This window comes from Microcaecilia unicolor, chromosome 12 (assembly GCF_901765095.1).
Source record: "Microcaecilia unicolor chromosome 12, aMicUni1.1, whole genome shotgun sequence".
NCBI lineage: Eukaryota > Metazoa > Chordata > Amphibia > Gymnophiona > Siphonopidae > Microcaecilia > Microcaecilia unicolor.
Genome location: NC_044042.1, coordinates 99133408 through 99277586, shown reverse-complemented (window position 1 = coordinate 99277586; position 144179 = coordinate 99133408). Strand labels below are relative to the sequence as shown.

Here is a 144179-nt window from a genome sequence, read left to right as displayed (position 1 = left end):
TGCCGAATCTAAACTGAACTGCAATGATTTTGCTGTATACTTTGCCAACAAAATTAAAGATCTCCGCCAGGATTCACAGGCAACCCCACCCAGTCAACCAGGGGTGCACAAACTCGCCTCCTCCTGACAGAGACAGATGGGATGCCCCCTCCCCCAATCAAACTTCTACTCTTCTGTAGATTCAACCTATCTCTCTGATGACTAGTAGGGATGAGAGACAGGGAAGGGGGTAGATGTTCTTGCCCTGGCAAATCCCATCTTTGAAATGGCCATCAAAGCACCCTTCACTGCTCTTGTCTCGAATCCACCACTCAGCTTTTTTCTGTCACGCGGCCCCTTCCCTTTGGAAAAGTCTTCCAACAGAGCTTAGATCTGAACAGTCTTACCCTAAATTTTATGTGGCTCTTAAAACCCATCTATTCTCCATTGCCTTTCCCTCAGCAAGCTAGGTTGCTGTGTTAGATGAGCTGTTCTTACAGTAGCATTCCCTGTGGCTTTTTTTGTTTGTTTCTTCTTTTCTTTCCTGTTCGCTTTGTAGTTCTTTTCATTTTCTGAATTAATCTTGTATTGTACACCGTTTTGGTTTATTCATGTAAGAAAGGTGGTATATCAAGCCTCGATTAAACATTAAGAAGACATGAAGTCTATCTTTTTGTTGCTGCAGCCACAACATACAACGTTCCTGGTTGCAGCAGTACAAAATTAAATTGACCATGCCAGTACCTAACCTCAGGTACCACAGATTAGTGACTGGTGTAATAACCTTTCCTGCAGTAAAATATCATTTTTTACTGCAGTTTAGTAACTACCCTTGTAAACTGGCAACACTGTTGGTAATTCGGTACACTGGAAAGACTGCAGAGGAATTAATTATCCTACTCAAAGTGGCTTCCCAGCTGCAGCTCTCTCAGCAGTGTGACTGGCTCTCTTTCTCCATCTGTGTTATTTTGGCAGGGCCTCATCTTAGGCGGAGGGTAAAAGGGCATGTGGGGTTTGGTCAGAATCCAACCCAGGCAAGAGAAAAGGACAGCATGAGGCAAAGCAGAAAGTTTCCTGTTCATAAACGTGGACATAATCTGTTTCCACCCAGCACAGAACGCTATTTTCAAACACAGCTGTGATAGGTTGGGAGAGATGCAACACTTGCTCCATGTGTAAGGATTAAATTGCTTCTTGCTACATGCTTGCCTTTTCCCTGTCATTTTACACATACACACACAACTGCAGTCCTAGAAGGACACATACAGGTCTTATCTGGGCAGGATTAATGCATAGACAAACTAGACATATGCCTAGGATCCAAAATCAACAGGGGCCTGCAACCCTGCCAAGTCTTCAGCATGAGAATGGAAGGCCAGTGGCTAGCAGAAACTTTAAACAGACAATATAACTGCAATTAAACTGATGACCATCTGTATCACTAGCAGTAGACTTGCTTTACTGTCCTGTTTCCCTCCCTATGGTTCCAATCGGTCCCCAAGCCCTCTGTCTTCACATTTTCCCTGCCTGCCTCTATTTCTCTCTCCCTTCCCTCTTATACAGACCTTCACGCTCTTGTCTTTCTCCCATTTTTGTCTGCAAAGCGGATAGTCTGGCAGCAGGTTGTGGGTGAGTGCAAGGACTAAATCAGTGTGCACTCACAGACTGCACAGTAGCCCCTCTCATGCCTGGCTTTGTATGGGAGACAGGACCTGTGATCATGGTTCCAATGCTCATTCACAACCTGCTGCTGCCACCAAACCCAACAACTTTCCCCCAAGCCACTTCAGGAGAGGTGATCTGGGGGCAGAGATCCCAGGATGGGGGGAGGTGTAAAAAAATGAATGGGGCCCACAAATGTCTCTCTGCCTGGGACCCAATAGCAAGAAATTTGGCCCCGAGTCCGATGTTCAGGAATCCTGCAGCGACTAATGAGATTTGTCATGATACTTTAGGTCTAAGAACAAAGTAGCTTTGCAAACTTCAGTTAACTTGAAAAGCAGATGTGAGAGAGGCAAAGGGAGAAGAAAGAAAAGTTCTGGGACGGGGTTAGGAACCACTGGGTTAGAAAACAATACTGCAAAGCTATTGCCTGACTAGAGCTCATGTGCTAAAGCATGAACCCTGCAGGTTACATCAGTGGGTGTTCCTCTAAAAGGAAAGGCCAGCTGCTGAGCTGAAGGCTTGGATCCAGCTGTCCAGTGTAACAAAGAGTCATAACACACCCCGAGACTGTCTGTTCACTGGCTCTCCCAGTACAGTATATACACAGTTTCTGGCCCCCATCCAATCTGCTGCAGGATCAGCAAAGTCTGCTTTCATATTCAACCAGATTCCCTAGCACTTTACATCTAACCTAATACCTTTTGAAAGACACAGTATTGACTACTGGAAACTGAAGCCCTCTATCCATAGCATTTACAGCATGGACAGCAGCAGTGTAAACTACACCCCTCCCCCCACCATGGTACAGGCACAGAACAAGGAGTACAAGCTTCCCACATACACAAAGGGTTGGCCCTAGCAATGAGCTACTGTATTTTTCACACTCAGCCCACTTTTCAGTGTTTACTGCCTTATGCCAAACAATGTGGTTAGCATATCTGGGTTTAAAAAAAGGTTTGTACAAGTTCCTGGAGGAAAATTTCATAGTCTACTATTGAGGTAGACATGGGGGAACCCACTGCTTGCCCTGGGATTGGCAGAATGGAATGTTGCTACTCTTTGGGATTCTACCGGGTACTTGTGACCTGGATTTGCCACTGTTGGAAACAGGATATTGGGCTAGATGGACCATTGGTCTGTCCCAGCATAGCTTATGTGAGTGCATGTGGCCATACATCCGTCTGAATCTCTCACAGGCCCTGCACACACATAAGCAGGGCACCAAGGCAGACCATCTTCTCTTGTCTCAGGACTCTAGAACCAGAAAACTTTGAAGGTCTCCATTCTAACACCAAGGAGATGAAGAAGGAAGGGGTGGAAGGAGATGACCTTTGCCCTAGTGGCACCCTGTGCAGAACAGGAACATAGGAGTCTGTGCCACCAGTAAAGTGCCTTTGTGGGTCATTCAATTCCTTATCGGTCTCAATTTTGCATGTAGGGTTATTCCCCTAGGCTGGGCCTTCATCCGGAGATTGTCAGCAACAAGGCAAAGGTTTCCAAGCTGCATCACTTTGTGCAACTGTCTGCTAGTATCAAGAAGGACTTGGATGTCTGGGTATGCTTCTTGTCTGATTTTAATGGCGTTCAGCCTTTGCAAGAAACGGAGGTTTCTAATGCAGAGCTGGAGCTTTTTTCAGATGCAGTAGGTGGTGTCAGTTTTGGCCTCTTTTGTCAGGGCTCGTGGTGTGCTGCTCCATGGCCACGTAAGTTGTTCAAGTCAGAATTAACAATAAATATTACCTTTCTGAAACTTTTTCCCTATTACAAATATAGTAACATAGTAGATGATGGCAGATAAAGAACTGTATGGTCTGCCCAACAAGATAAATTCATTACACTTAGTATGTGATACTTCATGTATATGCCTGACTTTTATTTGTCCTTGCCACTTTCAGGGCACAGGCTGTAGAAGTCTGCCCAGCACTGGCTTTGCTTCTCAATTACCAGTGTTTGCTAACCTTCTGTGGATCCATTCCTTCTAATCAGAATTCCTTTGTGTTTATCCCATGCATTTTTGAATTCTGTTACTGTTTTCATCTCCACTACCTCCCGTGGGAGGGCATTCCAAGTATCTACCACTCTCTCTGTGAAAAAATACTTCCTGACGTTATCCCTGAGTCTGCACTCCTTCAACCTCAATTCAGTGAGCCCTTGGGCCACAGTTGGGGCACACTGAGGCTCGGAGGCTTAGTGACCCCAAAAGATGACAGGCGAGACACCCCTGGAAGAATTGGGCAACATGAAACAGAGGGTAACCCTAGGATACAGGCTCGACAGGAGGAGAACCTGAGGGTGGCTCTGAAAAGAGCCCTTGGGGCAGGTCGGAGGGATCAGGACCTGGAGGTGTGACTGGACTGGTGATAGGAACACGCCGAGACTGGGCTGGAGACGGGAATACACCAAGACAGGGCTGGAGAAGGATCTGGATTAGACAGGAGTACCAGAGCAACAAATCTAGTCACACAAGGAGACCTGTTGCTAAGGAATCTGGATCCGCCTTAAATGCAGGGAGACTGGAAGTGGAGTTCCCCACTGGTTTCCTGGTGCTACCACTATGGGACCTTAAAATTAACCTTCAGCGTGTGCGTGTCTAGAACAGCCAGCACCAAGCAGCCACAATGTCTCAGTGTGGGCATGGCCCACTCCCCTGGCGGGGTGCCCAGCCATCGAAACAGCAGCGTGAGCATCTCGCCACTGCAGGATGGCAGTCGGACTCCAGAAGGACCCACGGAGACTGACCTTGACGCCCCCATGTGGGCAGGTGAGTCGTGGCCTGCCTGGCGGCCATGACATTCCCATACTTGTGACTTGTGAAATAACATAATCTAATGTAACATTGTAAATCTTATATAGCATATCAAACCAAATAGTTTACAGCATAATAAAAGCAATCATCAAGCTAAAAGAGTACAAATTGATAACAGTGATCATAATATGATCGGATTTGATATTAGCTTTGCAGTAAGTATACATAGGAAATCAAATACGATAGCGTTTAACTTAGCGGAGTTTAAAAAAGGTTTGGACGGCTTCCTAAAGGAAAAGTCCATAGACTGTTATTAAATGGACTTGAGGAAAATCCACTATTTCTGGGCTAAGCAGTATAAAATGTTTTGTACTTTTTTGGGATCTTGCCAGGTATTTGTGACCTGGATTGGCCACTGTTGGAAACAGGATGCTGGGCTTGATGGACCTTTGGTGTTTCCCAGTATGGCAATACTTATGTACTTACTAGTAAAAAAGGCCCGTTTCTGACACAAATGAAACGGGCGCTAGAAAGGTTTTCCTCGGAATGTGTATGTTTGAGAGTGTGTGTTAGGGTGACTCTGTGAGAGAGAGAGTGAATGTGAGTGTGTGACAGAGAGAGTAAGACAGGGTGCGAGTGTGTCTGTGAGAGTGTGTGTGAGAATGAGAGTGTGTACCAGGGCCCCCCTCCCTCCCTCCCAGTTCCAGGGTTGTCCCCCCTCCCTCCGAGTTCCAGGGTCATCCCCTCCCTCCCTCCGAGTTCCAGGGTCGTCCCCTCCCTCCCTCCGAGTTTCAGGGTCCCTCCCTCCTTCCCTCCGAGTTTCAGGGTCCCTCCCTCCGAGTTTCAGGGTCCCTCCCTCCCTTCCCCCCTCCCAGTTTCAGGGTCCCCCCCCCCCCTCCCTCCTTCCAGGGTCCCCCCTCCCTCCTAGTTTCAGGATCGTCGTCCCTCCCTTCCAGTTCCAGGCCCCCTCCCTACGAATTTTAAAAGTCATCTTCACTTACCTCATCGGGTCATGTCTCGTCACTCATTAACCAGGAGGGCGGCTAATTCGCGAGGCAGGCAGGCTTGAGCCACTGCGGTAAGTCAGGAGGGCAGCTGTTGAGTGCGTCAGTGGCATCAGGCAGGCGCAAGCAACTTTTTTTTTTCTTTTGCTGTCAAGCTGTATGGTGGTTCAAATATGTGCGAGCCAGTTTTGTGTGTGTGTGTGGGGGATCAGCTGTAAGTCATGCGTGTGTTATTTTTCTTTTTTCGCGGGTTCTGATGGTGACATCATAATGGCTATGGTGATGTCAGCCTATGCTACGGAGCCTAGCACACCAGCTCCGAAGAAGTCACAAACACAGGCAGCAAGACCCATAGAACGTTGGAGGTGAGAATTATTATATAGGATGAATGGAAGCTACAAACTGCATAAAACAATAAACAAGCAAATACAAAATAAATAAATAAATCTGGCCAGATAGGTTGCGCAACAAGCGGGTCCTGTTCTGGTGTGACAACCAAGGAGTGGCTGAGGTAGTTAACAGACAGGTGGCTCACAGTTTTAAAGTTAATGTATTTCTCAGAGAGCTGATACTCAAATGCCTAATGCTGAACATTTCTTTCAGGGCCCACCATGTGCATAACCTAACTGCAGATTCCTTGTCTTGTTTCTAGCTGTCCCATTTCTATTCTTTGGCTCCTTGGGCGGACGCCGAAGGAACTCCAATGCCTGTGCAACTATGGAGCATGGGAGGTGAAAAGTCTGGTCAATGCTGAAAAAAATCAGTGGCTAAGTCCACTTGGAATTCTTATCTGACAGACTTTATCAGGACTGATTCTTTTTTGCATCTTAATGCATCTGGGGCTAGTGAAACTTTGGATGGGCGGCTAACGCAATACATCCTCTACACCAAATTCCTGGGTTTTCCCAAAGCAGTGGCAGGTTTTGCCTTTCTACTTAAAGCTGCTGGCTTGAGAAGCCCTGTGGGTAGCTCTCTCATACAATAGATGTTTAAGGCCTGGGGTAGGATTGCACCTCTGCTTCCTGACTCCTGTGCACTGATTACACATGAAGTCCTCTTGGCCTTCTGGCATGCCTTATCTTCTGTCGCCTTTTATACATTCACGGTTGTTCTTTTTCAAGCGGTCTATCTTTCTTTGCTGCTCTATAGTTGGGTGAATTGGTTCCCAGGACCATGCGGTCAACTGGGGGCCTCCTGTTGGCCAAGTTCAGTTTTCAGGGTATCTGGTTCATATTATGGTGGCTAGGACCAAAACCAATCAGCATGGCAAAGGGCCAGGTTTTGGTTCTTCGCTGCGCAGCTGGTCTTGTGACCTGTCCTCACCATAATATTTCTGAGTGTCTTGCTAGCAGACTCCATTCAGCCCGGTTTTCCTTTTTTGTGCACGAGTATGGTTTACCGCTGACTAGGTACCAGTTTACTATGGTACTCAGGAGAACTGTTCAATTCCTGGGCCTCGATCCCTCTCGTTTTACCCCCCACTCTTTTCTCATTGGTGCGGTGACCTGTGCAGAGGTGGTGGGATTGGGTGAGGAGGTTATCAAATGCATTGGTAGATAGAGGTCTGCTGCATTTAAGGGGTATGTCAGGAGTATGAAGTAAATCTTGGGTTCCTTATTCCCTCATTCGGTTGTGGTCACGTCTTCTTCGCTTCTGCTTGCTCCCACTTTGATGTGGCACTTCAAAAGAGAAGGAAAATCCTTGGATTTTCTGATACTTCACCTTGGCAGGAATGATGTGTCAGCCTTTATCTCCAAGCAATTTATTAATTTGGTCAAGGATATCTTGAGGATTATATTGGATTGGTTCCCTCATATCACATTTTTGTGGTTGGATATTATCCCCCACCCACACTGTGTTGGAGATCGGTATTGGTCCGAGGGTGTGGAAAAGGTCAACTGGCAAATTGGGAGATGGCTTGCTGAACATGGTGGGCTGACGTCAACTGTTCGACGTGGGTTTAGATCTCTTGTTGAACGATTTCTTAGAGGCTGTAAAACTGGTGCTTTGGTCTGCAGCTTAGTTTTCTAGTGGGGGATGGGGGGTTATCTGACTTAACCGGAACTGGCCCATTGTCGGATAAGTGAAAAGTTGGATAATACAGAAAACAATGGGTACTTCTTCAAACAATGCATAAAGGTGTAGAGTTCCCGAGTTTTAAAAATTATTTATTAAAAGCACTAAAACATACTGTAAAGACCAATACAGAACAGTGAAAAACAGAATTAGAAAGAGTACTGCACTGTATACCTAGTAGCAAGGCAACTGGTAAACATCAATTATAAAACTGTGTTGTAAAATTTTGTAATTGTTTGTTTTTCCCATTTTACTTACTCGCTGCAAGGTCACACCAGCGTCTCAATAACATTACATCAGTAGCTGTCACTTCCTCATCTTGTTCCACATATGCCAGTGCAATCTCAGTTGCCTTGATACCTTCATTATGACTGACTTTTACAACTCTAGGTTCAACCTCACTCGAGGTGTCTTCATCACCTTCATCTCCATTCCCATTCCTAAGGCAATCCCAACATTGTCAGTTAGCTCTGTATTTGAAATGTTGCAGAAAAAGAGTTCAAACTCACTGTTTTGTGGTTCAAACAGGTCCCAGGGCTGAAACTGAATGTATCAGGTGCGAAACTTCCCTCAGTGCTTCACAGGAAAACGAGCTATGCACTTCTTAATGGCAATGTGATGACGTCACCGGGGGATCTGTCAGATATGCTAGATGGTTGGATAATCGAGACTGTACTATAAATTACATTTGCCTTCATTCACATCTTGGACTCTTCGTGACTGGATCCCTAAACAGGCAGTGTCCTGACCTTTGAAGGTCCATGCCTAAAAACAACCTGGTAACAGAAGTGCAAGTTTTTTTAAATTTTATTTTATTTATAAGAATTTGCATGTACAATTCCAAGAAAGACTCTTGATACAGAAAAAGTCAAAGCAATATCACCAAGCACAAGTTAAAACAATAATAATATAACGAAATAAACAATATCATTTAAATGTCTTACAGTCCACAAAGACTAGGATAGGCAAGGCACAATTCAAAGAAAAAATATCTATCACAGATATCCAAAGGAAATAGAGCAATCCAAAATCAAGGCTCAACATATCACATCAATGAAGGAATAGATGTTACAATACTAGGGGCTGGACATATATTTATTTATTTATTTATTACATTTGTACCCCGCGCTTTCCCACACATGGCAGGCTCAATGCGGCTTACATAGTAACAATATGAAGAATTACAAAGTCGTAAAAAAGAATATACAGGTGATCCAACACTTCTGGAACTCAGAAATTTCTCTAGATGACTGAATCAAAAAATATTTATTTCAAAGAATTCAATTTAATAACACACAGGGAAAATTAAACAAAAAAACCCTCCTAATTGCAATACACATGGTCTCAACTTAAGAAAATGTTGCCAACGCCTCTGTGTAGCCCTGGCTAAGTCTGGAAAAATTCTTATCTTTCAATCCAAGCACATCTCGATAGTGAAAAAATAAATGTAGAACCCAATCACGGTCAGGCTCCAACACAAAATTCACAATTAGGGTTGAAGGTTTAACCCCTTTATTATCATTCTCCGAACTCTGAGTCAGATTTAAAATGTAAAATGAAGCTTCTAGGTTTGATGCAACTGGTTGTCCAGACTCCTTCTTCATAAAAAGTGGCAAATAATATATCCGAGATATTGGCGGACAAGATTCTTCATGCACTTTCAAAATTTCAGTTACATAACATTTAAATGTAAAGAGAGGTGTTACAGAGGGGACTTTAAGGAAGTTCAGAATACGTAAGGACTTCCTTCTCAAAATATTTTCCATGTTTTCAATTTTCCTAGTGAGAACATCATCCCCCTTAACCAGTGCAGCTTGATTGTCAATCGCCTTTTTAACATCCTTTTCCATAATATCAAGTATATTTTCCATTGGTAAAATCTTCTGTTCCATTAAAGTAGTTCTACCAACAGATAAAGACTCGAGTTTTGAGAAAGAGAATTTTCCATTTGAGCCAAGGCAATCCAGAGAGAGTCAAGCGTAACAGTAGAGAGTTTTGAGGCAAAAATTAACTTGCTGGAATTCAATGGTAAGGGTTGTAAAGTCCTACGTTGGGTCAAATATGAAACTATGTGTGCTCCAATATAACTGCATTGTCAAAAGCTGCACCACACCCACATGCATGGCATCCCTCAAGTGCAAGTTCCTGAGTGATACTCCTTTTATCTGGACTGAGGGTAACTACCGCTTCTAGTGGTGAAGGCAATTCACCTCCCGTCGCCAACCATTGCAGCAAGGATTCCTTTCTGGCAAATCCAGAGCCACATGTGGCAAAATGATCCATCAAACCCATCCTTGCTGGAAGGGTACACTGTTTCCCTCTATGTTTAGGCATTTGTAAAGAAAGAGAAAGTTAGAAATTTTGTGAAAAAGAGGAGACGAGTTAGCAGCGTCTACCCCATGACTGCTTCAGGTGGCCATCTTGCCTAACACTGATGTGAGCTCGCAGCAGTGCAAGTTTAAGAGGTGCCAATATGGGAGAGACTATTGGTACAATCATTAATATTATCCCAATTCGATTGTTGTAATGTAAGGAGTACCTGTTGAAAAAACTCCAAACAGCTCAAAACACTGCAGTCAGATTCATATATAAAATCTCTCGTTTTGAAAGTGCCTCCTCTTTATTAATCAAATTACACTGGCTTCCCATCAAAGCGAGAATTCCCTTCAAATTATGTACCTTTATGTTTTGAATACAAAATGGCACAGCTGCAGACTATATGGTTCCATTAATAAACTTACCTCAAAGAAACACTAAATATGAGGCAAGAAATTATCTCAGACTACATCTCCCAAATTGCAAAAAAGTGATCTACAAAACTGTCCGCTCTGCAGACTTCACTTACCTAGAAACCAAATGGTGGAACTCCTTACCACCCAAAATAAGAAATATATACAGGAATATACTAGATTCCGCAAAATTCTCAAATCGTTCCTATTCATACAAACCCTCACAAAGAACAACCACATCTCAAACAATTAATTATTACCTGAATTGGTTATTACTCTATTTACCATTAACTTTCTCTTTGCTTCATGTACAATTTCTTAGTCATAATAGATTTTCTAAATGTTAAACAACCATAGCTATCCCAATATGTTTATGATATTGTATTGTAAAATTGGATTCTTACAACAAATTACTGTCTTATGCATTATTCTTTGTTATGTATCCTATACTGTTTATTGTAAGCCACATTTAACTCAAACTCGTTTGGGATAATGTGGGATATAAATGTCACAAATAAATAAATAAGTCCAGCACCCTATCTCCAACAGTGGCCAATCCAGGTCACTAGACAGTAGCAGGCAGATCCCAAAGAGTACATCCATTTCTTGCTGGCTTCCAAGTCTTGCTGGACTGTTCTTCAAGGAATTGTTCCTACACCCTTTAAAACCCAGACATGCTAGATGCCTTGTCCATATCTTCCAGCATAAATTCTACAGTTTAAGCTCCACACAACACTCATCCTTATCACAGAACAGGTACATCACAGGAAGCAACAGAGAATCAACTAACTGGTCCCCCTATGCTAACGTGGAAGCACTGGAGTTTAGACTGGCAATGACTGTGGCAGTACTAACACCCTACATGACACACAGCATTGGTATCCCCAAAGGATAACAGAAAAGGTACAGCACAGGTAGCTGCACAGTTTGCCACTACTCACACCACACTGCTCTACCACCAAACAGGTACAGCACAGGGACCAGCAGCAAGCTTCCCTCACACACACCCTTCTATAGAGCAGGTACAGCACGGTAAGCAGCAGCAGCACAAGCTTCTCTCTCACACACACCCCAATATAGAACAGGTACAGCACAAGCTTCCCTCACACACACCCTTCTACAGAACAGGGCCAACACAGGCAGCAACAGTATAACTTCCCCTCAAATCTCCAATGACACTAAGGTCCTCCCAAGAACTTTCACTAACTACACCCTCTCCAAAAGACATTACACGATGTGATTCCCGCAAGCGAGCCTTCTCTGGAGTAGCCCCCACACTCTGGAATGCGTTGCTGAAAGGCTCCACTTAACACAAGACTACCTCTACTTCAGGAAGCAGGTGAAAGCTTGGCTCTTCAACCAAGCCTTTAATGGAAGAAGTAACTAACTTGTTAGTCTCACTCACACACACAAAGATTGACTCGGGCTGCACATACTGCAGTGGGCCATGTTTATCCACTCCTACCCTTGCTGAGATAATATTTAACCATCTCTCTGACCTCATGTGCAACGTTCTTCAAATTAATCACCTTACTTTCTAACTCTTCCTACTTTCTTACCCATCTATATGTTACAACTTTGCCTTACCCTTCACCAGCAATTATAATGTTCTATTACGTACTGTTTGACATTGCTAGTATACCACCATAACAAAAAAAACAGCACCACGGGCCTTTAAAAATGGAACACAGTTCTTTAATGAATGAGCCTTGACAAAAAGACCCGACACGGGCCGTGTTTCGGTGACTAGCACCTGCGTCAGGGGTCACAGTGATGACGTGGAAAACTTGGGGAATAACTCGAATATATTCCTCTACAATATATTATTCCTTACCCCACGTCTCATGTAGTAAAAGCTACAAAGCACCAAGGCACTTTTACTACATGAGACGTGGGGTAAGGAATAATATATTGTAGAGGAATATATTCGAGTTATTCCCCAAGTTTTCCACGTCATCACTGTGACCCCTGACGCAGGTGCTAGTCACCGAAACACGGCCCGTGTCGGGTCTTTTTGTCAAGGCTCATTCATTAAAGAACTGTGTTCCATTTTTAAAGGCCCGTGGTGCTGTTTTTTTTGTTTGGACTTTAGTTTGTACTTTGTTCCCTCTCTTTTGTTACATCCTAGTATACCACCATGCCATACTTTGTATTGTTTTCGAATATTTTTACTGCTGTAATTACCTATTGCTCATGTTTGATCTATTCTTACTGTACACCGCCTTGAGTGAACTCCTTCAAAAAGGCGGTAAATAAATCCAAATAAAAATAAATAAAAAAATAAAATAAAATAAGCTTCCTTCACACACACCCCCTTCTACAGAACAGGGACAACACTGGCAGCAGCAAACTTCTCTCACACACACCCTTCTACTGAACAGGGATAGCACAGGCACTCACAAACCCCTTTCTACAGAACAGGGACAGCACAAGCTTCTCTCACCCCCCCCCCCCCCCCCCCCCCATATAACACAGGCAGCTTTACTAGAAACTGTCCTCACACAGCTGGCAAAACTACTTGCACAAGTAAGTGCTAGTGAAATGAAGGTATCTTTTTAGGAATCAGATCTGAGAAATTAAAAAAAAGTGTGGAGTTTTGCAGCAGAGCACACCTAAGCAGCCCCGTGACCAGGGACTGGCGGGTCTCTGCCGTCTCGGTGGGAGGTCTCGTTTCAAGGCAGCAGAGACTAGTAACCTTATTGTTCACACGTCTCCCGCAGTCATTGCCTCCCGAGCAGCAGAGGAAAAGAGCCGTTTCCTGTTATTCTCCATTCATCTCCCTCCCGAGCGCTGCTGCAGCTTCAGGGATGGCGCTCTGCAGACTTCGCCGAGCCCTGCAGCTCGCGGGCTTGCTTCTGTGGTGGGGTAAGTGCTCCGCGCGACAGGGCTGCGCGCGCCACGGGGATTGTTGTTGTTGCTGTTGCCACTTTTTTCCCGCGTGTTCTACAGTGAGGGAGAGTCTTTCCCCTCCCCCCCTTTCCCACAGCCAGACCATCAGTGTGTGGAGACACCGATCGCTGCCACAAAGAGTTTTCGGGGCTGGGGAAGTTTTGCTTTATTTGTTGAAATACTAGGTAGAGGAATTGATAGGCTGGGAGTTCACAGTTCTTTCCCAAATACATTTGCAAGGAAACTTGCGGGGAGGGGGGATAAGCACCAGCACCACTGCACCTCTGCCTTTGGGATACCCGACAGAGACTACTCCAGAGGGTCATCCTCTTGTTCATATTCGTCCTTCTTTGAAAGGAAGGATCTGGAAACACTTTTCCATATCCTACTCCAGTGGTTCCCAAATGTGGATCTGGAGGCACCCCTGCCAGTCAGATTTGCAGGATATCCACAATGAATATTCTTGGCATGCAGTGGAAGCAGTGCAAGGAAATCGCTCTCGAATCTTCTTTATGGATATCCTGAAAGCCTGACTGGCTGGGGTACCTCCAGGGCCACTGGAGCCACTGCCCCTAGTCTGGGCACCACCCGAACTCTCATCCACGCTCTCATTACCTCTCGCCTTGACTACTGTAACCTACTGCTCACTGGCCTCCCACTTAACCCCCCTTCAATCCGTTCAGAACTCTGCTGCACGTCTTATATTCTGCCAGAACCGATATACTCATATCACCCCTCTCCTTAGGTCACTTCACTGGCTTCCGATCAGATACCACATTCAGTTCAAGCTTCTCCTTCTTACCTACAAATGCACTCAGTATGCAGCCCCTCAGTACCTCTCTACCCTCATCTCCCCTTACGTTCCCGCCCGAAACCTCCGCTCACAGGACAAATCCCTCCTCTCAGTACCCTTCTCCACCACCACCAACTCCAGGCTCCGCCCATTCTGCCTCGCCTCACCCTATGCTTGGAATAAACTTCCAGAGCCCTTACGCCAAGCCCCCTCCCTACCCATCTTCAAATCCTTACTCAAAGCCCACCTCTTCAATGTTGCTTTCGGCACCTAACCTCTATACCTTTCAGGAAATCTTGACTGCCCCAATTTGATGACCCCCTACTTGACTAATTGTACATTTGTCCTTTAGATTGTAAGCTCTTTGAGCAGGGACTGTCCTTCTATGTTGAATTGTACAGCGCTGCGTAACCCTAGTAGCGCTTTAGAAATGTTAAATAGTAGTAGTAGTAGTCCCACACACAGGTTTGACAGTTTTAACATTTTCTTTGATGTCACTGAAACCCGCTCACTGGTTCAAAATGTAGTGCCAAACTGAAACTGCCTTGATGGACCCATACAGTTGGTGGAGACAAAAAAAAACAAAAACCACCCAACAATAAAACTGGTGGAACTGGAAAAAAAAAGAAGTGGGACATACACTTTTCTAAAGGGGCGAAAGGATTACTTTCTTTTTAAACAGTGGCTTCTGATCAAAATAGCACTGGAATTACTTTTTTCCATCTCTAAGAAGGTAAGGGAGGGGGTAGGTTACTCACACTAGGGTAGTTACAGCCTTACTGGGCACTGGAGAGCAGAAGCGGAGCCAGGTTGACGGCACGGGGGAAGCGAAAGCGGCATGAGAGCGGACTTCTGCCGGCACTGGCACACATTTTCAATGCAACACGTTGAGAAAAAAGTAGGCGTCGGTACCGGCAGAACTCCGTTTGGGGGAGCAGCCGCTCCCCTGGCACCCCCTCCCTAGCGTAGCCACTGCTGGAGAGACTGGGTGGGTCACATTTACCATGTCCTAAAGGAACTTCATTGGATACCTTTCAACTACTGGATCAGATATGGAATCATGATCCTGTCATTCATATCTCTGCTTACTGACCAATTGTGCTTGGTGTGATTGTTTCTTTCCTTTATATTTTTTGGGTGTTCTTTTCCTTTTTCTTGTGTTTTTAATTATTTTGTAAATGGCTTTGATTTATTTGCTAAAAAAGAGTGATTCATCAAGTCTGAATAAACGTTTATTTTATTTATTTATTGCATTTGTATCCGGCATTTTCCCACCTCTTGGTAGGTCCAATGTAGCTTACATGGAACAATGGGGCAGTTGGAAGGTATCAGTGGAGATAACAGTTCAATAGAGATAGCGAGAGTTCGTAGAGGTCTCTTGCAGAGGTACTTGAGCCAGAAGAATTACTGTGGTTTATATGCTTCACTGTTGGAGACTTACAATAAACATAAACCCAAGTACTTAGCTGTGCTTTTGGTCTGGGACTCCTCAGTTTAGCTTGAACTCTTCCTGACAATTCTTGCCTTTCTTCCTCAAAGATTCAACAAGTCCATTCATTGTGCATCATTTACTGTAGTTACATTGCACCTTACCCCTGCAACGCCATCCCTACAGATCCGAGAGTTAAAACTCCCCTATTCTGCTCTGAAATCTGGTGTAAAAACTTGGCTTTCTGTTTGACATCTAATCCATAGAAATAAAACAAAATAAAACATGAAAAAGAAAATAAGATGATATCTTTTTTATTGGACATAACTTAGTACATTTCTTGATTAGCTTTCGAAGGTTGCCCTTCTTCGTCAGATCGGAAATAAGCAAATCTTAGTAGATGACAGTATATATAAGTGAGACATCAAAACATTTCAGTGCCAGTCTAACAGGGTGGGGATGGAGGTGGATGGGTGAGACAGGGGGATATGCATGGAGACAGGAGAGTGACAAACAATGCAGTACAATTTACAATTTTATGGCTTATAATGGGCAAGAAAGCCCAGATCTCTGTTAAGTCCTGTCTGGTGGGTGTCAAAATATTTAATCATTCTGACTTCAAAGGTCTTACGTTCCTGTATTGTTTTAAAGTTACCTTTCAGGATTCTTACTATGAAATCACTAGTACAGTGTTCTGTTTGACATCTAGAATCACCAGCAATCAATACACCCGCAGGCTGACTGATACTTGCAGGCCTCTTCAACTGTTCTTGAGTTTTTCTGTCCTTCCGGTGTTTCTTTCTTGTAACTTTCTTCTCCTCATCCTTGATTGTTGCTTTTTTTCATGCAGCCTGCTGTGTTGTATGGTAGAGACCTGCACGGGAACGGGGTTTGCAGGAATCCTATGGAACCCGCGAGATTTCCATGGGGACGGATGCAGTTCTACGGGGATTCCGTGGGGACGGAAGCAGTTCCTGTGGGGTTCCCGTGGGGACGGAAGAGTTCCTGGGGGGTTCCTGTGGGGACGGAAGAGTTCCTGGGGGGTTCCTGTGGAAGTGTATGCTGCACTTGAGTCAGCCTTTCACCTAGTACCAAGTTCTTTGAATGCTGTCTTCTCCTCCTCCTTGCTTTAACAGCTCAGATGCGGAAAGTCTCCATTAAGGAGGTGGTAGAGACACAAATGGTGATGAAATTCAAAAAGGCATGGGATGAACACAGAGGATCTCTAATTAGAAAATAGATGTGTCGAGTGACGCTTAGATGGCGACTCTGGCTGTGATGAACTAGGGCCGATACCAGGCAGACTTGTACGGTTTGTGTCTCATATATGGCAATCTGGTTTAGGATGGGCTGGAAAGGGCTTAGACAGCTACTTTAGTGGCTGGAACATGAGGACAGTGCTGGACAGACTTTTATGGTCTGTGTCCCGCAAATGAGAAGATGAATAGACTGGAGTGGGCTTCGAGGTCAACTCCAGCAGTTGGAACATAAGGATAGGGTCAGGCAGACTTCTATGGTCTATGTCTCGGAAACGCCACTGAAAGACCATAATCAAGTATATAATATCACATTCATTGTTGATTTAATCATGAATTGATAATGAGTGTGACTATTGAGCAGACTGGATGGACCGTTCTAGTTTTTATTTGACTTACTATGTTACTATTAATCCTCTTTGCTCCCAGGCTGATGCGCAGAACTCAGCTCTGACATAGGCACGAGCATCAGATGTCACCTGACCTGGCGTGTGCATGTGGTGACCTTTTAGCACACAGTGCCAGTGAATCAAAGTCTTATCAGTGTGCACTAGAGTGTTCCAGGTTCCAACTTCTGATCCTTCTTGCCTGCAGTGCTGTAGCTTGAACCCAGAGAGAGACTGAGAGAGTTGACCGGAATTTTTTTTATGTACTATTAAATTCTTGCGGGACTGCGAGTTACATTCTTGTGGGATGGGTGGGGACAGGTAATATTCCATTGGGGATGGGCGGGGACGGGTACGATTCCAGTGTGGCTCTGCTCAGCAAATGTCCTGGCTGCCACTAGTAAGCTGACCACATGTAAAGGGCAATTGCCTTTAGTTTAGCCAATGCTACAAATCACCACCAGCTTGTGTAATAAACTTATATCTTCTCATAGTTTCCTTGAGATGATAACTGTATATTAAACAATAGAAACCTCAAAGCTTCCCAGCAAGGAAATTCGGATCAAGAAAGTATTCGGAAGTATTTGTTTCTGAAGTAGCGAGCCCCAGTGAAACAAGGTTCTGTTGTGGAAAAATCTTTTACTCGTTTGATGTTAATGTCGGCAGCACATTGAAGACAGGATGGCTGAAAGCTTCTAGACAACGACATGTGAATTAGAAGTTTGTATTCTTCTCCTGTCAGGTAAGTACAAGTTGGTGACCTTTCTTTGTTATGTCTTTTTGATGCAGGCCCGCTGAATGTTTTTCTAAGTATCTTTTTGGGGGTATTTGATGCAGGCCTGCTGAATGTTTTTCTAAGTATCTTTAAAGCGCTTTCTCTCATATTTTTAGGAGATTTGGGGGGGATTTTTTGAAACCAATGTTTTTTTCTCCTTTTGAAGGAGTTTTTTTCGTATTGGTTCTTTTTTTCTCCCTTTGTGTATCATGAAACCAATGATATGATCTTGCTTCATGTGCAGTTGAGGGGTACCTATTAGGGGTATCATCATTTAACATTCAATTTTCTCACTTGGAAGCTTTGAGGTTTCTGTTGTTTAATATACAGGTGTAATCTGAAGGAAACTGAGAGAATATAAGCTTAAGGTTTATCGATTTTTATTCAGGATCAAAGAAATCCAACATCTAACAATTAAACAACAAATCTACACAAAAACATCAAGCGATTACATGATAGCAATCAAACATAGCAGGAGATTAGGCAAAAGCATCAAACAGCAAAAAGCTGGAGAACACGTGATCCCATTTTTGTTTTGTGACAAGACTCCCGCACTCTCCCCCCTCATTACCTTAGTTTCCTTGCAAAGTTAACGGTTGTATACAAGATCACCCTCCTCCCCCCAACCCTACTCTAACCCATATCTTAAACATACACTAAGATGACCTGGCGTCTGAACTGTTATGACCCCAGACCATCTTTGAAAGGATAACATCCAGTATTCCCAATCTGCCCTCCCCTATCCAAGCAAAGAACCCTAAAACAGTACCAACTTAGAAAAGACTCTGAAACCTGTTCAATACTGCACTTCTTGCTTTGTGGGAGATAGTTTGCAAATAATGTGAGCGAATATAAGCTTATTACACAAGCTGCTGGTGATTTGTAGCATTGACGATATAACAGTTCGGATAATGGGGCTGGAACTGGGGGCCGAAAAGAGGGGGCAGAGAGAGAGGAGACAGATCCTGGATGGAAGGGGGAGCAAGAGGGAGGGCACTCTGGATGGAAGGGGAAGCGAGAGGGAGGGCAGACCCTGGATGGATGGAAGAGGGAGGGCAAATGGTGGATTGAAGGGGCAGAGAGAAAGGTCAGACAGTGGATGAAAGGGGCATGGAGAGAGGGCAGACATTGGATGGAGGGGACAGCAGAGAGGGCAGACACTGGATGGCAGAGAGAGAGCAAAGACAGATGCTGGATGGAAGGAAGACAGTGAAAAGAAGATGAGGAAAGCAGAAACCAGAGACAACAAACTGTAAATAAAATATATATTTTTATTTTTTTGCTTTAGGATAAAGTAGTATTGTAGATGTGTTAATAAATGTTTATAAATAGAACATGTAAATAAGGTAATCTTTTTATTATTTAGATTGTAAGCTCTTTTGAGCAGGGACTGTCTCTTTGTATCAGGTGTTCAGCGCTGCGTGCGTCTGGTAGCGCTATACAAATGCTAATAATAATAATAATTGGACTAATTTTAATACATTTTGACTAACTTCCAGAGAACAAAACCCCCTTCCTCAAGTCAGAATAGGATACTGTAATAGCACTATACTGTATTGACCCGAGGAAGAAAGGAGGTTTTGGCCTCTGAAATGTATTAGTCCAATAAAATGGTATTATTTTATTTTCTATATGTTTTATTTCTATTTGTTAATTTGTAAAGTGGTGATTGGTATTTGTTAGTTTTTTCAAATTTACATCTGCTGTCTTTATATTTTGCACAGCACTAGGGGACATTTTCTGTTTCTGTGGTGTTGCATTGTATGCAGAGTCTGGCATCTTGGGAGTTCAGTTTAATTTTTGTCTAAATAGAAAGTTTATGATTACTTATTCTATAGTGGATTAGGGTGTATCTGTGTTTGTGAAAAAGACATGGCTTTCAGTTGGCATTGACTGTGCAAGATCGACGATCTGTACTATTCTGTCTGGTTTCGTTTTACAATAGGTGAATTGATGTTCTAGTGCTCACTGTAGTGTTTAAGATGCTTTCCTGTTCCTTGTGTGACTTGTAGAAATTGCTGCTTATGGTATGGTAGAATTGTTCTATAGGTCCTGAGTGTTTTGTACTCTCGGTATGCCTAGTACTGGATTTTGGAGGGGGATGTTAAAAAATGATCAGCCCCAGGTGTCAACTACCCTAGGTATGCCACTGCCAGGGTCTCAAGGAGCTGCAGTGGGAAGCAAACCCAGTTCACCAGGATCACAGCCCGCTGCACTAACCACTAGACTACAGCTATTAAAATCATCATCAATCTCTCTTCTAATGCACTAAAAGGCATTAACAAAACTCTACTGCAAAAGTATCAACAATCATAGTCCACTGTGAAATAGAAAACAAAAACCCAACCGAGGGATATATATTCAAAGTGAAATTGTCTGAAAGGCAACATCTTAAAGCCATACTTATCTAGAGGCTTCTTCAAAGTGACAAAATCTTCATCCTCTCTGTGTACAAAGGGCCCCTCGTTTCACTATTGCTACATCAGGGGAATCGAAATCCAAAATTTGTGGAGTTTTTAAATACCTTTTAGTGCTTTCTTTCTCCTCTGTTACATTAGAAGAAGGGTTGCCGATGATTTTAATAGCTGTAGCCCCACGATTGGAACTTTTGTTCTGTGTTGTGATGTTCAGCACTGAGGCCTCCCCCCCCCCCCCCCCCCCCACCGGTTAACTATCTGTGATGTTTGCACTCAATTGTATCTAAGTAATCATATTTAGATCTTGTGGTAGTGGCAGGTTTTGATTAATACTACTACTACTACTTAACATTTCTAAAGCGCTACTAGGGTTACGCAGTGCTGTACAATTTAACAAAGAGGGATGGTCCCTGCTCAAAGAGCTTACAATCTAAGAGACAAGTGAACGGTCAGTCCGATAGGGGTGGTCAAATTGGGGCAGTCTGGATTTACTGAAAGGTAGGAGTTAGGTGCCGAACGCAGCATTGAAGAGGTGGGTTTTAAGCAAAGACTTGAAGATGGGCAGGGAGGGGGCTTGGCGTAAGGGCTCAGGAAGGTTGTTTCAAGCATAGGGTGAGGCGAGGCAGAATGAGCGGAGCCTGGAGTTGGTGGTGGTGGAGAAGGGTACAGAGAGGAGGGATTTGTCCTGTGAACGGAGGTTACGGGCGGGAACGTGAGGGGAGATGAGGGTAGAAAGGTAGTGAGGGGCAGCAGACTGAGTGCATTTGTAGGTAAGAAGGAGAAGCTTGAATTGAATGCGGTATCTGATTGGAAGCCAGTGAAGTGACCTGAGGAGAGGGGTGATATGAGTATATCGGTTCTGGCGGAATATGAGACGTGATATATAAATATGGGCAGTCATTCTCCTTAATCCCATGGAGTGAAGAAGTAGCCTAATAGAGAACCAGGGGAAATGGGTTCAATTCCCATTGCAACTCCTTGTGACGCTGGGCAAGTCACTTAACCCTTCGTTGCCCCAGGTATAAAATAAGTACCTGTATGTAAATTGCTTTGATTGTAACCACAGAATGGTAGCATATGAAATCCCATCCCTTTCCCTTTTTGTCTACCTTTGGGGAAACCACATTAAAATTGCTGCTTCACTACCTAACTGCTGGCACTTAGGAAGCTACTCTTTATGGTAGAATTTCTATCCTTTATTAGACTCCCTGTTCCTCCATTAAAACTGTTATTATGCTTTTTTTTTCAACTCCTGAATTATCCTCTAAACTGTTGATACAATATTCAAGGGTTGCAAATGTAATATCTAAACTAGTCGAGCAATCAGAACTGCAAGAGCAGGAAATTCTGGCCAGGGTGGGAGTCATATAAGGTCAAACTAAGGGCACCCAACAGACACATGCCATCAGAACTCAAGGCAGGCCTGGCAGGAAGGATATAGGGCAGGGCTTCCCAGACCTGTCTTGGTGACCTTGTCGTCTGGTTTGCAAGATATCCACAATGAATATGCATGAGATAAATTGGTTTACATTTGGGGATTGCAGGATATGCAGGCTTCTCTCTTGCATATTTGTTGTGGATATTCTGGAAATTGCATTGGGTTTGAGGGACCATGGAATACTTTTAGAAATAAAAAGGAAACCTGTCTTCCCATCTCCCATGGTTATAGTTAACAAGAAGAGAGGTGTCCATGGAGTTCAGTTTTCTTCTATCTACCTTATATAGTTCTCCCTGTGGTAATCCGTTAGGGAAGTGGGGAGCTTCCACTGTGCATCTGTACATGATTCTAATGCAGTGAAAAAAAATCCTTCCTGACACTACCCCACCTCCGAATTATAGCTAAGCCCCTGAACCAGCACTCTTCTAGGGGCATGATGTGGCAACCTTTTTTTGCCTGGCGATCTTTGATCACAACAGGGATTAGGATTACTGGAATGCAATGGAAAGGAAATTCAAATATCATAAGAATAGCCATACTGGGTCAGAAAAATGGTCCATCTAGCCTGGTATCCTGCTTCCAACAGTGGCCAATCCAGGTCACAAGTAACTGGCAGAAAACCAATTAGTTTATATTTGTGAGACTCTTGAGATACTGCCTTTCTGTGGTACAACCAAAGCGGTTTACATATGACAATCAGGTGCTTTCTTTGTCCTGGTGAACTGACAATCTCAGTTTTCTGGAGTGATGGAGACAGGGGCTGAACCGAGTTCTCAGGCATTTGCTGTCTGCGTCGGAAGTGTGTCCTATTTCGATAAAGCACATGCATTGTTTATAGCACAGTGGCTTTCTCCCAAACTAAATGCTTCTTAGAGACATTAAAATGTCTGCCTCTCTCTGTCTCCCTCTTCTACTACTACTACTACTACTACTAATCATTTCTATAGCGCTACTAAACGTACACAGCGCTGTACACTTCAACATGAAGAGACAGTCCCTGCTTGACAGAGCTTACAATCTAATTAGGACAGACAAACAGGACAAACAAGAGATAAGGGAATATTAAAGTGAGGATGATAAAATAAGGGTTCTGAACCTACACAGTACATAAAACACATGTGTGCATGGCAAGCAGTGGCTTCCACATGTCTTGTCTCAATAGTGGACTATAGACTTTTTCTCCAGGAACTTGTCCAAACCTTTTTTAAACCCAGATACGCTAACCACTGATACCACATCCTCCGGCAACAAGTTCTAGAGCTTAACTATTGGCTGAGTGAAAAAATATTTTCTCCAATTTGTTTTAAAAGTATTTCCATGTAACTTAATTCAGTGTCTCCTAGTGTTTGTACTTTTTGAAAGAGTAAAAAATCGATTCACTTCTACTTGTTCTACTTCACTCAGAATTTTGTAACCCTCAATCTTATCCCCCCCCTCAGCCGTCTCTTTTCCAAGCTGAAGAGCCCTAACCTCTTTAGCCTGTCCTCATATAAGAGGAATTCCTATCCCTTTATCATTTTGGTCAGTCTTCTTTGATCCTTTTCTAATTCCGCTATATCTTTTTTTGAGATACTGCAACCAGAACTGAACACAATACTCAACGTGAGATCGCTCCACAGAGTGATAAAGAGGCATTATAGTATCTTGGTCTTATTTACCATCCTTTTCCTAATAATTCCTAGCATCTTGTTTGCTTTTTTGGCCTCCACCACACATAGGGCAGAAGATTTAAGCGTATTGATCTTTTTCTTGAGTGCCAGCTCCTTAGGTGGACTCCAGCATCAGGTAACTATGATTCAGATTATTCTTTCCAATGTGCATCACCTTGCATTTGTCCACATTAAATTTCATCTGCCATTTGGATGCCCAGTCTTCCAGCTTTCTAAGGTCTTCCTGCAATTTTTCATAGTCCGCACATGTTTTAACAACCTTGAATAGTTTTGTGTCCTCTACAAATTTAATCACCTCACTTGTTCCGTTTTCCAGATCATTTATAAATATGTTAAATAGCACCGGTCCCAGTACAGATCCTAAAGGCTGCCCTTCATATATTGGACTTTACCATAGACTAGGTTCACTTTTTCGCAACACATCATCACCTGCCCTCTTTCCCCCACCCCCTTAATGCATTCATCTTGCTTCCCCTGTATCCACCAGGCTGGATAAGCTGGTTTACTGGAATGTTAATGCATTCATGTATTTGTATTATATTAATTTTGTTATTGTTTTTCTTGCATCTGTAATTTTGCAGAGGGTTTTTAAAAATGTTTTGTTTAATCTTATTGTGTTTTTGTAACTATGGTATTGTTTTATTACTTCAGATGTTTACTGTAAACCACTTAGGGTCTGTCGTGATAGGTAGTCTATAAAGAAATAAATATTTCTCTCACTCTTTTTCACGCTACTTAACATCAGTCATCTATCCCCTCTTCTACATGATACCCTCTGGTAGGTGTTAGTGAGCAGCACTTAGCTGCTGCTGTCTCCTCTTGTAGTGGCTTCCCTCTGCAGTCAGAGCTGCACAGGATTGGAGGAGCTTCTGTCTCAAGTTGGATCCTGCCTCCCTTGGCCTCCAACCAATAGGAGGGTGTTGTGCCCAACCTGTGGTGTGAAAAAGCACCCAAAAAAAATCACAACCTGTAACCTTTTAAAAAAAAAAAAATCCAGCGGGCGGCCATTTTGGTGGCAATACCACAAACTGCCAACTTTGTTTAGCAGGGGTCCTGAGTCTGTGTGGCAGAGGAGGAAACCACAGCCACACAGCAAGTAAATAGTACTCGCTGATTCCTGTGATAAGTATGAGGCTGTCCTTTCCGGGGTAGGCCACTAGAGGGCGCTAGGAGAATAGGTGGAGGTCGCTAGGACCGGGGAGAGCTCTGGGAGGTCCACAGGTGTAAGAAGTTATGGGCTGGGTCCTGTGTAGCTAATTAACCACTTTATACTATACCCCACCTGAGATGTGAAAGAAAAGGAGGATAGCTGGTAGCTGAAGAAGGAGAATCCCCCTGGAAAGAACTGGCTAAATCCTATGGACTTGTGGTGGACTGTGTGCTCAAGGAAGAAAAACAGGCTGGGGTAAGAAGTCCCTAAAGCATTAGTGTTGGACTGTGTAGCCTCAGTACTTAGAGGAACTGTGTGTTCAAAGAAGAAGTAGGGCTGTGTGTCCCAGTACTGAGAAGCAGGCTGCAAAGTCTGGGGTTAGAAGTCCCCAAAGTATTGAAGTTAGTGCTGAGCCCAGGAATCTGTGTGGGGAGGCTCAGTGTGAAGATATGTGACTATATAAAGTATTTAAGCTAGAAGAAGTGTGCCCAGGGGCTGGAATAAAGAATTGCCTGAGGAATATGCTGTTGATGAGACCTGTTTAATTTTGCCTCTGGAGAACCAGGTCACCCTGAGCGAGAATGGGTAACATGCTAATCTGCATAAATTTACATACTGAGAACCAGCTCACCCTGAGTGAAAAAGGGGCCCAGGAGCTTGAGGTTGGATTACTCAGGATGCTGGGAAGAGACCGGTTAGAGTCCTGTTCAGAGGCTACAGACCAGTGGGAGCAGAAGCCTCATCTTCACACTCTTCCTCCCAGCTCAATGAGATTCTGCGGGGTAGGGGGAAGAAACCTTGCAGCTGCCTGTAACAGTGGTGGTAGCAGTGGCAGTGGGTCTTGCTTGCCTCAGTTCTAGTCGTACTGTTGGAAAACTTCCCCAGCACATCCGCTACAGCAGTGCTTCTCAACCCAGTCCTTGAAGCACACCTAGTCCCATCAGGTTTTTAGGATATCCACAATGAATATACATCAATAATATTAGGGTAAAATCTCTTATAATAGTTGCATTCCTTGTATTACCACAATAATAAAAACAACTGTTGCAAAACATTAATCTTTTATTAAATTCCTTCATACACATATTACCTTCTTAAAATATCACACACTTTGCTGTTCTAGTACATATAATCCTAACTCACATAATCATTGCCCATCAAATCACACCTTTACATGAGAAATCAAAATTGGAGTACTAGGACGGCAAGTGGAGAGCCAGAAACGCTGCCCCTGCTAGATGTGACCTTAAGCCCTGACCAACGAGCTCCTCCCCCGCAGCCCCAGAGTGTTTCCTCTCCAGTTATGGCGTCGTCCCCGAAGCTGCCAAAATCGGGTGTTGCTGGAGGGCCATCGGGAACTGGGGAAAGCTCACTGGAGAGAAGTAGACTTGAGGGTATTGTTAACCCTCAAGTTCCCCTGGAGGAAGCGAACCAAGCTGCAGGAGGGTCGATGACTGAGATAGTAAATTCAGCAGGGAAAGAAATATTAACCGCAGGTACACAGAAACAAGGTACTGTTTCTTTATCTTTCTTAGAAGCTAAACCAACAGAGATAACCCTGGAAAGCCTGTGGGCTTTGATTGCTAATTTGGGGAAGGTTTTATGTCCTCAAATTCAAGAATTAGAATCCCGAGTCAAGCATTTGGAACAAGCTGCTGAACTTGTGGAATCAGATAAGAAAGAATCTTTCGAAAAAGTGAAGTATTTGACAACCCAGGTAGGGCAAGTGCAAGATTTACAGATTACGACAATAAAGGATATTTCTATTTTGAAAAGAAAAATAGAAAATTTGGAGAATGTTCAAAAATCAAATAATTTGAGACTTTTAAATTTTCCAAGGGTGATCACTGTTTCACTCAGAGAAATGTTTAATAGATATTTGAAGGAAATCTTAGGATTTACAGACGATATCTTACCACCTTTGACTCAAATTTACTACTTGCCTAGAAAAGCAGTCAATGATTTGGATCAACAACAAACGGAACAACCATTGGATGTCTCAGCAATTTTAGAGACGCCGACTGCAGATTTGACAACATCAGCAACTCTATTAATAACCTTGGCAATGTCCATGGATAAAATGTTAATTATGAAAAAAATTTTCCAAAGAAGAGAGAGGGAATTCCTGGGATTCAAAGTCTGCATATTCCCAGATGTATCCAAAGACACCCAAAAAAAACGTAGGCAATTTCTTTTGTTAAAACCAGGGGTGCTCAAGTTGGGGGCAACCTTTTTCTTACGATATCCTTGTAAGTGTATAGTATACCATGTGGTTAAATATGTGTTTTTTGAATCAGTTCAACTTTCTGAATTTATTACAGCCAGAACTCCTTAGAGGTTAGCTCTGAATGGATTATAGACACAGATATTAGACCGGTTTAATTTTCCTTTGAATTTACCTAATTTAATTCTCCAAATTGTTAATCTTGGATCTACAACTGTGGACTTGAGGTACCCAGTCAAGTACATGTTTCTTTATTATTGTTATTGATGAAAGTACCTTTTCTTGTTTCAAATATGATTGTTATAAATATTTGAAATCAATAAATATATTACTTTAGAGAATGGTCCAAGGTCTTTTAGTTTCATTCAAACAATCTTCATGAAAGCTCAACCGATATCCAAATGTTCCTTGCGTTTACTACAACCCACATCAAACTTCTCAAAAATGAAACGTCAATTACTCATATTCTTTTTACTCCAGTAAAGTTGGAGCTATATCATCATTACTCACCGTTTCTTCTTTGGGAATCCTCAATTTCAGGAGAGCCACAATGGGTATGTATGAAAGGGACTGTATGCAAATTTTTCTCATGCATATTCATTCTGAATATCCTGAAAGCCGGACCCGTCAAGTGTGCCTCCAGGACAGAGCTGTAAATACTGCTCTCTTAGATTAGTGACTGTCTTCATTCAAGGTTGATAAAATAGCTCCAGCAGCAATAATAACAGACTGCAGCATGTCAGAAAACCTCGATCTACTTTTCATCAATGAAACATGGATCCATGACCAAAAGGACCCCATAATTCTAGACCTATGCCCCCAGCATACAAAATCACTCACTGGACCAGAAAAGAAAAGAGAGGCGGAAGCATAGCACTAATCCATCGATCCCACTTCACTACTGCAACCATCGCCGAGTCCATTACACCCCAACTTGAAATCACCTCCATCAGAATCCACCACACAACCTTGCTTGACCACCTAAGCTGTGTCTTGTTCTATAGACCACCAGGTAACTGGAACGAATGCCAATCACACTTCATGGACTTCATATCAAACACCTGCGTAACAAACTCCAATATACTAGTACTAGGTGACATCAACCTTCACCTAGAAGACCCAAACTCCACCAATGCACGAGAATGCAAGGAATTCCTCCAACTATGGGACCTTAAATGGCCACATATGCAAGCAACCCATGTCAAAGGGCACACACTTGACCTTATCACACACAAACTGTCAACAGACCAGAACCTAATAATGACAGACACTAACTGGACAGACACACCATGGTCAGATCATTACAAACTAAACCTATCCCTACAGTGGCGCAAAAAGGGCTCACACCGAATACAAGAACACACAGCCTACACCACTAGAGGCCAAATAGACCCGGAAACATTCTGGCAAAAGATCTACAATAACGAATGGATAGCACAAACTGACTTGATATACTATCTCCTAGATTGGGATAAAAGATGCAGAAGCATACTAGACAAAATAGCACCATTACAAAGAAGAACCTCACTCAGGCACAACTTGATTCCATTGTTCAACGAAGAACTGAAAAAACTAAAAACGCAAACCAGGAAACTCAAACGAGCATGGCAAAAAATAAAAGATGTACACACACTCAATGCATGGAAACGAACCCAAAGAAAATACAAATATGCAATAAGACAAACCAAAAGATCATACTACAAAACCAAAATAGGGCCAGACTACAAGGACACAAAGAAATTATATCAACTCGTGAACAAACTACTAGACACCACATTGGTCACCTCAACCAACACAGACATCCCGTCTGCAGACAAACTCACTAAATACTTTAATGAAAAAATAGTAAACCTGCGCAACGTGCTACCACAGAACACCACCGACATCGAAAAATTCATTGAATGCCTGGACCCAAGCCTCGGTGAATACCCAGCGGACCGAAACTGGACAAACTTCGCTCTCCTCACCCCTGAAACAGTCACCCAAGTGATTAACAGATTCGCTAAGACTCACCGTAAATTGGACACCTGTCCCAGCTACCTAATAAAATCCGCTCCTCAACGCTTCATATCAGATCTCACATCCCACGTAAACTACATGCTTCAACATGGACTCTTCCCTAAGGAAAATGGCAACATTCTACTCACTCCAATACCAAAAGATACAAATTAAAAAACAAATGAAATCACCAACTACCGCCCGGTAGCATGTATCCCACTGGTAGTCAAATTGATGGAAAGCATGGTAACCAAACAACTTACTGACTACATAAACAAATTCTCAATACTACACGAATCACAATCAGGATTTTGCTCCAACCACAGCACCGAAACAGTACTAATTACTCTCCTAACCAAATTCAAACAAGAAATTGCAACAGGCAAAAGCATACTATGCTATGTTCCCCCATGTCCATCTCAATAACAGACTATGGACTTTTCCTCCAGGATCTTGTCCAAACCTTTTTTAAACCCAGATATGCTAACCACCGTTATCACATCCTCCAAAAACGAGTTCCAGAGCTTAACCATTCATTGAGTGAAAATATATTTCCTCCTATTTGTTTTTAAAGTATTTCCATGTAACTTCCTCAAGGGTCCCCTAGTCTTTGTACTTTTGGAACCACTCAGGATTTTGTAGACCTCAATCGTATCTCCCCTCATCCGTCTCTTTTCCAAGTTGAAGAGCCTTAACCTCATATGGGAGGAGTTCCATCCCTTTTATCATTTTGGTCCCTCTTTGAACCCTTTCTAATTCTGCTATATCTTCTTTGAGATACGGTGACCAGAACTAAATGCAGTACTCAAGGTGATGTCGCACCATGGAGCAATACAGCTTATTTATAGTATTCTTGGTCTTATTTGCTATCACTTGCCTAATAATTCCTAGCATCCTGTTTGCTTTTCTGGCCACCACTGCACACTGGGCAGAAGATTTCAGCGTATTGTTTACAATGACACCTAGATCTTTTTCTTAGGTGCTGACAACCTAGGCGGTTTCCATAAAAACATACATAATAAAACAAAAGTACGAAATACACATTATTCAGTTTTTCATTCCCAAAGTCCACCACAAGGATGTAGCTGCCCAACAAATACAGTAAAAACAAAGCAACTTAAATTTTAGAAAAATGCCACAAAGAGCTGTGTTTTTAGAAGTTTTTATATTGTAAACTACTGCCACGCAAACACAGCTGCCCAGAGAGTGCATTCCGTAAAGATACCCCTGCCACAGAAAAAGTAGACATACGTGCTTTTACCAGCAAATCTAAAGCTAACAGCATAGCATTTTCAGATCCTGAATGGTAAAGAATCTACTACTACTACTAATAGCATTTATATAGTGCTACCAGACGCACGCAGCGCTGAACATCTGACATAGAGAGACAGTCCCTGCTCAAAGAGCTTACAATCAAGATTAAAACAGACAGACAAGACATTACGGGCAAGGGAATTACAGGGTAAAGAGGAACAGGGGAGGAGGAGGGCAAATGAGTAGCGGTTAGGAGCCAAAGGCAGTAGTGAAAAGGTGAGCTTTCAGCATAGATTTAAAAACAGGTAGAGATGGAGCTAGACGTATGGGTTTGGGAAGACGGTTCCAGGCATAAGGCGCCGCAAGATAAAAGGAACGAAGTCTGGAGTTAGCGGTGGAGGAGAAGGGGGATGACAAGAGAGATTTGTTCAGAGAGCGGAGTTCACGGGGAGGAATGTAGGGAGAGATGAGAGAGGAGAGGTAATGAGGGGTCATAGAGTGGATGCATTTAAAGGTCAGTAAGAGGAGTTTGAACTGTATACGGAAGCGGACAGGGAGCCAGTGAATTGACTTGAGGAGTGGGCTAGTGTGGGCATAACAATTCTGGTGGAAAATAAGTCAAGCTGCAGAATTCTGGACAGATTGGAGAGGAGAAAGATGATTGAGCGGATGACCAGTGAGAAGTAAATTGTAATAGTCCACGCGAGAAGTAACAAGGGTGTGAATAAGGTTTTTGGTGGCATGTTCAGAAAGGAAGGGTCAAATTTTGCTAATGTTGAAGATAAAAAAGCGACAGGTTTTGGCGATTTGTTGAATATGAGCAGAGAAGGAGAGAGAGGAGTCGAAGATGACTCCAAGGTTGCGAGCCGAGGAGACAGGGAGGATATGAGAGCCATTAACAGAGATAGAGAATGGGGGAAGAGGGGAGGAGGGTTTAGGGGGAAAAATGAGAAGTTCAGTTTTAGCCATGTTTAATTTGAGATGGCGTTGAGACATCCAGGCAGCAATGTCAGACAAGCAGGCAGAGATTTTGTCCTGGATTAAGGTTGAGATTTTAGGGGTGGAGATGTAGATCTGAGAGTCATCAGCGTAAAGATGGTAATGAAAACCATGGGATGAGATCAGGGCACCAAGGGAGGAGATATAGATGGAGAAAAGGAGTGGTCCAAGGACAGAACCCTGAGGCACACCTACTGAAAGCAGGAGGGAAGTTGAAGAGGATCCACCAGAGTGAACACTGAAAGTACGGAGTGAGAGGTAGGAAGAGAACCAGGAAAGAACAGGGCCCTGGAATCCAAGCGAGGACAGTGTATCGAGGAGTAAGGTGTGGTCAACAGTGTCGAAAGCAGCAGATAGGTCAAGAAGGATGAGGATGGAATAGAGATCTCTGGATTTAGCCAGAAGCAGATCATTAGAGACTTTGGTAAGTGCAGTTTCAGTAGAGTGAAGAGGGCGAAATCCAGATTGAAGTGGGTCAAGAATAGGTTGAGAAGAGAGAAAGTCAAGACAACGGTGGTGAACGACGCGTTCAAGTAATTTGAAGAGGAAAGGGAGAAGGGAGATGGGGCGATAGTTTGAGGGACAGGTAGGGTCAAGTGAGGGTTTTTTAAGGAATGGAGTGACAATAGCATGTTTGAAGGTCGTAGGAACAGTTGCAGTGGAGAGTGAAAGATTAGGGATGTGACAGATGACAGGGATGATAGTAGGAGCGATAGTATTAAGTAGGTAAGTGGGGATGGGATGAGAGGAACAGGTAGTACATTTAGAGGAGGAAAGAAGAAGGGCAGTTTCTTCAGTAGAAACTTCAGAGAAGGAGGAGAAAGAATGAGATTAGGGGGTGTGGACTAAAGGAGAGAGAGGTGGGGAGGGTTTGGATGAAAATTCAAGGTTAATCTTACTGCCGTCAATCACGCTGCACGCACCGATTATGCAGAAGCGAAGCAGGAATCGGGACGATGGGCAGGCCCTGCGGCACCAGGACCAGACCCGAGGGAGACCGATGATGGAGTCTCAGTCTCGGTCAGAGCGGACTCTGAGCCCCGATCCAGTCCCGATCTAGTGTCCAGACGATGGAAAGGGCCAGTAACTGGCGACAGGACTGCTCAGAAAGGGCCAGGTACGCAATGCTTTGGGGAGCTTGTTAGCGGGCTGGTGTTTGTTTGGCCATCTTGGCAAGGGAATGGCCAGGGAAATCTATTCACAAGTGTTAATACCTTGAACTGAATTCTTTGTATTACTGGCAACTAGTGTAGTTGTTTAAGAATTGGCAGCATGCGCAAAAATTCGATATACCCACAAATAACCTAGCGGCCGCATTCTGGACTACCTGCAACACCTAGACACTCAAAGAGACTATTCTGATATGGTGGAATTAGAAAAGGTACAGAGAGGGGCAATGAAATTGATAAAGGGGATGGGACGACTTTCCTATGAGGAAAGGCTAAAGTGGCTAGGGCTCTTCAGCTTGGAGAAAAGACAGCTGAGGGGAGATATGATAGAGGTTTATAAAATAATGAGTGGAGTAGAACGAGTAGACGTGAATCACTTGTTTACTCTTTCCAAAAATACTAGGATTAGGGGGCACGAAATGAAGCTACGAAGTAGTAAATTTAAAACGAATCAGAGATAATATTTCTTCACTCAACTTGTAATTAAATTCTGGAATTCGTTGCCAGAGAATGTAGTAAAAGCAGCGAGGTTTAAAAAAGGTTTGGCTGGCTTCCTAAAGGAAAAGTCCATAAGCCATTATATTAAAAGGAGGAAAATCCACTTCTTAATTCTAGAATAAGCAGCTTACAAACTTGACTTTTCATAGTAAGTCTATTATCCATTGTCACCCCTAACAACTTCATCTCATTTTTGTCTGGAAGAGCCACATCACCCATGCCAACAATATCAGGGTATTTATCAGTTTCCTCTGTTCCCATAATCATTACCTTAGAGATTCACCCAAGGCTGTGTACAGCAGGTACAGTTTAATTATGTTAACAGCATAACAATAGTAAAAATAGAGTGGAGGAGTGGCCTAGTGGTTAGAGCACCGGTCTTGCAATCCAGAGGTGGTCGGTTCAAATCCCACTGCTGCTCCTTGTGACCTTGGGCAAGTCACTTAACCCTCCATTGCCTCAGGTGCAAACTTAGATTGTGAGCCCTCCTGGGACAGAGAAATATCCAGTGTACCTGAATGTAACTCACCTTGAGCTACTACTGAAAAATGTGTGAGCAAAATCTAAATAAATAAATAAAATAACCAAGAATAAACATAAATACAGTAAATGAAGTAAACTTGAAAGCAGCAAATTGAAACCTAATAATAGGACTACCATGAAACAGGATCAAAAATATACACATTTAACAGCACTGCAGAACAATCATATAACAGAAATATGATACATCAGTACAATACAATCAACAGGATGAAGAACATTCATATAACATAGATATAATATGATGTCGTCATAATACCAATGAAACACCTAATAAGCATGACTTAGAGCATTCAGATAACATAGATATGATGCTGATGCTTTTCTACAATACAGCTTACCATGTAGCCGAGGGTCCGAGCAGATATATAGATGGGGACAAGATGGGGTAGTATAGAGTCAATTGGTATAAATAGATGGGTGGCTAAACTCAAGGCAAGTTAATTAACCAGATGAGGTTAGGCCAGTCTTTTGCTGTTTTGAGTTGATCTGAAGTGGTCTGAATGTTTTTATTTATGTAGATTTTGCTCACACCTTTTTCAGTAGTAGCTCAAGGTGAGTTACATTCAGGTACACTGGGTATTTCCCTGTCCCTGGAGGGCTCACAATCTAATTTTGTACCTGAAGCAATGGAGGGTTAAGGGCTCCTTTTACTATGCGGGCTTACAGCTCACTATACAGGAAGTACCACCGGGCTACCACAGCAGCCCAGCGGTGCTTCCCACCCCTAGTGCGCAGTCATCACTGCATGCTGCCCGGTTACTGCCAGGTTAACGCAGGAGCTCTTACCGCCACCTCAATGGGTGGCAGTAAGGGCTGCCCCCGAAATGGCCATGTGGCAAGTGCTTTACTTGCTGCACGGCCATTTCCTGCAGGAAGACAAGACTTCCCTTTTACTAGCTGTTTGGTAAAAGGGGCCTTAAGTGATTTGCCCAAGATCACAAGGAGCAACAGTGGTTCTCTAACCACTAGGCTGTCACTCCACAACTAAGTAATGAGAAAGTCCACCCAGGCCCTGCTCCTGGACCACCCTGGCACTATCCAAATAGTGCAGGGGCAGTTATAAAATCTGGGTATGGCCCTGGTGAGCAGCACTGCTACCTAGATAAGTGCAGCTTGATATCAACCTGCCAATTTATAATGTCATTTGACGTCCCTCCAATTAAACTCTTTGCAGATGTTGAGACTGTAAAGCATGGCTAATCCCCAGCATCAGCACAATTTGGCTTGGGCTGCTGAGCCCTGAGCTTTACCGAAGTGGAGACTCCGTTTGTTTTTCTACTTAAGTTTCAAAAGAGTTTGCATGGAGGACGGGGAGCTCCATGGCTGCTTAACGTCATGGGTTTCATGAAGGATTTATAAATTTCCTTCTCATACATACATCCCTCTCTTAATCCAACACAGATAGATAAGCCCCACCAGGGAGGGTTTAACAGGAACCCCACTTAACTTACGAAATACAGCTTCCAGTATGGAAGCAATTACAGTAGTCTGGCTTCTGATGTCATCAGAGGATATGTTATAATATGGAAGTTATTATACACAGATCAAACCAATAAAAAAAGACTTTGTGGAAATTAGATTCCAGCGTTACAGAACATGGGTTTGTGTGTACCTGAGAGCTTTGAGCTTCCCAAATAAAAATGGTACAGTCAGTGGCCAAGAATGCGTACTTAACCTTTGTTTTCCCTAGAAGAGTAGGTCTGGGACAGATCTCCTGAGGTCAGTTCAGTTTTCCCCCTGACCCTGAATCATCCCAAACAAAGGCTTGCCAATGTAATGTAATAACTTTTTGTATTCTGCCAACTCCCAAATTTGGTTCAAAGCAGATAACAAAAGCAGAGAAAAGAAATAAAAGTAATCATAATAGGAACTTTCTAAATAAATATGTTTTTTAAGTTCTTCCGAAATAAGTTAGGATTGCGGGGTTAACATATAGTATGTCATAAATTATAAGAACTTAAGCTTCTCACATCCTTGGGTAAAGTATGTCAAAATTTAGGAAGTTTTTCCTTGTGTCTACCCTGTCAGAATTCCGCCTATCTTATTCAACTATACTTATAGGGGCCCTTTTACAAAGGCGCGGTAGGCTGTACGCGCATGCAACATGCACCAAAACGAGACTACCACCAGGCTAGCGTGCCCCCCTGGCAGTAATTTTGGATTTGGCGCGCGCCTGTAACGCCTGGACAAATAATGTTTTTATTTCCTACCGCACGCGGCATTTCCGACATTAATTGGCAGTTGGCATGTGCCGACAGGTCACCGTGTCTGTAGCATGTGAGCGCTTACCGCTAGATCAGTGAGTGTCATTGAGGGCCGAGGCCGAAAATGGACACACGCTGGTTTCAATTTTAGTGCATCTCCATTTTCTGGCCCCTTAAAAAAGGCCCGTTTTCCTAGACGCGGTAAAAAACGGACCACTGCGCACCGAAAAACACAATCGCAGTACTGCAGGCCATTTTTTTTTTACCCCTCAATTTGCCCTCAGTCTGGCTGCCTATTTATCCCATAGCCTTTGTCTTACCCTTCTTCCCCAGATTCTATATATGGCCCAAAAATTGCATACACAAATTTGGGGGTGTACCCAATTTGCATGTGCATTGTAATTGAGTATCGAGCCGACAACTAACAATAATTGGGTGCTGACTAATTATTGCAGTTAATTGGCCCCAATTAGAATTTGCTTGTGCAAGTTGTTCTGCTCAGTATGTTTATTTATTAAAGACTTCAGCTTGTTATAGCGCACAAAGATTAAAAGTTGAGTCAAGATGAGTAGTCGACCCGTTTAGGGTTGGTGGTGGTCCTGGTAAGGGGTATGAGCACACTTCATATACCTTATCAAGGAATGTTTTAATTGTTTTTTTTTTTTTGTGGAGCATGAAGCTTTGAACTATTTGGAGTGTTTTTAGTCTGTGGGATTTTTGTGGATGATTTTCAGTGAGTTTTCCTCCAGAGGTTTTTCTGTAGTATTCCTCTTCCATTGTTGGTTATCCCCATATTTGGCCACCATGGCCCTATCCTATATCCCATCCCAGATCCTTACATCAGTGTTTCCCAAGTCCGGTCCTGGAGTACCCCTTGCCAGTCAGGTTTTCAGGATATCCACAATGAATATGCATGAAAGAGATTTGCATATAATGGAGGCAGTGTATGCAAATCAAGTTCCTGATGGGACTAGGTGAACCCTGAGGACTGGGTTGGGAATGACTACTCTAGAAAGAAAAGCTGGACTAGATTAGTTTGTTGGAAAAATATTGAGAGAGCTGGTAATCCCTCATGCATGATATCCAGGTCATCCCGAAGAGGCTGATTCGTTCCTGTTTTTTTCTGGCCTGCATGCTTGAAGATGCATTTCTGATTTCCTGAACAAAAAGCACAGGATCACAACTCCCTATATGTAAAGGGGCAAAAGTGGGACTAGCTGAGCTAGATGAACTGGTGATGCAACACAGGGTTAATGCGCAGAGCATTATGAAGTCATTAAAAAAAAAATGTTCATTCAGTTCCAAGAGATGCTCCCTAAGTCAGTCTGTAAAGTGCAGTATTCTTGGCAAAAGCTTTTTATTATTGAGAAATTAAAAAAAAAGTCTCTCTGAAAGCCAAGTCAGAGTTTTACTAAGTCAGCAAAATTTGTGCTTAGCCGGCTCTGGTTCCCAGCCCTGTTCTGGAGGCCTAGAAGGAAGGAGAATGAAACGGAATCAAGGCTTCTGAGTGATGAGGATACTTCTCACAGGAAAAGAATGAGAGGGCCTTACCCTTCTAACAATAAATACTGCTGTGCCTGGTCCTGCAATATGATGGGAACCAACAGTGGTACTTGCCAATGGCATCAGAATTAGGATTAAGTTGTTGCAGCAGGCCAGTGTTGCCTCTTCCACTCCTTCAATAAGACCAGGCCTCCCTGAGCCTGTCCTGAGGACCCCACCGCCATTCAGGTTTGGGAAGTCCTGATAAGAGACCATTCCACATTTTGTTATGGCAGAGTTGCAAAGTTACCAAGGTTGAGACAGATTTGGGCCACTCCTGGATTTCTAACATTTGGATTTAGCTCACACCCTTATTCAGCAGTTTAAGATGAGTTACATTCAGATACTGTAGAAGAACAGAGGTTCTCTCAACCCACTCCTTCAGGATACCAATGATTATGCATGAGACAGATTTACATACAATGGAGATAGTGCATGCAAATTTAACTCTTGCATATTCATTGTGGATATCCTCAAAAACGACTGGCTAGGTGTGTTGAAGACTGGATTGTGGACCCTTGCCCTGGCCTAGTCAGGATCGTAGGAGCCAACTTTTCAAAATGATTGGGGGTGCTCAAAATTATTATTATTTTTTTTTACAGGTGGTGCATTCCTCCCCTCTCCCCTCCTCCTCCCCCCCCCCTCCCGCCGAGTTCCAGGCCCCCTCCCTCCCTCTCCTCCGAGTTCCAGGCCCCCCCTATCCTCCGAGTGCCAGTCCGACCCCAGCCCGACCTCTTCTCCTACAACAGTCCTCCGCCTGCCCCTCGCCTTCCTGCGTGCCGCCCAGAATTTAAAAGTCATCTTACCTCATGGTCCCGGCGGCAGCAGTAAAAGGCGAGCAGGCTCGGCGCTTCAGCCTTCCCTTCTCTGGTCCCGCTCTTACGGAAACAGGAAATAAGGGTGGGACCAGAGGCAGAGCTGAGAGAGAAGGGAAGGCTGAAGCCTTTCACTGCTGCCGCTGGGCCCCCGAGGTAAGATGACTTCTAAATTCTGGGCGGCACGCAGGAAGGCGAGGGGCAGGTGGAGGACTGTTGAGGGAGAAGAGGGTGGGCAGGTCGGGCTGGCTGGGAACTTCCGTTCTGGCGGGTCAAATATTGGGGGTGCTCGAGCACCCACAGCACCCACGGAGTTGGCGCCTATGGTCAAGATATCAGGATATCCACAATGAATATGCATAAGATAAAGTTGCGTGCTCTACCTCCATTGTATCAGATCTGTCTCATGCATATTCATTGTGGGTATCCTGAAAACCGGACTGGCTAGGTGAGTCCCAAGGACTGGGTTGAGAGCTTCTGCTCTAGGGACAGGAAAATACCTATAGTATCTGAATGTAACTTTCCTTGAACTGCTGAATAAAGTATGAGCTAAATCCAAATGTTAGAAATCCAGGAGTTGGGATCCAAGATGGCAACACAATAAGACACTTTCGACCTGGTGACTTATGAGACCTTTTTTCCCCCATTCTCCTTCCATATATTGATTCATTTATTTGCATGGTGACCAACACTGGTTGATATCGTTTTTTTTGGAACAACACTTTCTGGTTTCAAAACTGCTATGGACTTGTTTGGCCTAGAAGTTTGCTTCACCCTTCCTCCTCCAATATCCACAACAATCCCTGGGACTACAACGATAGTCCGCAAGGACTGAGCAGTGCCTTAAGGCAGTTCTCAACCTTTTTCTGGAGGCCCAGCTAACCAGTCAGGTTTTCAAGATTACCGCAATAAGGGGTCATTTTACTATGCTGCGGTAGAAAGTGGCCTTAAAGTGTGCCCTTGTGCAGTTTTTCCCACAACCAGAAAATTGCTGATTTCCTATTTTACGAATTAACGACCATGCACGAATGTTAGTGCAAAAACACCAAAGTAGGGAAATCAAAGAGTCTTGCAAAACAAGTCCAAGAGGAGTCTCTTAAAGGTAAACACAATAGTCAGCCTTTATTCGTACATCAAGTTAAACCATGTTTCGGCTTGAAATGTCTGCCTCAGGAGTCAGAGCTTTTTGGTTGCTCCTCTATATGGGGTCCTTTTACTAAGGTGCGCAGAAAAGTGGGCAGCGCTGGTGTAGACTTGTGTATTGGACGCATGCAGGTCCATTTTTCAGCGCACCTGCAAAAAAGGCCTTTTTTTAATGCCGAAAATGGACATGTGGCAAAATAAAAATTGGCACGCGTCCATTTTGGGCCTGAGACCTTACCGCCACCCATTGACCGTGCAGTAATGGTCTACGCATGTACAGTGCCGATTACTGCCCGGTTAGCACCGCGCACCGGAAAATAAAATATATTTTCCGGCGCGTAAAAAATGAAATTACCGACTGGGCCATGTGGTAGTTCAGAATTGACGCATTTAGCCACCTATGCAGCTTAGTAAAAGGGCCCCTAAAATTGTTGCTGGTAATGCACTGAAAATGGTAGCAGGTATTACAGCAAGAAGGAGCAATGTATGTGTACATCTCTTGCATTTATTTCCTTTTGGGACTATACCAAAACCCAGGGGACTAAGGCCAGTACCAAAAATTAGTACCTGAGCCCTTACTTCCACCTGTTTTGTAGGTGGTAAGGGCTCATGTGCTAATTCCATGCTGATCAGTTAGTGCTTGGTAACGTGACTGCGCTAACTGGTTCACACTTCCATGCCCACTCTCCACCGCACACACGCCCCCTCCGAGAAAAATAAAGAAACATTTTTTAGCATGTGGCTGGCACACCCACATTGAGCTTTTACCATAGGATGCGCTGAGGCGTCCTACGGTAAGCCATTTTAAGCTGTGGTAAGCGTTTGCTAGAGCTTATTGCGGCTTAGTAAAAGGAGCCTTATATACGCAGGAAATAAATTTGCATATATTGGGGAGCCATTGTATGCAAATCGACCTCATTACATATTTTTTGTGATATTCCTGAAAACCCAACTGGCTAGATGTGCCTCTAGGAGAGAGCTGAGAAGGTGACGCATAAACAGAACTTCTGAGTTACCCAGTTCCAGCTGGGAGATTTTAGGCCAGTCTGATTCAGCTTTCATGTCTATTCATAAGAATATAAGCGTTGCCATACTGGGACAGACTGAAGGTCCATCAAGCCCAGTATCCTGTTTCCAACAGTGGCCAATCCAGGTCACAAGTACCTAGCAAGATTCCAAAAGAGGAAAACAGATTTACGCTGTTTATCCCAAGAATAAGCAGTGGATTTTCCCAAGTCCATCTTAATAATGGCTTATGGACTTTTCTTGTAGGAACGTGTCCAAACTTTTTTTTAAAACCTGCTAAGCCAACTGCTTTTACCACATTCTGTGGTATCGAATTCCAGAGCTTAATTACGCATTGAGTGAAGAAATATTTTCTACAGTTTGTTTTAAATTTACAACTTAGTAGCTTCTTTGTGTGCCCCCTAGTCCAAGTATTTTTGGAAAGAGTAAACAAGTGATTCATGTCTACCCATTCCACTTCACTCAGTATTTTACAGACCTCTATCATATCTCCCTTGTGCTAATCCAACTTATTTTTGTGTCTATTAGTGTATCCAGTAAGGGGGTTCCTTCATAAAGGTTTTCTGTGCGCATACCATGTAAAAAAGTGCCCCTGCTTTTCTACAGTCTACCTGGAGGTGTTTCAGGGGGGCGGGAGTTTGGGTGGAGCCGGAGTGGAGTTGCCACATACGTGTATATTTCATAAAATATGTAAATGCATGCACACATTTACATCATCTTCAGAGCAGGTGTAAGTTTGTGTACCACGGAGTCATTGTGGGCCTCTTTTATAAAGCCGTGCTGCCGATTCTTGGTGCTGCAAATGAGAGGAAGCCCATTCAATTCCTATGGGCTTCCTCTCATTTGCTGCACGGGAATCGCTAGTGCAGCTTTGTAAAGGAAATCCTGTATGAGCCTAGTTTACAAAGGCTTGTATGCTTATTTTATAAAATCAAGAAAAGAACCTAACAAAGAGCCCTTTTATAATTTTGGCATAGGCGTCCTCTTACAATTACCCCTTACATGTGCACAAATGTTTTATTTATATCTTTATTTCATGATAATTCAATCAGGGGCGTAGCCAGACTTTGGCGGGATGAGGTCCAGAGCCCGAGGTGAGGGGGCACATTTTAGCCCCCCTCCCGGCGCCGCCGACCCCCCTCCCAGCCATTATCGGCCACTGCCGCCAACTTTGACGACCCCTGCTGACGACCCTCTCAACCCCCCCCTCCCGCCGCCAACCCTCCCCCGCCGTCGCCTACTTTTGCTGATGGGGGACCCCAATCCCCGCCAGCCGAGGTTTTCTTATTCCCGCGAAGGCTTCATTCTGTTTCTGCCGTCCTTCACGTTGTACGTGCAGGATGTCAGACTCACAGAAACAGAATGAAGCCTGGCTGATCTGCAAGGCTTCGTTCTGTTTCTTTGAGTCTGACGTCCTGCACGTACAACGTGCAAGACATCAGAAACAGAACAAAGCCTTCATGGGAAGAAGAGGACCTCCTCGGCTGGCGGGGATTGGGGTCCCCTGCCAGCAAAGGTAGCCCACGGCGACTGAGGGGGAGGGTTGGCAGCGGGAGGGGGGGTCGAGAGGGTTGTCGGCAGGGGGGTCCAGGGCCAAATCTAAGGGGGCCCAGGCCCCCCTGGCCCCACATAGCTACGCCACTGATTCAATTACAAATAATCTTGAAAATTGCAAATACAAAGTAGTCACTTCAAATAATGGGAGTGGAGGTCTGACCTAGTGGTTAGAGCTCCAGTCTTAACATCCAGAGGTGGCCAGTTCACATCCCACTGCTGGTCCTTACGATCTTGGGCAAGTCACTTAACCCTCTATTGCCTCAGGTACAAACTTATATTATGAGCCCTCCAGGGGCAGAGAAATACCCCTTGAGCTATTACTGGAAAGGTGTGAGCATCCCAAAAAAATATTAGGAAAACAGCTTCATCTTATTAGTCCACAACTTTGACATAGGCGTCCTCTTACAATTACCCCCTATAAGTGCTCAAAATATTCTCTGCAAAAATATTGGAAATAGGTAAGTTTCCCAGTCCAGAGCTTCCTCTCTTCTGGTGACCCCCATTGCCAAGGCAGGTTAGACTTGCCCCCAGATTCTCTATAGGTCACCCAAATTTGGTCGCCCAGGGAAGATGTGTGCATAAATGAATTAGTTAATGAGGCATCAACAATCAATAATTGGTGTTAGTTGACATCAATTTGAATTTGCACTAGCGTCTGACCTAATTGCTATTCTGTAAAATCTGTGCCAAAATTTCATAGCGCACAACTCAAAAGGGACGTGGTTGTGGGAGGAATATAGGTGAATTGGGGGTGTTCCTAGAAGTTAGGTGCAATATTATAGAATAGTGCAAGGGTTCTTTATCCAGTTCTTTGGAATGTATTGCCAGAGAATGTGGTAAAAGCACTTAGCTTAGTAGAGTTTAAAAAAGGTTTGGATGGCTTCCTAAAGAAAAAGTCCATAGACCATTAATAAAATGGACTTGGAGAATATCCACTGCTTATTTCTAGGATAAGCTTCGTAAAATGTATTGTACTTGGGATCTTGCCAGGTACTTGTTAACTGGATTGGCCATTGTTGGAAACTGGATGCTGGGCTTGATGGACCTTCGGTCTGTTCCAGTATGGCAATACTTATGTACTTATGTAACAAACTCTTAAATGGACTCCTATCACTAGCTTGGATGTGCGGCAGGGTTAGGGAAGGGAAGAAGAGATGCTGGACACCTTGTGGGACAGGGTTAGGGAAGGGGAGAAGAGATGTTGGACACCTTATGGGACAGGGTTAGGGAAGGGGAGAATAGATGCTGGACACCTTGTGGAGCAGGGTTAGGGAAGGGAAGAAGAGATGCTGGACACCTTGTGGGGGGATAGGAAAGGGAGATGCTGGCCACCTGGGGGGGGGCAGGGAGGTAGGCAGAGGAAGAGGACATCTGCTCACTTTTTTTTTGGGGGGGGGGGGAAGTAATGAAGGGAAGGGGGCATGCTGGATTACAGGGAAAGGGGAGATAGCCATGAGCTGCTCCTGTGGGTGGACATGGCTGAAGGTTTGTGTAGGGAATGAGATACCCCTGGGCTGACCCTGGGAACTCCTGCTCCAACGGTCTCATTCAGTGTGAACTAAGCAGTGTGGAGGAATGAAAGTTTTTTGTGTGCACCCCCAAAACTAGATTTCTCTAGAAGTGAAAGGATTTATTGCACAATAAATTAAGTCTAGGACAAGGAGGAAGGTTCCATCTCTCTATAAAGTAAGGGGCAGATGTGTGGATGGGGTAAAATTCATCAGTCTCTCCGCCCCTAAATAAGTGCAAAGGGCCTGGAAGGCCCAGGGCCTTCTGCTTCAACATTATTTTAATTGCGCATTTTTTTGTTTTGGCAAGGTCTTTTCATTCCCAGCAGTTCCTGGAAGGGTTAAAAGAAGTACTGAGGCACTTTTTCATAAATGTATCCATATTGGACCCAACAGAGGTGGCTAAGCCCTTGATTTGAGGTGGTGTGTTTGTTTTCTCTATGCAGTTTTTCTTAAGGAGGATCCATATTGTGTGAACGCTGAGCTGGCAAATCCGGTTAATGACTCTGGAGAAGAATGGCAACCTCATGCTGTTACAGACCAAGCCACCCCTCTGCTCAACCTTACTATAGAGGAGATTGGTAAGTGGGCATAATGAAGAACTAGATGCTATTCAACAACTCACATGAGATATTGTTATGTTGGTCTGTGGCCTCTGTTTCCTCCTGCTCCGTTGCGATTCCAGCCCAGTTGAAATTAGGTGCTAAGATCTGGAGTTAGTAGTCTTCATTTGCAGTCATCTGGTGATTTATCCTAGTTCTATCCACTCCCAACCCACTTGACTTAGTCACTGCAGTGCAGGGCTGCCAAGAGGGGGGGGGGGGGCAAAATTCCATGGGCCCAGCCTTCAAGGCCCGGCAAGCTTCTTCTTGCTGCCTGCTTCCGGGTCTATCTTCCCCTGCTCCTACGTGCTGCCCAGGACCTGGATGATTGCATTAGTACGATATCGTGTTAATGGAATCAATCAGGTCCTGACTCCCAGCACAGACAGTAGCAGGAGTGGACAGACTATGGGAGCAGGCACGCAGGAAGCAGCTTGCCGCCGCGGGCCCCCCAAAAAGATGCGGGAGCGGCGGTGCAAGTGTGGGAGGGGGGTAGTGCGAGTGGCTTGCCAGTGCCGGGCCTGTGCTCCCTTGGAAGCAAAGACAAAAAGTGAGGTGAGGAAGTGGGGTGCAAGGGGGGGCAGTGCGAGTGGGGGGGCAGCTTGCGGCAGTCCAGTTCTGCCCCAGGCGCGGCCATTTCTCTTGGTGGCCCTGCTGCAGTGATGATCTTTGGCTATGGGCCATGCACCAGGACTCCTTCCAGAACTCTGCAATTGTGGGCCCTAAGACCAGCCACTAGAGTATGATGTTTTTACTTACCCCTCTCTAGACCCCCGCAGGACCCTTGCCCACGGAGGTGTACAGAGGGTTTGTTCTCCTAGGATCTTGTTGATCATCCCCTCCCTAAATTCCAGCGAAACCCCATTCCATGGTGTTACGAATCGGGGTTCTATGGAGCGCCTCCGGTCACGGAGGCGTAGGGGAGGTTACAGAAGGCGCAGTTCAAACCTAATTCCCATGACCACAGCTTTCTGTCTCTCTGGATCTAAGTGTATCTTTGGCCATTTATGTTCCCACATAAAATCTATGTAAGTGAGAGAAAATCTTACATGTGTGTGCAGTATTCTGTGAAACAGGTGGAGGAGAGAAAAGAGATTGAAACAGGGACTGAAGCAGTTTAGTGAAAGAAATAGTCTTTTATTCTCACCCAAATCAGGACATCAAGTTGGTACAAACATCAGACAGATTCTGGGTTCAACCGGCCAGAGCTTCGCCTTCAGAGATTTCGGTGGGGAAAGAATCCGATTTTAGCTCAGCTCTGCATTCCTTATATAGTATTTCGTCCCCATACAAGTCAATTGGAGAGAGACTTTTTTTCTAATCTTTCTTCATACTTAACCGCAGGTCAGGTGCCCACCTGCCCCTCCTCTCAAAGATTTCTTCATAGTGCCAATTTCAACACTTTGAAAACCTCTTTCCTAATACTGAGAGAGATCTATGTCTTTCTATCTTGTGATTCTGGGAGCCATGTTATAAAGACAGAGTCCATTTTAAGAACCAAGCTTTTTACCATTTTTGTCATTAATTTCTACATCTTAAGTGTTACACTCAATTTGAAAGTTGTACCAGGTTTCAATAAGACTCAGCAAGCAGTCCTGCTCTTGCAGGCTCTCTGCTATAAGGCCATCATCTGATTCTCAGGCCTATTCAGTGCTTTTCAGCTGTTTAAGCTATGTAACTTGGCCCACCACTATTCCAGTGGATAGGTCTCAAGCTGGGACATATATTAACAATGAGAACTAATGTTCTCTCCTCTCCAGGGTCTGGCATGACCTGCCTGGGCCGGCAAGTCAAAACTAGGTCTTCAGTATAATAGACCTTGACTATTATCCATGCACCAGGACTCCTTCTAGAACCCTGCAATTGTAAGCTCTTAAGTCCAGCCACTAGGTGTCACCAATGCATGAGGACTGAGGCTCCCTTCTCTCCAGGGGCTGCCATGATCTGCCTTACCCAGGAAGTCAAAGCCAGGTCTTTTGACATAACAGTACACAGCACAGCTACTGGGCCAGACCTGATGTTTTCATTCCATTTCCTTCCCAAGGTTCTCAATTAATTTCCCTTGTCAGTCAAGAGTCAAAGAAGAGCGACCAAAATGATAAAGGGGATGGAACGCCTCTTGTATAAGGAAAGGCTAAAGAGGTTAGGGCTCTTCAGCTTGGAAAAGAGACGGATGAGGGGTGATATGATTGAGGTCTACAAAATCCTAAGTGGTATAGAACGAGTAGAAGTAAATCGATTTTCATTCGTTCCAAACGTACAAAGACTAGGGGACACTCTAGGAAGTTACATGAAAATACTTTTAAAACAAATAGGAGGAAATGTTTTTTTCACTCAATGAATAGTTAAGCTCTGGAATTCTTTGCCAGAGGATGTGGTAACAGTGGTTAGTATATCTGGGTTTAAAAAAGGTTTGGACAAATTCCTGGAGGAAAAATCCATAGTCTGCTATTGAGACAGACATGGAGAAGCAACTGTTTGCCCAGGGATTGGTAGCATGGAGTGTTGCCACGATTTGGGTTTTTGCCAGGTACTTGTGACCTGGCTTGGCCACTGTTGGAAACAGGATACTGGACTAGATGGACCATTGGTCTGACCCAGTATGGCTATTCTTATGTTCTTATGAACCAGTCTCCCAGGTCATAAGTGCCAGCATTTCAAAATAATTGGAAGTGCCAAACACAACGCTAATTACCCCTCCCCCAATACAGTGAAGGATCTTGATCAATATTGGGGATGCTCAGCACTCACTGGCACCCAAAGAGCTGACTCTTATGTACCCAGTAATCTCTCTGGACTTGTACCTCCGGCTTTTACTTAGAGAAACTGGTCCTTTAATTATATAAACTTGCGACTAGAGCGCAAAATTGCAATCACAAATTATAGAATATGCCTAACTTAATTGTTAACGTGGGTACTAATTGGCTTTATGTTAAAATCTATTTTATTGACGATAAATAATACCGTCATCGTTAGACAGCAAATTACACGAACAGAGAATACTAGCCAGGAAAGCACTAATTGGCTTTAACTGACAATAATGACCCTTAAGTGGCATTAATTGGTACCAATTTGCTGTTAAACGAGTAACTGCACATGGATGCTGTTCTGTAGACGTGGTACCTAAGCTCTACAGTGCATAACTACAAAGGGTGCGTTAACATGGGAGGGACATAGGCAGCAGGTTAGGGGATGTGACAGGCACTTATCTGTTAAGTTTATAGAATACTGTAGATATGTGGAATGCTCTCCTGCGGGAGGTGATGGAGATGAAAATGATAATGGAATTCAAACGTTTGGGATAAACACAAAGGAATCCTGTTCAGAAAGAATGGCTCCACGGAATCTTAGCGGAGATTGGGTGGCAACGCCAGTAATTGAGAAGTAAAACCAGTGCTGGGCAGACTTCTACGGTCTGTGCCGTGATTGTAACTGAATAGATATGGATGGGCTGGAGTGTAAATTTTAAGGGTTTTGATGTTAGCTTCAGAACTTTTAGTACAAGAAGATTGCTGGGCAGACTTCTATGGTCTGTGCCTTGAGAAAGGCAAGGACAAATCAAACTCGGGTATACATATAAAGTATCACATACAATGTAAAATGAGTTTATCTTGTTGGGCAGACTGGATGGATCATTCAGGTCTTTATCTACTGTCATTTACTATGTTACTATGGGGATCATTTTCAAAAGAGAAAAACGTCCAAAAAGTGACATAAGTCTGCATTTGGATGTTTATCTCACAAAAATGTCCAAATCAGTATTTTCAAAACCTCTTTTTAGATGTTTTTCTCTGAAGTCCATCAGAAGGACGTCAAAATCTCAAGGGGGCATGCCAGGGGCGTGTTCAAGGCGAGACTTGGGGACATTCCCAAGACTTAGACGTTTTTGAGCCATAATGGAACAAAACAAAAACGTCCAGGACTAAAATTTAGGTGTTTTGACCTGGACCTGTTTTTATTACGAATAAGGCACAAAAAGGTGCCCCAAATGACCAGATGACCACTGGAGGGAATCAAGGATGACCTCCCCTTACTCCCCAGTGGTCACTAACCCCCTCCCACCCCCAAAAAATTGTGATCAAGAACATTACTTGCCAGCCTCTATGCCAGTGTCAGATGTCATACTCAGGTCCATTACAGCAGCATGCAGGTCCCTGGAGTAGTTTAGTAGTAGGTGCAGTGCACTTCAGACAGGTGGACCTAGACTCCTACCTCCCCCTACCTGTTACACTTGTGGAGGAAACTGTGAGCCCTTCAAAACTCACCAGAAACCCACTGTACCCACATATATGTGTCCCCTTCACCCTTAAGGGCTATGATAGTGGTGTACAGTTGGGGGTAGTGGGTTTGGGGTGGGTTTTGGGGAGCTTAGCACACAAGGTAAGGGAGCAATGGTCAGATGTGTACCTGGGAGCATTTTAGTGCCCCCTAGGGTGACCTATTGCTGTCCTGGGATGTCAGGGGGACCAGTCTACGAAAAATGCTGGCTCCTCCTATTGAAAATGCCCCTCCACGTATATTTAGGCCCAAGAATTTACATGAGCCTTTGACATGGCACAAATTCTTTTGCCTAATGTTTGGCGCTCAAATATCAACTTATGCTAGTATTCCATAACAGCTTCAGCGCCCAACTTCGCCACTATAGAATACTTGCTTATTTTTGCACCTATCTTTTGGCGCCCTTCCTTGACTCTACCCCGAATATAGCACTTCAGGATTGGCGACTCTGGGGCATCGTTGACTTTGCCCCTCTAATTGCCAAGGCTCTCAAAACAAACTTGGTGTTAATTCATGGGAGTGAAAGAATAATACAGACCCTAGGAGTGGTATGGCGTTTGTTCAGGGCCATTGTCCCGATGCAGCATTTGGCGAAACATAGTCATGTTTTAAAAATAAAAAAGTCCTTTAAAACATACCATATGTGAAAGGAGCTGATAAAGAATTGAGTGAGCCGCTGGGCTGTGTTCCCGGTGTGAAACAAGTCACTACAGAGGCTTCAATATGGTGTGAATGAACAGTCTAACACTACAAAGACAGTGGGAAATGGGCCAATGACTCAAGAGACCGGTACAACAGTCTGGTGTCTGAAATAATTTTGTTATTAAAGACTCGACACAGACTGTGTTTCGGCCACAGGCTTGCCTCAAGAGTCTTGTTAGCTGCATAAATTAGTAAATCTTCAAAGTACTGTAATACAGAGTTGGTCTTAAAAAAGACGTTAGGTGAGCATCAGCATAAATGCTGAATCAGTGTATTCTTAATGAGAGGCAAAGCACAAGAAGGCCGAAACACAGATTTGTGTCTAGTCTTTAATAAAAAAATTATTTTAAACATCAGACTGTTGTCCCGGTCTCTTGAGTCATCGGCCCACTTCCCACTGTCTTTGTACTGTTATTCTCTTCGTGGGATTTTGGCGTTCGTCCGCCCTTGACAGCATTTTTTATGAATGAACAGTCTCACATGTGACAGAAGTTACTAGGAGGTTGATAGCGCTGGGTTCTTTTGAAGATATTGGATATAGTTTATCCCTGCTTTTTTTAAATTTTGAGACTTGTTTGATAGTTGTAACTCATGTCTATTATGCACTGGTTGTATGTGTTTGAAGCACACACTTTATTTTGAGAAGCATTTGCCAAAACCTTTAAGCACATTTTGGGAGGTTGCTGAATAGTTTCGCAAGCCCCAAAACATGACCCATGTCTTAACACAAATTTGACAGATGAAGATGAATACTAGCATTAAGCTTAACTTTTCCATGGATTTTTTTTCTCTCTTCTCAGAAGATTGGTACAGGTCGCAAGTAGAGAACTGTTGGAAAGGTTTCATCCATCTAATGAGCCATGTAGCAAGCAGAGACTGGTGTAACTGGGAAATGATAAGCAGGTAGGACTGGTGAGATGGTGTTAAGGTAATTCTATGTTTAGTTACTGACTATAAGTTAGTCAACTATTTTCACCACAAAGACCGAGGTTTCACTCTGACAAGTGGGTTAGGCCATAGGCCCTTCTCGCCCACAGTCTTGCCTCTCTCAGCAGCAAACGGAGAAAGTTTAGAGGAGCTGTTTATAGAAACAGGGCAGGTGTGGACTGGCCCATCTGCTGTCACACTCTTCCAGTTTTCATTCTGAGGATATCCTGAACCTGGAGTGCACCATTGGCCTTTTGATAACTGTAAGCTAAGAAGGTGGGCTCAGTCAAGTTAGTGGGAGTCCACATCATTAAAAAGAAAAATCTATACCTCTAACTCTTAACTCCTAAAGCTGTGGCTTTCACTCACCCTATGATTTGGAAATGAGTGTCTGTTTTAAGAACTGTTCTTTGGTTTCATTTGTTTTTAAAATGTAGTCCTTCTCATAAATTAGTGACAGATGTGCAGCAGAGTTCACAGAGTTTTTTTATGAATCTGTCAGAGAGCTGTGACAGCCATTTCTGGGGGGGGGGGGGGTTGTGATGCAGTCGGGGGCTGCCTTGTTGCCTGGGGGTGCTGTTGGTCTGCCCCTTCTTCCTCCTCCAGTGGAGGCATGTCCCTCCAGGGATCCTCCTCCTTCCTCAATATCCCCCTGCTGGGTGTGGTCCTGTCATGAGGTGAGGGGCAGGGTCCATGACTACCTCCTCCCAGGCATTCTCGGGGGCTGGCTGGTCTGAGGCAGGCTGTGCGTCAGCTGGAGGATGATCTGTGTGTTTAAAAAGTTTGCAGTTGACATGAACACATCCTACATGGCTTGCATAGCTGTGCATCTGGCTCTCAGTAGGCAGGAACAGGGACAGAAGTCAGACTTTCCAGGCTGTAGTTCCCAGCCTCTTCCTTACTTCCATTTTTGTGGGGAGGGACCACATCTACTCTTCTCTAGTCCTCTAGGACTACTCCCGACTCTAGAGCTTTGAAAAGGTCAGCCAGCAGAGCCGCCAGAACTTCCCTACCCTCTGATGTATGCCATCCAGCCCCATCGCTTTGTCCACCTTTAGTTTAGCCAACTCCTCACGAACACAGTCCTCTGACAATCGTTCAGGGACTACCACCCCTCCATTCCTATTTGTGTTTGTCTTCTCTGGTCCTGCTCCCGGCCCTTCAGCTGTGAACAACGTGGTAAACCTAGGTTTGGGGGCCTTTACCAGTGCTGGCTTAGGGCCCTCACGGATGGCATGCTCCTGGGGTGAGTGGGGATACACATAGGTAGTGGTTCCCTAAGGAGGGGTTTGTATGCCACTATCATGTAGAGGTTTGAAGTGCCCCCAGCTTGGGCCTTGAGGGATTTTTCACTTTGGACCTCCCAATGCTATATACAATCAGTGAGGGGTCTGAGCCATGCGAGGCCATCCATTTGGGTGGCAACTTGTGCTCTCACAGCCCTCTGTGGTCAGTGTACTGTACTCCTTGCACACTCCTTTGCCAAGTTTGTGTGTGGGGTAGGGGTTAGGGCTGTGACCTCTCAATGCAGTGCATTTTGGTTTGATTCCCATGTGGGTCTTTCTGGCCACTGTCTTATTTATTCTGTCATAGCTGCTGCAATGTGCTGAGGTAGATGTGTGTGACATACTGGTCATTTTTGTTTGCATCACAAGATGGTGCTGTCCAAATCCCTCCCCCACCCCTTTCCATGTCATCTTATAGGTTTGGGCTTGGTTGGCTTCAACACATTGTAGTGGAAATGGGGGTCGTGGCCACACTGTCACGAGGGTAGCTGCATTCTCAGGCCTTGATCTAGGACAGTGCTGTTATAGGGGTGCAATGTCAGTGGTACTTACATTGGGCCCTGAGGTGCTCCCTCTGTGGTGCAGATGGGGTTCAGGTGATGGGCCTACTTGTCATCACATACATTATTTTTTGTGGTTGTGGTAAGGTCTGAGCCTGAAAATGGATGCGCGCTGGTTTTAATTTTGCTGCACATCCATTTCCTGGCACACAAAAAAAATGCCTTTTTCCCAGGCGTACTGAGCAAACGGACCTGCACGTGTCCAAAACATGCGCCTACACCAGCACAGGCCACTTTTAGGTGCGCCTGAGTGAAAGGGACCCTCAGTAACTTGATATTAGCATATTGTTTATTTAACTCTAGGTACTGATTGTATTGCATTTGTTTAGTTATAGCTCTAGTCTATATTAGACTGAGATCACTGGCTCATTTCACATAGAAAACCCCCTTCTGCTCTTCACTGATGGGGGCTGGATTTGAACTTGTGATTTATTTTTTTTATTTTTTGTTACATTTGTACCCCGCGCTTTCCCACTCATGGCAGGCTCCATGCGGCGGGCAATGGAGGGTTAAGTGACTTGCCCAGAGTCACAAGGAGCTGCCTGTGCCGGGAATCGAACTCAGTTCCTCAGTGCCCCAGGACCAAAGTCCACCACCCTAACCACTAGGCCCTCTGATGTGGGCTGTGACAACTGCCGTGGTCTAAGCCATCCTTTCCCTGCTGCAGAAATAGGAGCTGTTACCTGTTCTTGTCTGCAGGTAGAGGTACCAGTGGTGGTAATCTGAGCTATATAACATAACAATACAATTTATATTCCGCAGTCAACCTTGTGGTTCTACATGGATTACAAAATCAAGAAGCTGGATAGTCACCAGGAATTACAATATTTAAAATAAACTAACAGCGAAAACCTAAAACATTTCTCTGATCAGGGTACATGAGTCAGTCAACTCTCTCTAAAATATTATCCTCTAGAACTGAACACATATTTCCTAAATAAAAGTGTTTTAAGCAGCTTTCTAAAATGCACACAGGAGCATTTTTACAAAGCCGTGGTAAAAAGTGGCCTGGGGCAGTGTATTAGGCGTGCGCTGGGCCAGTTTTTACCATGTCTGCAAAAAAAGATTTTTTAAAAATGTGATGGGAAAAGGGCATTTGGTAAAACTGAAACGAGCGCGCATCTAAAACCGGCCTCAGCCCTTAACTCCACCCATCGATCTAGTGGTAAGGGCTCATGTGCTACACACGCGGTGACCGGTCAGCATGCGCCAACTTCCGATTGCCGCCAGAAACGGCGAGTGTGGGAGATAATAATTCATCCAGGCGTTATGGGCACGTGCCAAATCTGAAATTACCACCAGGGGGGCATGCTGGCCTGGCGGTAGTCTCATTTGGGCGCACGCTACACGTGCGTAGAGCCGACCATGGCTTAGTAAAAGGACCCCATAAGCTGCAGAAGACAGTAGTAAAGTAAGTACCTCTTTACCTAACCTTACTGCTTGAAATGAAAGTAAAGTGACCATTAGTTTTAGCCTTCTCTTATTTTTTTAAACATGGATAGGTAAATAGATTAACATTTCTAGTAAATTTAGTAGATACCGAAAATACAAAATGATCCAGTATATATTCTGGGGAGAGACTAAAGATCACATTATTCGTTATACTATGTTATATTATGCCAATTCTTGCATTCCACCTATATGTATATAGTTCAAGGACAGATTACAACAATCAGGAGCTGGACCAATCAATCCAGGAATTACGAACAACCGAAACAAACCAATAACAAACTAAACATTTAAACCAGCCTTGCTAAATGAAAAAGCTTCTAAATAAAAGATAGTGAGTACAGGGCCTCAAAGACAATGGAAGCTTATTCCACAAATTAAGATACCTAATTGATTTTAAATTCTTAAACATTGGAAATCTTAGTTGAAAGAGATTACTAGCATTATATCTGGAAGATGACCCTTGTAACAAGGGTACTAAATTCAGCATATAATCAGGAATTTCCCCAGTAAGAATTTAAACTGAATTCTCTCAGCAACTGGTAGCCAGTGAAGTTTAGAATAATAAGATTGAAATGACTCAAATCGAGATAATCCAACAACAAACATCAGAATTTGAAGAAAACCCTGGCTTGTACAGGGAACCAGTGAACTTTCACATAAAACGGGGATGTACTATCCAATTTCTTCAGGGAAAAAATTAAGGGCCCTGTTTACTAAGCCATGCTATAGGCATACTAACATTTTTAACGCACGCTAACGCTTTTAGCGCACACTAACACTAGAGACACCCATAGGAATATATGGGTATCTCTAGCGTTAGCGCGAGGTAAAAATGCTAGCGTGCCTTAGTAAACAGGTCCCTAAGCGTAAAGCACCATTTTGGATAGCTTGTATCGCTGCATGGTGCGTCCACACCTTGAGTATTGCGTTCAGTTCTGGTAGCCATATCTCAAAAAAGATATAGCGCAATTTGAAAAGGTTCAAAGAAGAGCAACCAAAATGACAAAGGGGATGGAACTCCTCTTGTATGAGGAAAGGCTAAAGAGGTTAGGGCTCTTCAGCTTGAAAAAGAGACGGATGAGGGGAGATATGATTGAGGTCTACAAAATCCTGAGTGGTGTAGGACGAAGAGAAGTAAATCAATTTTTTACTTGTTCCAAAAATACGAAGACTAGGGGACAGTCGAGGAAGTTACATGAAAATACTTCTAAAACAAATAGGAGGAAATATTTTTTCACTCATTGAATAGTTAAGCTCTGGAACTCTTTGCCAGAGGATGTGGTAACAGCGGTTAGCGTATCTGGGTTTAAAAAAGGTTTGAACAAATTCCTGGAGGAATAGCCTATAGTCTGCTATTGAGGCAAACATGGGAAGCAACTGCTTGCCCTGGGATTTGTAGTATGGAGTACATAAGAAACCCACATCGTGGCAACATTCCATACCACAAATCCCAGGGCAAACAGCAGGCTATGGATTTTCCTCCAGGAATTTGTCCAGACCTTTTTTAAACCCAGATATGCTAACCGCTGTTACCACATCCTCCAGCAAAGAGTTCCAAAGCTTAACTATTCATTGAGTGAAAAAATATTTCCTCCTATTTGTTTTAAAAGTATTTCCATGTAACTTCCTTGAGTGTCCCCTAGTCTTTGTACTTTTGGAACGAGTAAAAAAATCGATCTACACCATTCAGGATTTTGTAGACCTCAATCATATCATTTGGGTTTCTGCCAGGTACTTGTAACCTGGCTTGGCCACTGTTTGCAAAACAGGTTACTGGGCTAGATTGACCATTGGTCTGACCCAGTATGGCTACTCTTATGTTCTTATGAAGCTTTTTCCATGTTCGCTTTGATCAACCTAAATAAATAACATTACAATAGTCTAAAGACTGAGCACAAGACATTGAACTAGGATACAAAAATGATCCTGTTCAAAATACTTCCTTATATATCAGAGATTACGGATAACATAAAAAGATTTCTCTGTCATGTAGATGCCTGCTTTGATTCTTTTAAGTTAGTTATTTATTTATTTGTTACATTTGTATCCCACATTTTTCCACCTATTTGCAGGCTCAATGTGGCTTACAATTTTCCGTCATGACTTATGTCATTTCAGAATACATATACAATCGGTAATATATGCAGAACATGAATGCTAAATGAACAGTCGGGCAAAAAAAGGAAAAATATACAAATGGTTTCATATATTGAACACGGATTGCATATTCATGATCTAATTTTTTGTTTCTAGCCCGTATAGCATTTTTCAGCAGTGCCTTGAAGGGTTGGCCGAAAAAGGAGGATACTATTACCCCAACATGTGTGCCGAATCTTACATTATAAAGGGCCATAAAACCTACTTCTCCAACTGCACTTCTCAGTATCTGTTTGACCCCCCAGAAGATATTCTACTGCCCATCATCATTGCTCCCATCTGCATCATTCCTTTCCTGGTGATGCTGGTAGTGTGGAAAAGCAAAAACGGGAAACCTCAAATATAAATGACATGGCTCCACTGGGTTCTTTGGGGGCTGCGATACCTTTTTGTTGTTGGTTTACCACAGATGTTACCCCAAGATGACAATGAACATGGGCTTCAAGACCTCACGGACGTAATGAAAGGTGTCACAGCTTGCAAAGACTGCAGTTTTCTCAAAGACCAACACGGCTACTGGAACTCTTCACCTGTCATCAACAATGTTAAAGGGCACATCCACTGTGTTACTGTAATTTGTTCAGAGATTATTAATGATGGAGGTGTCGCTACCATGTGGGAGATCAGGCTTAAGTCCTGAAGCCGGTTTCTGCTCCTTAGGCCAACTGGAAGTGAGGCTGCTCAGAAAGTTGGGGGGTGGGGAGGAGTCCAACCCAGTGATTCCGAAATCTGTCCTGGGGGAATCCCAGCTGGTCAGGTTTTCAGGATATCCACAATGAATATTCATGAGATTGATTTGCATATACTTCCTCCTTCATACACAATGCATATCTTGGATATCCTGAAAACTGACTGGCTGGGGTTCCCCCAGAAAAGGTTTGGGAACCCCTGTAACATCATTGCTCAGCAGTAACACTTCCTACTCAGGGGTGGATAACCACGGTCCTCAAGGGCCACAACCCAGTCAAGTATTCCAAAATTTGAAATCTCAGCTGGGTTGTGGCCCTTGAGGATCACGATTGTCAATTCCTGAGCTAACAGGACTTGGGAATCACAGGTTTCAGAGAGAGTGCTGTGGTTTCTTGACCATAGCTGAGGCTTATTTCTGTATTGGGTGGGAAATGTGGTTGAAGGATGTTGTTCTTCAGAGTTCCTCTGTAGGGAGAATGACCAGCACCTGCAATTTCTTTCCATGCTATATACCAGAGATGGGCAACCTCAGTCCTCAAGGGCCGCAACCCAGTCGGGTTTTCAGGATTTCCCAAATGAATATGCATGAGATCTTTTTGCAAGCACTGTCTTCATTGTATGTAAATAGATCTCATGCATATTCATTGAAGTTAATGCCGTGACTGCATAATCAATTTCCAATAACCTTTATTAACCTTTTCAATCTGCAGTTCAACGTTCTGATAACTCTATTTGTACTTGTATCTCTGTACTCATATCACATTCATTCCTCACAACACACTCATCCCAGCTAATACTCTCCAATACAATTGTCCTGAAGTGCATATTCATTGGGGAAATCCTGAAAACCCATCTGGATTGCGGCCCTTGAGGACTGAGGTTGCCCACCCCTGCTATATGCTAATGTGTCTGTTACAGCTATAACAATAAAGCAGAAGCACTGGGGATTGGAGAGCTTGGGAGTTGTTTTTAAACCCATAGATGTGTTTAAAAATAATTTTTTTAAGTTCTGAAAACATTTAAGGAGATATGGGTTTAGTATTTTTCCTACAGATGCAAAGTGGCACGAAATCCTTTGCACATCTTGTGCCTTGGGTTTTGATAACTTTTTCGAAAACAAATATATTTTTTTTCTTCCTGGGATATTATATAGAAAAACAATGGAAATATTTGTATGTTAAAACAAATTCACCATTAAATAGTCTCCGCCATACCGTTGTCACCTATTTCCTCTAAACACTGAGTGTAACCAAACGGAAAACAAGTCGTTCTCTCTGTCTTGGCCTGGGCTTGTTAGTGGAGGCAAAGGGGGAGACAGGGGCCCTTTTACCAAACTGCGGCAATAAAATGGCCTGCGGCAGTGTGAGCGCATCTTTTGGGTGCACGCTGAGCCAATTTTCACCGCGTTCTGGAAAAAGGATGTGCGGCAAAATAAAAACCAGCCGTGTCCATTTTCAGCCTGAGACCTCACCACCACCCACTGACTTAGCAGTAAGGTCTCACACACTTCCCGGGCGGTAGGCATGCAGCAAGCGCACGCTGCTGTTTACCACCGGGTAAGTGCCACGCGGTAGATAATAGAAAATATTGTCTACCATGTTTTCGATGCATGCCAAATTCGGAATGCCACGCGGGAATGCTGATTTGGTGTGTGCTGGACGCATGTGTAGGGCCTTATTCACCTTTGTAAAGGGTCCCTTAGTCACGCAGATCATGAATGGGATTTGCTAAGACAGCTCTTCTGCTGGTTGAATCGTAGGTTTGGCTACATGATCAGTGGAGGAAACTGGAACACAGCAAAACTCAAATACCGAAATGTTTTTGTTGATGAGGTCAATACATAAACTCATGGGGTCTGATATTAAAAAAAAAAAAAAAAGCTGAGCTCCTAAATTAACATTTCTAAATTTGTGTCCAGTTTACGGCTGAAAATTCTTCTTAATTTAGCAGCTTAAAAGTTATGCTTATAATTTAGCCTGCCTTTCATTTGCCTAGATTTATGAGCCTCATTCATGAACCTACCCCCGGCGCCTGAAAATCTGTGTGGAAACCGAAGCGTATTCTTTAACAATGCGCATAACTTAATTGGTTAACTAGCCAATCAGCACTATTGGATGTTAACAAGCAATTAGCAGTAATTGGCATTGAGATTTATGCACACAACTCGCTAAGTCTATTCTATAACGTGGTGCGTCTAAATTCTAAGTCGCGTAGTTGAAAAGGGGCATGAGCATAGGTGGGGCATGGGCGTTTCTAAAAATCTATGTGTTTTATAGAATACACCTGCTGTGCACTTAATTTAGGCGTGGATACACCGAGTAAAACATGGCCTAAATGGATGCAAACAAATTTGGTCACGTGGCAAGCCACTCGGCGTATTCTATATATCGCGCAGAAATTTAAGTCTATTCTATAAAATTTAGGCGTACTTTAGAGAATACGCGTAGGCATAATTTTGTTCCATGCGGATTTTTCAGGCGCCATATATAGAATCTAACCCTGAAAATCAGTTCTAACATCCTAACTTTTTCCCTTGCCCTAAATCCACCCTGTTGCCACATATTTTTTATACAATACAGTCTCAAGTATCCTACATAAATTGGACTTAAAAGGTTTGTTGGATTATCAAAAAGTCAGATACTACAGAAAAAGTAGATGAGGAATAAAATAAGTATATTGAATGCATGGGATCAGTATTAGATCAGATTCTATGAAATGTGATTATGATGTTATGTTACTAGTATGGTTTTTTTTATATATTTTAGTTATGTTTTCAATTGTGTGTTGTTATTGTGAGCCGCCAAATAATGCTCTGAATTGTGCAGCATAGTAAGGGTACCTTTTACAAAGCAGCGCTCGCTAAAAAGGAACTACTGCAGGGCTACCACAGCAGCCCGCCAGTAATAATAATAATAATAATAATAAAACTTTATTTATAGCCTGCTATATGTATAAAAGTCTAAGCAGGGAACAAGCCACATATAAAAGGACAGAACAATAAAAATTATTTCTTTACTCAACAAACTATACAAAAATTGCTGTGTTACTCTAAAAAATAAAACATACAGCAGATTAAATTTATATGGTATTAAAATAATATACATCAGGGGAACCAAAGCTTGAAAAAATAAATGAGTTTTCAAAGCTTTTTTTCTATATTAAACGAAGTTCAATGGACAATGCATTCCATTATTTTGGACCTTTGATGTAAAAAAATAGATGATCCCAGAGCACCATCATATCCAGTGCTACAAAAATATATTTATTTTTGTAGCGCCGATGTGTACCCAGTGCCGTGCGCTGCCTGGTTAATGCGGGAACCCTTACCGCACCTCACTGGGTGGCGGTAAGGGTTTCCCCTGAAATGGCCACGCGGCAAATGCCGCACGGCCATTTCCTGCAGAAAAGAAAGACCTACCTTTTACCTGGCTGCGGTAAAAAGGGGCCTCGGTGTGTGTCAAAAACATGCACTGATGCCAATGCAGGCCCCCTTTTGCTGCTGCTTGGTAAAAGGGGCCCTAAATGATATAAAAAACATTTTAAAAATAAATCTTTTAAAAGGGGATGCAGTAAAAATTAGTTTAAAACTTAATATACCCAAGAATATGACCTAGCACTGCTGCCTTCTACCTAAATGTGATGCCAGGAAAGAGAGAGAGAAACCAGCACGCATCATAATGACAATGCTGGGATGTCACTGACATATATCTGATAATCCGGAATGTTGGATAAGTGAGACTCAACTTTATTCCTAACTTAGGAATTTAATGACATTTTGAATATAAAGTTATGCTTTAGCCTTAGTAAATTTTCAAATAGGCCAGTTTACTATATGAGGTAATTCCCAAAGCAGCCCTTTTACCACACTAATATGAGTTTACAGCAGCTTAAAATGGCTACTGTAGGGCACTCCTGACACCCTATGGTACTTTTGACATGATAAAAAATAAAATTTTATTTTTTGCTGAGGAGAGCGTATCGGGGGGGAGGCTGAAGAGAGTGGGTGTGTCTGCACTAATTGATTAGCGCAACTAGATTACCGTGTGCCAGCTGATTAGCGTGAAAACCATTAATGACTACAAAACAGATGGCGATAAGGGCTCATGCGCTAATGGCAAAATTAGCATGTGGCATTAATAGAAAAAAATAGGAAAATCAAGCATCTTACTCCATTTAGCGCATGGGAAAAATCCGCTTATGGGTGCACTAGGTTTTACCGCTGCTTTGTAAAAGGGCCTCAAAGTTAGGAGCATAGATCCTTTGCATATCGGGTCATAATTTTCAAGTGGGATTTGTTGCCAGAGAATGTGGTAAAAGCGGTTGGCTTAGCAGGGTTTTAAAAAGGTCTGGACGGCTTCCTAAAGAAAAAAGGTCCATAGACCATTATTAAATCAACTTGGGGAAAATCCACTGCTTATTTCTGGGATAAGCAGCATAAAATGTATTGTACTTTTTTGGGATCTTGCCTGGTATTTGTGACCTGGATTGGCCACTGTTGGAAACAAGATGCTGGACTTGATGGACCCTTGGTCTGTCCCAGTGTGGCAGTACTTATGTACTTATATTTTAAGTATCATAAAATCAGTTCTTCCAGCCTTTCCTAGATTTCTACTGACAGCCAAGCCAAAGGGGCACCCTGAGGAATGGGTTCTAGTGAAAATCACTTCACCAGGGCAATCTGTTTGGTTTTGTGTGTAACAAGCCAAGAGATGTTGGAAACAAATTATACTTAAGAGATTGAGAATGTCTGTCTGTGGGAAAAAATATTTAACTCAGTGCTTCTCAGCCTTCTTCTGGAGGCACACCTGGCCAGTTGAATTTTCTGCATTACCACATTGAATATGCATGAGATAGCTCTGCGGATACTAGACACCCATTGCATGCATATTCATGTGGTAATCCTGAAAACCTAATTGGCTAGATGTGCCTTCAGCAAAGGATTAAGAAGCACTGATGGAATGGAAGGGGACCAAATTTGCTGTGATAGTAAAAACAGTGAATGAACACACAACCCTCCCCAGATAATTCCATGAGGATTGTCCCTATCATTCTTCCCATCTCACCCCTCCTCCATTGCTGACACATCCCTGTCCCTGATGAGCTGCCTCTTAGATTCAGATGTGTGTTTCATTTTCTTTGTTGTAAATTCTACTGTGAAACCTACTGACTGAACCATATAGCTTTCTTAATGGTTGCTATTTGTACTGCTATAGGACAATGACACCCTGTGGTTAAAGTGTAAGATCCATCCTTTGAAAGCTGTTCACAGGAACATCTCCTTTGGTTTATTTTCCAAGCCACTCCCTCCTTACTCCCCTCCAGGTCAAAGACACGCTTATGAAATAGAGGTGGATTGACAGCACTGGGATTCAAAGTTCTCCACTTCTACATGCAAGAAGTAAATTGAGGGCAACAGCTGAATCTTGTCATGGTGCTTCAACCCTGCTCTAGGAGGACTATGTCATCCTATAAAAGGATGACTTGGTCTCCCCTACCTTTGTAGTCATTGTCCAATATCCTGTGTACCAAGATAGCTACGAGTGGGGTCAATTATTGCCAAATTGCACTCATGTGCTGAGTGATTGCATCTTGTCACTGTGAACTTTCACTGTAACCAAAACTGAAGTGGTGAGTTAGAAGCAATAAGATGTTTGGTCAGTTTTGCTTACTCATTTAACTGAGGAGTTCCTGTTAATCCACCAGTGATTTCTGAACAGGATGGAGTAATTTCTAGTGAAGCCAGAACAGGTGTTGTTAGCTTAATCCTTGTTAGATTATGATTATTATTACTCATTTCTGTAGTGCTACAAGGTGTACTCAGCACTATACGGACATACATAATGGACTGTCTCTACTCCTTGGAGCTTTCAGTGAAGTTGACACAGACTGATGATATGACAAAAACGAGAGACTTTGAGTATGAGGACGATAGTGATCAGTAAAAATAACCTCAGTCCATGTGTTGGCTATTTGTTTTCTATTCTTTTATTTATTTCTTTCATATTGTTTCATGTTAGCATCTGTAGAATTTCATTTTTTTTTTAAACTGAAGTTCCCAGTGCATTGTGGGAAACTTTCTCCTGGTTAATCAAGCACTGATACAGCTGTGCTTGTGTATGAAAGCCGCTTTGCCATTGGTCACTACCCTAAAGGTTTTGAGAGAGCTGCTTTTTCATTGGTCCCTGCAAGTAATTAGGGTAAGCAAGAAAATGTAGATAAATGTTGTTAATACACAAGGGCTGTGTTTGAGTTGCTTTTGAGAATAACACTACAGTAATTTTGTGATGAAGTCTGCATCTCATTGAAACCTTTTAAAAATGCTTCAGCTATGAAATCTTATTCAATAAACATATAAAATGTTATTACAACTTATGTGTCATTTCATGGAAAAAAGTATACAGTGGCATAACACTCTGTTAACAAGGTGATTCGCTTGTGCTGGTGATTGCAGAAGAGGCAAAACCTTATGATCTGGCTCATCTGCTCGTCTGCCTTGGCCTAGTGCCCGCTAGGGGTGGCATCTTATCCCAGATCAATGAAACAGGCTGATCCAGTACAGGTTTTGCCCCATTGCATTCAGGGAAATGCAGTTCTGATTTTTCTTACAGAAATACATGGGATTGAAGTTCTAATTTTTTTCTCATCTAACAAAACCAAGAGTAGATTAGTCAGTTTCATTGACTTGACTTGGAAATTGGCTCAGTGGCAGATTATATTGACAAAAATTTACTAGCAGGACAACAGTATGCTTGCCAATAAATTCAATGTCATAAGAGGCAGGATGGGCTGGTCCTGGTTTTACCTCATGAACGACTCCTAAGGAAATTAGTCATGGGACATGAGGTAATGTCCTATTGTGGAGTTAAAAGATAGAAAATGGAGAGTAGGGTTAAGTGGTCAGTATTCTCAATAGAGAAGAGTAGGGCTCTGTACTGGGGCCGCTGCTTTTTAACATATTTATAAATGATCTAGAGATGGGAATAACTAGTGAGGTAATTAAATTTGCTGATTACACAAAGTTAAGTTGATAAATCGCAAGAGGATTGTGAAAAATTGCAAGAGGACCTTACGAGACTGGGCATCTAAATGGCAGATTACGTTTAATGTGAAGAAGTCCAAATTGATGCTTGTGGAAAAGAGGAACCCAAAATTATAGCTATGTGATGCAAGTTTCCACATTAGGAGTCACCAACCAGGAAGAGGATCCAGGTGTCCTTGTTGATGAGACGTTGAAACCCTCTGCTCAGTGTGTGGCGGCAGCTAAGAAAGCAAATAGAATGTTAGGTATTATTAGGAAATGAACTGAAAAAAAAAAAGAATGTAATAATGCCTTTGTATTGCTCCCTGGTGTGACTGCACTTCAAATATTGTGTGCAATTCTGGTCACTGCATCACAAAAAAAGATAGAGTGGAATTAGGAAAGGTACAGAGAAAGGTGATGAAAATGATAAAGGGGATGAGATGACTTCCCTATGAGGAAAGGCTAAAGCAGCTAGGGCTCTTCAGCTTGGAGAAGAGATGGTGAGGGGAGATATGATAGCGGTCTATAAAATAATGAGTGGAGTGGAATGGGTAGGCATGAATCTCTTGTTTATTCTTTCTAAAAATACTAGGACTAGGGGGCATGCAATGAAGCTACTAAGTAAATTTAAAAGAAACCAGAGAAAATATTTCTTCACTCAACGTGTAATTAAACTCTGGAATCAGTTGCCAGAGAATGTGGTAAAAGCAACTAGATTAGCAGGGTTTAAAAAAGGTTTGGATTTCCTAAAAGAAAAGTCTATAAGCCCTTATTAAGATGGACTTGGAAAAATCTACTGCTTATTTCTAGGATAAGCAGCATACAATCTGTTTTATTGTTCTGAGATCTTGCCAGGTACTTGTAACCTGGATTGGCCATTGTTGGAAACAGTATACTGGGCCTGATGGACCTTCGGTCTCTCCTAGTATGTCAACACTTATGTTCTTATCTGTGGACTTAGTGTTCCATTTGCAAGTTCATAGATGCAATGGGGGATAAAACCACTTCTGGATAAACTTGGCCATTATGCTCTAGAACTTGTTGCTATATCTGGGAATTCTAGAGCTGCACTTGACCCAGTTCCAAGAAGGAGATTTTAGGCCAGTCCTGGACTGCTGATGCATGATGGGACTAGTAGCATTGATATGAAAGGGCAGAATCAAGGACTACACATATAAGTTCAAAACAAAGACTGGCCAAAAAGTCTTCCTCCTGTAGTGGGGTAACTTGGCAACTCAACCCAACAGCCAGCTGTGTTTTTTTCAGGATGTTCCACTATGAATATTCATTAGATAAATCTGCAGGCATTGGAAGCCTAGCATCTGAAAATTTATCATGTAAATTTATTGTGGGTTTTCTGAACATCTGACTGGCTGTGGAGTCCCCAGAACCAGTTTGGGAAACCCTATTCTAGGCCACATGTTTATCCCTAAAGAAATGTGTGTGTTTAGAATCAGAGCTGTCAAGTTATCCAGTTCCAGGAGAGAGATTTAGGCCTGTCCTGGATTTATGACAACCCCACCTTGATACATTGTGTGACCCATGGTGCTGATTGTAAAGGGTAGAACTGGGGCTTGAAATACACAGCTTTGGAATGTGCATTCAAAACCAGAACTGACCAAAAACTCTCTCTTCTGGAACTGGGTAACTTGGCAGCTCTGTAGATATAATATTTCCAGAACTTTTTTTTTTAAATAGAAGGTTTAATCTTCCTGGTAGGGATCCAGGTGTTTTGCTGTTTCTGATGATGGCGGATGACCATGTTATACCTTCTTCCACTCCTCCCCGTTTCCATTGTTCAGATTCTTATTGTTAAATGCCTAAGAAGGGTGACAGTCCTCAACTTGTGACTCTGACCTTCAGTGTGACCTTTCTCCATAAGGCTCAGAAGTGATCAATTTTATTTATTTTTATTACATTTGTACCCCGTGCTTTCCCACTCATAGCAGGCTCAATGCGGTGGGCAATGGAGCGTTAAGTGACTTGCCCAGAATCACAAGGAGCTGCCTGTGCCAGGAATCAAACTCAGTTCCCCAGGACCAAAGTCCACCACCCTAACCACTAGGCCACTCCTCCACTATTTCACAATAGCTCTAAAATCTGTGCTCCACACACATTGCAGACAAGCTCATAGTATAAGAATGTAAGAACAGCCATACTGGGTCAGACCAATAGTCCATCTAGCCCAGTAGCCTATTTCCAACAGTGACCAATTCAGGTCACACATACCTGGCAGAAACCCAAATTAGGGGTGGACTGACCATTCGGGCAATTTGGCAGTACCTGAGGGTCCAGAGGCTCTCCCTCCCCTCCCAGCCGCTGCCATACTCTACAGCTCCCCAAGCCTCAGTGGGCGTTCCCTGGTCTCACACTGAAGGACCCTGATGGTCTAGTGGCCTCTGCGGGGGCAGTAAACAACAACACACTTTAGTGCTCGGTGCTGCTAATCTGCCCAGCACTGCCATGTTTTAAAAATGGCTGCCGAGACCTGTAAGACTACTGTGGGAAGTCTCGGCAACCATTTTGAAAATATGGCAGCGCCAGGTAGAATAGTGGCAGTGGACAGGAAAGAGGTCCCTTAAAGGTAAGACTGGGAAGGGCCCACTGAGGCTCTGGGGACTGTAGTGTATGGGAGGGGGCAGCAGCCGGGGGAGCCCAATGACTCTTACTGCCCATGGGCCCTCTGATCACTGTCAGTCTGCCCCTGACCCAAATAGTAGCAACATTCAATGCTACAAATCCCAGGGCAAGAAATGCCTTCCCCATGTCTGTCTCAATAGCAGACTATGAACTTTTCCTCCAGGAACTTGTCCAAACGTCTTTTAAACCCAGGTACCCTAACCTAGGCCCACCCGAAAATTCTGACACACTTATGGCTGGCGGGGATCCCCTCGCCCCACCTGCTGAAGATGTCCGGCAGCCAGAACAAGTGATTTTCCTACCTGCTACGGCTGGCGGTGCTTTCCATCCATTGCCAAAGTACCAACCCCCCCCCCCCCAACACACACACACACCTCATGCGCATGCCAGTGCATGTGTGTTTGTGGGGGGAGGAGAGATTGTATTCCCAACCAGTTTGGCTCAGGCCCACCCAGAATATTATGTCTGGCTATACCACTGTGCTAACCACCATTACCACATCCTCCAGCAACGAGTTCCAGAGCTTAACTATTAGTCGTGTGAAAAAATATCACCTTCTATTTGTTTTAAAAGTATTTCCATGTAACTTCATTGAGTGTCCCATAGTCTTTATACTTTTTGAAAGAGTAAAAAATTGATTCACTTCTACTCACTCTACACTACTCAGGATTTTGTAGACCTCAGTCATACCTCCCCTCAGCTGTCTCTCTTCCAAGCTGAAGTGTCCTAACCTCTTTAGCCTTTCCTCATATGGGAGGAGTTCCATCCCCTTTATCATTTTGGTTGCTTTTCGTTGAACCTTTTCTTTTTATTAGACTTTAAGGGTAACAAACATCCATAACAATATTTTATAACTTCCATTCCATAAGAGAAACTATATGATAATAGACAGTTCTTATAAATGTAGCAATAATGTGGAAAAATAAGACATGTAACTGGATAAAAATCAAATAATGTTACAGTAGTTCAAAAGTTTGAATTGAGTGAATACACAATCTCAACATATATACAGATGAAATTGATATGCACTTTAATGGCCGTTAAATGAATATGAATAGTAGTTTTAAAAAACCCCAAGGAGGAAAAGTGAATTAAAAAAAAAACCCTTTTGAATTCTCTCATAACCTTTTCTGATACACAAGAACCAGAACTGAACACAATACTCAAGGTGAGGTCACTCCGTGGAGCAATACAGAGGCATTATAGTATTCTTGGTTTTATTTACCATCCCTCTCCTAATATTCTTGGTATTACTTACTTACCTAATAAATCCTAGCATCCTGTTTGTTTTTTTGGCCGCCACTGCACACTGGGCAGAAGATTTCAGCGTATTGTCTACAATGACACCTAGATCTTTTTCTTGGGTGCTGACCCCCAAGGTGGATCCCAGCATCAGGTAACTATGATTTGGGTTATTCTTCCTAATCTGCATCACTTTGCATTTGTCCACATTAAATTGCATCTGCCATTTGGATGCCCATTCTTCCAATTTCCTAAGGTCTTCCTGCAATTTTTCACAGTCTGCATGTGTTTTAACAACTTAGAATAGTTTTGGGTCATCTGCAATTTTAATCACCTCACTCATCATTCCAATTTCCAGACCATTTATAAATATGTTAAAGGCATGAATAAACATGTGGATAATGGAGTGCCAGTTGATGTAGTGTATCTAGATTATCAGCAAGGTTTTGACAAAGTTCCTCAAAGTAACATAGTAAATGACAGCAGATAAAGGACCTGTAAGATCTAAACAAGGAGGTCAGAGTCACTTCTGCCACTCCATGAAGGTTACACTCTTTCATGATTAAACACTGGTATGCAAATAGGTCAGTCAGCAATTTGCCACCATGCCAGTTGTTTCACACAAGTCTAGCAAAGTGATATAACAGAGTAAAACAGATTGTCACCATTTACCAAAAAGAGACTTTAACCTTAGTACAAATATAAATAGTAAACAGTCACTTACTACTACTAATCATTTCTATAGCGCTACTAGATGTACACAGCACTGAACACATATGCAGGTACTTTCTCTGTCCCTAGAGGGCTCACAATCTAATTTTTGGCACCTGGGGCAATGGAAGGTTAAGTGACTTGCCCAAGGTCACAAGGAGCTGCAGTGGGAATTGAACCCAGTTCCATCCACTGCACTAACCACTAGGCTACTACTCCACTTACAGAATTAATACTACATGAAGGTTTCTGCACGCAGAGAGAGCCTGTTTGAGCTCTATCCTTCAGATCAGTCACCGGTGAACAAATGTGGGAAGCAAGTCAATATAACTGAATGAATGTATATGTGTATACGTATATGGTGAAAAACAATGCTGTCTTCAGGAGAGAAAGTGGAGGAGACCAACTCACTGGCAGGGCTGAAGTAAGGGTGTCTTTCTTCTTTTCTCACAACACACAGAGGGCAGAAAGGTATCAACAAAAGCAAGACGCAAAAGCCATTACCAATGAGCAAAGGATATGCATGGTAGAAAGATGAGACAAGCCAATAGGAACATGTATATACTAGGGGCACAGTGATTTCACTAAAGCCAAATAAAATGAGCCTCTGCTAGTACTTCTGTGATTGGAGGGAAAGATTCACATGCAGGGCGCTAATCAGAGTGCAGGTTACAGAAATAAGCAGAAAGAATATCACATAGCTGCATACTGTAAGTACAATTCAAACTAATATAAATATGAATACACAGCAGGGGGCTCATACACTCCCTGCCTGCTATCTATAGATACCACTATTAAAATTATTTATAAACAATCAAGGCTATTAAACTTGCAAGACCCATTATGTAGAGTTAGTTGTCCAAGGAATTGTTGTCTTCCGCAGGATATGTAACTAGAGACAAACAACAACACTAGACAACATAAAGAGAGAGGAAAAGGAGTCTGAGTCTTTAATCTCCTTGAATGGATAGTAGTCGACAAGTTCATGGGCACTGGAACCATACTGTCTCCAGTGGACATCTTTAATGTCGAGGATCCCATAAGGTGCAAGGTTGTTACTGATGATACACAATCCTGTCTCAATGACTACTTCTATGTAGTATCAATCTTGACTTTCTCATGGTGGTGGTGCAGACGCAGAGTAGAATTGTGATGTTGGCCTGAAATGCATAGAATTAGCCTTATCTGGTTCAGCATGAGTGAGTGAGCCACCCACTCTTAGCAGATTGTCATCATTAATTAAAGGGTTCAATTTCCAGAGAAGGATGTCTTTAGGAATGTTTTCACCTCTTTTGAAACATTTGAATTCTTCAGCATATGATTCTTGCAGATAGCATAGGCTGAGACTCACTGTTCAGGAAAGTATATGTGTACCAGTCGGTGAAATGCAACCCCACATTGGGGAGTGAAGCGGAATGATGTGGAGGATTATATACACATTGTTTTAAGTATTCAATCCAGAACGCTTACTGACATTGGACTCCGAGACTTTTTCTGCATTGTTGCTTGACTGTGCTTGACGTTAAGGCTGGACAGAGACCATTTAAAACTGGAAAGGTGTTAAGTGCCTTTCCTGTTGGGATAAAAGGGGGGGGGGGGGGAGAAAAAGATTCAACAATGAAACTATTGCAAGTCTTGGTGTGAAACTACAGTGGATTCCTTTAACCTTTAAGGCACATAGCAGAGAATGTGGACTGGCCGGTTTATAGAGCCAAACAAGCATTTGTAAAAATCAGTATTAAGTATTCTGTGTGATTCTTTGTGGGAGTGATTGGGGATGAGTGAATGTTTTAATATGTTTATGACAGCTAATTTGTACCTAAATAAAGAGTATTTTGCTTATGATCTAGAGTTTTAATTATTGGGAATTAAATTTTAACTGCCAGACCCTTGACCATTCTTCCAACATTTGAAAATCCTCTCTCATGGTTTCTACTCTCTCCAGGGTTTCCAGTCTATTGGCTATCTTTGTGTCATCCACAAAAAGGCAAACTTTTCCTTCTAACCCTTCAGCAAAGTCTCTCACAAATATATTAAACAGACTCGGTCCCAGCATCGACCCCTGCGGCACTCCACTACTCACCTTCCTTTTCTCTGAGCAGATTCCATTTACCACCACCCTCTGTCACCTGTCGGTCAATAAGTTTCCAATCCGGTTCACCCCTTTAGGTCCTAAGTTCAGCCCTCTCAGCTTATTCATGAGTCTTCTGTGAGGCTTTGCGGAAGTCCAAGTAGATTACATCTAGTGCATATCCTTCATCCAGTTCTTTGGTCAACCAGTCAAAGAAGTCAATAAGATTCGTTTGGCAGGATTTTCCTTTGGTAAAGCCATGTTGCTTCAGATCCTGTAACCTATTGGCTTCTAGAAAGTTAACTATTCTTTCCTTCAGCAGTGGCTCCATTATTTTTCCTACCACCAGTCAAAACTGAAACTGGATATTCAATGCTGGTTGCCAGCTGAATATCGGGGGATATGTACCCCAGCAATGAGAACTCAGCAGATTATGTCATAATTATATATAATTATAGACAAATAATTAACATTTGATACTCAAGTTTCCTCAGTAATCACAAAATCTTTTGGGTCTCTTTGGAAATTAAAAATGATCAGACTTTATTTCTCATTCAGACTATTGGTACAATCATTAAAATTATCCCAATTCGATTATTATAATGCCATATATACTGGCTGTAAAGAGTACCTATTGAAAAAACTTCAAACAGCTCAAAACACTGCAGCCAGGTTCATATACAAAGAGGCATATTTTCAAAGCACATAGGTTTCTATGGGACTTTGGAAGGCTAAGTGCTTTGAAAATATGCCTCATCATGTCTCTTGTTTTGAAAGTGCCTCCCCTTTATTAAACAAATGACACTGGCTTCCCATCAAAGTGAGAATCACCTTCAAATTATGTATCTTTATCTTTCAGATCCTGAATGGCAGAGATCTAGACTATATGGTACCATTAATAAACTTACTAAATATGAAGCAAGAAACTCTCTCAGACTACACCTCCCACATTGCAAAAAAGTGATCTACAAAACTGTCCACTCTGCAGACTTCACTTACCTAGGAACCAAATGGTGGAACTCCTTACCATCCAAAATAAGAAATATACAGGAATATACTAGATTCCGCAAAATCTTCAAATTGTTCCTATTCAAACAAGCACTGACAAAGAACGACCATATCTCAAACAACTAATTATTACTTGAATTGGTTATTACTCTATTTACCATTAACCTTCTCTTTGCTTTATGTACAGTTTCTCATAATAGATTTTCTAAACGTTGAACATCCATAGCTATCCCAGTATGTTTATGACACTGTATTGTAAAATTGGATTTTTACAACAATTTACTTTCTTATGCATTATTCTTTGTTATGTATCCTATACTGATTATTGTAAGCCATATTGAACTCAAACTTGTTTGGGATAATGTGGAATATAAATGTCACAAATAAATAAGTGAGACTTGTTTTGGCAACACGGCAGACAACATGGTTAACTGGTCCAGATTTCCTTATAAAACCTAATCATATACACTCTGCTTTAGAGAAATCTTTTGAGCTTGTGGACCCTGAATCTGATTCAGAAGTTCATCCAAGAATAACTGTCCATGTTACTAGCATTGTTTTGGGAGCTCACTGCTTTAACTGCTTCTCAAGCGTATCTCATTCACATTGCACTTTCATTCCATCAAACAGTTAATGAAAGATCTACTACTTGTTAATCACTGACATCTTTGTATAAAGTCTGACACAGTCAATGAACGTTCCTGAACAGTGAGTCTCAGCCTACTGAAACCAAACCAGGCTCTCAGAAACCCTCATTGCATCAAGGAATGCCATTCGTCCCAGCACTTCCATTACAATTTAATGCCAAGAAGTGCAAACTGATGCATTTGGGGTGCAGAAATCCAAAAGGTATGTACCAGATAGGAGGGAAGAGATTGGTAAACTCGGCTCAGGAGAGGGACTGTGGGGTGATAGTGTCCGATGATCTCAAGGTGACAAAACAATGCGACGAGGTGGTGGCTGTGGCCAGAAGGATGCTAGGCTGCATAGCGAGGGGTATAATCAGAAGAAGAATGGAGGTGTTGATGCCCCTGTACTAGTCATTTGTGAGGCCCCACTTGGAGTATTGTGTTCAGTTTTCAAGTCAGTGTCTTGCTAAAGATGTAAAAAGACTGGAAGTGGTTCAAAGAAAAATGATGAAAATGGTATGGGGTTTGCACAGCAAGTTGTATAAGGGGAGACTCGCTGACCTGACCATGTATACCCTGGAGGAAGGGAGAAACAGGGGTGATGTGATACAAGCGTTCAAATATTTGAAAGTTATTAATCCACAAACAAACCTTTTCCAGAGACGGGAAGGTGATAGAACCAAAGGATATGAATTGAGGTTGAAAGGGGGCCAGACTCAGGAATAATGTCAGGAAGTACTTTTTCACCAAGAGGGTGGTAGACACCTGGAATGCCCTCCCTCGGAAGGTGGTGGAGATGCAAATGATAATGTAATACAAAAATGCGTGGGATAAACACAAAGCAATCCTGTTAAGAAGGAATGGATCCAAAGAAGCTTAGCGGAGATTAGGCAGCAACAGTGATAGTTGGGAAACAAAGCCAGTGCTGGGGAGACTTCTACGGTCTGTGCCATGATTGTGGCTGAATAGACTTGGATTGGCTGGACTGGAGCTTTTCAAGGGCTTTGACAACAACTTCAGAAATTTAGAACAAGGACAGGACCAGGCAGACTTCTATGGTCTATGCCCTGAAAATGGCAAGGGCAAGCCAAGACCAGGTATACATATGAAGTATCACATCATACCATATGTAATGAGTTTACCTTGTTGGGCAGACTAAATGGATCATACAGGTCTTTATCTGCCATCATCTATTATGTTATTTTGACTGGGATATAATTATACCAGGTTATAATCTGTTCAGGAAAAACAGGGTAGAGAGGGGGAGTGGCATTATATATTAAAGCCACACAACTGCAGGACATACAGGGTAAGGAAGAGGCACTGTGGCTCAATCTGGAAAGAGAGAATGGCAAATGTATTTACATCAGTGTGATAGATAGGCCTTCTTCACAGATAGAACAAATAGACAGATTTAATTGAAGTCATTCAAAATATAGCTGTGAAAGGGAAAGTACTACTAATGGGTGATTTTAATATACCAGATGTTGATTGGGGTATCTCTATTGTGGGGTGTTTCTGAAGCAGAGGGATCCTGGATTCTTTACAGAGGGAACTATCCAGCAGCTGGTACTGAAACCATGTGGAATACGCAAAGTAATCTGTAAAGGACGCTCTGCTTGGAACAACCTTTACAAAATATTAGTTTAGCATACATTATGTGCCCAACCAATGGCAGTTAGGTACGCAAATACAGGTACAGTCTGTTCTCGCTATCCGTGCATTCGGTATTCACGGACTCACTTATTCATGGAAGACAAAGTGTAACCCATTCTCACTATTCACTGGCATTTTCGCTTACTCACGGCCTGCACAGTCTCCAATGAAAGTGTGTTCCTACGAGGAAGAAGATATTCATAAAGCAGTGTGTGAGTATTGTTATACCAAAAACCTTATATACTGTATTTTTACCCAAAAAACAATGTATACAATACATTTATAAAATGCACATTATAATAAGTAAGCTGTTTTTTACAAGAAGGCTACATGAAATGATGAGTATATGGTGTTCACTATACACTTTTGCTACCTAACAGGGTCACGTGGAGGGGCATAATCGAACGGGGCCGGCCATCTCTATGGCTCCATTAAGCAACATACCCGACTATTATCTAAACAAGATGGCTGGTCATCTTTCATTTCGATAATACGGTCGGGGCCAGCCAAATCTCAACATTTGGGCTGCCCTTAGAGATCGCCGGCATTAGAGATGGCCGCCATTGGTTTTCGCCAATAATGGAAACTAATGGCTGCCATCTCAAAGCCAGCCAAATCCAAGCCATTTGATCGTGGGAGGAGCCAGCATTTGTAGTGCACTGGTCCCCCTCAAATGCCAGGCCACCAAACCTACGGGGCACTGCAGTGGGCTTCACAAAATGATCCCAGGTGCATAGCTCCCTTACCTTGAGTGCTGAGCCCCAACCCCCCCCCCAAACCCACTCCCCACAACTGTACAACATTACCATAGCCCTTAGGGATGAATGGGGGCACCTAGATGTGGGTACAGTGGGTTTTGGAGGGCTCCCATTTACCACCACAAGTGTAACAGGTAGGGGGGAGATGGGCCTGGGTCCGCCTGCCTGAAGTGCACTGCAGTAGCCACTAAAAACTGCTCCAGGGACCTGCATAGTGCTGTGATGGAGCTGGGTATGACAAAAAAAAAGTTTGTTTTTTTTGGGTGGGAGGGTGTTGGTGACCACTGGGGGAGTAAGGGGAGGTGATCCCCGATTCCCTCCGGTGGTCATCTGGTCAGTTTGGGCACCTTTTCAAGGCTTGGTCGTGAACAAAAAGGGACCAAGTAAAGCCGGCCAAATGCTCGTCAGGGCCAGCCTTCTTTTTTCCATTATCGGCCGAGGCTAGCCATCTCTTAACCACGCCCCCGTCCCGCCTTCGGTACACTGCCGACATGCCCCCTTGAACTTTGGCCAGCCCTGCGATGGAAAGCAGTTGAAGCCGGCCAAAAACGGCTTTTGATTATACTGATTTGGCCGGCCATCTCCCGATTTGTGTCGGAAGATGGCCGCTCTTCTCCTTCAAAAATAAGCAGGACAGGAACCTAACCCCCTTTTCCCATAGGATCAGTGGTTCTGTATTTGTGTTTTCAGTATTCACGGGGTTTTCTAGGAACCTAACCCCAGCAAATAGCGAGAACAGACTGTATTCTAAAACATTGCATTGAATTTCTGGGAATGCCTGTGACCTGCCCATGCCCCTCCCATGGTCACGCCCTCTTTGGAATTGTATGCTATGAAATTTGGCAGGTATGTTATAGAATAGGGTGTAAGATTATTGATTGTTTTCACCTAATTAGCTAATTAGTGTGCACGCAGATCTAGTCTCTTCCCCCTCCCCCACCCTGCCTGCAGGTCCGGCACTGTTCCCTCATCCCCAGTCTTCCCTCTGCCATGTTCTGCCTCCTCTGAGAGGGAGGATCCAGGGGCTGGTCAAGGGCAGCCTCTCATGCTGCTGTTGCTGTGCTGGGTGACCAATGTAAACTTTACAGGCCCCAGGGGAGTGAGAGAGGCGAGGGAGCTGTGCCGGACCTGCAGAGAGGAGGACAGAGGAAGGGAAAAGAGAGAAGTACCCCAATGATCAGAGCTAATAGCATGCCTAAATTTGAATGCTATTAGCTCTGATCATTGGGGCTTTATTTTCCTGCTCCGATTGGAATAGCACAGGGAAATTGATCATCGGGGCCTGAGGTTGCTTGGGATAATGTGGGGTATAAATGACAAAAATAAATACATAAATAAAGTAGGTGGCGGTAAGGGCTCATGCGTTAATGGGAAAATTAACATGTGACCATTAATTCAAAAATAGAAAAAGCAGCCATTTTACCCATGTGGTAAAAATAGCCTTAGTGCATGGGAAGGACCCACGTAAGGATGCGCTAAGGCCACTTTTTTATCGCAGTTTGGTAAAAGATCTGCTAAATGTGGAATGAGCAAGTCAGTTGATATGGATGTCTGGATTTTCAGAAAGCATTTCATAAATGTTGTTCCTCACAAAAGGCTCATTGGGCAAATGAAATAGTAATGGGATCAAAGGCAATGCCTCAAATCTTAAATCTGACCCTCCCTGTCTTTATCTGAAGAGGGACACTTTGAAGTCAAATGTGGAGAAATGCAAACAGATCGATTCTGTAAAGACAAGGCAAATCTCAGCCCTCAGTGTGCAAACAGCTAAATTATTTTCTCTTTTGTTTGATGTGATACATTTGCTTTGACCTGGTGATACAGTGTTGCAGGCTTCTGTTCTGGTTAGACCTGTTCCTGAAGGCTTCATCATCTGGTAAGAGGCTGAAAGGTCAGGGCTTACGGAAAATCATCTGTTGTGGAAACAGCAGGGTGCTCACAAAAGCTCTTTCACCCCCCCCCCCCCCCACCAGAATGAAAAGAAGTATTGTGGATGGGCCAGGTTTGTACATGGAAGGGAACAGCATGTTACACAGAAAAAGCCTGTACTGTGATTCGTCTTTTTAAAAGGTGGTTGGGGTACACTTTACTTTTATGTTTAAATGGAGAGAATTGGAGATTGTGGGGGTTATCTTAGAAACCTTATTCACATAATTACCTGATGCTAGGGTCCACCTTGGGGGTCAATGCTCAAGAAAAAGATCTGTGTGTCATTGTAGATAATACGCTGAAACCTTCTGGTCAGTGTGCAGCGGCGGCCAAAAAAGTAAACAGGATGCTAGGAATTATTAGGAAAGGGATGGTGAATAACACCGAAAATACTATAATGCCTTTGTATTGCTTGGTAATGGAATTCAAATATGCATAGGATAAACACAAAGGAATCCTGTTTAGAAGAAATGGTTCCGCAGAATCTTAGTGGAGATTGGGTGGTGACGCCAGTAATTGGGAAACAAAATGGGAGCTGGGCAGACTTCTACGGTCTATGCCCTGATCATGACTAAATAGATAGGGATGGGCTTGGAGTGTAAATTTTAAGGGGCTTCAACGTTAACTTCAGAACTTAGTACAAGAATAGTGCTGGGCAGGCTTCTACGGTCTGTGCCCTGAGAATGGCAAGGACAAATCAAACTCATTTACATGGTATGTGATACTTTATTTGTATACCCGAGTTTATCTTGTTGGGCAGACTGGATGGACCGTGCAGGTCTTTATCTGCCATCATCATTTACTATGTTACTATGCTCCATGGTGTGTCCGCAACTTGTGTACTGCGTCCAGTTCTGGTCGCCGTATCTCAGAAAAGGTTCAAAGAAGAGCAACCAAAATGATAAAGAAGATGGAACTCTGCTCGTATGAGGAAAGGCTAAAGAGGTTAGGGCTACTTCAGCTTGGAAAAAAGAGATGGATGAGGGGAGATATGATTGAGGTCTACAAAATCCTAAGTGGTGTAGAACAAGTAGAAGTGAATCAATTTTTTACTCTTTCAAAAAGTACAAAGACTAGGGGACAATCAATGAAATTAAATGGAAATATTTCTAAAACAAATAGCATGAAATATTTTTTCACTCGACAAATAGTTAAGTACATACTGGGACAGACCAAAGGTCCATCAAACCCAGCATCATGTTTCTAACAGGTCTCAAATACCTGGAAGATCCCCAAAAAGTACAAAACATTTTATGATGCTTATTCCAGAAATAAGCAGTGGATTTTCCCTATGGACTTTTCCTTTAGGAAGCTGACTAAACCTTTTTTAAACCCCTCTAAGCTAACTGCCTTTACCACATTCTCTGGCAATGAATTCCAGAGTTTAATTATATATTGACTGAAAAACAAATTCTCCAATTTGTTTTAAATGTACTACTTTGTAGCTTCATTGAGTGCTCCCTAGTCCTAGTATTTTTGGAAAGAAGAGACGCTTCACGTCTACCCTTTCCACTCCACGTCTTATTTTATAGACCTCTATTATATCTCCCCTCAGCCGTCTTTTGTCCAAACTGAAGAGCCCTAACCACTTTAGCCTTTCCTCATTTGGAAGTCATCCCATCCCATTTATAATTTTTGTTATCCTTCTCTGCACCTTTTCTAATTCCACTATATCTTTTTTAGATGTGGAGACCAGAATTGAACACAATATTCAGGTTTCCTCTTTCCCACATGCAATCACTTGCACTTGCTCACATTAAACGTCATTGCCATTTAGATTGCCTAGTCTCCCAGTCTCGTAGGTCCTCTTGTAATTTTTCACAATCCTCCCGCAATTTAACCACTTTGAATAACTTTGTGTCATCAGCAAATTTAATTACCTCACTAGTTACTCCCATATCTAGGTCATTTATAAATATTTTTAAAAGCAGCAGTCCCAGCACAGACCCCATGGGGAACCCCACTAATTACCCTTCTCCAGTGAGAATACTGACCATTTAACCCTACTCTCTGTTTTCTATCTTTTAACCAGTTTTTAATCCACAATAGGACACTACCTCCTATCCCATGACTCTCCAATTTCCTCTGGAGTCTTTCATGAGGTACTTTGTCAAACGCTCCCTTTGGAAAATCCAGATACACAATATCAACTGGCTCACCTTTATCCACGTTTTGTTCACCCCCTTCAAAGAAATATAATCAATAATAGATTGATGAGCATGATTTCCCTTCACTAAATCGATGTTGGCTTTGTCTCATTAATCCATGCTTTTGAATACACTCTGTAATTTTGTTCTTTATAATAGTCTACCATTTTGCCTGGCACCAACGTCAGGCTCACTGGTCTATAATTTCTCAGATCTTCTCCAATCTTCCAGTACGATGCTCAATTTTAAAGATAAATTACATATTACTAACAATAGTTCCGCAAGTTCATTTTTCAATTCTATCAGTACTCTGGGATGGATACTCTTTGCTGGAGGATGTAGTAACAGCAGTTAGTGTATCTGGGTTTAAAAAAGATTTGGACGGATTCCTGGAGGAAAAGTCCATAGTCTGTTATTGAGACAGACATAGGAAGCAACTGCTTGCCCTGGGATTTGTAGTATGGGGTGTTGCCACGATTTGGGTTTCTGCCAGGTACATTGTGACCTGGCTTGGCCACTGTTTGGAAGACAGGATACTGGCCTAGATGGACAATTGGTCTGACCCAGTATGGCTGCTCTTATGTTCTTATGTAATTTACACATGGGAATTATGGCATATACACAGGAAACACCAATGCTCCATCACCAGAAGGTTGTGAGTTCAAAACCCAAGAGAAGCTCCACTGCTTACAGATGACGAAGGAGGGAGGAAAAAAAGGACATCTATGTGTAAATGGTGATTTTAGAAAGGGCTCAGATTACACATGGATGCCCATCAATCATTTATAGTTGATTATTTTACTATACCATAACTTATTGCACAGCAAATCAGAACGGTTCACAAAAATGATAATATATTTTATTTATTTATTTATTTGTAACTTTTGTATCCCACATTTTCCCACCCATTAGCAGGCTCAATGTGGCTTACATAATACCATCAAGGTGATTGCCAAGTGCAGTAGATATTAAACAAATACAGTTTAAAATAAGGGTCAGGTAAGGTTAGGGTATACAAGTACAACAAGGGTCAAGGAACTAAGGAATATACAATGTCATTATGATGTGAGGTTTTGATGCATACGGAGTTAAGGCATTTAAGTTGGATCAGTAGAGTAGGCCTTGCAAAACAGATAGGTTTTTAATGATCACCTGAAGTTTACATGGTCAAGGATCGTTTTCACACTCTTTGGTAGTGCATTCCACATTTGTGTACCTAAGTAGGAGAAATTGGATGCATAGGTTGATTTGTATCTGAGTCCAATGCAGCTTGGATAGTGGAGGTTCAGATAGGAATGTGATGCTCTGGTTCTGTTTCTGGTCGGAAGATCTATCAAGTCAAGCATGTATCCTGGGGTTTCACCGTAGATAATCTTATGGACCAAAGAGCAAATTTTGAAGGTAATACGTTCCTTGATTGGGAGCCAGTGCAGTTTTGATAGGAGAGGTTTAGCGCTATCGAAATGTGTTTTACTGAATATCAGCCTGGCTGCTGTGTTTTGGGCTGTCTGGAGCGTCTTCAAAAGCTGTAATTTACATCCCGCAAATAATCCATTGCAGTAATCTGCGTGGCTCAGAACCATTGATTGTATCAAGTTACAAAATATTTCCCTTGGGAAGTAAGGTCTTAGACGTTTTAGTGTCCACATAAATGAAACATCTTCTTTATAAGGAATAACTTGGATCTCAAGTGTACGATGGCTATCAATAGTTACACCTAAGATTTTGAGGCTATCAGAAATAGGAAGAGAATAAACAGGAGTGTTCAGGGTTGAGGGTTTATAATTATATAATAAAAACAATTGTTACAAGAACTCCATTAAAAATAGGAAAGAAAACTAACATACCTTTCAGACCAAGACAAGCATTAAACAACATCCTAACATAAATCAAACTGTCATGGTTGTGACTCTATCCCATGCCTTACACTCACCTCGCCTCCTAGTGACCAGGCCCTATGGCTGCTGTGGACTGTCTTCTCCCCTGTTTCCCAAACATGTTCCAGAATCCGGTTCCAGCCCAAGGCCCATTCCAGTCCTATTCTGACCCCTGTTCCAGCATTCCAAGACTTACTTGTGACATCATCATGTAATTGCCTTCATTATGCACCTGGGAACTTTCAGGCTTTCCTTTGCAACAGAGGTCTCAGATGAGTTTTTGTCTGTGAGTGTTTGTCGCAGTTCCAGCCCTGCTAGTTCTTGTCTCTGCCAGTCTTCAACTTCTACTCCAATCCTGCTTGTTCCAGCCCTGCAAGCCTTCAGCCTCAGTTCTAAATCCTGCTTGTGTTGGCCCTGTTTGTCTTCAGCTTCCGTTCATCCACTGTTTGTTCCAGCCCTGTCTGCTTCAGCTTCCATTTCACGCTCTGCCTGAATCCTGTTCCAGCCAAGCCTGTTGAGAATTCTGAAGCCTGTTTGAGAATCCTATCTACAGCTTCAGCTCCAGTCTGGTAGTTTCAGTCCTGCTTATTCCAGCCCTGCTCATCTACAGCTTCAGTTCCCACCCCACTAGTTCCGGTCCTGCTTGTACTAGCCTGTCTGTGTTCAGCCTCGCTTCCTGTTTGGGTGGTTCACCTGCTGCTGCCGGTCACTGGCAGTGGCCCAAGGGCTCGCTACTCCGGACTCCATGACAGTCCTTGACACAAACAGACCAAATGCAACTGCAATTCCTGTTGCAGGTTTAGTCCTCATTAGGGACCAAATGCTAATTGAAAAGAGTGGGTCTTTAAAGCAGTACGGAAAAGGGGGCCTTCCGGTTGGGGAATGGTGTAGCGAGGCGGAAGGTGAAGCTGCTCCGGGACACCAATTAATCTGCGCTCGTAATCAGCGTCTTGTGAAAAGGAAGAGGCTGTCCTACCCTGGTTAGGCCCCTAGAGGGCGCTGTTCCCCCTAAAATGTCCAGGGAGAAGGGCTGGGTGAGTCACTAAAGGGAGCCAGTAAGGGGAGGTATAGCTGGAGGTCGCTAGGACCGGGGAGAGTCCTGGAGGTGGAAACAGGTGCAGCAGGTTATGGGCTGGGTCCTGTTTAGCCATTAACCACTTAAGACCCCACCAGAGTGTGAGGGAGGAAAGGAGAGCTAGGAGCTGAAGAATAGCGCTGGTAGCTGAAGCAGGAGGATCCCCAGGAGAAGTACTGGCTGTGCTCTTTGGACGGGTGGTAGAACTGTGTGTTCCCAAGAAGGAAGCTGGCTGGGGTAAGAAGGCCCTAGAGTATCAAGAATAAGAACTATGTGTTCAAGGAGGTACTGTGTGTGCCAGCTGAAAAGACTGTGTGTCTAGAACAGTGAAGAGGTACTGTGTGTCCCAGAGGAAAAGGGGACTGTGTGTCCGGGGACTGAGTTAATACTGAGCCCAAAGGCCTGTGTGAAGGGGCTCAGTGGGAAGAGTCCGGGGACTGAGTTTAACCGTCCCCCTCTACGTCCCGGGGAGACCCTTTTCCACGGTTATGTAGAGAGGGTTTGTGCCTCCACAATCTGTTTGAACGCCTCCCGGAATTCCGGCAATATCCCTTCCCAAGGGAATCGGCATTGAGGAGGCATCAGAAGGCTCAGTTCAAATCTAATTCCCATGACCACAGCTTTCTGTCTATTAGGATCTAAGTGGATCTTTGGCCATTTGTGTTCCCACATATATTCTATTAAAGACCAACCTAAATTAGTTCAGGGACTGACTATAATTTGTGCGTGGATTACCTTATAGAACATATGACAGGTAAAGAATGAATTAGAAATAAAGACAGAAATAGTTTTCCAGAAATAAAGTGTTTATTTCTTACCAAAATCAGTCTTCAATTGGGTACAATCATCAGACATATTCTAGGTTCAACTGCACCCGAGCTTTTTTCCCTTGGAGACGACGTTGGGGAATGATCCAACTATCTGCAAAATCTCATCTCTTTTATAGGCGCAGGTCTCACTACAAGTCAATGGCAAGCACCCTTTTTTTTCTTAATATTGCACAACCTCTGAATCATACTTTCCTTTCCGGCAGGTGCCCATTTGTACCCACCTCTCCTTTCCGTTTTAGCTATTGCAAGAGATTTTGCAATTTCCGTTATTGTCATCATCTAGTTTTTCTTGTTACAAAAATATCTATTTTAGCTATTGCACATGATTGTGACATTTCCGTTTTTGTCAACAACTTGTTTTTCTCTCTCTTGATACAAAAATATCTTAATATTAACATATCAGTTTCATATCATCTTTCATATCATCTTATGATATGAGTGCCATTCTTATAGAAACACAAACTTCATTTTAAAAACCAAACTTCATCCATTTTTTGTCCATTATTTCTACATCTTAGGTGCTATGTTTCAATTTTACAGTTGCAGGCCTGCTTTGCAGGTTCCCATCTATAAAGCCATTGGTGGGCTTTCAGGGCCTAGTCAGGGCTTCTCAGCTGGCCAAAGCCCTGTAACTTGGCCCACCACCATTCCAGTGGATATGTGCCTCAAGCTACAACACATATTAACAGTTAGTACTGAGCCAAAGGTCTGTGTGAAGGGGCTCAGTGGGAAGAGTCCGGGGACTGAGCTAGTACTGAGCCCAAAGGCCTGTGTGAGAGGGCTCAGTGGGAAGAGTCCGGGGGACTGAGTAGTACTGAGCCCAAATGCCTGTGTGAGAGGGCTCAGGGGAAGAAATCTATGGATATTGAACTGTGCAAGAAGAAAGGTTTTAAATGGAAGATTGCATGAGTAGGAAGAAATGAAATGGTTAAGCTGGAAGAACTGTTTTAAGCTGTGAAAGTGTTTTAAGCTAAAAGAAGTGTGCCCCAGAGGATGGAATAAAGATGTGTACTGAAAATAGACTGATTGGTTGAAACCTGACTCAGGTTTGCCCTTTGAGGAGCAGGTCACCCTGAGCAGAAAAGGGTATGATCAATTTGCATAAATCTGTCATATTGAGGACAGCTCACCCTGAGTGAACGAGGGATCTGGGATCCTGAGGTGGAGCTTCATCATCACAATAGCCTCATCATTTTCACAGTCTTTAACCGCAACAAGACGATCGACCTGAAGTATAAAAGCGGTCCAGAATAGAAATCCGCTCGGAAATAGGGGGCCTGTGGCGATGGCGACAAAAGTGGGACGGAAAGAGCCCAAGGAGCGAGCGCACCCAGGAGACAACAAAATGGGGATAATAAGGGCAGTGCCAGACTCGCCTACACCTAGCTCACTGTGGGCCGCAGAAATCATGGAAGAAGTGAAGGCGGCGGTGTTCGTGAACAAACAGTAGGGCAAAAATTACAACTGATCCTGGACAAGATGGACGGGATGGACGAAGAGAGGCAGGCTACACTGATCAGGAACTCCACGAGGTGCAGCAGCAACTGGGACAGGCGGAGGAGGAGATCCGGAAGGTGGTGGAGGAGCGCCCCGGAAAGTAATCGGCAGGCTGGAAGAGTTGAGTCGCGGATGGAGGACCTAGATAAACCTGCTCGCAGAGGAACAACCTGAGGCTTGTTGGACTGCCGGAAAGTATGCCCTGAAAAGAACCCTCGGCGCATTTCTTGAAAAATAGCTGCCGGAAGCGTTGGAGAAGCAAGACCTCGCTAAAAAATTGATATAGTGAGAGAGCTCATAGATTGGGGCCCAGCGAGAAAATATGGACAGGCCAAGGGTAGTAATACTAAAGATCTTGAACTATGCACATAAGATAGAGATCTTACAAAGCCTTGAGACCGGGGAAACAGCTGGAGTACCAAGGCAAGAAAGTTTTATGCTTCCATGGACTATTCGCTGAAGGTCTCCCGGCCAAGAAGAGAGTTCGTGGCCCATCTGTTCTAAGCTGTTTGGACTCAAATACAAATGTAGCCTCCTTATCCAGCGCAACTGAAGGTGATAAACAATGGACAAGTGGTATTCTTTGACAAAGTGAGGGAGGCTAAAGAATATGTTGGCAAGTTAACAAGAGCAGAGGGCACCGAACAAGGAGGAGAACAACGGCTGAAGGAAACAGACCCAGCAGAGCCAGACGGATCTGGCGTTGAATTCACACTAGCAGGTGGTGGAGGAGGTTACAAGTTGGATATTGCACATGTTGTGCGGGTTTGAAGTTGAGATTCATATGTGTTTTCAATTGATGTTAAACAAAGTCTGAAAGTGTGACAAGGACATTCAAAGGGCTGGAGCCCTTTAGCACAGTAAGAGTGTGTCCCAATCCCGGGGATACAGAGTCGTAATGCCTAAGGGCATGTTTAGGGTAAGTATGGAAGAGGGTGTTGAAGAGGGGGTGGGGGGCAGTAGGGAAGGACGAATGTGGATGAGTGAGGTGTATGAATGCTGGATATGGATGATGGGGCAACACCGGTGGGAAGTATGAAAAGGAATTCTGGGAGGATTGCCAGGAGGTGGAGGCTGGGACATCTATTGGGTTGGAAGCAGAGGAAGGAAATCAAATTACTGCTGGGATGGTGTCGGAATTAAAGATTGTGACATGGAATGTTGGGGGTATACATTCCCAATAAAGAGACAAAAAATTTTAAAAGTCTTAATGACCAGAAACAACCAATAGCCTTCTTACAAGAAACACATTTAACACGAGAAGCTGAAGCGATGGTGGGTGGGTGAAATCATGGAGTCCCCGGCAGTAGATGGGAAAGGTGGGGTGATAATCCTGATACGTAAGGGGATGCATGTGAAAGTAAAGAAATAATAAATAAACAGGTAGGCTCCCAGAAAGTAATCTCATTAGTAAATAGGCAAAAAGAACTGAAACAAAGATACGAAATAGCAGAGATTTTTAATACACTTCTATGAAGAGTTGTAAAGCCACAAACTGAGATAGTGAAGCCCAGTGCAGCATACCTTGGAAGTGTTGATGTGCCAAGGGTGCATACCGCAGACCTAAAGATCCTAAATTCTGCACTAACAGAGGATCAAGTAGATTGGGTGTTAAAGCAGAGCCGTCTTGGTAAGGCACCAGGCCTGATGGTCTCGGTAATGAATTTTACCAAATACTCCGACCGGAAATTGGAAACATACTTTCGGAGGTATTAATTTGGTGATTACATGTGGACAGATGCCCAGTCACTTGAATCAAGCTAATATAACGGTCATATTGAAACCGGGCAGGCAAGCACATCTGCCGGAGTCTTACAGGCCTATATCCTTGCTGAACTCAGAAACAAAACTCATAGCTAAGATACTAGCGAATAGATTGCCTGAGCAGGTCGATTCCACATGGCAGGGCACGGCAGCACAATGTATGTTCTGTAACTTCTACCTTTAATTTCCCATTTGTTCCGTTTGTTGCTTTACTACTACTCCCTCGATGCAATTTCCCCTGCTCCCCTTTCACAGGTAGCGTTTATATACTTGTAGACACACACGCAATGTTCTAATATGCATATTTTTTCCCCTTATGCAGGCCTCCATGAAGCAAGAAACACGTTGTATTCATCCTATGACACACATCCTCCATATTCACCTAGAACATGAGCTAGGTTTTATGGTTTTATATCTATAAATATTTGTTTTCCTCGGTGCCTTGATGTTCTTGACTGTTATACATAAATGAGCTTTTGTTTTGCTCATTGCCATGGATGTTATTGACCTATTTAATATAAATACAACTAGCCGTTAAGCCTGTAACCTTTAAAAGTTATTTTTTTTCTATGCCAGTCATTTACATGTCCGCTACTGCTTACAATATGCAGCGATCACCAGCCATAACCCAGCGCTGCACAAATCTTTTAGAAAGTTAACAAAGAGGTGCAATATTACTGGATGTGGAAGCGAGTCTATTGGTCCACTGTAAGCAAGGAAGCCAATTTGGTTCATTCTCTATTTCCACTTCCCCCCCCCCCCCCCACCGCGCAGCCGTCATTGCCATTCACTCAAATCAAAGCAAGCAAACCTATTAGCTGCTGCATCTGCGTTGTACTTCTTTATTGTTAATCCATCTATAACAAGCCTAAGCTGTTTCAGTTGGATTGGCAGGTCTTACAAGGTGGAAGATAAAGGACATTATTGGTGGTGACCATGATACAGATGTTCAAATATTTGAAAGGTATTAATCAGCATTCAAACCTTTTTCCGGAGATGGGAAAGTGGTAGAACTAGAGGACATGAATTGAGGTTGCAGGGGGGCAGACTCAGGAATAATGTCAGGAACTATTTTTTCACGGAGAGGGTGGTGGATACATAGAATGTCCTTCCACGGGAGGTGGTGGAGATGAAAACGGTAATGGAATTCAAACATGCGTGGGATAAACACAAAGGAATCCTGTTTAGAAGGAATGGATCTATGGAATCTTAGTGGACATGGGTGTGAACACAGGCATTTGGAGAATAAAACCAGTGCAGGGCACACTTCTATGGTCTGTACTCTGAGAAAGGCAGTGACAAATCAAACTCAGATATACATATAAAATATTACATACCATGTAAAATGAGTTATCTTGTTGGGCAGACTGGATGGACCGTTCAGGTCTACCTGTCGTCATTTACTATATGTTACTATGAATATTTTAAAAAAGCTTCAAAATTTATTGTTTGCGGAAGGGCGGCACCAGAGGCACATGTGAAACAGAAGCGAAAGCGAAGGCAGTCTGAAGCACTGTGCCTGCTCCACTTCACTGTTGCCAGCGGACTAGGAGGTAAAACGTTTTAAAGAACACCCGGCAGGCTTAGCTGAAACAGAAGCGAAAGCGAAGGCAGTCTGAAGCGCCGTGCCTGCTCCACTTCACTGTTGCTGGCGGACCAGAAGGTAAAAAGTTTTAAAGAACAGCCGGCACTTAGCACTTACGAAGGGGAGGGGCTGTCGCACACGTCCTGCTTGTACTTGGAGGCCACAGAGAGAGAGGGAGGGTGGCGCGGGGCGGTGGCACTTGGACATAGGCGTAGACTGGGGGGGGGGCGAGGGGGGGCAATGCCCCCCCAAACGACGACGAGGCGCCGCCGCGCCATTAGTTAAAAAAAAACAACACATGCAGGCACGCGCTCCTCTCCATCCGCTTGGCTTCCCTGCCCTCTCTGTCTGCGTCCCGCCTTCCTCTGACGTTATTTCCTTTCGGGCTGGATGCAGACAGAGAGGGCAGGGAAGCCAAGCGGACGGAGAGGAGCGTCTCCGTCTACCCCTCCTCTCTTCCTCCCTCCCTCTGGCGCAGGCAGCAGTCTTTCTCAGCGTTCCTGGCAGCGGTTAGCGTACACGCTGCCCTTTGGCTCTGCCCCAAAGCCTTCTTTTCAAGTTCCTGTTCTGCATAGGTGGGAACAGGAACTTGAAGAGAAGGCTTCCGGGGCAGACCGAAGGCAGCGTGTACATCGCTACTGCTGCCAGGAACGCTGAAAAAGCTGAAGGACTGTTGCCTGCGCTGGAGGGAGGGAGGAAGAGAGGGGGTAAACGGAAGTCACGATCTTGGACCTCAGGGGGGGGCAGGTAGAAGGAAGATGGATGGAACTGGGAGGGGTGGGGAGCAGAGGGAAGATGGATGGTACTGGGAGGGTGGGGAGCAGAGGGAAGGAGCAAGAGATGGATGGGATTGGGAGGGGTGGGGAAGCAGAGGGAAGATGGATGGGACTGGGAGGGGTGGGGAGCAGAGGGAAGGAGCAAGAGATGGATGGGACTGGGAGGGGTGGGGAGCAGAGGGAAGATGGATGGGACTGGGAGGAGTGGGGAGCAGAGGGATGGACCAGGAGATGGATGGGACTGGGAGAGGTGGGGAGCAGAGGGAAGGAGCAAGAGAAGGATGGGACTGGGAGGGGTGGGGAGCAGAGGGATGGACCAGGAGATGGATGGGACTGGGAGGGGTGGGGAGCAGAGGGATGGACCAGGAGATGGATGGGATTGGGAGAGGTCAGGCACAGCAGAGGGAAGGAGCAGAAGATGGATGGGATGGAGGGATGGTGAGCAGAGGGAAGGAACAGAAGATGGATGGGACTGGGAGGGGTGGGGAGCAGAGGGAAGGAGCAAGAGATGGTTGGGACTGGGAGGGGTGGGGAGCAGAGGGAAGGAGCAAGAGATGGATGGGACTGGGAGGGGTGGGGAGCAGAGGGATGGACCAGGAGATGGATGGGATTGGGAGAGGTCAGGCACAGCAGAGGGAAGGAGCAGAAGATGGATGGGACGGAGGGATGGTGAGCAGAGGGAAGGAACAGAAGATGGATGGGACTGGGAGGGGTGGGAAGCAGAGGGAAGGAACAAGAGATGGTTGGGACTGGGAGGGGTGGGGAGCAGAGGGAAGGAGCAAGAGATGGATGGGACTGGGAGGGGTGGGGAGCAGAGGGAAGGAGCAAGAGATGGAAGGGACTGGGAGGGGTAGGGAGCAGAGGGATGGACCAGGAGATGGATGGGTTTGGGAGAGGTCAGGCACAGCAGAGGGAAGGAACAGAAGATGGATGGGACGGAGGGATGGTGAGCAGAGGGAAGGAACAGAAGATGGATGGGACTGGGAGGGTGGGGTGCAGAGGGAAGGAGCAAGAGATGGATGGGACTGGGAGGGTGGGGAGCAGAGGGAAGCCTACTGGAAAGAAGACACTGCATAAAACAGAAGACACTGGGACCAAAGCGAATAGAAAAAATAAATGATCAGACAACAAAGGTAGATAAAAGTATTTTATTCATAATTTATTAATTGAAATGTGTCAGCTTTTTGAAATGTGCATCTGTGATATTTTGCCTGTAAATTTCAATTCCTTCCTCCACATTAGCATATCATTTGCATATGTATATATGCAAATGATATGCTAATATGCTCCGCCCATTCTTTGCCCCCCCAAATGAAACAGTCAAACTACGCCTATGCACTTGGAGGAGATGGGGGTGTGTGGAACTCGGATGGCAGTTGAAGGACGGAGGGAGGTAGGGGGCATGGAACTCGTGGTGGTGGAACTCGCAGCAGACGGGGGCCGTGGAACTCAGACGGGAGTGGAGGGAGATAGGGGGTCATGGAACTCGCCCTGTGACGTCATCCCCAGGGCGGACCAATGAGAACTGTGTTACAAACCCAGGCATCCAGAGTCAGAGGTGCAAATAATTATATAGGATATTCCACCGTCTTTATAAACACCAGGCTTCCCCAGACAGATTACAACCAGTTAAGATGAACCCATCAGGAAACAGAATATTCTCACTGAAATCTGGCCATCTGAATTGTATAGAAGCATGAGCACAAACCGCAGAATTTATAACTGCAGTTTCTACTAGGTACAATTATTTTTTAAGTTGTTTTAGTGATATTCAATTTTGTCTTTTCTCCTCCACCTTGTTAGACTGTACAGTACTTGTTACAGATGGACCTACAATGTGGTTGCTTGCAGCAGCTCACAGGTTTGCTTGCTGTGTTTTGAGTGAACGGCAATGACGGCTGCGCGGGGGAGTGGAAACAGAGATTAATCAAATGTCTTCCTTACAGTGGACTAGGTAGGCTCACTTCCACTCCTTGAAGATTCGCCACGCAAAGAGGAGAATAGTAGAGAATCGCAGCGCTGGGTTATGGCTGGTGATCGCTTTAGTGTACTGTAAGTAGCAGGGGCCGTCAAAACAAAGAAGACGCACTCCAATCTTAAGGTCGTACTTAGATCCGGAGGAGGATCCCGCAGATCTGGGTCCCTCCCCCCACCCTCCCCAGGAGCCGTCACCACTTCCACCAATCAGTGCAGTCGGAACATTTAGACCGGAGGTGACCTAAGACTGAGAGGTGGGGGTCAAAGGCAGTTGAAGGAATTCCTTCCGGTGCGGCAGCAGGTTGTGTGCGCTGGCTGGCGATGAGTTTTACGTGGCCCTGGCAATACAACTTTCCGCCGTTCTTCACGTGAGTGCTGTGGCGGGACTGGAACCGTTCCGTGGCGCGGTATTATAGCAGCGAGGAGGATCTTGGTGTATCCCGTGACCCACGGGATACATGGGTTCTGGGTGTGTCCCTCTTCTACCCGGAAGTGCGGTGCCTGAGTTGAGAGATGGAATTTAGGACTCTTTCCCGGGCTTTATTGCAAGGAATAGCTGGGATTAATGTACCCGGGGGAGGGAAGGCGTTCTCGGTTGCAAGCAGACAGGTTTGTTTGCCTCCTGCAAGTTCTGTAGTTGCTGTGGTGGTGGTGAAATAGTGGTAAGGACCATGACCCCAGTGGGCGTCCCATTTTGCTCTCTATGCGTTATACGGTATGGAGGGGACTGTGTTTTTATGATTTGGCATTAGAAAACACAGCAAGTGGGACGGACCAACCGTAGCGGTGTCGGGATTTGGAATGGTTTTTTTTCTACTTTGATATTGTTGAAATTGGCTCCCGTACGCGTGCAATAGAGGTAATTTTTAGTAACGTAGACCCTAGAGCCAGGGACCACTTTCCCTTGAACGTGTAGTTCGATCGTGCTTGTGGCTGGGAGTTAAATCACTTTATTAGTGCTTCTCAGGCTTAGTTGAAAAGTGCAAGTAAACAAGTACCACCCTCTTTGTTATCATGCTAGTTAATTGTTTCTTTAATTGGCTGCCATCCTTTAATGCAAAAGGAAGGAGGCTGATAAAACCAGGAGCTGGTGATGCTGATTGAATTTGGACGTTATCAGACTGATGTATTATGTTTGTTACATTTAGGTACAGACTCTGGGTATTTCCCAGGCCCCAGAGAGTTCTGAGTTAGTATTTGAGGCAATGGAGGGTTAAGTGGTTTGCCCATGGCCTCAAGGAGTATCAATAGTATTTGAACTCTGGTCTCTCTGGTTTACAGCATGCAGCTCTGACCATTAGGCTACTCCTTCACAGCTAGCTCTTTATCACTTTTTGCTTACTATCTCTGTAACAACTCAATATTTTCTGCTTCCCCAAGATAAACAAGTATAAATTAGTAGGCCATGAAGAGCTTTGGTGCTGGCTTTCTATAGGATCCCATTAGGTTTCTCTTGCATGCATTTACTTCTCACTCATCTACACTATTTACTTCTGTCACCTATAAAGTATTTTAAAAAAATTGCATGATGTAACTTTTGCAGCCTAAGCTCATCTGTGGCCCCAAATTTCAGATTAATAACCTCAACCTGTTTTTGAGTTATGTGGGGGAGGGGGCAAGGAACACACCACCTACCTACCCACCCACCCACCCAAATTGGCAACACAAACATCAGTAGAATGTCATAAGCCTCTCTCTGGCTAGAACTGAGGCTAGGAATAAAAATAAAATGACAGATAAGTAACCTTTATATATAAGAGAGTAAAGAAAGCAGTTCAGGCAGGGCTAGATTAAAAATCATGCTGACTAGTCTGTGCCCTAGGGTAGCACTTTGGAAGGCATGTGTGGTACCTCAATAATTGTAAAGTTGGAGGCTCTGAGTGTAGCCACTGCAACAATACGGTGCGCTTTAGTAGTAGTAGTAGTAGTAGTAAACAGAACTTCGGAACAAAAAATATCTGTTCCTCGCTTATCAGTTCCAAGTCTTCATCTAAATCCAGTAAACACAATTTCTCTGTGTGGGGCATTGTATGATTATCGTTCCAAATGGTCCCACAGCTTTACCCAAAACTGTGTGATTCTTGGATAGGTCCACCAACAGTTAACATAGGTACCACCCTGTCCACACTTGGGACATTCTGCAGGCACCTGGCTAGGGTTCATATAAAGGCGTTGGAGTACTTGTAATGTATTTCTTTAAACAATACACATTCAGTCAAGTCCACTATCCCCAGCACTCTGTCCCAAAATTCTCCAGGAGTGCACTCGGCATTTATTTCACGGGCCAAACTCTATATAGTACGTTGAAAAGTGTTATGAGTTTTATCCATGCATGCTGTATAATAACGCTAATAACCTCTCTATTTTAAAGAATGTTTACAACTTTGCCTCTGCTGTGCTCAAATTAAGCCCCTGAGAATATCTCTGTGTGACACACAAAAGTATACAGTCTGGCATATGTATTTAGCCATACAATATTATTAAAAAAAAAAAAAAAAAGCTTTTTGTGCATGTAAAACGGACTTTACATGTGGAAAAAGTTTTATAAAAATAACTCCATTATGCATAAGTTTAAAAGCATGATGTCCAATTACGTAGTTTTTTTACAGGATTGTTCTGGGACGGGTGGTTTTGGGATGGTCAGCTCGACAAATCTCAGGTACAGGGTCACCATGGTGCCTAGAAATTGCACGCTGGCACCCAGGATTATTTTATTCCCCCTTAATTTTGCTTTTTGTTTGTAAGGTTTTACTTTTTTTTTTTGTAGATCCCTCAAATGGTACACTTCCTGCTTTTGTACCATGGTTCAGCTCTTTGTAAGCTTTGAGCTACCTAGTTTGAGGTCTCGTGGGAGTTGAAACCATGAGTCCAGGCCGAACTTCCTATACCACGCAGCTCAAGTTTACTTCGCTGAATTGCAGTGGGGGAATAGGAAGCATTTTTTTTTTCTGTGAATGCAGCCTGCAAGGTGAAGAGAGTAAGTGTCAGAGAGTGACACAGTAAAGGCTGAGTGAAGGCTGGGGGGAAGAGGGTGAGAGAGAGGCTGGATGAAGGCTGGAAGGGGGGTGTGAGCGAGAGAGAGACAGACTGGTGGGGACCCAGGTTAGGGTGATATAAATGAAAGAAATCAGTGGTGCTGTCGCACAACCACCTCCTCCTCCCCGAACTTTACTGGGTACAATGTTGGAGGGGTGGGGTAGAAGAGAGAGAGGTCTCCGCTGCTGGCTCCTAAGTTTCTGGGCTAGTTCCTAGATTTAATGAAAATCTCAGGGTCTGAAAGTTGATTTAGGGTGGCTACTAGACAGGAGATTTGCCTAGGAGGGATAAAATACCCTTGCACTGGCCAGAGCTCATGAAGAGTAATATTTTAATGTTGTGTTTAGACGTGGAAATAATTCACTATATCCTGATGCACCATTTGAAGAGAATGGGACTTGATATCTTTAGAAAGGTTTCGACAAGTAACTTTTTTCTTTTCTTTTCAAGGTTACAACCCAATGTAGACACAAGGCAGAAGCAATTGACAGCATGGTGCTCCCTAGTACTTGCCTTCTGCCGTCAGAACAAACTTTACATACTGAATGTGATGCGAAACAAGGAGAGTCCACTCTTCAACAACAAGAAAATACAGCGTATCTTTTCTCATTTGGCTTCCTGCGTTTGAAAATTCTTGTTTCTGTTTTTCAGTACTTGTACTCTGGCACTGTTAAATAGGTAGTCTAACAGCTCCGTTCAAACTTCAATGAGGTCTCAGCTGTGTGGATTTCTGTCTTGTATATTATGGAAATACTAGATAGATTCAAAATACAGTATGGCTAGTTGGGACACATTGGGACTGGAATACTTTGTCCCAATTAAGTGGCAGCTCCAAGTAAGGTTTTTTTTTTTTTTTTTTCAAAGCTGCACTAGCAATTCCTGTGTGACAAATGAGAGGAAACCCATTCAATTCCTGCGGCCTTTTATTTGCCCACACTGGAATCACTAACCCAGCTTTGTAAAAGAAGCCCTAAATGAAATTGTAGGTAAAGAGTTAAAAACATGAATGTGCATAGGAGAAAATGTAAGCTTTCTGTTTTTTTTTTTTTTTTAACTTTTTTTTATATAAGTGAAATGTATACAATAACCATGCTTATTACAGCATGTCAGGAAATCCAGCCATAGAACAAAATAAAGAAAAAAAATCCCAATAACATTAAAGAAAAATACTGCCTTTTTCAGACCACATAAGCCAAGAAAGGAAAATAATATTACAAGAAAATTCTTGAAAGCAAATCTATAAACTGGAAGGAGAAACAAACCAACATTAGCCAGCGTTCAAGCGGATTAAGTAAGTGAATTTGAGGTAGTTGTAATCGTACCTCTTGACCAACCACAAAATGTAATAACTGTTTAGAGTCTAAAAAGAGAGAATTAAATTCATGCAAAATTACCACATTTCTACAGAGAAATATTTTAAGAAAAATGAAGCCCCCCCCCCCAGGGCCAAAACTCGGTTCTTAAGCACAAGGAATTCCCTGTGCCTCTTCTGTATTTCTCTTCCTCAGCTTTGGTTCCCTGTCTTTTAATTTCAGTAACATATTGTGCCCAAACAATAGGGGGATATACCTTCTGATGGAATATTAAGCACTGCCTGGAAATATTTTTAAGCAATTTTATTGCTGGTATCAGAGGAGATTTTGAAAAGTTTAGGAACCTTAAGTTATTTTTCCCAATCTGATTGTCCTCCCTACAGGCAAATATGTCTCCTTTATAATTGCTGATCGAAATTCCTGTAGATCTTTAACAAACTGAGGACACTCTAGTTGCCTGCTGCTGCTAAGCTTACGTCAGCTCTCCATTTTGTTCTTGCAAAGATTTAATATCCAGATTAAATTTAAAAGATAACAGCAAAAGAGAAGATTGCAATCTTGAATTGCATCCCACAAAGACTCTGGAGTCACAGTGGCCAGTCTTACCAACTTGTTTTGACACAACGCAGCAGCACCATCCACTCCAGTCCCCGATTCAGCCACTAATCTGGGTTGCATGCTGGAAATAGCAGGAGTCAAGATGGGGGGAGGAGGTTCCTGGAGAGGGACTTGGGATGAAACTGCTCTTTCCCATTTGGAGTAACCATAATGCTCAAAGTGCTTCCAGTTCTTGGCGGGGCTGTTATCCTCCTCACTGTGGTACGCAGGTAACACCACCACGTCAGACCTTGCTGATATGTTGTGAAATTCTTCCACTGGTCAAATGCCAAACCTATCCAGTATGGTCTAACCTGTTGTCAAAGCCCCACTGGGGATAGGAGGAATTCCTTATATTTTGCCTTCCTTTTCCTCATCAGGATGAACAGGACGTCTGGTTGTGAGCTGTGCCTGGAGCTCACAACCAGATGTCCTGTTCATCCCCCATCTTGGCCCACCGTTCTGAGTAAGCTTTCTGTTTATTGACTAAGAAAAATACAGTAGTGACTGTTTCTGTTTATCTAAAATCACAGAAAAAATATTTACCCTGAAAACAGTTAATAAAAATGGAGGAATTGATTGTGTGTGCCTTGCCATGTTCTTTTCACTGCCTGCAACTTGAAAAAATCGACGCAGGATTGTAGTGCAGATGGACAAGTGTTAAATGTCATCTAGGCATTTTTTTGGAGGAATCTACATTTTTAAATGAAAAAATCACTGCATACACCACAAACACAATCGCTGCAGAGCAACTGTAGCTAGGTGTCCCTTTATACGGATTTATTTATTTATTAGGATTTATTTACCGCCTTTTTGAAGGAATTCACTCAAGGCGGTCTAAAATAAGAATAAACATGAGCAGCAGACAATTACAGCAGTAAAAATATTCAAATAACAATACAAAGTATGGCATAGTATACTACTTACAATGTCAACACAATATGTAATAGAACATTTTAATTGACAGTGTAGGGTATAAGCAAAGATGGAACATATAAATAGGTAAGAGTAAGAAGAGTTAGAAAATAATTTAAAGAAAGGCGCACATGAGGTCAGAGAGATAGTTAAATATTATCTCAGCCAGGGTAGGAGTGGATAAACATGTCCTGCTGCAGTATGTGCAGCCTGTGTTACTCCTTGTGTGTGTGAGTGAGGCTGACAAGTTAGTTACTTCTTCCATTAAAGGCCTGGTTGAAGAACCAAGCTTTCACCTGCTTCCTCAGAGGTAGTTTTGTGTTAAGCCGAGCCTTTCAGGGAGTGCATTCCAGAGTGTGGGGGCTACTCCAGAGAAGACTCGCTCGTATCACATTGTGTTGTCTTTTGAAGAGGGTGTGGTTAGTGTTAGTCCTTGAGAAGACCTTAGTGTCCTTGGAGGTGTGTAGAGGATTTCAGGTTCTTGGGGCCATTTCCTTTAAGGGCCTTGAGATCAGACATAGAGTTTTAAATTTAGCCCTGTATTGTACTGGTAGCCAGTGAAGTTTTTGCCAAAATGGTGTGATGTCACTTCGCCTGTAAACTTCTATTAGTCTTGCTGCAGCATTCTGAATCAATTGGAGCTGGCGCAGGCCCTTTGTAGTCAGACTGTTGTAGAGTGCATTACAGTAATCCAGCCTTGATGTTATCATGGCATGCACAACTGGGATAAGATTTACCTTCTCGATGTAAGGAGAGAGGCAGCGTAGCTGTCACAAATAGTAGAACCAGTTCTTGAAGGTTGCTTGGATTTGGGGAATCTTGAGTAAGTGTTGAATCTAACTGTATTCCAAGGTTCCTGACTTCTGATTTAAGGGAGAGTTTGTACTTCCCAAAAGAGATTTTGGTGTCAGGTATGTATCCACTTGTGTTAGGGACCCAGAGAATCTTGGTTTTACTTGGGTTCAGGCCAATTTTGTTGTGATTAGCCCATTCTTGAACTGATGTTAGGTAATTAGTTTATTCAGGGCTGTAGGTAAGTATGGTTCAATGGGTTTGAGTAGCTGCACATCATCCGCGTAGATGTAGAACTGAGTGTCCACTGACCGAATCAGCTCAGCTAGTGGCTCGAGGTAGATTAAGGATCCGTTTTTTCAAAGCTGTGGTAAGCACCTACACGTGAGTAGCAAGAAATGCACTTCACAGGGTGCACAGAGGTGTCCCACGGTAATTTCAGGATGTGCGTGTGCTAAAAAATAAAATTTATGTTTTGGCAGAAAGGTGCACACCTGGGGGTGAAGAGTGCACGTGTTCTGTGCTGATTGGCTAGCGCAGCTACATTGCCATGCACTAACCGATTAGCACATGCTTAGCATGTGAGCCCTTACCACTTACATAATGGGTGGCGGTAAGGGGTCACGTGCTGTGCATGGCTAATAATAGAAAAAATAGGAAATTCAGCCGTTTTACCCCAGTGGTAAAAGTGGCCTTAAGTGTGTATTAAGACCGGTGTAAGGGTGCTCTAAGGCCACTTTTTACTGCTGTGTGATAAAAGGACCCCTAAGTGATGCATTGGTGTAGTGATCACAAATATGCCTTGTGGCAGGTACTGGCTTAGCAGGGTTGCGGGTTTCCCGCAAAATTGGGCGGCTTTCCGTGACCGGCTGCGGGCAAATTTTGATGGTTGCGGGAAATTGGGCGGCTTTTTCATGGCTGCGGTGCGGGTTTCCAGGGCTTCTATTGGTCCAATTTGCTCCAATAGAAGCCCCGCGGAGGCAGGGATAATGACTTTGGGGGCGGGGTTAATGATGTCAGATGCTACGTTGGGGTGGGGTTGATGACATCAGAGAAGGGGTTTGACTTTGGGCGGGCAAGATTTTTCCCATCTGGCAACCCTGCGGCTCAGTTAAATGGCAGGATGTCCCAAGGAAGCAAAGCAAATTCTGGTTATGTTCTTGATTTCTTTTTGTTCTTCAGGATTTGCCCAAATGGGTGTCCCAATTAACCAGAATCCACATGCTGATCTAATTTCTAACTCTTCTCTGTTTTTGTTCCTAATATATTTTTACATGTTTATCCTTGGTTCAGTATGAAGAGGGAGGTTTGTCTGATCATACTGATGTCTCTCTATGTGTGTCATCTCATCCCTTCCTTGTGTAAGTGGTTGCACCTCACTGTTCTCGTGAGTCTGGTATGTTGTGGGGGAAGACATTAGATTGTTTTAGTTTTGAAACAAATTGTTTTGGGGTGGGGACATGGCAAGGAGACAGTTGGCAATTTTTGGCATAGGAAATGCATTAAGGCAAACCAGGACTTGAAGGAACATAGCCGTTTTATTTATTTTTAAGGATTACAATGTGTGCACTTTATGGTCAACATTGAAAGTATGCGTTGAAGATTCTCCCTTTTTATACCTGTTTGTGTTGTATACAAATTTGATGTTTGCCTTCAAAATATTCTGATAATAAAATCAGGGTGTGTTGCTGATTAAGTTTAATGGACAAAGTAGGAGGAACTTTCAGCTAGGGTAACTTGTTCTCAAGAATGACATGCAAGTTGGATTAAAAAAGGAGGATTTGAATGATATGGTGTATTCTAACATCAACTGTAGGAGGAGTGGCCTAGTGGTTAGGGTGGTGGACTCTGGTCCTGGGGAACTGGGGAACTGAGGAACTGAGTTCGATTCCCACTTCAGGCACAGGCAGCTCCTTGTGACTCTGGGCAAGTCACTTAACCCTCCATTGCCTCATGTAAGCCACATTGAGCCTGCCATGAGTGGGAAAGCGCGGGGTACAAATGTAAAACAAAAAAAAAAAAACTGGATTTCTGAAATAAATTTGCCTTAAAGGCAGTAAGCAAGGAGTGGTATTCATCTGTAACAGTAAATCTAGTTTAATTTATGTGGGAAACATTCACAGATCTTTTTGCTGATGAAATAAGTTTAGATGCTGACTGTACAAAAAGACTGGCGACGTATATATTATGATTTTAAGGTACCCCTGAGAGCACAGATAACACCAAGGGCCTTGTTTACTATGGCACGTTAGCATTTTTAACATACCTACAATTAGCATGCACGCTAACTGGGTAGGCGCCTATTGTAGGCATGTGCACTGTTAACACATGTTTAAAATGCTAACAGGGCTTAATAAACAGGGCCCCAAAATTGTTCAGTAGCATAGTGCACAGGATTTATGATTCCTGAACTTACCCAGGCTAATGTAGTAGATGACAGCAGGAAAGAGCCCATTCAGTCTTCAGTTATTCCTGTCTACACTGCAAGAATATATCCAAGCTGCCAACCTTTGTGTGACTGCCTGTAGGGTATCGCACCTTATCCAGGTCAGTTTACTTTTCTCACTTATACTCTACCATCTTTAGCAGGTAAGCATAGAGATCCCCACTCAGTTCACACCTAGCGTTACTTCCTTCTCATTCATAGAGCTCAGTAATAGCACTGATAAATATTTAGATTAACATGGCTAGTGTTCAAACATGCAGCTTCTTAGGTCCCCTGAACAGATTGTAAGCTCTTTGAGCAGGGACCGTCTTTCTTCTATGTTTGTGCAGCGCTGCGTATGCCTTGTAGCGCTATAGAAATGCTAAATAGTAGTAGTAGTAATAACAGCTGCCCAGATAGACCTGTACTTGTAGCCTGACAAATCGACCCAACTACTAGGAACATTTATTTGCAGATAGTTGTGGTTTTCTCCTATTATTTTTATTTATTTTGTAATAATGTCTCTCTCCTGTACCTAGTGCAACCATTACAGCAATGGTCCTTGATGGTTTTACCCCTTGGCAGAATAGATACATGCCTGTGGGCAGCAGCCATGCTTAAATAAGTCACTTTGACATTCACAGTTGTGGCACTGTGCCACTATGACTGCTGTTTTTCCTTGTTGGGGCAACTGGATGTCCAGGAACTGCAGAACACAGTTTCTTCCAGAGCTCAGTACTCATAAACCCCGAGTCTAACCAATAGGACTTGTCATAAGTGATGGCTAAGACTTTTCTTTTATCTCCTCCCTCCCCACTGCCATCCCAGCAGTGGGGAGGGAGGGGAGTTCTGGATTTAACTTATTCCTTTTTACACCAGGAAATTAGGCTTTGGAACAGACTGCCTTCAGAAATGCGGAGAATAACCCAATATTATTCCTTCAGAAAAGTGTTAGTCTTTTTTGTTTGAGAATGATGTTTTTTTAGTTTCAGTATATTAGATATACAACTGTAATGTTTCAGATGTGCAGTTGATGAGAGAAATGTTTTTTAATTTCAGTGCATTAAATATGCAATTGTAAATTCTCCTGAAGAAGGACTTATTGTTTGTAATCCTCTTAGAATCTCTTTTGAACTTAGCGGAATATAAGAATCATATAGCATAGCACCCTGACTGACCTAAGAATTGTTATTGAGCCCAGCAGCATGCAGTACTGCCACTGGGCTTTTCCCTGCTTTTAATTTGTAGAACTGTTTTATTATGAAAACTAGTAAAAAAGGCCAGTTTCTTACAGAAATGAAGTGGGCGCTAGCAAGATTTTCCTTGGAGAGTGTATGTTTGACAGAGTGTGCTTGACAGTGACTGTGTGTGAGAGTGAGAGAGTGAATGTGCAAGTGTGTGTGTGACAGAGAGAGAGTGAGACTGTCTCCTCTGTCCCCTGCCCCCCTCCAGCCACTCAGTGATTCTTCTCTCTCCCCTGCTCCCCCTCAAGGCACCCAGCGATTCTCCTCTGGCCCCCCTGTAGTCACCCAGCGATTCTTCTCTCTCCCCTCCAGGCACCCACCGAGTCTCCGTCGCTTCTTTGAAAGCCCTGTCCGTCTGTAGCCTTCCCTTCGAGTTTGTTCCCTCAGGCCCCCCTGTAGCCACCCAGCAATTCTCCTCTCTCCTCTGCCCCCTTTCTAGGCACCCACCGAGTCTCCGTCGCTTCTTTGAAAGCCCTGCCCGTCTGGAGTCTCCATCCCTTCTTTGAAAGCTCTGCCCATCCGTAGCCTTCCCTTCGAGTTCGTTCCCTGCCGTCTGTAGCCTTCCCTTCGAGTTCGTTCCCTCTGAGTCCCACATTCTGACGTCATTTCCTCTTTCCGCAAGGGCAGGACTCTGAGGGAACGAACTGGAAGGGAAGGCTACAGACGGGCAGGACTTTCAAAGGAGCGACAGAGACTCGGTGGGTGCCTGGAGGGGGGGGGGGGCAGGGGAGAGAGGAAAATCGCTGGGTGGCAATGACGGACCGGGCAGGCGGGTTGGGCGTTTTTTTTTACAGACAGTTGATTGGTTCCTTGTTCTTGTGACGTTGCAGGACAGTGAGAGCCAATGAAACGCTGAGTTACAGACTTACGAACCCTACACTGCCACAGTGCCACGGAGTCAGCTTCAGAAAGTTGGAGGTGCTTTTTATTATATAGGATGATGCATGCAGTGTATTAAACTAATGATGTCGCACACTGTGTCCAATGTATATCTTCTGAATTAATCCTCCAAGGGTTTCCTTAACCATGAACAGGAAAGCTGTCTTTGGAATCCATTCAGGTTATTTTGGAAGAACTCAGGAAAAAGGGTTAGTAAAGCCATTTGTTAGGTTTCTCTAGTTCTGACAGGTTCTGGTGGTTGACTTGTTAGCCCTGTAACTGGTTTAGATGAAGTCCTTTGAAAGGATCTGTTTTCTTTACATTGAAAGAGAACATTAAAAAAAAAATCCTTTCAGTTGTCTTCTCAGCTATCACTATCGCTTCTCTTTCTTTTGCTTTTTTTACAGATTTGTTTTAGTTTAACATCTACAATTCAGAGTGGCACTAAAACTTGGAAACATTTTATTTGAAGTTATTTCTGGGTTGAGGAGAACACTGGAATGGATCGGAATTGGAGGCTGGGAAGTGGGGTTAATGTTCTGTTAATGTCCATTGTGTTTTTAAAATTGAATTTGTCATTTGCTACTGATAAAGGGTGTGTTCTTTCCTCCTGAAGAAAGTAGCTCTATATACCCATATTTTAATGTATTGCACCAGAGTTGAATGGGGGGAGGGGAATGGGGAATTCTAGATTTAACTTGTACCTTTTTATTGGTAGTTAAGACAAGTTGCACTCAAGGGCACTAGATATTTTTCTATCAGTAGAAGGCAATGTATGGTTAATGGACTTGCTCAAGACCATCCTGGCTTCCCTAGTTTACTCCACTCAGAAATATTTATTCATGGTGTGTCTTTACTGCATAAAAACACAAAGCATGATAACAGATTAAACCCAAATAAAACCAGTGTGTTCACACGCACCTCTCCCTCCCTCAATAATATATCACCCCCACATCACAAGTGTTCCTTCAGTTTCCTTATAACATAATTAATACTCCCCGCACCCCCCCCCCCCCAATGCCTATGCAGACTATTCAGCTTTAACTTTTCCTTTCATGACCAATATTCCTCTTCACCTTTTTTTTTTTTTTTTATCCACGGGTGTTCAGTTCATAATCCTGGCCCTGCTACAGAAAACTTAACTTTGTGTCAGCGTTAATTGTAAAGAAGGCACCACCAATTATGATTTTTAAACCAGCCTTCCCCCCCACCCCCAAGCCATAACACATTTGGTGGAATTTAATAATCTGTACCAAATAGTTTGGTCCTTTCCCTCTGATAGCTTTAAAAATAATGAACAAATTTTGGATTTTACCTTGTATTGTGCTGGCAACCAATGCAGCACCATTAAACAAGCCACGTTATTGTGCACTATTTGAAGTACTTCAGCTGTTGAAGCTGTACCAGAGTACGAGTTTTGCAGTAATCTAGCCCTTGAAGGATGCAAGATTGAACAGCCATCTTCTATCATTAATATTTACTTCAATTGCTGTGTGGAAGCTTGGGTCATTTTTGATTCAAAGGTTTGTTCCAACCGGTCCTTCACTATATGAAAACTGACAGAGTTCAACGGACAGTGCCCTAGGGCTCAATCATATTTTTCTTGGTCATCTTCAGATTTAGTATAAATCATTTTTATTTATCTAACTTTGAAAAATCACCCCACCCACCAGTGCTGTTGTACTCATTCTTGCATGGCGACAACTGTAAACGATTTGCATAAAATTTTGTATACCAGTTCCTGCAATGCTAACAAATCACCCCGGGGTGATAGATACAAGTTAAACACAGTAAATGAAAAAGATTACTGAATTGCACTCCAGGATATCTCCTTCCATTCTGAACTCTCATTTCTTACCCATATCTGCTATACTTGTTTGCTAGAAACGATATAAACTAGTCTGAAGCATTCCCCTGTTCCTTCTGCTCTCATCCAGTTAATCATTCTTTCAGGTACAGTGGGCATTCCTTTGGGGGGGGGGGGGAAGCTTACATTTTAAATTTGTATCTGAAGCAGTGGAAGTTAAGTAACTTGCCCAGGGTCACAAGGAGTGTTGGTGAGATTTGCAGCACTGGCTTCTATGGTTCAAAGCCCACAACTCTCACCAGTAGGCTACTTCTCCACACTAGTTGGCTGCTCCAGTATGATGAATGTCTTGGATATGTCCAAGAGAATCATTAGCCTAGCTTGACCTCTATCCATTTTTATTGTAAAGGGAATCCACTACCGACACCATTAAGGTCTCTGTACAGTACCTTTTCCAAACCCATATTGGCTTGAATCCAGAGCATCTCTCTCTTCTAAAATTTCTACCAAATTCCACAGCCCACATTTCTTCAATTACTTTTACTAAGGTTGACAAATTTGATGACTAGCAGGTTTACTGATTGCTAACCCTCCCTGATTCAATAATTGCCATGCAAAACTCTTCCTGTAACATAGCTTTTGCTATGTGCATAGTCTCTGCTGCACCAGCCAGAACGGACATGGATCTGGAGGACAGTGGTATGATTTTAGTTGTTGAGTTATTCTTCACAAAACCAATCCTAAGTTTACTCTTCCTTCTCCTGACCCTCCTTTGCTTCAGGTAAATGGGACAACTTAATTTCTTAACCAAAAGGTAGCATTCGCTGGTTTCCTTTTCCTCTTTAACCAGCTCTTTTACCATACTAGAAAAACTCCTTTTGCTGATTTAAAGGTGACCTTATCTTAGTAGTGCACAGCTCTCATTTTGCAACCCTGTATAGGAATCGCTATTGCTGTAACTTTAAATTTTACCATATTTTCTTTGTTCATCGACCTTCCTACATCAAACCTTCCCCACTTGTTTTTGCTTTTAAAGTTCCGTTAACTCTCTTTAGGAAACCAAGAAGTTGAAATCCCAACTTCTATACCTTTTTCCTAGGGCAGCCTACTCCAGAACAACATCGAAGGATTGGTCTCAGGACTCAACCATTGTTGACACATTTATCATATCAGTAATGTCACTTTTTGATATGTACTGTTCTACACATGTTTTCCTGATTTATATAGTTTTGTAAATGTTGATACATCCAACCTGGGATTCCACCATCCTCGCTAAACGCTTGGATTTTTAGCAGTATGAACTTATGATCTGATCATGGTTGGCGCACTGGGTTGCGGACCTGGGGAACCAGGTTCAATTCCTCTGCAGCTCCATGTGACCTTGAGCAAGTTACTTAGCCCTCCATTGCCCCAGGTACAATATATACTAAGATTGTGAGTCCATTAAGGACAGTACTAGTACCTGTATAGAAAAATTGTACTTATTTAACCACTGTATGCCTATGCAGAGGCCTCAGCGGTACATCAAATTTTCTAAATTAATCACTTAATTTCTCCCAACCAACTTGTCCTATGCTTATCAGGAAAAATACAAGATCTAGCATCTCCATTATGGGTTGGGGGTTCCAGTTAACTGATTTAGCCTAATGTGCCCATGACTGTCTTGAATAATTCTCAATAGAAATGTTAAAATCCTCCAATATCGCTATTTTATTTAGATCTACAGGAAGCGAAACAAAATTGTCTATCAATCGTATCCATTTCACTGAGCTAACCCTTGAGGGGTGCGATAGACCAATATAGACAAGTGGGTTATGCCTCCCAACCAGCCAATGGAAGCAGAGAATACTGAGTTTTCAGTTACAGTCATCACTAGTAGAAGAAGTGGTGCAGCCCTGGAACTCATCAGCATTTCTCTGCCTCTAGCAGAGGGTGCAGATTGGACTGGTATAGCAGGAATTTTTGATGCTGGCCGGACTTCCACAGGTGTAGTCTACTTCCTGTGGCCTTGTGGTTGAATTTTTACCTGGAATTTCATGGACCTTTTCTTTGTAGGGCCTGAAGTGTACCAGAAATACATGAATGTAGCAGGCTAGACCCCTTTTCTCCTTTGGAAGTTATAAAAGCCTCATCTACTTGGAAATAGCAGAGCTGAGGCACCTTTCATTCTATAACAAGTTTCTATCTAGCAGGTGGCCTTGTGTATGTCGTAGCTTCCTTCCTCCCCTCTTTCTTCTAGTTATACCAGGTGGCTGGGTGTGGGTCTGCCCTTTGCCCCTTTATTAAGGTGATTGCTCTGTGAGAGACATCTACTCTGGAGGTGAATTAGAAGAAGCCAAAAAAAAAATTAGAGCAACTCCCTGGGTGTCTGGCTTGGGCTTCTTCTTAAGTTGCTGTGGTTCCCTCTCTAGCCCTTTTGGTCCCTCCTTTGTCAGTACCACTGGGTAGCTTGTCAGTGTTTCAGGTACTAGACCACCCATGGTCTAGAGCAAGCTAGGGCAGTGGTTCCCAAATTGGTCCTGGAGGCACCCCAGCCAGTCAGTATTTCAGGATATCCACAATGAATGTTCATGAGAGAGATTTACATGCAGTGGAGGCAGTGCATGCAAATCTCTGTCATGAGTATTCATTGTGGATATCCTGAAAACTTGACTGGCTGGGGTGCCTCCAGGACCAGGTTTGGGAACCACTAAATTAGAGGAAGATGGCTGGATCAGTAGACAAAAAGAGAGTGTTCATGTTCATCTTTATTTAATATACTGCCGAAGGGACGTACCATCTCAACAGTTTATGGTGATTAAAAGAAAAATATCCACAGGAGGAGCATAGCAGGAAAAGGAACTACAAAAAATTCAACAGTAAAGAGGAATAAGAAAAAGGAACAATACAACTGTCATAGAGGAGTATAAAACCAATGAGAACTACAGGAAAGGGTTCAAACTTGGTTCTCCAACATGGGCCCCCAGTGGAACAAAGACGGAGGAGAAATGTCAGTTGGGCTGGTCATATGTCTCTCTAAACATGTGGGTCTTGAGGGGTGTTTTAAACTCTTGGTTCAGCTATACCATATGTAAGCCAGAGGGGGGAGCATTCCATAGAGTGGGCCCACAACATTAAACATAGAAGACCGAACGACATTCCAAAAAAATCTGGCGAAACCTATTGACTGACCTAAAGGCTTTTTTTCACTCATTAAGTAGAAAGCTTTTCTTTATATTTGAAAGAAAAAAATCCAACTAGGGTGAATAGAGCCATGCTCCACCAAATGAAACTGAGTGGGGTCATGAATGTCTCACACTTTGCCCTTTATCATGCAGCAGCACAGCTTCAGGTTATAGCCGAATGACTTCAGAGATCTCGGAAGCAATGGTTAGCCATATAACATCATCTGGGAGATGCCCTTGTGGTAACCTATGCAAAACCCTCTTACTCATTTATGTGAAGAGAGGTATGGTAGCCGTGTTAGTCCACTCTTAAAGGTTATCAATAGAAATCAAACAAAATAAAACATGGAAAAGAAAATAAGATGATACCTTTTTTATTGGACATAACTTAATACATTTCTTGATTAGCTTTCGAAGGTTGCCCTTCTTCGTCAAGCTAATCTTGTCAACCTTCGAAAGCTAATCAAGAAATGTATTAAGTTATGTCCAATAAAAAGGTATCATCTTATTTTCTTTTCCATGTTTTATTTTGATTTCTTTTTTTTTTTTAAATATCTTTATTAAATATTTATATTATACACTTCAAAAGAGATAATATTGAAATTTGCAATAAACATTAGTAAAGAAACAAATTTATCCTTATTTCCATAAGTTGAAATAAATATTCTTCTATCGACCTTAATATGGAGTTAGAAATAAAGATCCAAGAAAAAGGAAATCAAATTATACATAAATTAAGGGATACGCTCTTAACCCAATCGCTTTTCCCAAGTTATCTTAAACAGTGTGCATTTGATACTCATACTACTACATTTACATTCACTGATTCCTTTGCAATCAGAAATTCCTCCAATTGTTTGGGTTCAAAGAATTGAAAAGTCTTAGATTGGTATAATATTCTACATAGGCAAGGAAATCTAAGTACAAAATTAGCACCTAGAGCCAAAGTTCTCTGACACAAAGTCAAAAAAGCCTTGCGTCGTTTCTGTGTCTCTCTCGACAGATCCGGATACATTCTAACTTTTGAACCCAAAAATTCTGAATCTAATTTTCTAAAGAAAAGTCTCAAAACAACATCTCTGTCCATTTCCAGAGCAAATGTTACCACCGCAGTTGTTCGCTGAGTAATTACATCCAGAGACGATTCAAGGAAAATGTTAAATTCATATTATCTCCCTTTTGTTTATTAGGCATATCATTGGTAACTCTAGTATTAATCTGGAAATATTGTACTCTCACCAAAGGGGGCAATGAATCTCGCAACATTTCCAAAACTTCAATTAAATATTTTTTAAACATCTCTATTGGTGAAATTAAAGGAGACCTTGGGAAATTAGTCAGTCTCAGGTTACCCCTCCTTGACTGGTTTTCCAGGTACTCCATCTTTCGAATAGTAAAATTCTTTTCTTTAATTGAGGCAGATTATTTACTCTTTCGTCAATTCGCTTTACCTCTGAGGATTGGCAGGTGTTTATTTGTTCCTGGATTAGGACAGCCTCCGAGAGGGTTTTAATTTTCACAGAATTTTCCAAAATAAGTGATTTTAAAGAAGCATGCAAACTGTAGTTTAAGTCCCAAAGTGACTCCATTGTCACTAAGGCTGGTTTACTTATTTGACCCATTTCCTCCGGGAGAGAAGCTTGGAGTGTTTGGCTTAAAGTCTTTGTTATTTTAAGTGGGTAATTAGAAAACACATTTCCTACCATTGCACTCGCCAGCAGTTCTTCTGACAAAGGCGTGCTCCCTCTCTGCAAACTCCTCTCTTCCTCTTAGGGTGGACGAGCTGCAGGCACTGCTTCTTTGTTTTCACTTCCCGGCTGTGGAGGAGCCGCACGCACGACGGGGCTTAGAGAAACCCCGTCTGCACTGTTGGCCGATCCAGACAGATTGGCTCCGATCTTCAGGAAAGAAGCTGCAGAGCGTCCCGTCGTCACTCCGAACCTTTCAAGCGTCGTTTGCTGCTGGGAGTGGGCTCCAGCTGGGACAGAGGGTAAGTCCCGAACTTTCCCACGCCTTTTCCCCATCTTTCGGTGGGTATAGGATTTCTCAGTAGCTAGGAAGCTATGAGGCTTTGAGGGCGTCTGGCAGAGCGTTTCACTAAGCCGCCATCTTGGATCCTGTTCAGAGGATTTTGTTTGATTTCTGTTGATAATCATTTATGTGAAAAACCCCTTAGCCATATGTATTGCGCAGTAAACTAGGTTTTTTTCCCAGATAGAATTCTATCTAATCATATATGCCCAGAGTTTCTCCCCAGGACAAGAAGATATATTTTCCAGATGGTCTATGTCATTATTATGCACCTTGGGGCAAGAAAGGGAAGAGGAGGGATTGTTATCCTTGGATGATCTTAGTGAGGAATATGGGGTGACACATTGTGAGGCTTTTCAATATAGACAAGAGATTTTGTACTCAAGAGGGCCTAAGGGGATCTGCAATTAGGTGAGACTGATCTAGAAAAGGTGCAATGTGTGGGTGGGGGTGGGGATAAGTAGAATATATAGAGGTTTATTAGCCCAGCGCATGCTGGTGTTTTTTTAATATTAATAAATGGGGGGAAAGAATTAGCAAAAACCTTGGAGTTTAAAGATTGGATTAAGATGTTTAATTCTTTGTTTATTGCATCAGTGATAACTAGTATGATTGAAAATGGCTACAAAATCTTCTACCAGTGGTACTACACTCTGTTTTGTTTAGCCAAGATTTATAACACTAATATGGACAGTGGTTGGTGGAACTGTGGAGAACGGGGCACTTTTCTGCATATATGGTGGAACTGCTCAATAGTGCAAGTTTTTGGATATCCGTTTTCGAAATATTGGATACAGTCTTATAGGCAATCTGTTTTCACAAGCCAGAGGGAAGCTCGCTTCATTACAAAATGAGTGGCATTTCAAGTGTCTTATAAGCTGGCAATTTACCTCTTTATTGCTGCAAAGGTTACGTTGGCAAGATTTTGCAAAAACCACTCACTCCGCCTGGAAGGTGGCCCTTTTAAAGTTAGACTATATATGTTTAATGTCTGTTTATACAAAATCCTACCATATTTTACAGCAGTTATAAAATATGGGACTCATATACTCTATGGAGATCCCAAAAGAAATTTACAGCCAATATAGGGATTCAGTCCTCAACTCCTAGCTAGTTTTAATGGTAGTCTTTAATATGATGCACTCTCCCATGGTGTAATGATGTTTGGAGGGGTGATGGGGAGGGTGATATAAGTATGGGACATATGGCAAAAGAAATACGATAGAGTTTTAATAAGCTTGTTTTGTTATTGCAATTGGAATAAATAAACTTGAAAAAAAAATCTTGTGAAATAAGGGAATCAGCAGGTTTTTCTGTGACGATTGAAGAACTCGTTTGTTGACATAAGGTGTCAGATAGCAGCAAAGAATCTGGGTTTGGTCCAACATATGGATCTTATGAACCAGAGTTTTAATTTTGTAGACAGTTCGTACTTCAGTGGAAAGCCAGTGCTCTGACCTGAGAAAAGGGGTGACATAATCATATTTGCAGCCACTTGTAATCAGCTTGACAGCCACATTCTGAATAAGTAGTCCTTTAAACAATGCATTACAGTAGTCGAAATCACCAATGCACGTACTAATATGCAGAGTGCCTTGGGTTCCAGTGTCTATTCAGTATATGAGAGTGCCTCAATATGAAGGGTGGTTGAATAACAGTTTGCTGGTCTGTACTTTCTAAGGTTGGATCTCTGTGTAGCTCTTGTATGAGCCATGAGAGGCAGCAGTTTGTAAGAAGGCCTGTTCCTGAGTTGTCACAAGACCATCCCCCCCCTACTCTGCATATCATGTGAAGTCTGATAGCGTGGAAATTAAATATCCTCAGGTTAAGAGTTAGGCAACAAGATTTAAAATGGGTTTAGGATCTTTAGCCGTTTTTGCTGGGCGGGTAAGAAACCGAAGATTTGAAAGGCCTTACTGATGGGCAATTGGAAGCAGGGAGGAGTGGGGTTTCCACAAATGTATAATCAGGCTTGTCTTCTACGACACTTAGGAGATTGGTTTGGTCACTTGCAGAAATATACACCTATAGACTTAGAACGGTTGTATTATGCTCCTTATGATTTTTTTCTCTCTCCTACACCTCGAGTCTAATCAGGTGCCCAAACACCTCAGAGATAGTGTGTTGCTAAATCCTTTGTGGGAGGTGTGGAGGGTGCTGGTGAAAAAACTGGGGGGGGGGGGGGGGACCCTTATGTGTCAGACCAGCTTACTGTTAGAGGAAATATTCTATTTCCAGCTGGGATGGATAATTCAACATTTGCCAACTGGGAATTGAAAGGTGTCACAAAGCTGGAGCAGTTGGTAGGTGAGGGGGGGGATATCTAATCTTGTTTGAAGAGTTACAACTTCGAGTGGGGGCTACATGGGGGAATCATTTTGCATACTCCCAGATTAAGCATTATATAGCATCATTGGATAAATCGATGCTGGGCAATCATTTGGGGACCCGTGTTCGAGACTTTTTTTCAGGAGATTTTAAATGAAGAGCTTACAATCTCGGGTCGTCTTAGGTCGTTGGTTAAAAGGACACCTTGTAAAGATTATGATGTTATTAAAGATAGTTGGGCTTGGGATGTAAGAGTCTCTTTAGGGGATTGGGATGTGGCATCTTTTTTGAGGGGTATTCATGCCCTTACGTTTGATGAAAGATTGAGAATGTGGTTACAAAGTGATCTTACGTGCGTATATGACCAAAGCTCAGCTGGTGCATATGGGAGGGCAGGGAAGTTCAGCATGTTCCAAGTTTGGGCAGCATCCTCATTCATTTTATCATGCCATGTGGGCGTGACCTAGGGTTCGGAATTTTTGGGCTCAAGTTAGGAGATTTTTAATCCAGTTAGTGGGCTATACGATTAAAGGGACAGAGGATCAATTCTTGTTGGATAGACCCAAAGCTTTTCGTTCCTGGCCCAAATATGCTAGTATTTTGTGTCGTAAATTAAGTTTGGTAGCCCAGAAAACTGTATTGCAGTATTGGACCTCGCAGGAATCTCCAGTTTTTTGGCACTGGAGGAATCGGATACACCTCTTGGTCATGTGGGAAAGACGGCGAGGAGATCCCCTAGACGTAAGAAGCAATTTTTCCAACTATGGAATTCTTATCTACAGTTTCTCAGTCCTCTGAGTCGCAGCCTAATTGTGAACATAATATAAAGGATGGCTCTCTATGAGCCAAATGTCACGAGCCCATCCGGTGTTGACAGTCCCAGCATAGATAATGGGTTAGAAAACCCAGATCCTTATTAAGTCCTGTTTGTTGGGTGTCAAAATATTCAGTCATTCTTATTTCAAAGGTCTTACGTTCCTGTATTGTTTTAAAATTACCTTTCAGTATTCTTAAACCATGAAGCTGTATTTCTCTATTTGTTTCTCTGTTTATTACCCTGTTAGAATATCAATGAAATGCTTTGATGTCCCCATGCATACTCCCACCCTCCCACTCTGTCAGACTGTCAAAGTGATGCTTTGATGTTTCTCTTATATATACTATCTGCCAACACATTTGCTTATTTCCGATCTGACGAAGAAGGGCAACCTTCGAAAGCTAATCAAGAAATGTATTAAGTTATGTCCAATAAAAAAGGTATCTTATTTTCTTTTCCATGTTTTATTTTGTTTGATTTCTATTGATATGCATATTCATGAAACGCCCGTTGCCTTGACTTTCATCTCAAGCTATTCTTGATCCACTTCAATCTGGCTTTCGCCCTCTTCATTCAACTGAAACAGCTCTTGCTAAAGTATCTCTCCCATTGTACTTTTAGTGTATACTCTGGTGGATCCGCCTCCACTTCTATCTCACTTTCAGTTGGTGTAGCTCAGGGATCTGTCCTGGAACCTCTTTTTTTTCTCCATCTATACTTCTTCCCTTTGTACTCTGATCTCATCCCATGGTTTTCAGTATCATCTTTACGCTGATGACTCCCAGATCTACCTCTCCACACCAGAAATCTCAGCAGGAATCCAGGCCAAAGTATCAGCCTGACTGTCTGGCATTGCTGCCTGGATGTCTCAGCGCCATCTGAAACTAAACATGACCAAGACTGAGCTTCTCATCTTTCCCCCTAAACCAACCTCTCCTCGTCCCCCATTCTCTATTTCTGTGGATAACACACTCATCCTTCCTGTCTCATCAGCTCGTAACCTTGGGGCCGTCTTCGACTCCTCTCTCTCCTTCTCTGCACATATTCAGCAGACTGCTAAAACCTGTTTCTTTTTCTTTAATATCACCAAAATTCGCCCTTTCCTTTCTGAGCACACTACCAGAACCCTTATCCACCCTCTTATCACCTCTCACTCAGACTATTGCAACTTGCTTATCACAGGTCTCCCACTTAGTCTGTTTAAAATTCTGCTGCACGACTTACATTCCGCCAGTATCGCTATGCTTATCTTAGCCCTCTCCTCAAGTCACTTCACTGGCTCCCTATCCATTTCCACATAAAGTTCAAACTCCTATTATTGACTTATAAGTGCATTCACTCTGCTGGTCTTCAGTACCTCTCCACTCTCATCTCTCCCAACACTCCTCCCTGGGAAATCTGTTCACTGGGTAAATCTCATCTGCACCCTTCTCCTCCACTGCTAACTCCAGACTCTGTTCCTTTTATCTTGCTGCACCATATGCCTGGAATAGACTTCTTGAGCCGGTACGTCAAGCTCCATCTCTGGCCATCTTCAGATCTAGGCTAAAAGCCCACCTTTTTGATGCTGCTTTTAACTCCTAACCCTTACTCACTTCTTCAGTACCCTTATTTTATCATCCCCACCTTAGTAATTCCCTTATCTCTTATTTGTCCTAATTAGATTGTAAGCTCTGTTGAGCAGGGACTGCCTCTTCATGTTCCAAGTGTACAGCGCTGCGTACGTCTAGTAGCGCTATAGAAAATGATAAGTAGTAGCAGTAGATATCCTCAAAACCTGACTGGCAAGGGGGTACTCTGACTTGGGAAACACTGGAGTAGGGGAACCATTGGACTCTGGCAGGCTAGGTTCTTTCAAAGAGTAGGCAGTTCTGTGCTCACCTCAGTAATGGTGTATACACTGCCTTCAGGTAAAGTCCGACATGGTAGTGCATGAGACTATGCACTCTCGGGCATCACAGTTCCAGTGTTGGAGTGTAACATTAGGATGCTTGGGGTGAGAAGGATGTCACCTGACATAGTTGGTGTATTCCTTCCCAAGACCCTTTGAAGCTTTGGTATGTCCTAGTTGTCTGGACTGGTCTAGCAGAATGATGAGGAAGATGAAATTTTGTTACCTGCTAGTTTCCTTTCCTTAAATCCTGCCACAACAGCCAGGACTCACCTGGGAAAACTAAGGTTTCAGTTTTCCTCTTTTTGCTTCCATGACTCCAGCTAACAGTTCTCCCCTCCTAGTGTACTGACCTTTTCCCCCCTCTTTCCTGTATGAAATTGAGTTCTCTCCATTTTCCCATTGTATTCAAAATGTCTCTTTGTGTAGATGACATAGTAGATGACGGCAGAAAAAGACCTGCATGGTCCATCCAGTCTGCCCAACAAGATAAACTCATATGTGCTACTTTTTGTGTATACCCTACTTTGATTTGTACCTGTCCTCTTCAGGACACAGACCGTATAAGTCTGCCCAGCACTATCCCTGCCTCCCAAACACTAACCCCGCCTCCCACCACCAGCTCTGGTACAGACCGTATAAGTCTGCCCAGCACTGTCCCACCTCCCAACCACCAGTCGCCTTCTCTTCTCTCCTCTCTCCTATTTTACAGATTGTAAGCATCCCAGATAGCTCATTTTGTTGGGTGAGATAGAAAGTCCTTAATAAACTTGTAACCTTAAGTCAGTAGTTGTTGGACTCTATGAGTTTCCTCAATGAATTCCTGGGTACTTTATTAATCAGGTGAGCATCAGTTTGAGTTATTGTTATGTTAAGAATGCATTCAAGTGCTTTTCAGATCTGCCATTTCAATAAAGACCAGGCTTCACCGATTCTTATCCTAGTGATGATGTCACTGAAAGCACTGCATTCTTTGCCTCCATCTGCTGGTTGTAGGGGACATAGCCCACTTATCTGGTCAGATCTAGCAGGACTCAAGGACAGGAAATTGGCAGGTAGGAAGAAATTTCAGCATGTCTTGCATCCCTTTCCATATTTAGTTTCTAACTATGAAATTGGACCAAATTACAAGGACACACACAAACTCTTCCAACTCGTGAATAAACTACTAGATACTACAGCAGTCACAACCAACAACAAAGATACACTAGGAGTAGACAATCTCGCGAGATACTTCAATGAGAAAATCGTACAATTGCGACTCAAGATACCATCGACTATGCTGAACTCCTTCACTGTTTAGACACAGACCCTGGCATATACCCAGCAGACAGAATATGGACCAACTTCGAGACATTAACAGAGGATACCATTTCCCAAACGCTCAAAAGATTTGCCAAATCTAACTGCAAACTAGACATATGTCCAATCAACCTTATGACATCTGCTCCTCAACAATTTATAACAGACATAAGGAAACACTTGAATTACATGTTACAAAATGGAATCTTCCCGAAGGAGAAAGGAAACATACTACTCACCCCCATACCCAAAGACGCAAAGAAAAGTGCCAGTGAAATAACCAACTACAGGCCAGTAGCATCCATTCCCTTAATAATCAAACTAACGGAAGGGATGGTAACCAAACAACTGACAGACTAAACAAATTCTCAATACTCCACGACTCCCAGTCAGGATTTAGGTCTAACCATAGTACCGAAACAGTACTAGTTACACTCATGACCAAATTCAAACAAATGATTGCAACCAGAAAGAACATACTACTCCTACAATTTGACATGTCAAGCGCTTTCGACATGGTTGATCATGGAATACTACTACATATCCTTGAGTACTTTGGAATTGGAGGTAATGTTCAACTGGTTCAAGGGATTCCTAACCACACGATCATACCAAGTGACATCTAACTCGACTACTTCAGCCACATGGATACCTGAATGCGGAGTTCCACAGGGATCCCCCCTCTCGCTGACTCTATCCAACTTAATGATGATACCCTTGGCCAATCTATTATCAACCAAATGTCAACTAATAACCCCTTCTATTATATAACTTATACAGTGTATCTTACTAAGTAACTCTACTTCACCAATCATTTTTTAATGTATTTTTTCTCTTGCATTCAAAATAGTGCTCAGTGACTGGAAAAACATTTCTGGACTGACTAGCAGCCATATCTAATGCTTTCCTTGTGGTACATCATTGCACTCCACCTCCTACCTATCTTATATGATGTTTTACTTCGAGTGTAATGAATCTACCCACTTCTATGTGTAGTTCTTTTATATATTATGTGCGTACTCCCACAATTATACAGCTGCTTATCTTAATATTTGACAGAGTGTTCCCACTCTCCAGAAATACTCTGTCACTTTAAATAGTGCAGTGCTGTAAATCAAAGAAAATTTTTGGAGTTCACTACACCAGTCTGGTGTAGTGAACTCCAAAAAGTTTCTTTGATTTACAGCACTGCACTATTTAAGATAGGTAGGAGGTGGAGTGCAATAATGTACCACAAGGAAAGCATTAGATATGGCTGCTAGTCAGTCCAGAAATGTTTTTCCAGTCACTGAGCACTATTTTGAATGCAAGAGAAAAAATACATTAAAAAATGATTGGTGATTGGTGAAGTAGAGTTACTTAGTAAGATACACTGTATAAGTTATATAATAGAAGGGGTTATTAGTTGACATTTGGTAAATAATAAAAACCCTGAAGGGACATCTATACCCCAGAAGTGGTGACAATCTATTATCAAACCAAAACCTCAACTCATATATATATATATACAGACGACGTAACGATCTACATCCCATTTAAACAAGATCTAAAGGAAATCTCCAATGAAATCAACCAAAGTCTCCATATCATGCACTCATGGGCGGATGCATTTCAGTTGAAACTTAATGCAGAAAAAACCCAATGCCTAATACTCACCTCACAACATAACACGAACAAATTCACTACCATCAACACACCAAATCTGAACCTGCCAATCTCAAACACCCTAAAAATTCTTGGAGTCACCATCGATCGACACCTAACACTTGAGAGTCACGCGAAAAACACAACCAAGAAGATGTTCCACTCAATGTGGAAATTAAAAAGAGTAAGACCTTTCTTCCCAAGAACCGTTTTCCGCAACCTGGTACAATCAATGGTGCTCAGTCATCTAGACTACTGCAATGCACTCTACGCCGGCTGCAACGAGCAAATAATCAAGAAGCTTCGGACAGCCCAGAACACAGCAGCCAGACTCATATTCGGTAAAACAAAGTATGAAAGTGCTAAACCCCTACGAGAAAAACTACACTGGCTCCCACTTAAAGAACGCATCACGTTCAAAATATGCACTCTAGTTCACAAAATCATTCACGGAGATGCACCAGCCTACATGTCAGACCTGGTAGACTACCACCCAGGAATGCTAAAAGATCATCCCGCACATTCCTTAACCTGCACTTCCCCAACTGCAAAGGTCTAAAATACAAACTAATGCATGCGTCTAACTTTACCTACCTGAGCACACAGTTACGGAACGCATTACCATGCAACCTAAAAACGATCTACGAACTAACCAACTTCCGCAAACTACTGAAGACCCATCTCTTTAACAAGGCATACCACAAAGATGAACAAATATGAACATATACAACTCCTCCACATATATTCAGAACTGTCTTTATATATCTGCTTGCTATATTACTATCATGTTTTTATTATAATTCTACCCAAGATCCTTCTGTACCATTAAATGTATATTTTCTAATTATATTTCCACCTATCATGATGTATTGTAAGCTACATTGAGCCTGCAAAGAGGTGGGAAAATGTGGGATACAAATGCAATAAATAAATAAACCATGTCTCTTCCAAAAAAAAATCACAATTCCACACATACACACACTTCATGTAGACTCAAATTATCAGCATCTCCATGCTATAACTTTGTTATACAAGATAGGTCTACTTTTGCAGTTTAAAGTAAATGGTCATTTATTTTATTTTTGTTGAATGTGCATTAAAATATAATTTCTTCGTAAATTTGTCCCTGCTTTTGTCTCTCTATATTCCAGAACCCAAGGTCATGGGACCTTAGTCTGTCTATAATGTAGACCATTGAGAAACCATATTTCTCCTTCCCCCTTCTTCTAACCCCTTCATATTATTCATTAACATAAATCATTCTTTAGCGCCTTATAAAACCATTAATAACATCATATCCCATACATATGTGTCTATATTTACATCCAATTACAAAAATTCTGTATCCTCCATCTCAGTACCTCACCTTTCCTTTCATGCCTTAATGGTGTTAAAAAAAAAAAAGCGCACAAGTTGCAAAAAGGGGCATGCCCTTTTGCTGTAACCCCTTAGTTTGGCCTGTCATCGCCTCGGTAAGTTCTATGGTAATGGGAAGGCAGTTTTTGATGTCTTTGCCGTGGGGGAATCAGAGCTTACTGTTCCTCAGGGTTTTCTAAAGTCCACAGCAAAAAAAGGGATCAAACGCATCGTTTTCAGTTTGTAGTGATCACAGGCAGCCCTTCTCTTGCAGCTTACAGGAACTCTACTGAAAAATGCTTTTGTAAATTATTCTCTTGATGTATCTGAATGTCTGTTATAGCCACTTTTGCATTTGTATACAAGTCCATACATGTAATTATAGGGCATTTGATGTGGACATGGCACCATTTTGGCTGCCCTTCTCAAGACTGCCTTTGGTAAGGCAGAAACTTGACAACTTGTTGACTAGCTTTCGATCGCTTTGCTCCATTGCAGAACCTACTTTTCTAAAACAATTGTTTGAGGGTCCCCCGATTAAATTAGTTTGTGTTTTGTTTTTTTTCTATTGTATTTTAGGGAATTTGGAATGGTTGGATAAAATAATCCAGTTTCCTGGTCATGTGGCGACGACCAGAAAATGGGGCAAAATCATATATCAATGGGTAAGACTCCAGATGAACATGTCTTTACTGATCTTGGTTTCATTGTCAGAGAGGCAATGTGTAGATTTGTAATTCACTTTAAAATCAAAAATCTAAGTCTGCTTTAACATTTAAGAGAAGAAATGAAGTCAACAGGGTTATCATGATGATATTCAGTTGGTGTCCATAAAGTTCAAGAAGGTGATGTTAATTAGCTTTGATGCTGAAAAGGCTTTCGATCAGGTGGATTGGGGATTTCTATGGGCAACACTTAAAGCATATGGCATGAATGGGTTTTTTTTTGCAGGCGATTAGGACTCTGTACACCGATCCTAGAGCGAGAGTCCTTGTTAATGGTCTTGCCTCAGATGGGTTCCCTATTGGCCGAGGCACACGCCAGGGATGTCCTCTTTCACCATTACTCTTTGTTTTAACACTTGACCCGCTGATAAGGGAGATAAGTAACAACACAGATATAAAGGGAGTACAGATACAAGACCGGGAATTTAAAATAGCAGCATTCGCAGATGATTTGCTGGTGTTAATAACAAATCCCAGGAACACTATGGGGCACCTAATGGAAGCATAAGGGAATATGGGGACTTCTCCGGATTCCACTTAAATCTGATAAAATCAGAGGCCTTAGTAAGCCCAGACATTAGGAAGGCAGACTGGGAACAGTTCCCATTACGGTGGGCAACGGGATCATTCCGATACTTAGGTATTCAGCTAACATTAGATCCGGCTCAGATATATGTTTCCAATATCCCGCAATTACTGCAAGAAACGAGGGAGCAGTTAAACAGGTGGAGTTCTTTACCACTGACACTATTGGGCCGGATCCATCTATACCGCATGTTGGTATTCCCGAAATGGCTATATGTATTGCAGGTATTACCAATACGGATATGGAAAAAAGATCTCCGGGCTCACCAGAGACAGGTGGCCCGATTTTGTTGGGCCGGACGGAAATCAAAACTCAAATGGGAGTATCTTAGGGGGGCCCAGGCAGATGGGGGGTTAGGGATACCTAACATGCATACATACAATCAAGCATGCCTTTTACGGCATTTAAGAGACTGGGTCATGGGAACGAACACTTACACAGATGTACAACTAGAATGCGTGCACTTTAGCCCCTGGCACCTCAATTACTTACTACATGCAAAATTTGGAATTTTGCCACAACAAGTTAAGCATAGCTTACTTTTACAGCCATTAAGATACTTGTGGAGAGAGATAACAAAACTTTGGAAACACAGTTCAGAGAGTAGTGTGTTACTGCCAGTCACGGGCAACGTAGAATTCCTCGCCTGGGAGAGAAGTAAATTTTTCGAGACCTGGGGAAGCAGGGTGTGACACTTTTGGAAAACTTTCTACAAGAGGATGGGACAGTTATGGCTTACTCAGAGTTTAAGAGGCACTATGCAGAGGGAATGCTAGCAAAATTAGCTTATCTTCAACTTTCACATTACATACATGAGCTCCCCACCGCAAGTCTTCTACCAGGTTTTGGGAAGGATATTAGGGAATTCTTGGCTGGGGATGCAACAGGACAAATTTCGGTGTCATGGTTTCACAAGGGATTGGAGGGGAAGCAACCAGAAAGAGATGTTAAGATAGTTGCTGAAAGATGGAGCCGGGAGGTGGAAGACCGCATAACAGAGGTGAAGATATTAGGGGCGCTCCGGGGAGGGATAAGGGTGGTACATAGTGCTGAGTTGCAGGAATGCCATTTCCGCACCATACACAGGGCATATTTCTCAGTAAAACAAGCATGGTATGCAAGAGTGGTGGAAACAAGCAAGTGTCCTAAGTGTGCAGAAGCCAATGCATCGTTTAGCCACGGTTTGTGGCAATGCAAAAAGGTACGGGGGTTCTGGTTCGCTCTCTCTAGGTTCTTGGGTTGGGTTCTGGGATATCAGGTAGACCTGTCCTTTGAGAGGGTGATACTAAGCTCCATTTCGACATGGAACAAAGGAACGGTAGAAGAAAAGATGTTTCTTAGCAAATTATGTATCCTGGGGAAAAAATGTATTCTAAATTGTTGGACAACGGATAGAGAACCCTCATATTGGTATTGGAGAAACAGGCTCCATGAGCTCATGTTATGGGAAATGCAGGACGCCCGTAATACACCAAAGAGGCGTCAACGATTTATAAAAATCTGGGGGGCGTACCTGCATAAAATATCCCCACGAGCTCGGAGTCAGGTATTGAATAATTTGGGTTAATAGGCATGGTTGAATAGAATAAAATTGAAAACCTGAGATGCATTCTATGTGTCAGGCACCATGTTCGGGTGGATGAGCTGCATGGTAAAGAGGGGAGGGGGGAGAGGCATCTATAAAAGTTTTGCGGTTCTTACAATTCTTGTACTCAATTGTGAGGTGTTGGCATTTTATGAGATCTCATAGCTATGATATAGATTGTCAATATAAAAAGTTTGTTGATGCTCTGTACTCTTTTAGTTTACTGAGTAATTACATTTATACGAAGATTTGTATATCCATGCTGTCAGATGTGTCATCTCCGCATAGTAATTAATAGAAAGGTTGATTCATATTTAGAGGGGGGGGGGGGGGGGGGGGGGGAGAGGGAGGGTGGGTTGGGGGGAAGGGAGGAAAATATTTAAAAAAGTAGATGACGGACTATCACGTTCTATTTACACTGTGTATGTTATGTTGTTGGCATTTTAGTGTATGATGAAACTGGATGAATACTATTTCTTTTTTTTTGGTGTGTGTCATCAATAAAAATGTTAAATATAAAAAAAAAAAAGTTCAAGAAGGTGGTATCTTGAAGAAAGAGAGTCAGTAGGAAATTCAGAGGAAATGTCGGGGAATACTGTACTGAGAAGGCAGTGGGTGCTTGGAATTAGCCTCCAGCAGTCAGCAGTAACCAGAAGTCTTGATAGATTTTGAGCATGCCTAAGGCAATTACATAGTAACATAGTAGATGACGGCAGAAAAAGACATTCACGGTCCATCCAGTCTGCCCAACAAGATAAACTCACATGTGCCATTTTTTGTGTATACCTTACCTTGATTTGTAGCTGTCTTTTTCAGGGCACAGACCGCATAAGTCTGCCCAGCACTATCCCCGCCCCGCCTCCCACCACCGGCTCTGGCACAGACCGTATAACCATAGGCGGTCGGTGGCCCAACTGTTTGGGGAGACTAAATGGGTGGGGTTAGGGTTGGGGCCAGGGGTGGAGCTTAAATCCATAATTGTCTGTTCCTTGTCATCAAGCAGATGAAGCCATTACGTATGGGTTGTGTCCATCAACCAGCAGGGGGAGATAGAGAGCACCCAACTTTTCACAGTGCCTCATGGCCAGCTAGCTCCACTGCCTCTCCAGTATTCTCTATCTCCCCAAGCAGGGTGGCTGCAGCTTCTTCGAGCTCCATCAAAAATCTGCCTGGGGGTGGCTCCTGGCTTGCCAGTTGTTAGCCGGGGTGTTAGAGGCTATAGCAGCTTCACTTTGAAGGCACATAGGTCAGCCCTTTCCCTGCCCCCGTGGTTGTGGACATATTAGCTTGCTTTTCCCTGTCCTTTCCCACTCAGTGGATGCAGGCACGTTGGTTCACCTTTCCCTGCCTTTCCCACTTATCTGAGCCTCCGGAGTGAATTTATTTACCTCTTTTGCCTCTGCTTTCCTCACAGCGTAAAAAAAAAAAAAAGTTGCGTCGCGCTTTAGTGCAGCGATCTTGGAAAAGAGGTTTTTCTTGAGATTCTTCTGCAGGATCGGAGCTGTGATACTCAGTCTAGTGAGGTAAGAGTGTTTTCTGACTTCTCCGGGGTGGGCCTGTGATCGGGACGTTTTTGGCACGAACCGCCATTTTGAATTTTACCTTCATTTTCGGCGATGGCTGTGGAGACTGTAAAGCGCTGTTCTAAATGTGGCAAGCGCAAATCAGCAGGGGGGCTCTGTAAATCGTGCTGTACAGACGGTAGAGCCGGCCAGAGCATGGCGAGCGGCGATCTTTCGCGCTCTGAGCTGGCAGCGGACGCCATTTTGGATTTTCCACATGGCGCGGCCTCCGTTGCGACGAAGAGCCCTGAATCCGGGGGGGGGGGGGGGGGGGGGGGTCCTCTGAGTGAGGCTTGTAATAGAGCTGATAGCCCTGAGCAGGATCCGGGCGGTCAGGGAGCAGTTTTCTCCCCTGATTTTGTTTTAATGCTGCATAAGACATACATGCTTAAAAGAGCTCTTCCACAGGGATCTTCGGAACCTCCGCCTACCCCCCCCCCCCCCCCCCCCGCCCCCCCCGGTGGATCCTGGCCTTTTGGAGTTGGCTTTGCCTGTTTCTTATCCTCCTGATAAATGCAGAAGGGCTAATTCCCCTTCTGAGTGTGGCGCACCCCCCCCCCCCCCCCCCGGTGGTCGGGCTGTGAGGATTCTGAGGGGTCTGGCAGAGCTTCTTGGTCTGAGGAGCCAGAGTCGGTTGCAGAATTGCCACAGGATCTTCATGATCCGTCTGCGGTGAGGATTTTCCACCGCGAGGAGCTGCTAGCGCTTTTTTCAGATGCCTTACAAGCCCTCTCGATTGAAGATCCGGGGAGTGGCACAGCCTCCTCTGTTAATCCAAGGATGGCTAGTACCAGAAAGCCTGCTCGAGCCTTTCCTTTGCATGACTCCATCCAAGAGCTTATTTCGGCTTAATGGGCTGACCCCGAGGGACCTTTGAAGGTTGCCAGGGCTATGGGGCAATTATACCCTCTGAGTGAGGAACATTTGGCTCGCTTTGCAATGCCTAAAGTGGATGCCCTGGTCACGGCTGTGACAAAGTGAACTACCCTCCCTGTTGAAGGAGGTGTTGCCCTGAAGGATATTCAAGACCGCAGGCTTGATTCAGCTCTGAAGCTGTCCTTTGATTTGGCAGGTCTCACTGTTCGGGCGTCTGCATGCAGTTGTTATGCTGCTAGAGCCTGCCTGGCTTGGTTACAGCAGGCAGTGGAACAGCCCGGTGATGGAGCGGAGACCTTTTCTGAAGTGGCTCCTCGGATGGAGTCGGCCTTGTCCTTTTTGGCTGACGCCCTTTATGATATGGTCAGAGCTTCGGCTAAACAAATGGCTGTAGCAGTGGCGGCTTGCCGCACTCTTTGGCTACGACATTGGGCGGCGGACATGGCCTCTAAGCAAAGGTTGGTGAAGTTGCCCTTTCAAGGCCTTCTCCTGTTTGGTGAGGAGCTGGAAAACATTGTTAAAGGCCTGGGGGATTCCAAACCTCAGCGCTTGCCCGAAGATAGGCCGAAGCCTTCCTCTAAGGGTCAGGCGGTCCGCTCCTCTTACAGACCTCGCTTCCGTGAAGCTAGAAGGTACCGCCCGGGGCGTGCTGCTGGGTTCACTTCTCGTGCCTGCTTTCAGCAGAGAAACTCCTTTCGCTCGGACAGACGTTCCGCAGCTGCCGGTTCTAGGCCTGGAGTGCAGGGGTGACCCTCTCAATGATGGTGCACCGGCCCCCTCCTCGTTTCCTGTCATCGGAGGAAGACTTTCCCTCTTTTTCGAGGAGTGGGCCAAAATCTCCGCAGATCAGTGGGTCTTGGACCTGATCAGAGATGGATACCGAATAGAATTCGATGCCCCGGTGAGAGACGTGTTTGTGGAGTCCCGATGTGGTTCTGCCGCCAAATGGGTGGCGGTAGAGGAGACTTTGCACAGTCTGTGCCAGATAGGGGCTGTGACCCCGGTGCCTCCGGCCGAACAAGGTCTAGGCCGCTACTCCATTTACTTTGTGGTGCCACGAAAAGGCGGGTCTTTTCACCCGATCCTGGACAAAGAGCTGAACAAGTCCTTAAGAGTGCGGCATTTTCACATGGAAACCCTGCGCTCCGTCATTGCGGCGGTACAGCCAGGAGAGTTTCTCACGTCTCTGGACCTGAAAGAAGCTTACTTGCACATACCAATTTGGCCCCTGCACCAGAAGTTTCTGCGATTTGCGGTGTTGGGAAAACATTTCCAGTTTCGGCCCTTGCCTTTTGGCCTCGCCACAGTTCCCCGAACCTTCTCCAAGGTAATGGTGGTAGTAGCTGCTTTTCTCAGGCGAGAGGGTATCCGGGTTCTCCCGTACCTAGACGACTGGCTCATCAGAGCAGACTCAGAAAAAGAGAGTCATCTAGCTACAGCCAGAGTGGTTTCAGTCCTTCAATCTCTGGGCTGGGTCGTCAATATGGCCAAAAGTTACCTGACCCCCTCGCAATCTCTAGAATATTTGGGGGCCAGGTTCGACACAGACTCGGGCTATGTGTTTCTTCCCTAGCAAAGGCGGTGCAAGCTTCAGAATCAGGTCCGTCTGCTCCTGAGGATGCCCCATCCGCGATCTTGGGACACTGTTGGGATCGATGACAGCCACCTTGGAAGTGGTGCCATGGGCGAGAGCGCACCTGAGACCTCTACAGTATTCTCTACTTCTACGATGGTCTCAAGTATCTCAGGATTATCAGTGCAGACTTTCTTGGCTTCCTGCGGCCCGCCTCAGTATGGAGTAGTGGCTCTCGGACAGCATGTTGCGGTGGGGAATGCCGCTGGCACTCCCCGATTGGTGCCTGGTGGTGACAGATGCCAGCCTGAAGGGCTGGGGCGCACATTGCCAGGGGAAGCATGCCCAGGGTCTGTGGACGCCTGACGAGTCAGAGTGGTCTATCAACCGCCTGGAGTTGAAAGCGGTGTTTCTGGCTGTTCTGGCCTTTCAAGTGACCCTGGAAGGATTGGCTGTCCGAGTGATGTCGGACAACACGACAGCAGTGGCCTACATAAATCGACAAGGCGGCACTCAGTGCAGAGCTCTAGCCGCGCAGGCCGAACAAATTTGCCACTGGGCCGAGCTGCATCTACAGTTCCTGTCAGCAGCTCACATTGCAGGTCAGAGCAACGTGCAAGCCGACTATCTAAGCAGGCATCAGATCGATCCAGCAGAGTGGGAACTAGCAGACGATGTATTCCTGCAGATATGTGCCAAATGGGGCAAGCCAGTGATGGATCTTATGGCGACCAGTTCCAATGCTGCTTCTTCAGCAGACGGAGGGATCCTCGCTCTGCCGGGTTGGATGCCTTGGCTCAACCCTGGCCCCTGGGCTTGCTGTATGTCTTCCCTCCGTGGCCCTTGATAGGGCGAGTGCTCCTGCGGATTCGGCTATATCCAGGAGAAGTGGTGCTCATCGCCCCGGATTGGCCCAGGAGGCCTTGGTAAGCGGACCTCCGACAGATGCTGTTGGAGGCTACCTTTCCGTTACCTCTGGTTCCGCACCTGTTGTCACAGGGGCCGGTGGCCATGGAGGATGCCTGCCGCTTTGGTCTTATGGCATGGCGATTGAGAGGGCGCAATTGAGAGATAAAGGCTACTCAAGGTAATTTCCACTCTCCTGCAGGCCCGTAAGCGCTCCACTTCCGTGGCTTATGCCAGGATTTGGCGCCAGTTTGAAGTCTGGTGTGTTTCAAGAGCGCTTTCTCCGTTGCGGGCTCCTGTCTCGCCGATTCTGGACTTTTTGCAGGATGGTGTACACAAAGGCTTGGCCTATAATTCCCTGCGGGTGCAAGTGGCAGCATTGGCCTCCCTGCGTGGCAAGGTTTAAGGCGTGTCCTTATCTACTCATCGAGATGTGGCACGGTTTCTTAGTGGGGTGCTTCGGCTCCGTCCTCCCGTGCGGGCACCTTGTCCATCTTGGAACCTGGGGTTAGTATTGAAGGCCCTTCAAGGGGGCTCCCTTTGAACCGCTTCGGCGTGCTTCAGAGAAAGATTTGACACTGAAGGCCGTCTTTTTAGTGGCCATTACCTCGGCGAGACGGGTGTCAGAGCTCCAGGCGCTGTCCTGTAGAGACCCTTTTCTGCAATTCTCAGAGTCCGGGGTCACGGTTCGGACCCTGCCTTCCTTCATGCCTAAGGTGGTTTCAGCGTTTCACCTAAACCAGCCTGTTTTTCTTCCCTCTTTTGTTGAGGAGGAGTTTCCAGATTCATTTGGGCAGTTGCACCTTTTGGATGTGCGCAGGACTCTGTTGCAGTATCTGCGAATTACAAATGCTTTCAGGACCTCTGATCATCTTTTTGTGCTGTTTGCAGGTCCTCGCAGAGGGTCTTCAGCGTCTAAAGCCACTATTGCCCGTTGGCTCAAAGAAGCTATCTTTTCAGCATATCTGCTGTCTGGCCGGGCTCCGCCTGAAGCCTTTAAGGCACATTCCACAAGAGCGATTTCCTCTTCCTGGGCGGAAACTGGAGCACTATCACTTCAGGAGATTTGCAGTGCTGCAACATGGGCTTCTAAGCTCTCTTTCGCCTGACATTACAGGCTGGATGTGGCTGCAAGGAGGGATGCGCGTTTTGGAGCACAGGTGCTAGCGCGTGGTGTGGCTTGTTCCCACCCTATTTAGGGATTGCTTTGTTACATCCCATACGTAATGGCTTCATCTGCTTGATGACAAGGAAGGGAAAATTAGGTTCTTACCTTGGTAATTTTCTTTCCTTTAGTCATAGCAGATGAAGCCATGAGCCCTCCCTGTATGATTGTCTGTATTGCAGTGATTCTGATTTCAGGTGCTGTTCTTGTTTCCTGAAGTTATATTCCTTTCTTGGGGAGTCGGAAAACAGTCTTCAGGATTCTTGTTACAGTTATAGGAGGATGAGTTCATTCCCTCCAGTTCATGTTTTGGGAGGATGAGTTTATTCCCTCCAGGAGGATGCAAGTATTCCCTCCGTTTATACAAAGTGGAGGACAAGTTTATTCCCTCCAGGAGGATGAGTTCATTCCCTCCTTTTTTGAGTTCATGCCCTTGTTAAGGGGCCATCGTTCGCTGTGAGGAAAGTTCATGTTATTCCCATTGCAGTTTGCCATACTGCTTTGGAAGCTTCAAATACTGAAGAGGCAGTGGAGCTAGCTGGCCATGAGGCACTGTGAAAAGTTGGGTGCTCTCTATCTCCCCCTGCTGGTTGATGGACACAACCCATACGTAATGGCTTCATCTGCTATGACTAAAGGAAAGAAAATTACCAAGGTAAGAACCTAATTTTCCCATCACACACAGAAAAAAAATAAAAGTCACAATTAATACCTTTTATTAAATTTAGATATTAGCTATGTATCATATGTCATAGAATAAAGTGGTTGCTCAAAGCATATGCTAACCACAATCGCTCAACTGCAAAACACTATACACAACTTTGTGCAAAAACACACTCAGAACCTTACTGTATCATAAATATTATACTGGGCAGAACCTAATACACCAATATACCACCCATATGGAAAATGCAGACCGTCAACAATATGAAACAAGGGAACATAATATCATGATACGTGTAGAGCCACAAAACACCCTAATTCATGTTTAATGTGGGATAAAATGCCATAAATATATTTTTCCTGGAGTCGTGGGCAGCGCCGGCATTGAAGGCAGCAGCAGGCTCATCTCGGCTCCAGCAGCCTTCCCTCGCAAGTCGCATGATGGCTCCGCCCTCGCAGAAACAGGAAATACGTCAGAAGAGGGCAGAGCCATCATGCGACTTGCGTGGGAAGGCTGCTGGAGCCGAGATGAGCCTGCTGCTGCCTTCAATGCTGGCGCTGCCCGCGACTCCAGGAAAAATATATTTAAAGGTAAGGCGGGGGGCCGGGACAGGAAGGAAACGAGGGCTGCCTATCGGGGAGCTGAGGGAAGACGGGAGAGATGATCGACGACCTGGCTGGGGAGCGGGGAAGCGTGCACCTCGCGGGGTGGAGGCAGCAGGGGAAAAACTTCACGGTCGGTTGGGCTCCCCAAGCCTCTTATACGGGGCGCCTATGCGTATAAGTCTGCCCAGCACTATCCCCGCCTCCCACCACCGGCTCTGGCACAGATCGTATAAGTCTGCCCAGCACTATCCCCACCTCCCAACAACCAGCCCTGCATCCCACCACCACCACATTCTATGTTTTGTATGTAATCCGCTTTGATGTAATTTCTTTACTGAGAGTAGAATATAAAATCAAATCTGGTATGGAAGGTTGTGGTCAGGGCAAACGAGAGAGGTGACCAGAGATTGAGGGTCTGCAAGATGCATCTGTTAGACTGTAGGCCGAGAGGTCCTTACCTGTTGACTGGCTGTGCTCTGTTTGCATGCTGCCCTTTGTTCATGTTTATATTTGGCACTTGTGATACCACCTTTCAAATGGAAACCATCAAGCGATTTATATAACTAAAATAGAAAATAAAATGGCAGCATAAGGTGTCATATTTGAGAGAGTGGAAGAGTTTAATGCGTTCTTTGAAAGTTCATGTCATATGTGCTTCTGCAGGTTACAAAGAATGGAATGACCAACTCGGTTTTTACACTGTATGAACTGATCAATGGCAGCGACACTGAAAAAGAAGGTACAGTAAAACAAAAAAAGGAAATCCAATTGTATCAGAGTGGTGCAGTTTCTAGTTTTAGAAATGTGAGAATGATACACTGGATTCAGTGCATGTTGCATAAAAAAGAGCATATGCAAACAGTTTTATCAGTCTTTTTCTTACTATACTTGTATCTGAATAACATGCTTCAGATTAACAAGCCATGAAAGAATTATTTATTTATTAGGTTTTATTTACCACCTTTTTGAAGGAATTCACTCAAGGCGGTGTACAGTAAGAATAAATCTATCCCCCCTTCAGTCCATTCAGAACTCTGCCGCACGTCTTATCTTCCGCCTTAACCGATATACTCATATCACCCCTCTCCTCAAGTCACTTCACTGGCTTCCGATCAGATACCGAATACAGTTCAAGCTTCTCCTACTCACCTACAAATGCACTCGATCTGCAGCCCCTCCTTACCTCTCTACCCTCATCTCCCCTTACGTCCCTACCCGTAACCTCCGCTCTCAAGACAAATCCCTCCTTTCAGTACCCTTCTCCACCACCGCCAACTCTAGGCTTCGCCCTTTCTGCCTTGCCTCACCCCATGCTTGGAACAAACTCCCTGAGCCCATACGCCGGGCCCCCTCCCTACCCATCTTCAAATCATTGCTCAAAGTCCACCTCTTCAATGTCACCTTCGGCACCTAATCACTTCATCTCTTCTCAGGAAATCTCATCTACCCCAACTTGACATTTTGTCTTTTAGAATGTAAGCTCTTCTGAGCAGGGACCGTCCTTATTCGTTAATTTGTACAGCGCTGCGTAACCCTTGTAGCGCTCTAGAAATGTTAAGTAGTAGTAGTAGTAGTATACCCAGCTCCCTGAGAACAGTATGCAGGTCCCTGGAGCAGTTTTAGTGGGTGCAGTGCACTTCAGGCAGCCAGACCCAGGCCCATCCCCCCCCCCACCTGTTACACTTGTGGTGGTAAATGTGAGCCCTTCAAAACCCACCAGAAACCCACTGTACCCACATGTAGGTGCCCCCCTTCACCCCTTAGGGCTATGGTAGTGTTGTACAGTTGTGGGGAGTGGGTTTTGTGGGGCTCAGCACCCAAGGTAAGGGAGCTATGCACCTGGGAGCAATTTCTGAAGTCCACTGCAGTGCCCCCTAGGGTGCCTGGTTGGTGTCCTGGCATGTGAGGGGGACCAGTGCACTACAAATGCTGGATCCTGCCACGCTGAAAACCGGGGACGACCATCTCTAAGGTCGACCTGTATGTTGAGATTTGGGCGTCCCCGACCATATTATTGAAATGAAAGATGGACGCCCATCTTGTTTCGATAATACAGGTTTCCCTGCCCCTTTGCCGGGACGTCCTGCGAGGATATCCTCTGGAAAACTTGGGCACCCCGTTCGATTATGCCCCTCTTTATAAATCATACAATATACTATATAAACTAAAAGACATTTTTATATTAGGCTAATATCCTTAATACTGTAGCAGGCTTTAAATTATTGAAAAACTAAAAAACACTACAATGGAGTCAGCAGTCCAGCAGCGAGACGGGTGCTATCCAGTCTTTTGCATTGTGTCACATGTATGATTATCTCCCAGTTGGTGAGATGTCATATGTGTGTGCCCGATGCAGAGAGCTCCTAGCTCTCAGAGAATGTGTCCGTTCTCTTGAGGCTAGAGTAGCAGACTTGGTGGAGCTGAGGGAGACAGAGAGGTACATAGAGGAGACCTACAGGGATGTTGTAGAGAAGTCCCACTTCCAGTGTGGTAGCCCCTGTGCTACCTTGGAGGAGGGAGGTCTCCTAGAAGGAGAGCATCACCCTGGTGAAGTAGGAAGTACTCCTGTAGCCAGGACCTGCCCATCAGGGGATGTACTATCCTCTTTACTGAGGATATGTCTCCAAGTGCTGCCCGGGAGGGAAGGGCTAGGACAGCTGTTGTAGCTGGTGATTTGATCATTAGGCATATAGATAGCTGGGTGGCTGGTGGATGTGAGGATCGCCTGGTGACATGCCTGCCTGGTGCAAAGGTGGCAGACCTCACGCGTCACTTAGATAGAATTCTAGATAGTGCTGGGGAGGAGTCGGCTGTCTTGGTACATGTGGGTACCAATGACATAGGAAAATGTGGGAGAGAGGTTCTGGAAGCCAAATTTAGGCTCTTAGGTAGAAAGCTCAAATCCAGATCCTCGGGTAGCATTTTCTGAAATTATATCCTAGTGATAGGGTGGATCGAATTGGTGGAGGGGTAGCATTGTATATTAACGAGAGCCTTGTATCAAATAGATTGAAAATTCTGCAGGAAACAAAACACTTCTTGGAATCACTGTGGATTGAATTTCCATTTGTAAAGGGGAAAATGATAGTGATAGGAGTGTACTACCGTCTACCTGGCCAGGATGAACAGACGGATGCAGAAATGTTAAAGGAAATTAGGGACGCAAACAAACTGGGCAACACAATAATAAAGTGGGATTTCAATTACCCTGATATTGACTGGGTAAATGTAACATCGGGGCACGCTAGGGAGGTAAAATTCCTTGATGAAATCAAGGATAACTTTATGGAGCAGCTGGTACAGGAGCCGACGAGAGAAGGAAAAATTCTAGACCTAGTCCTTAGTGGAGCGCATGATCTGGTGCTGGAGGTAATGGTGCTGGGGCCGCTTGATAACAGTGATCATAATATGATCAGATTTGATATTAGCTTTGAAGTAAGTATGCATAGGAAATCAAATACATTAGCGTTTAACTTTAAAAAAGGAGACTAAGATAAAATGAGAAGAACGGTGAAAAGAAAACTTAGAGGAGCGGCTGCAAGGGTCAAAAATTTACATCAGGCGTGGATGCTATTCAAAAACACCATCCTGGAAGTACAGGCCAAATATATTCTGCGTATTAAAAAAGGAGAACAGAACACCAAATGACAGCCAGCGTGGTTAAAAATTGAGGTGAAGGAAGCTATTAGAGCTAAAAGAAAATCCTTCAGAAAATGGAAGAAGGAACCGACTGAAAATAATAAGAAACAGCATAAGGAATGTCAAGTCAAATGCAAAGCGCTGATAAGGAAAGCTAAGAGGGACTTCGAAAAAAAGATTGCGTTGGAGGCAAAAACACATAGTAAAAATTTTTTTAGGTATATTAAATGCAGGAAGCTGGCAAAAGAATCGGTTGGACCGCTAGATGACCGAGGAGTAAAAGGGGCGATCAGGGAAGACAAAGCTGTAGCAGAGAGATTAAATGAATTCTTTGCTTCGGTCTTCACCGAGGAAGATTTGGGTGGGATACCAGTGCCGGAAATGGTATTCGAAGCTGACAAGTTGGAGAAACTTAATGAATTCTCCATAAACCTGGAGGATGTAATAGGCGGTTCTACAAACTGAAGAGTAGCAAATCTCCTGGACCAGATGGCATTCATCCCAGAGTACTGATAGAACTGAAAAATGAGCTTGCGGAGCTATTAGTAATATGTAATTTATCCTTAAAATTGAGCGTGGTACCGGAAGATTGGAGGGTGGCCAATGCAACGCCGATTTTTAAAAAAAGGTTCCAGAGGAGATCCAGGAAATTATAGACCGGTGAGTCTGACGTCGGTGCCGGGCAAAGTGGTAGAGACTATTATTAAGAACAAAATTACAGAGCATATTCAAAAGCATGGATTAATGAGACAAAGTCAACATGGATTTAGTGAAGGGAAATCTTGCCTCACCAATCTACTACATTTCTTTGAAGGGGTGAACAAACATGTGGATAAAGGTGAGCCAGTTGATATTGAGGCATATTTTCAAAGCACTTTGGGAGGCTAAGTTCCATATGTTTCTATGGAACTTTGGGAGGCTAAGTGCTTTGAAAATAAGCCTCATTGTGTATCTGGATTTTCAGAAGGCGTTTGACAAAGTGCCTCATGAAAGGCTCCAGAGGAAATTGGAGAGTCATGGGATAGGAGGTAGTGTTCTATTGTGGATTAAAAACTGGTTAAAAGATAGAAAACAGAGAGTAGGATTAAATGGTCAGTATTCTTAATGGAGAAGAGTAGTTAGTGGGGTTCCCCAGGTGTCTGTGCTGGGACCGCTGCTTTTTAACATATTTTTAACATATTTCTAAATGACCTAGAGATGGGAGTAACTAGTGAGGTAATTAAATTTGCTGATGACACAAAGTTATTCCAAGTCGTTAAATCGCGGGAGGATTGTGAAAAATTACAAGAGGACCTTACGAGACTGGGAGACTGGACTTCTAAATGGCAGATGACGTTTAATTTGAGCAAGTGCCAAGTGATGCATGTGGGAAAGAGGAACCCAAATTATAGCTACGTCATGCAAGTTTCCACATTAGGAGTCACAGACCAAGAAAGGGATCTAGGTGTCGTCGTTGATGATATGTAGAAACCTTCTGCTCAGTGTGCTTCTGCGGCTAAGAAAGCAAATAGAATGTTAGGTATTATTAGGAAAGGAATGGAAAACAAAAATGAGGATGTTATAATGCTCCATGATGCGACTGCACTTTGAATATTGAGTTCAATTCTGGTTGCCGCATCTCAAAAAAGATATAGTGGAATTAGAAAAGGTGCAGAGAAGGGCGACGAAAATGATAAAGGGGAATGGATGACTTCCCTATGAGGAAAGGCTAAAGCAGCTAGGGCATCTTCAGCTTGGAGAAAAGGCGGCTGAGGGGAGATATGATAGAGGTCTATAAAATAATGAGTGGAGTTGAATGGGTAGATGTGAAGCGTCTGTTCACGCTTTCCAAAAATACTAGGACTAGGGGGCATGCGATGAAGCTACAATGTAGTAAATTTAAAACAAATTGGAGAAAATGTTTCTTCACTCAACGTGTAATTAAACTCTGGAATTCATTGCCAGAGAATGTAGTAAAGGCGGTTAGCGTAGCAGAGTTTAAAAAAGGTTTTGATGGCTTTCTAAAGGAAAAGTCCATAGACCATTATTAAATGGACTTGGGGAAAATCCACTATTTCTGGGATAAGCAGTATAAAATGTTTTGTACTTTTTTGGGATCTTGCCAGGTATTTGTGACCTGGATTGGCCACTGTTGGAAACAGGATGCTGGGCTTGATGGACCTTTGGTTTTTCCCAGTATGGCAATACTTATGTACTTATGTAGAGTATAAGCAAAGATGGAACATAAGAGAGTAAGAGGAGTTAGAAAGTAAGGTGACTGATTTAAAGAAAGTTGCACATGATGTCAGAGAGATGATTAACATATAGATAGGTAAGAGAGTAAGAGGAGTTAAAATAATAAGGTGAGTAATTTAAAGAAAGGTGCACATGAGGTCAGCGAGATGGTTAAATATTACCTTAGCCTGTGTCAGTCCTTGTGTGTGTGAGTGAGACTAAGAAGTTAGTTACTTCTTCCAATAAAGGCCTGGTTGAAGAACCAAGCTTTCACCTGCTTTCTGAACTAGTTTAAAGATGGCAAACTCTGCTCTTCACAAGCTGCACTCAGGTCTAGATTTCAAGATGCAATAGTAACATACATAACATAGTATATGACAGCAGAAAAAGACCTGCACGGTCCATCCAGTCTGCCCAACAAGATAACTCATATGTGCTACTTTTAAATATGCAATAGTTTTAAGTTTGATTTACATACGTTGGTATTCGTAAAACCAATCCTCCTAGTGGTTCAGGGATGGCATGCTACACACAAGCCAGGATTTCTCCATGTATATTCATAGACTTATCTACATAATTGATCAAACTGTCTAGTCATTCATAATTTGTCTTCCTTTAGAGCCAGACCTAATGCTGCAGAGTTCATCTTGGTGCCACCCCAGAATGAGAAACTGCATCTAATGTTTTGGGTATTTTGCCCCACTGAAATGCAGTACAGAGAATAAAAGCGACAGATAAAATTTGCGTCTTTGTGTCAGGAGGAAAGTCACTAACAGTTCACGTCTGCTTTTGTCTTGGGAGTTTTCCTGCTCATTCAGAACTTAGGCATCGAGAGTCTTAGGAACTAGCTGTTTTTTCACCTATTCATATCCCCCCTCCCAACTCAGCCCAGCTAGTAGAGCTGCAGTCCCTGAAGAATTTGACTAAACGTAGGCTCATGCAAGAGTTTGGTCATTAGGTGTCACTGTTGAGTCACGGCAGAGAGTCTGCAGCATTCTAGTTGGCCAGGGAAATGAACTCAAGTCTCCTACATGGCAGTATACAGCAATTCAAACCAGACAAGGAGCAATTCTTGCATTCCAAAAACAGCAGAACAAAGAGCGTTACCGGCCTGAAGAAGTAGTGTGGAATCACAAAAGTTTATTGATCAATGACCCGAGATAGCTGTGTTTCGGTGAAAGGTGCCTGCATCATGGATCAAATATCTAAAACATAAGTACATACAAAATAGTACATAAGTACATAAGTAATGCCATACTGGGAAAAGACCAAGGGTCCATCGAGCCCAGCATCTTGTCCACGACAGCGGCCAATCCAGGCCAAGGGCACCTGGCAAGCTTCCCAAACATACAAACATTCTATACATGTTATTCCTGGATTTTGGATTTTTCCAAGTCCGTTTAGTAGCGGTTTATGGACTTGTCCTTTAGGAAACCGTCCAACCCCTTTTTAAACTCTGCTAAGCTAACCGCCTTCACCACATTTTCCGGCAATGAATTCCAGAGTTTAATTACACGTTGGGTGAAGAAAAATTTTCTCTGATTTGTTTTAAATGTACTACACTGTAGTTTAATCGCATGCCCCCTAGTCCTAGTATTTTTGGAAAGCGTGAACAGACGCTTCACATCCACCTGTTCCACTCCACTCATTTTATATACCTCCATCATGTCTCCCCTCAGCCGTCTCTTCTCCAAGCTGAACAGCCCCAGCCTCCCCAGTCTTCCCTCATAGGGAAGCCGTCACATCCCCGCCATCACCTTAGTCGCCCTTCGTGATGGAACCTATCCAGACAATAAGCTTTTAGTTAATTTCACAGTTAAGTATACCACACTACCTTAGTATATATTTATTTGTTACATTTGTACCCCACATTTTCCCACCTATTTGCAGGCTCATTGTGGCTTACATGGTACCGTACAGGCTGTTGCCAGTTCGGTTGGTAACAGACACAAAGTTATGTTGTAAACAGATGAGGTGGGTTTGGATCAAGTATCATGGGGTCAAAAGAGGTGAAGATACATAAATTGTCGAGTACGATCATTAGTTATGTTGTGTCGCTGGGTGCTGGGGTTTTATGTTGGATCGTTGGAATAGACTTTTTTGAATAGGTGAGTCTTGAGTGATTTTCTGAAATTTAGGTGGTCCTGGATTGTTCTCACTGTACTTGGGAGTCCGTTCCATAGTTGTGCACGTATGTAGGAGAAGTTGGATGCGTGGGTTGTTTTGTATTTCAGTCTTTTACAGATTGGGTAATGTAGGTTTACGTATGATCTTGATGATTTGATTCTGTTTCTGGTTGGTAGATCTATTAGGTCTATCATGTAACCTGGTAGCCGTAGATGATTTTTTGTACCAAGGTGCAGATTTTGAAGATAGTCCTTTCTTTGATTGGGAGCCATGACACTGTTCATAGTTGTGAGTGTATTGTTAACTGTTCTGTTTTCTCCTGTTAACATAGGGCCCCATTTTAACAAGCTGTGGCAAAAGGGGGCCGGTGCTGGCATCGGTGCATGTTTTACAGGCGTGCTGGAATCCCCTATTACTGCAGCTGGTAAAAGGGAAGTCTCCCCTTCCTGCAGGTAGTGGCCATGCGGCAAGTAAAGCACTTGCTGCGTTGCCGTTTTGGGGGAACCCTTACCGCCACCCATTGAGGTGGTGATAGGTGCTCCCGTGTTAACCTAGCGGTAACCAGGCCATGATTACCACCAGGTACACTCTGGCGCTACATAAATTTTTGTAGCGCCGGAAATGAGATGGCACGCTAGGGATGGTAAGTACTGCTGGTTGCTGCGGCAGCCCGGCGGTACTTCCTGTATAGCGAGCGGTAAGCCCGCATTGGGCTTACCGTCGCTTAGTAAAAGGAGCCCATAGTATATATGATTGTGTCAGAATAGAAAAAAAAAACAATTTACCCAAACAGAAGAAATGTCAGTCATCCGATATCCAAAATTCTTCAAACACGTAATAAAATCGTCAAATATATATAATACTAAAATGGTACAGACACTTTAAAAAGACTAATGAACTGAACATGTTTGTGTACGTATTAGAGGTATAAAAGATACACATTTATGAGAATAACATATCCTGTTAATGTCCACTATCTGATGTAATTTGTGTACTGAAAAATTTAATTGTGGCGCAAAAAATTAAGAAATATTGGAGAATATAAAAAACTTGAAGCCATCATTAATGCCAAGAGGAAATTAAGAGTACCAATAATATAAATCCCAATCTTAATAATAGTAATTTAAATTGAAAGCTGCCTGCTTCTTATATTTATTTTTGGATTGTGCTCACACCTTTTCCAGTAGTAGCTCAAGGTGAGTTACATTCAGGTACACTGGGTATTTTTTCTGTCCTTGGAGGACTCACAATCTAAGTTTGTACTTGAGGCAATGGAGGGTTAAATGTTCTAACCACTACGCCTCTCCTGTACTCCCATATAGATAACTGGTGCACGATGGAGGCCAAAAAACAAACAAACAGGATGTTAGGAATTATTAGGAAAGGGATGCAAAATAAGATCAGGAATATTAAAATGCCTCTGTATTGATCCATGGTGCAACCTCACCTAGAGTATTGTGTTCAAATTCTGGTTTCTGTATCTCAAAAAAGATATGGTAGAATCGGAAAAGGTTCAAAGACCGATCAAAATGATAAAGGGGATGGAACTTCTCCCGTATGAGGAAAGGCTAAAGAGGTTAGGGCTCTTCAGTTTGGAAAATAGATGGTTGAGGGGGGATGTAATTGAAGTCTACAAAATCCTGAGTGGTGTAAAACGGGTAAAAATGAATCAATTTTGTTTACTCTTCAAAAAGTTCAAAGACTAGGGAACACTCAGTGAAGTTACATGGAAATACTTTTAAACAAATAGGAGGAAATATTTTTTCACTCAACGAATAGTTAAACTCTGGAACTCGTTACTGGAGTATGTGATAACAGTGGTTAGTGTATCTGGGTTTAAAAAGGTTTGGACAAGTTACTGGAGACAGTGGCGTAGCTAGGATAGTTGACACCCGGGGCCGGTCATTTTTTAACACCCCCCTCCAAAATCCAGTATTAGGCATACCAAGAATACAAAACACTCAGGATCTCTAGAGCAATTCTACCATACCATAAGCAGTAATTTCTACGAGTTACATAAGGAAAAGGAAAGCATTTTAAACACTTCAGTGAGCACTACAACATCAATTCACCTATTGTAAAACGAAACCAGACAGAATAGTACAGATCTCAAAGCCCATCTCTTCTCCCTTGCTTTTGGCGCCTAACCACCTTCCCCATTCATGATACCTACACTGACTACATAGCTTGTTACCTTTAGATTGTAAGCTCTCTTGAGCAGGGACTGTCCTTCCCCATGTTTTAACTTGTACAGCGCTGCGTAACCCTTGTAGCGCTATAGAAATGCTAAGTAGTAGTAGTAGATCGTCGATCCTGCACAGTGAATGCCAACTGAGAGCCATGTCTTTTTCACACACAGATACACCCTAAACCACTATAGAATAAGTAATCATAAGCTTTCTATTTAGACAAACATTAAACTGAACCCCCAAGAGGCCAGACTGAGCATACAATGCGACACCACAGAAACAGAAAATGTCCCCAAGTACTGTGCAAAATATAAAGACAGCAGATGTAAATTTGAAAAAACTAACAAATACCAATCACTTTACAAATTAACAAATAGAAATAAAACAAAAATAGAAAATAAAATAATATCATTTTATTGGACTAATACATTTAGCTTTCAGAGGCCAAAACCTCCTTCCTCAGATCAATACAGTATAGTGCTGTTACAGTATCCTATCCTGACCTGAGGAAGGGGGTTTTGTTCTCCGAAAGTTAGTCAAAATGTATTAAAATTAGTCCAATAAAGCTTACCTTATTTCCATGTTCTATTTATAAGCATTTATTAACACAGCTACAATACTACTTTATCCTAAAGCAAAAAAAAAAAAATATATATATTTTATTTACAGTTTGTTGTCTCTGGTTTCTGCTTTCCTCATCTTCTTTTCACTGTCTTCCTTCCATCCAACATCTGCCTTCTCTCTCTCCCTGCCATCCTGTGTCTGCTCTCTCTCTCCTGTCCCCTCCATACAATGTCTGCCCTCTCTCCCTGCCCCTTCCATCCACTGTCTGCCCGCTCTCTCTCTCTCTCTCCTTTCCTTCTAGCATCTGCCCTCTCTCTCTCCTTTCCATCTAGCATCTGCCCTCTATCTCTACCCCCTTCCATCCACTGTCTGCTCTTTCACTCCCTTCTATCCACTGTCTGCCCTTTCTCTCTGCTCTTTCGATCCACCATTTGCCCTCCCTCTCCCAACCATTCAGGGTCTGCCCTCCCTCTCCCCCTTCCATCCAGGATCTATTCCCCCTCTCTCACTGCCCCCTCTTTTCGGCTCCCAGTTTCAGCCCCATTATCCCACCTGCGGCTGCCCCTAGTTCCAGATCCATTGATTCTCCCACCTACCCCTGCCCCAGGCATGACCCCATTCTCCCTCCTGCCCACTTTTCAGACCCCAGTTCCATCTCCATGCCCCTTCTCCCATCTGTCCCCCACCCAGTTCCTTCTGCCATTCGAGTCCCCCCACCCCATCTGTCCCCCACCCAGTCCCTTCTGCCATCTGAGTCCCTCTCACCCCATCTGTCCCCCACCCAGACCCTTCTGCCATCCGAGTCCCTCTCACCCCATCTGTCCCCCACCCAGTCCCTTCTGCCATCCGAGTCCCCCCACCCTATCTGTTCCCCACTCAGTCCTTTCTGCCATCCGAGTCCCCCCCACCCTATCTGTCCCCCACCCAGTCCCTTCTGCCATCCGAGTCCCTCTCACCCCATCTGTCCCCCACCCAGTCCCTTCTGCCATCTGAGTCCCTCTCACCCATCTGCCATCCGAGTCTCCCCACCCTATCTGTCCCCCACCCTGTCCCTTCTGCCATCTGAGTCCCTCTCACCCCATCTGTCCCCCACCCAGTCCCTTCTGCCATCCGAGTCACCCTCACCCCATCTATCCCCCACCCAGTCCCTTCTGCCATCCGAGTCCCTCCCACCCTCACCCTTCCTCGTCTTCTCCCTGCCACCCGGTCTTTAAAAAGAAATCTCCGACGCGATAGAGAAGCGCAGCACCTCGTGTCTGCATGTAAAAGAAATGGATCGTCTCTCATCGGGCCTTCCCTCTCTGTCCCGCCCTTGCGGAAATAGGAAGTTGTGTCAGAGAAGGGCGGGACAGGTGAGGGAAGGCCCATTGAGATGATCCGCTTCTTTTGCTTGCAGTCGCAGACACGGGTGCTGCGCTTCGCTACCGCGTCGGAGATTTCTTTTTAAAGGGCTGGTGCGGGGGGGGGGGGGTGCCAGAGGAGCGAGCAGCGGGAGCGGTGGAGCACCCCCCTCTCTGCTGACACCCGGGGCGGACCGCCCCCACCGCCCCGCCCTTGCTACGCCACTGACTGGAGGAAAAGTCCATAGTCTGCTATTGAGAAAGACATGGGAAGCAACTGCTTGCCCTGAGATTTGTAGTATGGAGTGTTGCCACGATTTGGGTTTCTGTCATGTACTTGTGATCTGGCTTGGCCACTGTGTGGAAAACGGGATACTGGGCTAGATGGACCATTGGTCTGATCCAGTATGGCTGCTTTTGTGTTGTTATGTTCTAAAATACAATCTTTAAGTGGTATTAAATGCCTTATTAAAAATATATGTTTTTAGGGCTAATTTAAGATTCTTAAAGAAGGAGAGTTCTAGACAAACAAATTAAGGGAACAGCGTTCCAGTGAGTAGGAGTAATTACAGAGAAACAGGTAGATCTAGCATATTTTGAATTAATTTGTAGGTAGGTTGAAACGATAAGTAGATGTTGATCAGAGGAGCGTAAAGCACGTGCAGGAATATAGGGAAGAAATGATCTAAACAAAGTAAATTGGATCTGATTTGTGAGAACCTCCCCCCTAAAACCTGCAAATGCAGGTCTCATTCCTAGGGAACCCAAACTACAGAAACTCACCTGGTTCTCGGAGCAGAGTTTCCAAATAGAGCTTTTGAGCACTCATGAGTGTCCTGAATACGAAAATGAATGTGGAGAAGGGAGCGTGTGTAGCTTCTCAAGGTCCGGATGCTCTCGCAATAAAAGTGGAAATGCAGTGGGTAGGCTGGGTAATAGGATCAATATACATGGAAAGTTAAAGCAGATGAGAAGGCATTGAAAAGTCCAATATCTTTTCAATCATTATATTAAAAATGGAATGTAAGAGGGCTTTTCTTTTTCCCCAGGTTGCATTAGAGATCTTCCATTGTCCGGTTTATGTGGAACGTCTTAAGTGCTTGTTTTGATGTAATGCTACCCACTGAATACTAATATTTTTCCTTTCTCAGAATTCCATGATTTGGATGAGTCTATGTTGCTGCGTTCACTGCAGGCCCTACAGCTGGATCACCGAGCAGAGATCATCACACTGAATGACAGCAAAGGAGTCAAATTCTTTTAATGGACGTCTCTGGCTGGTGACTACTAGAAAAGACTTCTTTTTTTTTTTTTTTTTTTTAATAGACCTAATGATGAGCTATCAAGACCTGGCAGCAGTCTGATGCAGAGGGATGTCTGCTGCTTGTGGAGGAAGGGATAGACAGAATTGGCGGGGAAGATAAGTGCATCACATACAAATGAATACATTGGCTTTGCCTTTTCACTTTGCATTCCTCCTGTTCCTCTGGATTGGCTGTGACGGACTGTCTTAAGTGCAGAAGCGTGGGTGAAGGTGGTTGGGGACACTCCTGTAATAAATTATAACGATTGAGCTCCGTTTATGGAAGAGAAAACCCTTGGTTGTGTACTTTTTCATTGTCTTCTCTCTTGCCAGTCTTCTCTCCTTTCTTGTTCACATTTTGTCGCTTCTCAGGAAATCATCCTTCTAATTTGCAGCTTGCTACAGAGCCACTTCCAGTGCTTCATTGCCTACCACTAGGTGGCACTGTAAGAGGAGCATGCTCTCCGTCGGTGACACTACTCCCAGGTTTGAATGCACGGGCCTCAACTAGGAAAAGAAGTACGAAATAGTGTGTAGAAATAATAAAATCGATGAACAAAAACTATAAGGACTAACTTGAATACATCCTTGAGCAGTTTTTGGGGACCTACAGTCCCGTCCGCAGCCCAAAACAAAAGGTGACATTGCCTGAACATACAGGTGAGTTACCTGTCACATTAACATTGTGATGGGAAGTTGGAGTTGGTTGGTATCGTCTTTTTTTTTTTTTCCTGCTCAGGTGTAATCAATGTTGTATTCTGGTGCCATGAGGTTTCATGTGCAGCTACCCTAAAGATTTTTGTTCTGTTTTAATAGGCTTATTTTCCTGGTGTGGTCCTGACTTATGTACTTTGGCCCATTTCCTTTAAGGGCCTTGAAGATTACACATAGTTTTAAATTTAACCCTATATTATACTGGTAGCCGGTACTGGTGAAGTTTTCGCAGAAATGGTGTGATGGGGTCAGTCATTTACAACCTTCTGTCAGTCATGCCGCATTCTTGAATCAATTGGAGCTAGTGCAAACCTCTGTGGTCCACTCAGCTTAGAGAGCATTATAGTAATCCAGCTTTGATGTTATGGCGTGAACCACTATGACTAGGTTGCTTAAATTTCAGGGGTTTGAGGGTGGGATCAGTGTAAGTTAGTGTACCATATCCCTAAGATTCTGACCTATGATTTAATGGGACGTTTATAGCTCCCTAAAGGGATTTTGATGTCGGATGTGTGACTGCTTGTGTTATGGACAAAGTTTCTTGTTTTAGCCCAACTTTGAATATTGTGTGCAATTTTGATCTCCGTATCTCAAAAAAAGATATAGTGGAATTAGAAACCATAGAGGGAGGCAACAAAAATGATAAAGGACTCTCCTATGAGGAAAGGCTAAAGAAGTTGGGGCTTTTCAGCTTGGAGGAGAGACAGCTGAGGGAAGATAAGTCCTGAGTAGAAAGGAACAGGTAAATATGAATCAGTTGTTTACTCTCAAAAACTAGGGACCATCCTATCTAATAAAATGCACCTCCAACGTTCTGAAGCTGACTCGGTGGACCGTGGCTGAAGCATCCCTGCGCTCTGTAAGGCTCCACCTACTGAACCGACGTCACGTACTTCCGGGTACGTCAGCCGCAGCACTGACCAACAGCACGACACCAGCATGAGGCCCCCCCAGGCATGCATGCTCGGCCCTTCTCTCTCTGTTAGCTCTGGTCCCACCCTCATTTCTTGTTTCCGCAATACGGGCGGGACCAGAGCTAACACAGAGAGAAGGGCCGAGGCTGCACGCCTTTTAACGCTGCTTTCGTGTGAAGATGATTTTTACAATTTGGAGCGAGTGCGCATAGAACTGGAAGGGAGGGAGGGACGACGACCCTAGAACTGGGAGGGAGGGGAACCCTGGAACTTGGAGGGAGGGAGGGGTGACCCTGGAACTCGGGGGGAGGGAGGGAGACTCTGGAAATTGGAGGGAGGGAGAGGGGGGACGACCCTGGAACTCGAACGGAGGGAGAGGGGGGGGCCCAGGAACTCGGAGGGAGGGAGGGGGTCGACCCTGGAACTCGGAGGGGGGGATGACTCTGGAACTCGGAGGGAGGGAGGGGGGTCGACCCTGGAACTCGGAGGGAGGGGGGCCCATGGCACACACTCTCATTCTCACACATACACTCGCACCCAGTCTCTCTCACACACACACTCGCACATTCACTCTCTCTCTCTCTCACACAGTCTCACACACACTCTCAAACATACACTCTCCGAGGACAACCTTGCTAGCGCCCGTTTCATTTGTGTTAGAAACGGACCTGATTTACTAGTAATACTAATAAAAGAAAATACTTTTTCATTCAATGCGTAGAGACACTCTGGAACTTGTGGCCAGATGATGTAGTAAATATGATTAATTTATCTGAGTTTTAAAAAGGTTTGAACAAATTCCTGGAGGAAAAATCCGTAAACTGTTGTTAAGGTAGAACTGGGGAAAGCACTGCATAACCCCGGGGGGTAAGTAGCATGGAAATTGTCTACTTTTGGGGCTCCTGCGAGATACTTGTGACCTGAATTGGGCCACTGTTGGAAACAAGGTACCAGACTTGCGGGACTTTGGGTTTGATCCAGTATGGCAATTCTTATGTTCTGCTGTCCCTGTTGTGCCAGTAGCAGCATTCGGTGATGCTAGCATACCTATTTCTTCCAGGCTAGCATCCTTGCTTCTGCAGCAATAAAACTGGGGATCAAATCACTTGCTACAACTCAGATCGCCAATTTCCACCATAAACCATATTAAATTGTTCATTGTATGCGGCCTTATTCACTAACTTATATTCATGAAGAAGGAAAAAGCCTCAGAACCTGGTCTAAAACATATTGTTCTCACTTAGACCTTCACAGGTAATAACCTCATTGGCTAAAAAAAAATTCTTATCAGACGTATAAAACAAAACATATCAAAACTTGTGCAAAACAGATATACATATCACATTTCAGGAAAAACTTATCTATGTTCCCAGAAAAAATACTGCAAGGTTCCACCAATGGTGGCCAGTGTTTGGCTAAAAAAGTTGCATCAGGGTAAACAGGACCGTTCATTTGAATGCAGCAGCAGTAAGCATGCTCACAGGCACTCAAACATGATGGGAAGACTGTTTTCGCTGATGAGGTTATTACCCGTGAAGGTCTGACCAGGTTCTGAGGCTTTTTCCTTCTCTGTGAATATAGTACTTGTACTGAAACCATTCTTACTGCAGCCAATGTTAGATGAGAATTAAGCTTAGGCAACAAAGTTTTATTTCTCCAATTCAACATGTCTAGTGCATTTGATACAGTAGATCCTGACATCCTTTTAAACATACTTGACTATTATGGAATCTGTGCTATTGTCTTCAAATGGTTCTCTGGATTTTTAAAATCCAAGTCTTATCAAATTAAGCAACTGGGTACTATCTCGTCATCATGGGTTTCGTAATGGAGTGCCACAGGGTTCTCTCCTGTCACCTATTCTGTTTCACATTATGATGATCCCTTTAGGCTATTTGCTAGAATCAAATGGGTTTTCAGCATTCATATATGCTGATGATGTTACAATTTATATCCCATTCATCAAAGAATTACATGAGATTGCAAACAAAATCAAAGCAGGTATCGACAATGGAATCCTGGGCTCTTAATTTTAAGTTGAAACTTAGTACTGATAAAATTTGTGATAGTAACTAGCCCTTATCACCCAATAACCATCTCAAATTTTAAGATAATGTTACTTATTCTTTGGAATTCTTTGGATTCAGTGAAACTCTTGAGGATCTTAATTGATCATTTTGTTTCTTTTGATTGCCAAATTTCCAAAGTTGTCTTGAATGTCTTTAATTTATTGTGGAAAATTAAAAGATTAAGACCATTCTTTTGCACTTTAGTTCAGTCGTTAGTCTTAACTAAATTTGACTATTGCAATTCAATTTATGCAGGTATTAAGCGGAGTCTCCTAAGAAAACTACAAACTGCACAAAACACAACTGCCCACCTTGTATATAGATCGCCGTGTTACATTAAAGCATCTGCTTAAGGATGTACATTGGATACCTATCAATGAAAGAATTTCATTTAAGCTCTTTGTTCTTGTTCATCAGATTCTTACCATCTTATTTGATAGATTTCATTTATTAAGTTATCACTACGAAATGCCACCTCATCATCTAGAAAATATGTCATATTACATTTCCCAAGTTGTAAAATCTTAATCTGCAAAACTCTGGAACTCATTACCCAAGTATATCAGACAGTTGAGTTTATATGTCGTTT

General features: G+C 43.6%; 2 protein-coding genes across 3 annotated transcripts; both read left to right on the top strand.

The window, feature by feature from the left end:
• The first annotated feature begins 12890 nt into the window (after positions 1-12890).
• On the top strand, positions 12891-57027 carry RAMP2 (receptor activity modifying protein 2). Of its 2 annotated transcripts, none has more exons than XM_030220732.1 (4): positions 12891-13064; positions 43329-43463; positions 49268-49367; positions 54943-57027. In XM_030220732.1, the coding sequence occupies exons 1-4, from the start codon at positions 13007-13009 to the stop codon at positions 55190-55192; spliced, it is 543 nt and encodes a 180-aa protein (XP_030076592.1). In that variant the 5' UTR covers positions 12891-13006; the 3' UTR covers positions 55193-57027. The 2 variants fall into 2 exon arrangements, with proteins under 2 accessions (XP_030076592.1, XP_030076590.1); XM_030220730.1 differs by having other exon boundaries at positions 12892-13064; positions 49265-49367.
• Positions 57028-89001: 31974 nt separating this feature from the next.
• Positions 89002-139933, top strand: VPS25 (vacuolar protein sorting 25 homolog). Its single transcript, XM_030221266.1, is given in 8 exon segments — positions 89002-89097; positions 92216-92361; positions 100086-100139; positions 116850-116874; positions 116876-116907; positions 116910-116935; positions 127181-127256; positions 139742-139933. Coding segments are annotated over 8 exon segments (519 nt in total). The 5' UTR covers positions 89002-89050; the 3' UTR covers positions 139855-139933.
• The last annotated feature ends 4246 nt before the right edge of the window (positions 139934-144179 follow it).

Coding starts and splice junctions, on each gene's coding strand:
- RAMP2 (XM_030220730.1), top strand. CDS start 13,007: ATGGCGCTCTGCAGACTTCGCCGAGCCCTGCAGCTCGCGGGCTTGCTT. Junction 43,464..49,264: donor CCTTACTATAGAGGAGATTG/GTAAGTGGGCAT, acceptor CTCTCTTCTCAG/AAGATTGGTACAGGTCGCAA. Junction 49,368..54,942: donor AACTGGGAAATGATAAGCAG/GTAGGACTGGTG, acceptor TTTTGTTTCTAG/CCCGTATAGCATTTTTCAGC.